The sequence below is a fragment of the Dendrobates tinctorius genome, unplaced genomic scaffold (genome assembly GCF_039654945.1).
Source record: "Dendrobates tinctorius isolate UK_male_01 unplaced genomic scaffold, ASM3965494v1 ptg000021l, whole genome shotgun sequence".
Taxonomy (NCBI): Eukaryota; Metazoa; Chordata; class Amphibia; order Anura; family Dendrobatidae; genus Dendrobates; species Dendrobates tinctorius.
Genome location: NW_027361689.1, coordinates 17,144,656 through 17,272,242, shown reverse-complemented (window position 1 = coordinate 17,272,242; position 127,587 = coordinate 17,144,656). Strand labels below are relative to the sequence as shown.

The 127,587-nt window shown below is 45.4% G+C and overlaps 1 protein-coding gene across 2 annotated transcripts; it reads right to left on the bottom strand.

The window, feature by feature from the left end:
* Positions 1-20,128: 20,128 nt before the first annotated feature.
* On the bottom strand, positions 20,129-122,468 carry ATP6V1C2 (ATPase H+ transporting V1 subunit C2). 2 transcript variants are annotated; one of them, XM_073568227.1, is made up of 13 exons: positions 122,395-122,468; positions 109,325-109,481; positions 106,341-106,408; positions 63,846-63,931; positions 42,925-43,019; positions 38,552-38,643; positions 35,414-35,512; positions 28,133-28,201; positions 24,657-24,749; positions 24,069-24,162; positions 22,978-23,075; positions 21,415-21,544; positions 20,129-20,681 (listed from the first exon to the last, which is right to left on the bottom strand). In XM_073568227.1, the coding sequence occupies exons 2-13, from the start codon at positions 109,451-109,453 to the stop codon at positions 20,583-20,585; spliced, it is 1,152 nt and encodes a 383-aa protein (XP_073424328.1). In that variant the 5' UTR covers positions 109,454-109,481; positions 122,395-122,468; the 3' UTR covers positions 20,129-20,582. The 2 variants fall into 2 exon arrangements, with proteins under 2 accessions (XP_073424328.1, XP_073424329.1); XM_073568228.1 differs by having other exon boundaries at positions 122,339-122,455.
* Between the last annotated feature and the right edge of the window lie 5,119 nt (positions 122,469-127,587).

Below are 127,587 nucleotides of genomic sequence, written 5' to 3'. Positions count from 1 at the left end.
TTTTTCCCAGCCCGTGGACTTTCTGTAGTGATTACCAACATGGGGGTGCTATGCAGCTGTGGAGTGTTAACTAATCGAGGCATGGTCTTTACTTCTGGTTAGTCCGCAAATTCCATTTCACGTCTGTGGTGGCCTGGTAGCTCCCGTCTCAAAGGGATTCGAAGCATGGGCTGTAACTCCCTTCAAGTGCTGTTCCCACTTCTTTTTTTTTTTTTTTTTTATAGGCTTGGCCTTCCTGGAATCAAAGCTGTCTCCACTCCTGCAGGCATCTTGTCTGTGTCTCTTTCTAGTCACAAGTCTCAAGTAGCTTGCCGATATAAGATCCAGCTGCTCAGCGCCATTTGATGGAAACAAATCTGTGGTTTCGCCTTTCTATGGTATATTTTCATTTTATTTTCAGCACCTATGTTCTCTACCCTGGACCCTGGATGACTCCCCAGAAAACCCCTGATTATATACAGTTGTGGCCAAAAGTATTGACACCCCTGCAATTCTGTCAGATAATACTCAGTTTCTTCCTGAAAATGATTGCAAACACAAATTCTTTGGTATTATTATCTTCATTTAATTTGTCTTAAATGAAAAAACACAAACGAGAATGAAGCAAAAAGCAAAACATTGATCATTTCACACAAAACTCCAAAAATGGGCCAGACAAAAGTATTTGCACCCTCAGTCTAATACTTGGTTGCACAACCTTTAGCCAAAATAACTGCGACCAACCGCTTCCAGTAACCATCAATGAGTTTCTTACAATGCTCTGCTGGAATTTTAGATCATTCTTCTTTGGCAAACTGCTCCGGGTCCCTGATATTTGAAGGGTGCCTTCTCCAAACTGCCATTTTTAGATCTCTCCACAGGTGTTCTATGGGATTCAGGTCTGGACTCATTGCTGGCCACCTTAGAAGTCTCCAGTGCTTTCTCTCAAACCATTTTCTAGTGCTTTTTGAAGTGTGTTTTGGGTCATTGTCCTGCTGGAAGACCCATGACCTCTGAGGGAGACCCAGCTTTCTCACACTGGGCCCTACATTATGCTGAAAAATTTGTTGGTAGTCTTCAGACTTCATAATGCCATGCACACGGTCAAGTAGTCCAGTGCCAGAGGCAGCAAAGCAACCCCAAAACATCAGGGATCCTCCGCCATGTTTGACTGTAGGGACCGTGTTTTTTTTTCTTTGCCTTTTTTTTTTTTTCTCCTGTAAACTCTATGTAGATGCCTTTGCCCAAAAAGCTCTACTTTTGTCTCATCTGACCAGAGAACATTCTTCCAAAACGTTTTAGGCTTTTTCTGGTAAGTTTTGGCAAACTCCAGCCTGACTTTTTTTATGTCTTGGGGTAAGAAGTGGGGTCTTCCTGGGTCTCCTACCATACAGTCCCTTTTCATTCAGACGCCGACGGATAGTACGGGTTGACACTGTTGTACCCTCGGACTGCAGGGCAGCTTGAACTTGTTTGGATGTTAGTCGAGGTTCTTTATCCAACATCCGCACAATCTTGCGTTGAAATCTCTTGTCAATTTTTCTTTTCCGTCCACATCTAGGGAGGTTAGCCACAGTACCATGGGCTTTAAACTTCTTTGACACTGCGCATGGTAGACACAGGAACATTCAGGTCTTTGGAGATGGACTTGTAGCCTTGAGATTGCACATGCTTCCTCACAATTTGGTTTCTCAAGTCCTCAGACAGTTCTTTGGTCTTCTTTCTTTTCTCCATGCTCAATGTGGTACACACAAGGACACAGGACAGAGGTTGAGTCAACTTTAATCCATGTCAACTGGCTGCAAGTGTGATTTAGTTATTGCCAACACCTGTTAGGTGCCACAGGTAAATTACAGGTGCTGTTAATTACACAAATTAGAGAAGCATCACATGATTTTTGGAACAGTGCCAATACTTTTGTCCACCCTCTTTTTTATGTTTGGTGTGGAATTATATCCAATTTGGCTTTAGGACAATTCTTTTTGTGTTTTTACAATTTTTTTGTGTTTTTTCATTTAAGACAAATTAAATGAAGATGATAACAAGGAGTTTGTGTTTGCAATCATTTTCAGGAAGAAACTGAGTATTATCTGACAGAATTGCAGGGGTGTCAATACTTTGGGCCACAACTGTAATTGCACTACAGCAAATGCTTTGCCATGCGGTAAGCCATGTTCCCACTCCGCGTTTCATAGACCTCCTGCCCACTCAGGAACCAAGGTCCTCCCGAATGGGTCAGGTCTTTCACACAGGCCTCTCGCAATTCATGGTTGTTCCCCTGGTGCGCTTTCCGGCCAAGCTCGCCCGTGACCATTTTCTTACACAATCACTGCCCTGAGCTTGCAAAATCCCACAGACTGTCTCACAAGACACATAGGATCCCTTCCAACAGATCTTCAGTATCTGCCCATGTTTTTTGCAAACTGGTTGGGACTGTTTTGGGCCCCTTGTGGCATAACTGTCGTCCCTGATAAGTGAATGCAAACAGAAACTGGCAATCTGGGTGTAACGGAATGCTAAAGAAGGCATTGGCAAGATCGATGACTGTAAACCAAGCAGCATCCTGGGGTATTTGGGACAAAAGAGTCTGTGGATTAGGCACCACTGGAGTTTCCAGAACAGTAGCTGCATTAACTGCCCGTATATCTTGTACCAGCCGGTACACGGGGCTGGCCAGGTGGGGTCTTTTTCTTAAAGGGAAACAAGGGCGTATTACTCGGAGAAATACCGGGTACCAGAGCACCGTTATCAAGTAACGTTTGTATTTGTTCCTGAAGGCCCCGCTCCTGATCATGTTTCAAAGATATTGATGGACTTTGGGAAAAGGGGCACCAGGTTGAGAAACACTTTTACTGGTTCTACAGGCATTTTCCCTATATCATTTGGCCCTTTTGACCAAAGTTTAGATGGTATCTCTGAGGTATGGGGTGAGTCGTTGATCCTCATTCAATATTGGGGGTGGATCTGAGCCTATCAGGGCCATCATAACTGTGGGATGGGCATGCAAAATACAAATTTCCTCACTGTCTTCATCTGCATAGGGGTTATGTAACGTAAGAACCATCTGACCATCATCTTGGAATTGTATTCTGGAGCGGAACTGTGATAGTCTTAGTTACTCACCGGTTAACGGTATTTTTCGGAGTCCATGACAGCACCACCTGAGAGAGGGGATCCGCCCTTCAGGAACAGGAAACCTACAGATACAAAAGGGCGGCACCTCTCCCACGCATCAGTTGGATTACAGAGCACAAGAGGACCACAATGGTTAATAGCATAATTTATATACAGTACTTTACACAACTATTCTTTACCGGTGTACATACAAGAGGAAGAAGTGAACACCCAAATTCAAACTAAAGGGAGGGAATATATGGGTGCTGTCATGGACTCTGAAAAATACCGTTAACCGGTGAGTAACTAAGACTTTATTCGGTCGTCCATGACAGCACCACCTGAGAGATTTACAGAGAGTAATAACTATTTTAGGGAGGGACTACAGCCTGCAGTACCCTTATACCAAAAGAGAGGTCTGTGGAAGCACCCAAGTCTAGCCTATAATGATTATAAAAGGTGCTCGGAGAGGACCAAGTAGCCGCCTTACATATCTGGTCAATGGAGACTTCTGATCTCTCGGCCCACGAGGACGCCATGGCTCTGGTGGAATGCGCCCTCACTTTTGCAGGTGCCGGTCTGCCCTTTGAGGTGTATGCAATTGAAATAGCCTCTCTAATCCACCTAGCTAGTCTATTTTTTGACACTCTACAGCCTTTCCTGGGACCTTGATGGGAGATAAATAGGGCATTCTCCTTTTTCCAGGGGTCAGTAACCGCTAGATATTCTTTAAGGCATTCTCTAACATCTAAGGTGTGTAATTTCTCTTCCTTCTCATTAGCTGGATTAGGGAGGAAGGATGGAAGGACTATTTCCTGTGTTCTATGAAAGCTAGAAACTACCTTCGGTAAGTACGCCGGGTCAGGTCTGAGTATTACCCTATCGTCCTTAAACTGTAAATAAGGAGGACGCCTAGATAATGCCTGGATGTCGCTTACTCTACGAGCTGAGGGTAGAGCTACCAGGAAGGCTACCTTGAGGGACAGGTTTTTTATAGAGGCTGATGAGATGGGTTCGAATGGAGCTTCTGTCATGGCTGTGAGGACTAGGTTCAGGTCCCATGGCATGAATCTATCCTTCACCACTGGCCTGGATCTACCTGCTGCCTTGATGAATCTACTGATCCAGTAATTACCCGCGATGTTGCAGCTAAAGAGGGCCCCCAAGGCTGAAACTTGTACTTTGAGGGTACTAGTGGAGAGCCCCATTTCTAGACCTTTCTGAAGAAATTCTAAGATTTGATTTATAGGAGCCGAACCCCCAGCGACTACTCTAGAGTTCTTTAGGAATCTCTTCCAAATTCTGACATAGATCTTGGTAGTAGTGATCTTTCTACTTTTAAGTAGAGTGTCAACCAGGTCTGGGGAGAAGCCTTTATCTTTCAGCAGTGTCCGTTCAAACTCCACGCCGTCAGATGTAGGCCAGCCACCTGAGGATGAAAGACTGGGCCCTGGGATAGGAGATCCGGGATCTCCGGCAGGACCCAAGGATCGGACACTGACATGGTCCTGAGGCATGAGAACCAAGCCCTCCTGGGCCAAAACGGAGCGATCACTATAACTTTCGCTCTGTCTCTCCTGATTTTCCTCACCACTAGAGGTAATAGCGATAGGGGAGGGAAGGCATAGGATAGCCCGAAATCCCACTTTATCAGCAAGGAGTCTACCGCCAGGGGATCTTCTCTGGGATTTAGTGAGCAAAACTGTCTTACTTTCCTGTTTTCTTTGGTGGCGAAGAGATCTATCTCTGGCAGTCCCCACTTCTGTACAATCAGGTCGAAGATAGAGTTTTTTAGGGACCATTCTCCTTGCCTTAAGAGATTGCGGCTCAGGAAATCTGCCGTGGTGTTTTCTTTCCCCTTTATATGTAGAGCTGTTAATGATAGGAAATGCTGCTCTGCTAGCTGGAACAGCCGTTCTGCTACATTCATCAGGGATTTGGAACGGGTCCCGCCTTGGTGGTTGATATACGCTACGGTGACCAGATTGTCGGAGAACACTCGCACATGATGGCCCTGTAGATACACAAGCAGTTCTTTAGCCGCCAGCTCTACTGCTGTCAATTCTTTCAAGTTGGATGACATCTCTATCTGATGATGCTCCCATAGGCCCTGGACCAGAATTTCCCCCATATGAGCCCCCCAACCGGAAGGGCTAGCATCCGTGGTGATTATGCGGGATATGTCATATTCCCAGGGAACCCCTCTGGATAAATTATTCTCATCTAGCCACCATTCTAGGGACTCCCTTGTGTTTCGGGACAAGGTTAGCTGGCCCTCTAAGTAACCCCCAAGCATTTTTTGATGCCTTAAGACCTCGCCCTGTAGAGTTCTTGAATGAAACTGGGCCCACTGGACCCCCGGGATACAGGAGGAAAGTGAACCTAGAAGGGACATGGCTTTCCTGAGGGACATGGTCGGGTTATTGGAAGCGTTCAGGACCTGATAGTGTAGGCGAACCAGCTTCTCTGGGGGCAGACGGGATTCCTGTTTTACGGAATCTAGGATGAGGCCCAAGAATTGTTGGATTCTCATTGGCTGTAACCGAGATTTTTTAATGTTAAGCAGCCATCCTAACCGTTCTAGGGCAGACCTTGCCCTTTGTAGCTGTTGCAAACAATGGTTAGCCGTTTTCCCTACAATCAAGAAGTCATCTAAGTAGGGAACTACTAAAATGTCTGGGCCATAACTTCCGCTACTACTTTAGTAAACACACGGGGAGCGACTGCTACCCCAAAGGGGAGGGCCGCATACTGGAAATGTTGAACTGACCCATCTAACTGCACTGCCACTCTGAGAAAACTCTGATGATCTGCATGAATGGGTATATGGTAGTAGGCATCTTTCAAATCTAACACCACCATGAAGCAGTTTTGAAACAGTAATTTTATTGTTGAATTAATTGTTTCCATCTTAAATGGACGTGTGACCAGGAATTCATTGAGGGATTTAAGATTTATTATGGTCCTAAAGGAACTGTCTGGCTTGCGGACCAGGAACAAAGGGGAGTAGAAACCTTTCCCCCTTTCTTCCTCTGGAACTTTAGTTAGGACCTTTTTATGGCAAAGATCCCGAACTTCAGCTTCCAGGGCAGACTGTTCTGATGAGGATGACCTAAGAGGAGTGACCTTAAAACGATCTTGGGGAACCCGGGAGAATTCTAGTCGTAGGCCCGCAGTTACCACCCCCAGTATCCAGTTGCTATTAGAGATTAATGCCCAGGCCGGGTAGAAGGCAGCTAGTCTCCCCCCTACCGGAGCAACTAGTCATTGGGGCGGCTTTTTAGTGTCCCGTGCTGGACCTTCCTGGCGCCCCCCTCCTCCGAACATGAATCCAGTACCTCTCCTTCTTTTGTCGTCCCATCTGCCCTGATCCCTGGACGGCCTCCTACGGAAATATCCTTTCCTGGTAAAGGGGCGTCTAAAAGAGGGGTTCGGCAGGCTGGGGAACTTCTTTTTATCGTCCCCGGCCTTTTCTAAAAGTTCATCCAGGACGGGCCCAAACAGGTATTCGCCCTCACAAGGAATGGAACAGAGTCGAGATCTGGCCTGGATGTCTCCTGGCCAGCATTTTAACCAGAGAGCCCTTCGAGCTGCGTTGGATAAACCTGCGGTCCTAGCCGCCATTCTCGCAGAATCTGCTGACGCATCAGCCAGAAAAGCAGCAGCACTTTGGATAACTGGTAAGGCTTTTCGAATGTATGCTCTCGAGGTTCCATCCTTCAATTGGGAATCCAGCTGATCCAGCCAGACCATCAAGGATCTGGCCGTACATGTGGCCGCTACCGCTGGTCTCAATGCACCCGCTGACATCTCCCATGTTCCTTTCAGAAAAGAATCCGCTTTTTTATCTAGCGGGTCTTTTAAGGAGGCCATGTCATCGAAAGGTATGGAGGACTTTTTGGAGGCTTTGGCCACTGCCGCGTCCAGCTTAGGGGCCTTGTCCCATTTGGTTACCACTGGGTCATCAAACGGGTACCTTCGTTTGAAGGCAGGTGGCAAAGAACCTCTTTTTTCAGGCTTTTTCCATTCTCTATTTATTAGGTTCTGGACTTTATCATTCAACGGGAAGGATCTGCGCTTTCTGGGATCTAGGCCTCCGAACATCACGTCCTGTGCTGAAAGCTCCGGTTTTGTGTCTGCTACCCCCATAGTGGACCTTACTGCTTTAACTAACTTATCCATCTGGTCTAAGGGAAAGCAGAAACGGCTCGAGTCTTCCTCTGAAGATGATGAAGTGGAGGCCGGGGAATCTGAGGAGATATCGATTCCAGGTGCGGCCGAGGACTCTGAACCAGAGAGGTTAACATCTCTTCCCTTAGAGGAGTCTTTTCTAGATAGGGCCTTCATTTCTGTCCTGATTATCTCCCTCAGGCTTGTGGTGAAGTCCGGTGTTTCTTCCGCCACCTGTATGGACGGGGAAGAGTGTAAGGGCCTGTCAATCTACCCCTAGGGTACCCCTATCCAACCCCTACCGTTTGTCGCACGCATGGCTGACACAACTTTTTAGGGTGGCCGTCTGGCAAAGGGCAATTACAGAGGGCACATTCCCTGTGCTTCTGCTTCCCCGTAGCTTTCCTTGCCTGCGAAAGAACAAAAATAAAACACTGCATCAGGGTACATTCACGGAGATCTCTTACCCATGCAGATGAGGCAGGTACCGGGTCACGGAGGGAGGCAGGAGGGTCCTTTAGCCTGGAGGAACTTCTGTGGCTTTGTTCGCCCGTCCGTTTCCTCTTCTGCTGGCCACTCGCCTGTGAATTCACTGTGGCCTGTTTCTCTGGGCGCTCCTGCGCCTCGTCCTGCTGCTCTGTGGGGGCTTCTGTCGAATCCATTGCTGGGCCTTCAGAAGCACCCCAGCAGCGTCACCTCCTGCTTTTAATGCCTCCCACAGTGTCCGGGTCAGCAGGGCTCTGGCGCGGCACCTCCCCCCCGGGTCCTCCCCCCCCGCGACTCCCCCCCCCACACGCCCCGTCCACCACCCCCCCTCCCCGGGTACCGCGCGCCGCCCCAGACCGCCGAGCACCGGCGGCGCATCCCGGAAAGCCGGCCGGCACCCGACTTCCGGTTTCGGCGTTCCCGGCCCCGCCCCTTCCGCTGCGTCACTTCCGCCGCGCGATCAAGACCGCGGGAGCGCGCGGAAAGGAGCCGGCACGGCGCCCCCGGCTCCGGAATGCCTGCTGCCCCCACATGCGCCGACCTGCGCCCGCCGCACAGGCGCGACCGCCAGCCCCCGGAGAGAGAGAGAGAGAGGAGCAAGCGGAGACCGGGGGGATGCAACAGGAGGGGTTCCAGGGGTCATACGTACCTTGTGCCGGCCCTATGGAGACGGCTGTCCACCGGACCCTCTGCTCCGCCTGCTCCAACCACTGTCGTGGTGACCTACCCGGCCCCACCGTGGCGCATCCAGGGACCCGAGCTTGACCGAGGTAGGAGACCCCCCCGCTACCTGGGTCGGTCAGCCGGCCTGGGAATCCCTCGACGACTCCATGATGGACCATCTGTAGGAAGTCCCGTCCTATAGGAACAGGAAACCAACTGATGCGTGGGAGAGGTGCCGCCCTTTTGTATCTGTAGGTTTCCTGTTCCTGAAGGGCGGATCCCCTCTCTCAGGTGGTGCTGTCATGGACGACCGAATAAAATAAATCTGCCCCCAGTAAATATACTGGACATGTGGGATAGATTACGAACTGAGCAGTAACCTCGGGGAAGGGTCCCACAGGGATGGGTTTTGTAAGAGTATGTTTATTGGGTCTGCCATCTACTCCAATTAAAACAAGCCATTGATCTGAGAATTGAATAGGGATATCAGTAGGTACATCTGATTATTTGATTATAGAATTGGCTACCCCAGTGTCTACCATGAACTTAACAAGGGTGTCCGCTACAGGGAGCGTGACGGATGAGCATGCCCCAGGTTTGGTGGAGGACATTGTGATGGCAGACCTTGGTTGGCCACCCCTTCAGTATGGACAATTATCAGGATTTTGGGGCTGTCCATAACTGGGGTATCCTCTAGGGTTCCCAGTATTTAGATTACGATTGGAAGAGGGAACTTGAGGGTAGCATCTATCAGCGGGAGTCCGACAGTCTCTCTGAAAGTGACCGAGTCGGCCACAGCGCCAGCATTGCAGACGAGAATTGGCACGGCGGATCTGGGGAGAAAGGTTCCTAGTCATAGGATTAGGAGAGATATTGGAGTAGGGAGCTGAAGTCTGAGAGGGGGCTGGGGTTCGCTGTGTGTTCCACTGATAAGGAACGAGCTGTGTACTCGCAGCCGCGCTGGGCGTGATGGTGGGGGCTGCTGTTAGAGCAGGAGCTGTAACAGCTGCAACTGTTGGTTTATTTTTCTGTTTCCCTGCTGCTGCAGAGTGGGTTAAATTTTTCTGAAAACTTTTTATTACTTTCAATGCATCATCCAGAGTGGAATTCTCAACATCAGGTCTAACTGACATTATTGCCTCTTGCAATTCGGGTTTAAAGCCGGACATCAACGCTGCCACGAAAAGATGTGCATGGGCTTTATTATACAGTGAGAATCCCAGATCTCTAAATACCATAAGACGCCCATAGAACTTCTCGGCAGTCTCCCCTTTGTCCTGTGTGACATCTGTGAGAGAGGTAGCTTGGTCCGCTAGTCTATCTTGTGCCCAAACCTTTAAAGCATTGCAGAAATCAACACCACTCTCATAGGTTCCCCCATCCAGGTTCACATTATACATTATGCCACCCTCAATAATTGGAAAATACCCCTCCCCAGCTTTTACTCGAAGTATGTGTAATAGATCTCTTCGGGGAGTGGAATAAATCCCTCGATTTGCTGCCATTTGCCTGTAGAAAGCCATGGGGGAAGTCTCTAAATCGGGTAATTGATTGCAAAGAGTGCCTATTTGGGATGGGGTGAAGGGAGTATACTTTGACCTGTCAGAAGTGGTTTCCACATTATCTTCTTCAAATTCGGATATTACTGACTCGGGGGCAGGAGGAGGAGGTATGGGCACAAGAGGCATCTGCTGTTGGAGCGGGGCAGGAGGCTCTGTTACAGTTAGAGATTGTACTGCTTAATGGGCCGTTAGGCGGCTGTCGAGGACAAATCAGGCCTATTCCAATTTTATGGGGTTTTCCTGTATACACCGCTCTATTGCTGATACTATGACCATGGCGGCATCCTTCCTGGGATATTGAAAAATACCGGCAGAGATTAATGGTATGGCCACTTTACATTGAGGCATCGTTCCAGAGGGGGACAGAGGAGGCATACAGGATTGCGTTCTGAACAGCCTCAGTAAGCAATTGTTGGAACCTAGGAATATTGATAGGATCATATCGTGGTCCCACTCCATGTATTACATATTGACACGGCAGCTGTCCTGCTCTGGTTGCTGCGACCTGTCCTGTCCTGTTTCTACCTGGCCATACGTTTGTATATACGAATCAGATTCTTCCTGTATCATGGGTCCGCCTTTCTGTGAAATTTTTGCGGCCAGTCCTCCAGCATGGTGAAGTTGATTATTTGCGGCATTTACTATGGCCCCAACATGCTGCTTCATGAGATCCCCTGTCCCTATCCTAAAGAGCACATCATAACAGTCTGTTCAAGGAATACATTTCCTGGAAATCTTCTATCTCCTCTGAGAATCCTGTCTCTGACTGAGTGACTAAAGTAGGAGGGGGTGGATATTCATAACCACTAGCAATATTAGGCATAGCGGGGACTAAAGCTGGCGGCGGATGATAATAGGTACTGTCAGCGTTTAACAAAGGAAAGGTGGGGGCTGCTACTCCCGGTCTCCTTGTACAATTGTAACAGACCTCTCTCCACTGAGGATTAGTAACTCCGCATACAGCACAAATCCACCCGGCAGGATCATAGGGTGGGGGCTGCTTTGGTAGTCCAGGATATATTGGTGCCTTAGGGTTAAGGGGCACAGAGCTTACAGTCGGGAGTAGAGGCTTGATTTCCTGGGGAGGGATCTTATCATCTAGCAGGGAGACCTATTGTTTCAAATCATTCTTAACTATTTGTCTGCCTGACACATTAGTTGCGATCTCATGTTTCTTCTTTAATCACATTCTCAATTACTTCTTGTACCACAAAACTTCCAGTCTTTTTCACAGTGGTAGACAATTTTCCTTTTTCAACATAGCAATAAAAACAAACAGAATTCACTTGCTCTTCAATTTCCACATAACCTTCATTATATATTTCATGTGCCAAGCCACGAAATTCCTCAGCGCCTTTAAGTATTCCACCATCAGTCAACTTCCCTTTGTTCTTCCTAATACCTTCGTCCCATAGTGTAGGCTGTAGCCTCCCGCCCTTAGGAAATCCCAGAGTCGAAAACATTTTTTCTGCATTCCTGAAAGATTTCTTTCCTCGTCTTTGAATCATAAGACCAACAGTATCCGATCCTTCACACAACTCCAAACTTTTCTTTTTCTTCCACGGAAACATAATTCTCTCTTTTAGAGCTAAATATCCATACTTCAGTTGTGCACAGATCTGGAGCAGCCGTTCCGTCTGTTCCACAAGGTCAATCCCCCTCTGGGAAGCCCAAAATTCAACGTGGTACTCAGTGAAAGGAGGAGGGCGTCTCAAACTATCCCTCCGGACACCTCTGGTTATATATATATATATATATATATTCGTGAGTTACGTATCCTACCCAATCTTCGATCACCTCACCACGCCGATACTAACAGTGATCAGGATTTCAGGATATTTTGACTATAAAGAGAGTCACAATCACTGGTCAATCCGGGGTGTCCATCCATTATGAGGTACGGTTCGAACACTAGGCCGCCAACGGGACTGCACCTCTATATGATTCCACCTAAGAATCACCTCACCATCGTGGACAAACGTCAGATCCTCTTTGCAGAAACAAGCACAGGAAAACCACACCAAAACGGCCAGTCTGAACAGTATAACTGCCAACTTACCGTGGTTGTCGTGGGGGATGATCAATCCCAATTTTCCAGCACCTGTGTCCGGTCCGAGGGTCCTTTGTCTTGTTGTCCTCCGGGGGCAGAGGCGTCCCTATTCGGGATCCCCACGTTGGGCAGCCAGCTGATAGGGAGAGGATTAAATTAACCCTTCACGGTTGATCCAGTGATTTCCAAATTATTCCACAGAGTGTTGCTAGCAACTCAAATGACCAAACGAAGACGTGTCTCTGTATGGGACGATCCAAGGAGATCGCTAAACCCGTTTATTTTAGTCACTTCTTTTATAATATTTTGCTTAACTATGCAAAGTTCTCAACTACCAATAGCATCATTTCACTTTATAAGCCAATAATATTGCAAGAAAACCGGAAACTACATATATGTCCGTAATCTACATAGCATAGAAAGTAGTATAATGGCATATTCTTCAGAGTTCTACAATATAATACACCCCCGGGTCCCTTATCTTGCACCTGGTGAAGAACAGTCTGGTTTCATAACAGCCTGAACTTTTATCCCAATTACAAAAATTTATCTTAAAGCAACAAAAATGGAGAAGTGAAACCTTCAGCTTTGATTTTAGTTTTAACCCTTCACAATAGCAGTGTGATCAAAAACATGAGTTAATCACACAATCTTTATACTAGTTTTTATTTCCAGCATTGGGAACATTGCACACTGTTTTCTAATTCAAAACATGAAGAGAAATGTAGATAATGTTTAACCCCTTCCTGACATCCTACGTACTATCTGATCCATGGGACCTGGGCCCCTATGCCCATGGACGGGATAGTACGTCTACTGCGATCAGCGGCGCCCACGTGGTGAGCGCCGCTGATCGCGGCCGGGTGTCAGCTGATTATCACAGCTGACACACGGCACAATGTGTCAGGGGCGGTCACGGACCGCCCCCGACACGTTAACCCCTTGCACACCGCAATCAAACATGATCGCGGTGTACCGGGGGTTAAAGGGAAGCATCGGCAGGGAGGGGTCTCCCTCCGTGCTTCCCTGAGCCCCCCACGGCAGCGCAATGTGCAGCGCTGCTGCGGGGGGCTCCTTTCCTGCAGGCCCCCGAATCCAAGATGGCGACGGGGGCCTTCGGGGGCCTGCAGGAAGCTGGCTTCCTCAGTGCCTGCAAAGCGCAGGCATGAGGAAGCCTTCTGCACTGCCTGTGACAGATCGCTGATCTGTCACAGTGATCTGTGATGTGACAGATCAGCGATCTGTCACAGGACAGTGATGTCCCACCTGGGACTATTTAATAAAGTTAAAAAAAAATAAAAAAAAGTGTTAAAATAATAAAAAAAAATCGCCAAATAAATTAGAAAAAAAAAAAATATTCCCCCAATAAATCCATTTTTTGGAAATAACAAAAAAAAAACAATAAAAGTACACATATTAGGTATTGCCGCGTCCGTAACGACCCGCCCTATAAAACTGTCCCATTAGTTAACCCCTTTAGCGAACCCCTTAAAAAATAAAAATAAAAAACGAAGCAAAAAATAATGATTTATTATCATACCGCCAAACAAAAAGTGTAATAACACGCGATTAAAAAGACACATATAAATATCCATGGTACCACTGAAAACATCATCTTGTCCCGCAAAAAACGAGCTGCCATACAGCATCATCAGCGAAAAAATAAAAAAGTTATAGCTCGCAGAATAAAGCGATGCAAAAATAATTATTTTTTATATAAAATAGTTTTCATTGCATAAAACCGACAAAACATAAAAAAACGACCTAAATGAGGTATCGCTGTAACCGTACTGACCCGAAGAATAAAATTGCTTTATCAATTTTACCGCACGCGGAACGGTGTAAACGCACCCCCCCAAAAGAAATTCATGAAACGCTGGTTTTTGTTCATTCTGCGTCCCAAAAATCGGAATAAAAAGCGATCAAAAAATGTCACGTGCCCGAAAATGGTACCAATAAAAACGTCAACTTGTCCCGCAAAAAATAAGACCTCACGTGACTTGGTGTGTCAAAATACGGAAAAATTATAGCTCTCAATATGTGGTGATGCAAAAACTATTTTTACAATAAAAAGCGTCTTTTAGCGTGCGACAGCTGCCAAATATAAAAACCGCCATAAATAGTAAATCAAACCCCCCGTTATCACCCCCTTAGTTAGGGAAAAATAATAAAATTAAAAAAAATGTATTTATTTCCATTTTTCCATTAGGGTTAGGATTAGGGCTAGGATTAGGGCTAGGGTTAGGGTTAGGGTAGGGTTAGGGCTAGGGTTAGGGTTAGGGCTGAGATTAGGGTTAGGGGTGTGTTGGGGTTCGGGTTGGAGTTAGAATTGGGGGTTTCCACTGTTTGGGCACATCAGGGGCTCTCCAAATGCAATATGGCGTCTGATCTCAATTCCAGCCAATTCTGAGTTGAAAAAGTCAAATGGTGCTCCTTCCCTTCCCAGCTCTGCCATGCGCTCAAACAGTGTTTTACCCCCACATGTAGGGTATCAGCCTACTCAGGACAAATTGCAAAACAATTTTTGGGATCCAATTTCTCCTGTTACCCTTAGGAAAATAAAAATTGGGGGCAAAAATATCATTTTTGTGGAAAAAATGATTTTTTTATTTTCTCTTCCGAGTGTTATAAACTTCTGTGAAGCACTTGGGGGTTCAAAGTGCTCACCACACATCTAGATAAGTTCCGTGGGGGGTCTAGTGTCCAAAATGGGGTCACTTGTGGGGAGTTTCAATAGTTTAGGTACATCAGGGGATCTCCAAACGCACATGACACCCGCAGACCATTCCATCAAAGTCTGCATTCCAAAACGTCACTGCTTCCCTTCCGAGCCCCGACGTGTGTCCATACAGTAGTTTTCTCCCACATATGGGGTGTCAGTGTACTCAGGACAAATTGGACAACAACTTTTGGGGTCCAATTTCTCCTGTTATCCTTGGGAAAATGAAAAAATTGGGGACTAATTGATCATGTTTGTGGGAAAAATACGATTTTTTTATTTTCATGCCCGGGCATTATAAACTTCTGTGAAGCCCTTGGGTGGTTCAAAGTGCTCACCACACATCTAGATAAGTTCCTTAGGGGGTCTCGTTTCCAAAATGGGGTCATTTGTCGGGGTTTCCACTGTTTAAGTACATTAGGGGCTCTCCAAAGGCAACATGACACCCACAGACCATTCCATCAAAGTCTGCATTCCAAAACGTCACTACTTCCCTTCCGAGCCCTGACGTGTGTCCATACAGTAGTTTTCTCCCACATATGGGGTGTCAGCATACTCAGGACAAATTGGACAACAACTTTTGGGGTCCAATTTCTCCTGTTACACTTGGGAAAATGAAAAAATTGGGGACTAATTGATCATGTTTGTGTTAAAAATACGATTTTTTTATTTTCATGCCCAGGCATTATAAACTTCTGTGAAGCCCTTGGGGGTTTAAAGTGCTCACCACACATCTAGATAAGTTCCTTAGGGGGTCTAGTTTTCAAAATGGGGTCATTTGTGGGGGGTTTCCACTGTTTAGGTACATTAGGGGCTCTCCAAAGGCAACATGACACCCGCAGACCACTCCATCAAAGTCTGCATTCCAAAACGTCACTACTTCCCTTCCGAGCCCCGACGTGTGCCCATACAGTAGTTTTCTCCCACATATGGGGTATCAGCATACTCAGGACAAATTGGACAACAACTTTTGGGGTCCAATTTCTCCTGGTACCCTTGGGAAAATTAAAAAATGGTGACTAAAAGATCATGTTTGTGGAAAAAATACGAATTTTTTATTTTCACGCCCGGGCGTTATAAACTTCTGTGAAGCACTGGGGGGTTCAAAGTGCTCACCATACATCTAGATAAGTTCCTTGGGGGTCTAGTTTACAAAATGGTGTCATTTGTGGGGGGGTTCCACTGTTTATGTACATCAGGGGTTTTCCAATCGCGACATGGTGTCCGATCTCAATTCCAGCCAAAAGCGTCAAATGGCGCTGCTTCCCTTCCGAACTCTGCCATGCGCCCAAATAGTGGTTTACCCCCACATGTGGGGTATCAGCATACTCAGGACAAATTGCACAATAACTTTTAGGGTCCTGTTACCCTTGGAAAAATAAGAATTGAGGGTGAAAAGATCATTTTTGAGGAAAAAATATGATTTTTTAATTGTATGGCTTTATGTTATAAACATCTGTGAAGCCCATGGGGGTTCAAAGTTCTCACCACACATCTAGATAAGTTCCTTAGGGGGTCTAGTTTCCAAAATGGTGTCATTTGTGGGGGGTTTCCACTGTTTTGGTACATCAGGGGTTTTCCAATCGCGACATGGTGTCCGATCTCAATTCCAGCCAAAAACGTCAAATGGCGCTGCTTCCATTCCGAGCTCTGCCATGCGCCCAAATAGTGGTTTACCCCCACATGTGGGGTATCAGCGTACTCAGGACAAATTGCACAATAACTTTTAGGGTCCTTTTACCCTTGGAAAAATAAGAATTGAGGGTGAAAAGATCATTTTTGTGGAAAAAATATGATTTTTTAATTGTACGTCTGTATGTTATAAACTTCTATGAAGCTCTTGGGGGTTCAAAGTTCTCACCACACATCTAGATAAGTTCCTTAGGGGGTCTAGTTTCCAAAATGGTGTCATTTTTGTGGGGTTTCCACTGTTTTGGTACATCGGGTTTTCCAATCGCGACATGATGTCCGATCTCAATTCCAGCCAAAAACGTCAAATGGCGCTGCTTCCCTTCCGAGCTCTGCCATGCGCCCAAATAGTGGTTTACCCCCACATGTGGGGTATCAGCGTACTCAGGACAAATTGCACAATAACTTCTAGGGTCCTGTTACCCTTGGGAAAATAAAAATTGGGGTGAAAAGATCATTTTTGTGGAAAAAATATGATTTTTTAATTGTACCGCTGTACGTTATAAACTTCTGTAAAGCCCTTGTGGGTTCAAAGTTCTCACCACATATCTAGATAAGTTCCTTGGGGGGTCTAGTTTCCAAAATGGGGTCACTTGTAGGGGGTTTCCACTGATTAGGTACATCAGGGACTCTCCAAACGTGACATGGTGTCCAATCTGAATTCCAGCCAATTTTGCATTGAAAAAGTCAAACGGCGCTCCTTCCATTCTGAGGTCTGCCATGCGCCGAAACAATCGTTCCCCCCCACATATCAGGTGTCAGCGTACTCAGGACAAATTGCACAATAACTTTTGCAGTCTAATTTCTCCTGTTACCCTTGGTAAAATAAAAAAAATTGAACCTGAAGTATTTTTTTATGAAAAAAAGTTAGATGTTCATTTTTTTTTTAAATATTCAAAAAAATTCCTGTGATGCACCTAAAGGATTAATAAACTTCCTGAATGTGGTTTTGAGCACCTTAAGGGGTGCAGTTTTTAGAATGGTGTCACTTTTGGGGATTTTCTATCATATAGACCCCTCAAAGTGGCTTCAAATGTGATGTGGTCCTAAAAATAAAATGGTGTTGTAAAAATGAGAAATCTCTGGTCAACTTTTAACCCTTATAACTTCCTAACAAAAAAAAATTTTGGTTCCAAAATTGTGCTGATGTAAAGTAAACATGTGGGAAATGTTAGTTATTAAGTTTTTTGTGTGCTGTATCTCTGTGATTTAAGGGCATAAAAATTCAAAGTTGGAAAATTGCGAAATTTTCAAAATTTTTGCCAAATTTCCGTTTTTCTCACAAATAAACGCAAGTTATTTGAATGAAATTTTACTACTACCATGAAGTAAAATATGTCACGAGAAAACAATGTCAGAATCACCAGGATCCATGGAAGCGTTCCAGAGTTATGACCTCATAAAGGTACAGTGGTCAGAATTGTAAAAATTGGCCCGGTCATGAACGTGCAAACCACCCTTGGGGGTGAAGGGGTTAATTGTCAAAAAAATTAAAAAAATTAACATTGGGCTGTTCTAAAATATAGCAGTGTCTGCATTGTCTTTACAAACTCACAATATGTATTTTTTATGGCAATTTATCATTCCTGTGAATCACCAACCTAATATTTAGTTGTTACCCACAGTTTTTTAGAACCGCTTCACATCTATGTTGCATGGAGTCACCCAACTTCTGGCCCCGGTCACCTGTTATTCCAGCCCAGGATGCTTGGACTACATCACACAATTTTTTTGGAATTTGTTGGCTTTGCCTCAGAAACGTTTTTAACATCACCCCACAATTGATCTATCAGATTAAGGTCCGTAGATTGGGCTGGCCGCTCCATAACCTCAATTTTGTTAGACTGGAACCAAGATTTTACTTGTTTACTGGTGTAATTAGGGTCGTTGTCTTGTTGAAACACCCATTTCAATGGAATATCCTCTTCAACATAAGGCAACATGACCTCTTCAAGTATTCTGATATAGGAAAACCGGTCCATGATCCCTGGTATGTGGTAAACAGGTTCGTCTCCATAGTAAGAGAAACATGCCCATATCATGATGCTTGCACCACCATGCTTCACTGTCTGCAGGGTGTACTGTGGCTTGAGTGCAGAGTTTGGGGGTCAAATGATGAACTGTCTGTGGCCCTTGGACCCAAAAAGAACAATTTTACTGTAATTAGTCCACAAAATGTTTCTCCATTTCCCTTTAGGGAAGTTGATGTGTTCTTTGGCACATTGTATGTGTTTCAGTACATGTCGGTTTTTTAACAGTGGGACTTTGCGGGGACTTCTTGCTAAGAGATTAGCGTCACACAGGCGTCTTCTATCTGTCCCAGTCCTCACAGGTAACGTGAGATGGTCTTTGATCATCCTGGAGCTGATCATTGGTTGAGTCTTTGCCATTCTGGCTCTTCTTCCATCCATTCGAATGGTAGTCTTCCGTTTTCTTCCAAGTCTCTCTGGTTTGGCTTTCCATTGTAAAGAACTGGAGAACATTTTAGCTGAACAGCTGAATATGATTTATGTCCACAGCATCTTATTGATACTAGTTAGCGTCAAGCCCCATACTTGAGAATGACTTAAAAAAAAATGTAATGTCGGATGGATCCGCCCGATGGCAGCGTCTGCAAACTATACCTGTCCTCTCCTGAACCGTATTCTGAGATGATTTACCATATCAAAGTTCAATTCTGATGTGATCATAAATCAGCTCGGCACAGGAAAGATAAGGGTTACAACAAGCCCTGCTGTCAGATGAGCTCACTGACTGATCCTCAGTTAACTCTATTCTACAAGAGTACACAGAGGCTGTGGAAAGTAAAAATGCCCAACTTTTTAAATGAAATTCTAGACAAAGGTATATTCTCATGTGTCATGGGAAACAAAGCAGTATATTCCACTATGGAAAAGGTGCAAATTTGTGGCATAATTCACCTTTTGCATTACATCCACAGCGGAAGTGGACATGCTGAGAATTTCACATTTACAGCGCAGGTTAATTTGTTTTTGCCAGTTTTATTCATTGCATGTGAATGAGATTTTTTTTGTTGAACTCTTTGACCATTTAGAAACATGACTGCGTTTATTTATTGGGTCGTCCCCATTTTCATGGATGGATATTGTCGGAGAGCGCTGGTAAAAACACACACTTTTACTATTTATTTCTTATTAAAAAATGGTCAGCTGTTCTTAAGAGATCAACACTTTTTCTTATTTTCTTTTCTTTACATCTCATTTCCTAGGAGACCGACCTCCACTGCTGTCTAGCTAGTAAAGTCCTGCGCTGAAGCTAGCCAGGATTAGGAGATAACAGCGCCCTCCAGCGATGCAGGCCAGTTTCAAAACAGTGCTTACAAGCTCAATAGAAAAGAGCTTGTAAGCACTGTGCATGCTTCACTGTCTGGTGGCGGTGGTCGGTCTCCAAGGCAACAAGCTGAAAAGAAAAATGTTGATATCTTGAGAACGATTGAAAATTTTAATAAACTGCAAAATTGCTTGTATTTACGGGCACTATCTAACAATACCCCATTTATGAAAATGGGAGTAACCTTTTAATCACTCTTAAATTAATGGTTGGTGATGGTTGAGCCACGTAATGATAAGAAGGGGTATTTGCATACTTTGGGTCATTCATTGCATTTGGAGAGTGTGCATCATGTATTACAGACTTAACGTATCGTACTAGATAGTCACAGATTGCACTAAACAGTTACATATATAATATATCTTTTTATTTTAGGTGGTCACAGTCCACCAGGCACAGGGTCATGATATAATTTACAAATATGACATGCTGCTGAGTGATGTCATCTTAGTTCTGGTTTTAGCGCACACGTTACCGTCTCATTTCATGCAGTTTCCTTTTTTGATGCTGATTAAGGCTATGTTCACACGTCGTTTTTCGCTGCATTTTTTCAGTTTTTTTTTTTTAGAAATTACATTTATGAAATCTTACAGCTTTTGCTGGTACTGTAAAAATCAGCTTTTAATTTGCATGAAAAACGCATATATATATAAAACACAATGTGTGAACATACCCTAAAAGGAAATGTCTCGAGGAAAGGCTAGGCAGCAATATCAGCACAGTGTTAAAGGGACGATGGTCACTACTGTAAGGGATGCGCTATGGAATGTTCTGTGTCTTGCATAGGCAGCATCTAACACTACGACTCAAAGTCTACGCTGGTCAGGTCAATCTTGAAGCAGACATATGGGTAATACTCTTGGTTGTTCAGTTGTAAGCCTGGAATATCCATATTCACCTATGATAACAAGCAAATTAGAGTCAGTACAAGCCATGATACAAGTTATGGAGAAACTCTACAGAAACTCCAGTGGATACATGAAATCGTTCTCGACAGCCAACATTCTGTACCACAAAAAGGGGAGATGACTTGGCAAATCTTCTGTGTCGCCTAAAGTGATCCTCCACCCTGGGACTGAAAAGTGACTTTACATTTCTCTTGTATAATTACCATAGCTGGTGCCCTCCATTAGCCTCCCGCAACTTCCTCTACAAAAATCAGAGCTCTATATCTCCTGCTCACAAGATAGCAGTGGCATGGCGGGTGCACTAGTAAGTCTAAGCCACACCTTCCCCATCATGACTGCTGTGCGATAGGACAGGTCGGAGAGGCGTGGCTCAGACTTACCGCTGCACTCCCCATGCCACTGCTATCTTGTGATTAGGAGAAATGGACCTCCGACTTATTTAAAAGTCTCATTTGATAAATCAGCTGAAAACATCTGTAAACTCCATGCCTACAGTCAGTGCACCCTTACACATTAGACCGTTGGCTGAATCAGTCGATATCAGTGGGTTTATTACTCTATTCTATATGGGGGCCTTAAGAAAGGCTAAGAAGATTTGCGGCTTTTGTTATGTGACAGCATATTGAGGGACGTGCTCAAGAAAAAAGGGAGGTTCAAAGGGGATAAAGCCTTTAAGGCAACAAAACCAGAAAACGTGGCCTTTCACTGGTGCCTTCTACTTACATCCTTCATATTGGCAGCCGCTGCCTCATCCAGGTGTCGGAAAAGGGCATTCAACACGTCTCGTAATCTTTTCATGGACTTCTTGTTGGGCTGTAGAATTACTGCCTGGAAGTTCACCGGCAAGCCATACCTACGAGAAAAGGATACTAACCGTAAGTTACAAACTTTATTAGCAATCTTTCAAGGGGCTGCCATGGGGGGCTTGATAACCCTTTTACAGCGTTGTGCGCCACCTTGCGCCTTACACTGTGCATGAGAATTTCCCTGCTCTGATCTTCCCCAACATCTCAATAAATGACGCACTTGGGCAGTCTGAAGCACAGTTGCTCACAGCAAATACAAAGGAAAAAAACAAAAGGCCTGCGCTCTGAGAAACAATCCTTCATCCTGACTGCGCACCTGATGTAAGAGAAGACCCAAGCATGGAGAAAGCACATGATCAAGAGGGGACCAAGTAACACAATGCCCTGGTAAGAACAGCAGGTCCATGACCATGCGCATATAAGATTAGGAAGGCATACTACAAAATCACGCAACACTAACATAAGTATGGTAATTAAAAAAAAGAACCTCTTTAATTAAGCGTCAACACTACTGCTACCGCAAGAACCCAGGTAACATTTCAGCCATAAAAACTGTATCCCCAAAAAATAGAATTAAATTTTACCAAATTGTGCTGGAAAGTCATGGATGCGAGCCTAAGGCTAGTTTCACATAAGCACAGCGCAGGGCCGCCGCTAAGCTCTGCCCCTGGCCGCACCCCCTCCGTCAGCTCCTCCTCTGTGCGCATGACACTGCATGCGACCAGCGTACCCTATATTTAGTGTTGGAAACGCCGGCCGTGCGCTGGTATGGTTTTGCCGGCGTATGTGCCCTTTTTGCGCTGCGTCGACGTGCGCCAAACGCACTCTGTTGCATTTTTGTGTGCTCGGTGCAGAGCTAAAAGGGCGCATGCCCCGGCAAAAACATACCAGTGCACGGCCAGCGAACCCAATGCTAAATATAGGGTACGCTGGTTGCATGCAGCGTCATGCGCCCAGAGGAGGAGCTGACCGGAGGGGGCAAGGCCGGGGGCGGAGCTTAGCGGCGACCTGCGCTTGGTAATGCTAGTGTGAAACTAAAGCACATGAAATGCTGCAGACTGCACTCTGTGCAGCAGCAATATGCATGTCACAGGCAATGTGAAAATTGTCTGATTTACACCCATAAAAAAAACATACAATTTTTCATCAACAGGGTTCAATTTTATACATCAGCGGGTAAAAAAATTTGCAAGACCAAACACAGTTTCCTATGTTAAAACCGGATGCTATAGTGGCCCTGCATGTGATAGTTTTTTGATTTTTTTATTTGCGCAACCTATGGACTTTATGGTCAAGTTTCAGCCGAAACACGAAAAAAAACTACTCTGAGCAGTCCTATTACGTAACAATGGTCTGTGCAAGGTCAGTTTTTTCCACAAACAGACCAAAAAAACACGGTCATGTGAATGTAGCCTTAAAGAAAGTTTCTCGCCACCCAGGAGCAATATTCGTATGTTAATCGGTACCACAAGGTCCTCACCTTAAAACAGACTCCACGAAAACTCGCAAAGCTTTGACGTGAATCCAGGCAATGAACGCTTCACTGAAGTTTACTTTTAACCAGCGCAGCAGAGGCCCCTGTAGGTCAGAGCAGTAGAGGTAAAGATCAGCTTCCTACGGGTCAGTACAGGACAAAATGTTTTTTTTAATTATCTTCAGAGATGCAACAACTGAAAAAAAAAATCTGATGATTCCCGGCCCCTGTTGGCACATCATCAGTTCTGTGTGTGAAGGAGGCTGGCTGGTTGCTCATTATAATCTCTGTTGTCAGCCAGCCCCCTTCGCACAAAACATTGGGCAAATGTCAATATATGAAACGCTGTCCTGTATCGAACACAAGCCAGAAGTCAACCTTCTACTACCTTGGACCAGGGTGAATCACTTTAGGACAGGGTACTATTAACATTTATTAGAAACCCATATAACTTGCTATTTTAGGCACATTTTACCCCTTAAAGGGGTTATCCAGGACTATTTTTTTTACTATGGACCTAAAAGCTAATAGGCAGGTAGTTGCAACCTACATGCCTGTGGTGCCCACTGCAGATCTTCCCCGGCACAGGATGGTCACAGACCGCTCCTGCTATCTAGAGTCCTTCATGAGGAGACCTGACCTCATTACCCTCACACTATTCTGAGGGAAACATTGTTTTTGGCTTGCCAAGTTATCACCATGAGATGGATGGATGGATGGATGGATGGAAGACCCCCACACTGGGTCAATATGGTAAATACTGCAGCTTTCTATAAGAGGGTGGTATATAAAAATGGACATTGTCCTCAAAGATATGAGAAGGTATTTAAGTCTTGGTTTGATTCCCCTTTGATTCACATTAGTCCCCAGGCGATTAGGGGTATTCTCTCATGATTAAGGATGTGATATTTGGTGCCTGTCTCACACACATGTATGTTTAGGGCAAGGTTCAACTTCCCAGACAAAATCAATGACAAATGATGTAGTGATGTAATGATTCCTCTATGATGTAACCTGATTATGTTGTTTGATCTTCAATAAAACAAGTAAAAAAAAATCAATTGTCCAAACCACGGGCTGCTGGCATTGAGACTCACATACTGCTGCTTCTTATCTGCCTCCAGTTTAATGATCTCGTCTTTTTCTGACTGCAGCTCTTTCTCATTGAAGTTAAACTCCCGCACTATGAACCTAAAGACAGAAAATATGATCAATACAGTCAGGCAACAGTTGAAGAGGTTGCCCGCCAGTTTTTCATTGATGACCCATCCTTAGGATAGGTCATCACATGTGGGGATAGCCTGTTTGTTAGGCTAGGTTCAAATTTGCGGTTGAGTCCACAGCGTATCGTCCGCAACCGCAAACGCATGCAAACGCATACCACGAAATGACGCAACCGTACGCAAACGCACCCGAACGCATACAAACACGTCCCTGTGTACCCCATGTTAAAGATAGGTACGCAGGACGCATGCGATGTATGCGCATCAAACGCTGCGGACTCAACCGTAAATGTGAAACCGGCCTTAGGCAATCCCTGCATGTGTTGTGGTTGTGGGACAGCCGCCAGACATGAAGCTGCGGCGACTAGAGCATTTTTTTCCGAGCGTGCCAAAAATACTGGATCAGGACACACCGGATAACACCTTACCCGAGCTCGCTCACCACTAATGCCAAACTCTTACCTGTTTTCCCGAGCCTTAGCTTTAAACTCATCAATCACTTTTCTGAAGAGGGTGACGGTAAACAAGCCTCCTTCTGCGTCCTCCGCAATCATCCTGCATGGAAGCACACAGACGGCGGAATGAACCGCGGCGCCCAGTTTCTGATGACCTGAAATGGTACCACCTGGGCCCATTTTGACTCAACAGCCGCTGGTGTCACTAATCATTATCCCGATATGAATCGGTCGCCTCTCCTCACTGTGTGCACTGTCTGATCGCCTAAGGGACCAATAGTCATGGACGATCCCTCACTGTGAAGATCACTAGTAATCCTCCAATACTAACAGAAATTAGTCATCAAAGTGCACGCGCACACCATCGATTTTCTTGCACGAGTGCTCTCCGTGGTTTTCACGGACTGACAGATTAAAAAAGATGGAGAAACTTTTTTATTTTCTCTCCACATCTGAGAAAAACTGATATCACTCTGATCAGAACAATCGGACCAATTTTTTTGGGGGTGGGAAATGGTTGCGTGACCCTACCCAAATAGAAAGTAAAGTTTTATGGTTTTCTATTTATATATTTGTCCAGTGTGAAACATTACATATCACTTTATTAGCATGCATGGCCTGCAAACACTTGCTTTTTTCCCCAGTTTATTTCCTACCTTCAGCTGCATTCATATCCAAAAGCACTGATTAGGAGTACAGATGATGGCAGTTGATGGGTTAGCTCAGCTTGTCTCACTAACTTTGGGGATATGCTGCTGCAGGATATTGTTTTGATACGCAGAACACTCAGAGGAGGACACAGAAGCTGACCCTATCACTGCCATCATCTATACTCCTAATGAGTTCCTTCTAATATCAACGCAGCTAAAGGCAGGAACATAAACTGGGAAAAAGTTGGGGCTTTGAAGCCACTTACATGCATTTTTTTTACAAGAATGAAGATAAATACCCTAATAAAGAGCAAAAGTTTCAGAACTTTCCATGCTGAACTAAATTATAAAAACCCCCACAAAAGTTAAGTAATTTTTGCTTAGTATTGGAAGACTACTGTTGACCTTCCTAGTGAGGGATTCTTGGTTCTTGGTGACTATTAGTTTCTGTGGAGGATCTCACAAAACAAATCTAACCAAAATATCTTTTCACGGCATCAGATATACTCTTAGGCCCAACAAAGTTTCAAAGTGGCAAAGGATCTACCCATGACATGATGTAACTGTACATCACACTATGGGTAGAAGACTCAGCTGAAATTACATTTTATGAATAGTTGTATGTATCACCAGATTATCTAACTGGTAAAGTTTCTCCTTGATAAAAACTTAAGAGTAACCATAATTTTAATTTGTATTTCATAAACCATTAGTACACATGAAAATAAGCAACTTTGTAATGTATCTTATCAGATAAATCTGCTTCTTTTTCCTCCAGGACTGATCTTCTACTCTAAATTCATGTATAAAATTTGTATTCAGTGAAAACAGATTTCCCCATTACTGAGACAAACAAATAACAGTTGGTGCTTATAAGATTCTATGAAGGGGAGGAGGAGCTAGCGGAACCCAGACATTCTACTAAAAGTTCTCCTGAAATGACAGTTACAGTTCTCCATAGAACTTTATGAACACAAACAGTCACCTCCTATCTCAGTAATGAGAACGTTTCTATTCACTGAATACAGATTTTACTTGTGAATTGAAAAATTTGAGAATAAATGATCAGTCCTGGAGGAGAATGAAGTGGATTTCTCAAATAAGATATAATACAAAATTTCTTATTTTCACATATACTATTAATTTAATGAAAAAAAAAAAATGGTTACTCCATGAGAGCCATGCTATGCTCCCCTGAGAAATTAAACATGCAGATAGCCTGTTCACAGAGGAAGACAACAGCAACTCTACTGCCATCTGTTAGAAGTAACGATCCTATAAGTCAATATCGACCTTTTAAAGGGCCACATGATTTAGGATATGACGCCAAACCAAAAACTCAATTTTTACATACAGCTGTTTCAAGATTTTTGCCACTCATCAGTGCAAAGAAGAAGACTGTCTGGCAGCGTGGGAGGCGTTTAAAATGGGGACTAAAGGATAACGTTTCTCCTTGTGGAGAGCGCCAAGCTGATGTGGAGAGACTTAGGTCATGCAATGCTATCCTTGAAATTAGGGGCCTGATTCAACATTTGTGATTTTTTTAAGTTACCGTACTTTTCTTTTTTTCTTTTTTTGTCTTTATTGACATTTTTGCTCAAAATTCTTCAAAATGGCGCATCCGGTTCATATATTTAGAGCAACATAAAAAAATGCTGTTTAGTTTTGTCTTTAACCTATTTTGTGACTTTTAGTGAGAAACATTTTATGTTTCTCTAAAATATCACAAAATTTCAGGCGTTCATGAAATCATTCCAGGGCGAGACTCGAGTACACTTGCAACAAATTTTGTGACTTCTCGAAAAGTTGTAAATGATGGATCGTTAAAAAATATGTGGAAACCCTAAACTCCGTCCATAGTGGCAAACCAGAAAAAAACCAGGCCACTAAATATAACTATAAAATAGACTTTAAAAAAGGCGCAAAAACATGTGAAAAACACCCAAAACGTGGTGCAAATGCAATAATGATTTAAGCCCTAAATATGCAAATACCCTCTTCACAGTAGAAAAGAGCAAGAACTATCACCTGGGGAACTCCTTATACCCACTGTCAATGGCTTCCCACCTAACCAGCTCTCCTACACTGGCGGATTTCAGTGTCCGTAAGTTCCGGACTGACCATGGGTTGACTTGATCTCGCAGCCTCTTAAACATATATAAGGCTGTAAATTGGGGTTGGAAGACCCAATACCAGACCTGACATTGGGGTCCATATGCGGGCCGTGAAGTCCACTCGTGTGAACCTAGTCTTACACCAAAACAGCTGCATGAAAACTGAGTTTCTGATCTGGACATATGTCCCGAATCATGTGGCAAGACTCTTTAATTGGTTGATGTTCACTTCTAGGATTGGCAGTAGAGGCGATGTCTTTTCCTCTGGTAAGAAACTATTTACATATCACCAGATTAGATTGGTATAAAATTTTTGGCAGAACCCACAACCAAATTCCTTCCAGCACTCCAGTCTTAAGCCCGTGTTCGCCGATAATCTAAAGTGTATGGGGGGCTCTTGACAACAGCTCGCCCAGGAAGACGTCTGACTTCAGACTGCCGATCTCCTTCTACTCCCAGAGGTAAGACGCAATGCATAGATGTCAATCAGTGGCTTTTTCATATAAAGCACAAGAGTGCTTGGCCAAATGAGCCCTCTTGTGTATGGGAGAGTCATCCAAGACGGCTTCAGCACAGATCGTGCGGCCATCAGAAAATTGATGTGTATGGCCGGCTTTACAGTATACCCAGAAACAGACTGTACATTTCTCAAATCCTCGTGTCACCCAAGTCCAATTCCTCCTACTGTGTTTTTAACCATTAAACCCATTGATTCTTACTTGGTTGACCGAGGTACAACCATATCGGCCAGCGATTCGTAGGTCTTCTGCCAAGCATTATAGCCGGTCCTGTAAGTGAAAATTTACAGATTTTGTAAGAATAAGATGTTGCATGTTCTAATTCATCACCAGCATTCATTTGGTATTAGTAAAACTTACAATGGCTCCAAGATCGCCATAACTAAGTTTTTGTGACCTTCTGAGGCTCTGCACACCGGTGGAATGATTGCATAATATTTCACAAATAACACTTATTTTATAAAGGTGAGCCATGTGGATCAAGGCAAACAACTTAATCTGGAATTTTACAGAAAAAATTACCGTAGACTCAATTCACTCCAAATTATTTGTGATTCACTTTGTGCAATTTCAGCCGCTGTTTTGATGGACTGTAAAGGGCTAGGAAAGGGGTTATAAAATGTATTTATTTATTTTACTCATTTATATAACTCCATTAAATCCACAGCGCTTTACAGATGGGGCTCACAACCTAGAATCCCTATCAGTATGTCTTTGGAATGTGGGAGGAAACCCACACAAACACGGGGAGAACATACAAACTCCTTGCAGATGTTGTCCTTGGTGGGATTTGAACCCAGGACCCCAGCGCTTCAAGGCTGCAGTGCTTAACCAATGAGCCACCATGATAAAAACAAAATAGTAAACTCTCCTGTCCCACCACCGTTTCTTCCCACCACATCCTTTGCTGGCTTCGTCTGGCTCCAGACTCTACTGGTCTTCATAGCAGGCAATCTCCTCTTCTGTATCTTCCTTCTCTTTGCACAACTGCATCCTGCGCTGAGTAGGTTGTGAGTTACTAAATAGACATCAGGTGAGGCACGACATGATTTTGCTATGTCATGACATGTGACAACGGGGGGCCCACTGAGCGTAGGAAGAAATGACCGGAGTGAGCCTCCCAACCCCCTGGAGGAGGCGTGGGCGGAGGCCAACATGACGGGGGGTTGGAAGTTAGTGAGGGAAGGGGAAGGGTTAAAGGGGAGGGGGAGCTAAGGGGTATTTAAGGCAGGGTCTGGGGGGTTCCCGCCCTCTGTTCCTGTTTTCCCAGCTCCTGAACAGTCCCATAACTTACCGGGATGTCGGGAGTGGACCAGGCCCTGGACAGACTGCGGGCAGCAGCGGCAGGGCTGCCTCCTGGCTGGCTGGAGGAGCAGGTGGCCGGCCTGCTTCATCGAGCGCCGGGGCAGGCCGAGGTGAGAGAGCGGAGGCCCCGGCGGGCGCGGCCTCCAGAGCGGCTATCCCCCGACACCGCTCCCCGGGCCTCGCGTCGCCGTCGGAGCCCCTCCCGGGACCCTCCAGGAATCCTCTCACGCGACGAGGCCCTGCGGCGGCGTCCGGACCTTCGCCCCGGGGCAGGAAGGGGGCGGGGCTCCCAGTTGCCGTGGGGGGCCCTGAGCGACCGGGTGCCTCGCGATGGCTTGGCTGAATTGACTCTCGGCGGGGGGAGGCAGGAGCCTTCATTTGTGGGGGTACCGCGGCCCAGTTCCTTCAGGGGGTTCAGGCCTCCTACCCCGGCTCAGTCTGCAGGGGTGTTCGGGCCGCAACAACGAGGCGGTGAGTTCGCCGCCGGGAGGCGCGATGTCCATGAGGCGTCTGGGGATCCAGGATTTCCGGCTGGAGGGCACACAGCCCCCTCGCAGCCCGGTGAGTATGCGTCTATGTCCCCTGTTTGTCACCCACTTTTGTCTTCGTCAGTGTTGGTAGGGGCCCCCTTAGCAGAGTCCGGGGGTGGTGGGGTTGAGGCTGGTTTGAGCAGTTCAGGGTCGGCCGGGGGAGTATGTGATATGTTGGCGGATGTGCGCAGCTTGCTTTTACCTTTGGAACGGGGTTTTGTTGGGTCATCACCGGTAGCAGCGTGGGTTGGGCCACAGGGTGGCGGGTTGGCGGGTCAGGGCGCGGCTGCGTCGGTCCCTTGTGTTGGCACGCCGGTGTCAGTGTTGGTGCAAACCGAGAAGGAAAAGGAGTGTCGTGTGCATCTGGATGATCGGGCGCATGGTGTATGTGTGTTTTGAAGGTTCGTTGGGGGCCCATCTGAAAAAGGAGATGAAAGAGCGGATTTGGAAGGATGAATATGTGGAAATATTTTCGCTATTGCCTCCTGAGAAGTTTAATTTGGACAAAAGTAAGAAAGAGGATAGCAAAAAGGAAGAGGAGGAAAAGCGGAGGTGGCGCTTGATTCCTCAGACATTTGTAAATTGGCAGCAGGCGTTTGCCATTTTGGCGAGTGTTATCGGGGAACAGGCCCCTGATAATTGCTCCGCGTTATTTTGTTATTTGGATGCTATCGGGGAGGCTTATAGAGTTTATGGCGGTCAGGCGTGGCTGCGGCATGACGAGTAGTTTCGTCAGAGGAAAGCTGTGCGTCCGGCTATCCGCTGGGACCAGAAAGACATTGGCTTGTGGATGCATGTGATAGCGCAAAATAAGTCTGGGAGTTCCTTTCTTGGGGGGGCTGGAAGCACCAGCCAGAATAGCGGCACTGCCGGCTCTACGAGTGGTGGGGGTCAAGGGCAGTCGGGAACGCACAAGGCGGGGGTGTGCTGGCAGTTTAATGACGGCCAGTGTAAGTTTGGGGCCAACTGTAAATTTAAACACCTCTGCTCAAACTGCAACGGTACTTCACACGGGGCATCAAAGTGTTTCAAGAAAGGGAAGTCCAAATCGGGCGGGGGTAATTCGCAAGGGGGAGACTCCAGTGAATCTGGAAAGGATGGTCCGCTATCTAAATAGATACCCTGATAGGGTAAGAGCGGGGCTGTTGTATTCAGGTTTTCAGGAGGGTTTTCGGATTCCGGGTCCTCCGTTTGAAATCTCGTTTGTTTTAAAAAATTTGCGCTCTGCTTTGGAGCATCCGTCAGTTGTTTCGGAGAAGATCCGGAAAGAAGTTTCATTGGGGCGCATGGTGGGCCCTTTCGTGTCCCCTCCTTTTCCGAATCTGGTCGTTTCCCCGTTGGGGGTGGTTCCGAAGAAGAAGCCCAATAAGTTTCGGCTCATTCAGCATTTGTCTTACCCACGGGGGAGGTCGGTTAACGTCGGTATTGATCCGGAGATTTGTTCAGTGGTATACTCTTCATTTGATGAAGCGGCGAGTTGGGTCCGGAAATGTGGTCGCGGGGCCCTTATGGCTAAGACTGATGTTGAATCCGCTTTTCGTTTGCTTCCGGTTCACCCAGACAGCGTGAGGTTGTTGGGCTGTTTCTGGGAAGACAGGTTTTTTGTAGATAGGTGTTTACCTATGGGTTGTTCCTTGTCTTGTGCGTATTTTGAGGCTTTTAGTTCTTTTCTTGAGTGGGTCGTGTGCGACGTCTCTGGTTGTGATTCGATAGTTCATTATTTGGACGATTTCTTGTGCATTGGTCCGGCGGATTCTTCACGTTGTCTCAGGATTTTGAAAGCGATTGAGTGGGTGGCGGATCGGTTTGGGGTTCCGCTGGGGCCCGGAAAAACTGAGGGCCCCAGTACGTGTTTGCGTTTTCTGGGGATCGTCATCGATACTGTTGAATGGGAATTTCGGTTGCCGGAGGACAAGCTTGATGATTTGAGGTCTGAGGTGGTTCGTGCACGTCGGTTGCGGAAAATATCGTTGCGGGACCTTCAGTCGCTGTTGGGAAAGCTTAACTTCGCTTGTCGGGTGATGCCGATGGGTCAAGTTTTTTCACGTAGGCTGGCTAGCGCTACTTCGGGGGTTCGGGCTCCTCATCATTTTGTGAGATTGTCGGCGGAGCTCAGGGCCGATTTGGTGGTTTGGGAGTCCTTTTTGGAGAAGTACAACGGTCGTACGTTAGTAATGGCTGATGTGGTTTGTAGCGATGTTTTGGATTTGTATACGGATACGGCAGGCAGATTCGGTTTTAGTGCCTATTTGGGTAAGCAAAGGTGCACCGCTCAGCGGTCTGCAAGGGTTAAGGCGGGGTTGGTGCGTAACATCACGTTGTTGGAGATTTTTCCGATTCTGGTGGCTGTTCATTTGTGGGGTCAGGAGTTTCGGAATTGGCGCGTTCGTTTCAATTGCGACAACATGGGGGTTGTGAGCGCGATTAATGGTCTTACTGCATCGTCCCCTCCAGTGGTCAGAGTTTTGCAGAAGTTGGTGCTAGCATGTTTGTCTTTGAATGCGCATGTGACGGCGACGCATGAGCCTGGAGTGAAGAACGAGATAGCTGACTCTCTCTCTCGCTTACAGTGGGATCGTTTTCGTTCTTTGGCCCCGGAGGCAGAGTTCGAGGGTCTGATTTGTCCGGAGGAATTGTGGAGGGTGGCTTACGAGCCGCGGAGTCACTGATCTTTGGCACCTAAAACCTGGGAGGCCTACCGGAATGTGTGGTGTACGTGGGAAGAGGTCCTTACGGCTGGCTCCACCAGTGGGGTCAGGCTTGAGCAAGAGAGTCTGTTGTTGTCATGGTTGGGGCAGGGCGCAAACGAAGGTTGGTCTCGGGCAAAGGTGACACGTTTGTTGGCCGGATTGTCTTTCGGTTTTCGGTTGCGCGGGTACAGGGATTTGACGAAAACGTTTTTGGTTAGACAGGCGGTGAAAGGTTTCCACCGTTTTCGGGGGGGGGGGGTGATTTAAGGCGGCCCGTGTCGTTTAATATGCTTGAGCAATTGGGACTGGTTCTGGGATCGGTATGCGCGGATGGTTATGAGGTTGCGTTGTTTCGTCTGGCTTTTTCCTTTGCATTTTTTGGGGCACTGCGGATTGGGGAACTCGTGTCTCACAATAAAGAGTCTGTGGGCGGGTTGTTAGCCAGGGATGTGACTTTGACTTCTCAGGGCGTCGAATTTTGGCTACGTAGGTCAAAAACGGACCAGTCTGGAAAAGGCCGTCGAGTTGTGTTGGGTGTTGTGTCTGGTTCCGGAATGTGCCCGGCTCAGTGTTTGCGTAGATTTTGGGACCTTCGTCCTAGTCTGGGCGGATCTTTGTTGTGTCACGCAGACGGTGGAAGTCTGTCTCGATATCAGTTTGGCGCAGTGTTTAAGAAGTCAATTCGGTGTTTGGGATTGGATGATTCTAGGTTTGCTTCTCATTCTTTTCGGATTGTTGCGGCGACTGAGGCAGCTGAGCGTGGTTTGGGTCCCTCTTTCATACAGCGCATCGGCGGGTGGAGGTCTAATCGTTATCGTAGTTATGTTCAGCCCTCAGGTGTGCAGGAGGTGTGCCCGGTTGGTGTGGTCCATGGGGTAGATTAGATGTTACAAGTATTGGAGCGTTTTCTTTGCGATATGTTTCTGTGAGTGTCGTTTTGTGTTTCAGGTACGGAACCGCTGCTGGTCTGGATATTTGGTCACTCCTTTGTTTACTGGGGAGCGGTGAGAGCCGATGTCAGGACCGACGGCAGACAGTTGGGATTTTCCAGGTCGGTGGCGGTGGTGCGGTGGATCGGTTTTAGGGGCCTGGTGTGGCGTCGGGTGTTGCCGGAAATTCACGAATGTGTTCGTTTGGACCGGGCACCAGATGTTCTCGTTATTCATGCTGGGGGAAATGATCTGGCTGTCCGTCCCTTCCGGGAGTTGATCAAGGATATTAAGCAAGATTGTTTGCGGTTGTGGGTGACTTATCGGGAAGTCACGATTGTGTGGTCGGAGATCGTGCCACGCAGGCGTTGGCGGTCCATGAGATCGTTGGAAAAGGTCAACTGGGCCAGGATCAAGGTCAACAGAGCGGTGTCCGCTTTTATAGTTAAAAACGGGGGAGTTGCCGTGCGACATTTTGATTTGGAGAAGGGTGAGGGCGATTACTGGTTGGCGGACGGGATTCACTTGAATGCAGTGGGTTCCGATATTTGGGCCCTTGCCCTTCAGGAGGGTATAGAGAAGGCTGTCGCTTGGCGGGTTGTGGGGGTCTCGGGTCATTGAGGCGTTCAAAGGCCCCTCGTTGTGGCGGTTTTGGGGGATGGGGAGTCCTTGAAGTCGGTGGAAATTGGTTTTGGAGACTCTGTGGGTAGGGTCTCCTTCGTTTAAAGGTATGCTGGTCGTGATCTGGTGAAAGGTGGATGGGGAGTTTTCCGTCGGAAGAGGGCGGATCCCCAAGGAGTTTGTGGACAACATCTATTGGTGTGCTGGTGCTCCCGAGCCTGTGGGGTAACGGCTGGGAGCAAATGGTCGGGGGTTGTTCACAATATTTGGACTATTTCACCACGATCTTGTGGCTTCAAGGACTTCTCCTTCCAGGGTTAAATTCATTGTACTCATGTTGTTTATGATACAATGTTTATTGTTTGTTTATTGTTATAATAAAAGGCTGCTGTGGCCATAAAATTCCAAAAGAAATACCGGTGTCTGTGTATTAGTGGGCGCCGAGGTGGGGGTGGTCATTTTATGGTCATGGTGGGGTTTTTGGGGGTAAGTCAAGACGCTTGATATCCCCTTACGAGGTAATACTTGACAATACCAACGTCAAGCGCTGGTACAAAGTGAAGGGAGATGTAGAAGAAGACATCACCTCCTGTGAAGACAGAGCCGGGGGAGACAGTGGAGTTCAGGGCAGGGAGCTGAAGCGAGACCGTTGAGCGACGATCTGAGTACACTATTCTTCAACCCCATAAATACCCTTTTAGTGAGGTTAACAACAAAAAAATTGAAATATAGTCAAAACTATTTATTTTTTTTTAAATAATCAAAATACACAAAAACGTAAACTCATCTTCTTAATCCCATTTATCTCTTAAAAGTTCTAAATAAACATATTGCTGCATCCATGGAGGTCTGACCTCTCAAAATATCATATTATAATTCAATTATAAAAAAAAAATTCATGTTATTTGTTCTACATTGTAAATTCTATATGCTGCTTTTTGGTTACGTCACCTAAACAAAAATTAAATAGTAACGTGATCATAAGGTATTATGTACCGGAAAAAGGTTGTAATAACATTTTTCTCGTCTCCTGCAAAAATCAAGCCCTCACACAGCTATGCCATTGAAAAAGTAAATGAATAAGGCAACACAAAACAATTTTTTTTTTTTTAACAATAGTAAAGTATGAAAAAAAAACTATATATGATTTTCTGATAATTGTACTGCCCCAAAGAATTAAGTTACACATATCGTCTTTACTACATGGTAAAATCTCCATTGATAATAAAAAATAGAAATCTTGCAATTCTCACATTGGCCACTGGGGCTTTTTTGATTCTAACTTCCTGTTGTTTCAGGAAACAATACGTGTAGACGGTGTAGATGAGCAGTAGTCACAGATCACAGCTCTGCTTTAATGAGGGTAGGCAAGTATAGCCATAGGTACTGACTATCTATGCTACTTACTTTGGGACGACCACCAGAAGTGTGATGAGATATTCTGAGTTCAGAACAAAGTCTTCTTTGTTTACAATGTCAGCTAAGGTTCTCGTCAGTAAATTGCCCCTGTGGAATAAAGACGACATCTATTACTAGTATCTAGAAAAACAGATTTACAGAAAATTAAAGGGGTTGCCAGGGTGCATAAAAAGTTGTTTGTTTTAAAAATGGGAATTAATGAAACTTACATACTGTATAATGAAGTCTACACAACTGATTCCATTTTAGCATCAGTTTTATTACCCCCCCCCCCCCCCGCCTCGGACGTTTCCTCATTCGTTCTCGGACACAGAAAAGAGCAATGATCTGACCTCTGATGAAGGACGGCTGGCTGTCTATCTAGTTTGATTAGTTACGCCACATTCCCTCTTTCTCCATCACAGCTGATGAGAAGTCAAAGAACAGGGGCTGGCTTTTCTAATAAATTTAGCCAGCCCACCCTACCACATCACCAACACAGGGAGGCGAAAAAAGCTCTTCCTACAAATTGTCACATGAAAGACTCAATCATGAGTATTGGGGGCTGTTGGCTAACTTAAGAGGGAATCTGTCAGCAGGTTTTGTTACGCTATCTAAGAGCAGCATTAAGTAGGGGCAGAGACCCGGATTCCTGCAATGTATCATTTACTAGGCTACTTGCTGTCATATTGATAAAATCACAGTTTTCTCTGCTGAAAAATCTACCAGTTCTATTAATGCTGAGCATAACCCCGCCCACACCACTGATTGGCAGAAAGCGTCCAATCAGTGATGGGAGCGTGGTAGGACTATCCGGCAGACAGGATACTAGTCCTGTAATGATAATCTCCTGCTGACAAAACAGTGATTTATCAAAACTACACTGAGAAATATATGTTTACTTATACTAGGTATATCTTTCTATCTTTCATTTTTTTCCTCACAATTCTGAGAAAAAAAAAACTTCAAAGTGTCATTGTATAAAACTAGAGGCACAAAAAATAGTGTGAGCCCATAGAACTCTATAGGCAAAGTACTGAGGATGCAGGCAGCACAGATCAGTAATGCAGCCATGTGCATGAGGCCTAATCTATCTATATAATTGCCTTGTAATGTTTTAATTTTCTGTTCTGTCCAGATGTCACCTTATCCCAGAATTCCAAGCGGAGGAAGTTCACCGACCGCCATATTGGGACTCCCAAGTGATGGGTGCCTCAATATGGAAACCTATTGTGCGGTACCACCAGCGGAGCACCGTCACACCACACACACACTCTATACGCCATACGCACCACACACACACACTCACACTCATATTCACACACACTCACACTCATACACTCACATTCACAATCACACACGCTAGCACATTCACACTCACACACTCATACACTCACACTCATACACTCACACTCATACACTCACATTCGCACATACACTCACACTCTCTCACACACTCACATTCACACTCACACACTCACACTCACGCAGCCTCTTGCGCGGTGCCACCAGCGGAACACCGTCGCACTGCGCCTGAGAGAATTCCGTGCAGGCGCTCTGAATCATACGGCTGATCCCGATGCGTGATGTGTCTACAGGCAGAGGAAGCCGGTCACATTAAGGCTATGTGCCCACGTTGCGTGTTAAAACGCACACCAAAAACCGGACTCCTTCCCAGAAATCGCGCGTTTTTTTCCCGCGCGATTTTGCCGCGTTTTTCGTGTGCGATATTCAAGCACTTTCCAAGCGATTTGAAGCATCGCTTGGAAAGTGATTGACAGGTTGGTCACACTCGTCAAACATAGTGCTTGACAAGTGTGACCTGGTTTTTACTATTGAGGCCGCCTATGCGGCATCAATAGTAAAAGATAGAATGCTAAAAAAAAATAAAAAAATCGGGGTATATTTACCTTCCGACGTCCCGCGCTGCCATCCCGGCCTCAGCGTTCCCAGTAATGCCTTGCGAGACCTGTGATGACGTAGTCTCGCGTTGCTATAGTGATCTCGCAAGACCGCTAGAGACACACGAGACCTACGTCATCACAGGACCTTGCCGCAAGGCATTACTGGGAACGCTTAGGCCGGGAATGCAGCGCGGGACGCCGGAAGGTAAATATACCCCGATTTTTTATTTTTTATTCTTTTTTTTTTACAGGGGTATGGTACCCAGGGCCTGGAGGACAGTCTCCTCTCCTCCACACCGTGGGTACCAACCGCGCATGAGACGCTTAACTTCCCGCATGGTGGGCATAGCCACATGCGGGAAGTAAGCGATTCTCATGCATTCCTATGGGTGCGGAATCGCGACAATTCTTTGCGATTCCGCACAAAAGAATGAGCATGCTGCGATTTTTTCCGCGATGCGATTCCGCCGCGGAAAAAAGCGCAGCATTAGCACAGCATGTGCGGAATGCCATAGGAATGCATGGGGGGCGGTCTGTACACGATTTTTAAACGTTTTCGCTGCGTTTTCGTGCCGAAAATCGCGGCAAAAATGCTTAAAAATCGCTACGTGGGCACACAGCCTAAAGGGGTTTTCCGACGAACGAAAGTTCATTTTAAAAATTGTCTGTCTGTCCGTGTACGGAGCATACCACATCTCCTGGGCAGGGGAGGGAGCAAAATACTGACATTACAGCAGGGGATCACAGAGGATTCATTTTGTGAGGTAAAATATTTCACTAACTGTTTTTAAACCATATTTTACCTCACAAAATGAATCCTCTGCGATCTGCTGTAATGTCAGTATTGTCTTTTGCTTCCTCCCCTACCCAGGAGCTGTGGTATGTTCTGTACACGGTCAGACACAGGGGTGAGAGAGACAGAGCACGGGGGGAGACAGCTCAAACGGGACAGCACATGAAGGGAGAGCACAGCACAGGAAGGAGAGAGACAGCAGACAAGGGGGCTAGCACATGGGGTAGACAGGTCAAAGAAGAGAGCACAGACGGGAGAAGTCAGCACATGGGGAAAGAGAGAGTGGATAAGTGGGTGAGCACATGATTCTCAACGCTGCAAAGCCTGCCTCCATCGTGACATTACCGCCCTCCCGATGCGATAGCATCGAGCCTCCATCTAATACTGTTAATATTATCAACAGATCTCCTATAGAAATGCAAAGTCACTCACATAAATCTCTATACGTACACAGTTTTCCTCTCCAGACTCTGCAGATTGCTCTTAATATTGTTATATGTATGTGCTCTTGACTTCAGATCTGTGTCTATTTGTGACATTTGCTGAAAAAAAGGTGAGAAATTAAAATACATTCAGGTCAATGGGTCCATCTCGATTATTTCACCTAAAATTTACACTAAACTTAAAGGTAATGTGTTGTCAGAAATTGTTGATGTATTGTTTGTCAGGTTTTTGGGTTGAATGTTTTTTGTGTTTTTGCAAATATAGGGGGCTTCCATGCTATTGGTAGCACAAAGGCTTTGGAAAAGTGCTATAGCTCCTCGTCCCCCAAAAGCAATCCAGCTAATTCTGCGCTCCCAAATCCAAATGTCCCCTCCATTCTGAACTCCATTGTGCCGCATTCATATTTAGTGTCTACATTTTTGCCATTTCTGTAGCAATGAGAGACCGACTGAATTTGCAGGTGAATGTCTCCAGAACCATGAGCTGGGCACCACAACGTACAGGTCACTACAACGTACTGGTGACTACATTGTACTGGGCACTACAACGTACTGGTGACTACATTGTACTGGGCACTACAACATACTGGGCACTACAACGTACTGGGCACTACAATTACAGATTTGCAATTATCACTCAGCAACATCCTCTGCTTCTTGTTTCTGGAAAAAACCCATGGAGTCAAATTGTCATTGCACCTGTAGATAAATTCCTAGAGGGGTTTAATTTTCAAAATAAGGTCATTTGATTGTGTTATTTTGTTATTCTGGCACTTAAGGGCTCTGTATATGGAGTCCATAAACTATTCTACGATAGCACTTTTCTACAAATTTTCATTATTTCTTTGCAATTGCATTCAAATGAGGTTATCCACCTTTCTATGACCTTAAGAGAACAGAATATTACCATATTGCTAAATCATTAGCTTTAGTTTTTAAAATTGGAGATGTGTGGCAATGAAATTAATGAAATACACAATTCACGGTTACAAGGTGAAATTTGCAAAAACCTTCCACAATTTTTATGAATTTTTATGACAAACTATAAGTACATGGGCCAAAGACCATAATAAATGACTAAGTAACTACACTTATTGCAATTTCAAGTCGGGAGCTTTCTCTTGGCCTGCCTTTTGTAGTGTAGCTCTGGAGCATCTCTCTAGATTGTCCAGCAGTAGTCCCTGCTGAAGCACTACCATGTGTAGAAACACAGGAAGAAAAAGGTATTAAGTCAGCTCACCCATATGGACATCTGAAGCACGAAAGACCGGCAGTGCAGCAGGAAGACAAATCGATAATGGAGAAAAAGACCTAGCTCACGGTTCCCATAGAAATTCAAAAGTTTATTGAAAAAAGAATTAAAAAGAATTGGATACAAACATGGTGGTCACAACTCCTTGGGGGGAGTAATAATGGGCACCCTTGGGTCTTTAGTCATTGGGAACCGTGGAGCTGGATCTTTTTCTCCATTATTGATAGCTATGTGTAGTACCGGCAACGGGACGATCACAGTTTCATGTCCCCATAGGGGGACTACTGAAGCCAGTAAAAAAAAACCCTGAAAAACAATTAAAAAATAAATAAAAACACAAATGTTCAAATCACCCCCTTTTGTCCACTGAAAGTAAACACAGTTAAATAAATCCACACACTTTTTTGGTATCGCTGAGTTCAGAAATGTCAGATCTATCAAAATATAAACTAAATTAATCTCATTGTTGGTAAATTTCGTGATGAGAAAAAAAAAAATCGAAAAAACAGAATTTGTTTTTTTGACCACCGCAACATTGCAATAAAATGAAATGACAGGCGATAAAATCATCGTATCACTAAAAACGTCAGCTCAAAGCACAAAAAATAAACCTTCACCTAGCCTCAGATCCCAAAAAATGAAGACACTACGGTGTTGGAAAGCAAGCAAATTTTTCTTCCTTACAAATGTTTGATTTTTTTTCACCACCTAAATAAAAAAAATAACCTATAGTTGTTTGGTATCTGCGTACTCATAATGACCTGGGGAATCTTATTGCTCAGTCAGTTTTAGCATTTAGTAAAAAAACCCAAACAACAATTGATCGAGGAATTTCAACTTTTTGTTGTAATTTCACCGCAATTTTGTTTTCTTCATTTTTTCCAGTACACTATATGGTAAAATCAATGGTGTCAATCAAAAGTACAACTTGTTGCACAAAAACATAATATTGCTCATATGGCTGCATTGCCATGGGAAGAAAGGAAGCAAAAAAGGAAAACGCAAAAACGGAAAATCGCAAGGTGGTGAAGGGGTTAAAACCATTCCGCTAGGCCTTTTCAACAGCCTGAACTAGTCATCTGAATGTCCTTGTAATGCTCCCTAATCTGTGGGCCAACAAAGATACCCTTTTTCAACTCTACATGACTTAATTGAGGAAATTTTGAACTCAAATACTTGAAACCATCATTTTCTTGTTGCGCTTTACAATGTTTTTCATTACTCCTAGTTTGATGTGTAGCAGAGGCAGTAAAATTTTCTTAGAATCAACAAATGGTTCATTTATTACATTTTTGTACCAGGTGAGTGTTTCTCTTCAATAAAAAATAGTGTGAGAGCACAAGCACTGATCAACACCATGCAAACCTTTAAAAGCCTACAAAGACCGAGCAGCTAGTTGGCTTCACAGACCCAAGTGCGTCACCTCAAACGAACAGCATCGTGAAGAAGCCAACGAAAGAGATGAAGAGGTGGCACTCCGTGAACCGATAAAAAATATTCAGGGATATTAAAAAATGGATGCAGGCGAGAAGGTCATGCGGTGGACGATGGCCATTTTGCATCCATGTGATGCTTCAACGAATCCAAGCTCTGCTGTGCGAGTAAACAGTAGTGCTCCACCACATATGGGGTGTGGGTGTACTCAGGAGAAATTGCATGCTAATATTCTTCTGTTACCCTTATGAAAAATTGAGGCAAAAACAACATATTTTTGGAGAAAAATGTATTTTTCCATTTTAACGGCTCAACATTATAAAATCCTATGAAGCACCTGTTAGTTCAAGGTGCTTACTACACTTCCAGATAAGTTTCTTGAGTGGTGTAGCTTCCAAAATGAGGTAACTTGTGGGGGCTTTCAACTCCTTAGGCACATCAGGGGCTCTGCAAACCCAACATGGTGTTTGCTATCTATTCAGGCCAGTTTTGTCTTCCAGAAGTCAGATGGCGCTCCTTCCCTTCCAAGAACTGCAATGCACCCAAACAGTAGTTTTCCACCACATATGTGGCATCAGTGTACTCAATAGACATTGCACAACAGACTACAGTGGCAAGTAAAAGTTTGGGCAAATTCCGGGGAAGCAAGATATCACACACAAAATGCACTTTGGGGCTCTGTTTAGGTCCTGGGGACTTTTTTTTACTTGCCAATGTGGGTAGGAGTGCAATTAATTAATCTACCTCTTTACCATGAACAATGACTTTATTTGACATTGCCTGAGTAACATGATGGGTTTATGGATATGGCAGCTATTTGGGCAAACCTAGCTCAAGCATCACTATATGCATAAATTTGACTGCCAAATGCTCCTGTCTGCCTTTGGTAGATTTAAATAGCACCATGATACTGATTGCACTCGTAAGGGGCCATAAGAAAATTGCCTTGTGCCCCAAACGCATCCCGATTCGGAATGTATATTCTATTTATCTGTATGTATTTAATTGTCTGAAATGTGTATTCTAGGGAGAGTGTAGTACCCTGTTCAGGACATTAGATAGGGGTACATTAATATACATAGTTGAGATAGGAGGGGTCACTCTGGGTAAGCCAAGAATATTTCCTGATAGGAGTCAGTAGGGCCATGGAGCCCAAACAGTCTGGACAGGCTTTAGAGCCCGGAATAGCACAGTGACCACATAACGTTAACAAAAAAAGTGCCCAGACGTTCAGGGCCTGTAGTGGCCAGAAGCTATAGAAGAGCTACAGGAGAAGCTACAGCAGAAGTCACAGCAGGATAGTAACGCAGGTCGCTCCAAGATGTGGCAGCTTACTACACGGGCAGATGCCCTTATGTCTGGGTCCAAACAGACAGGGGAACTCCTAAAAGTAGTTAAGCCAGACAGGGAGGACGCTGCGGTGCCGAGCGAGACGGTAATACCCAGGAGTAGAGTTGAGCAACTTTGGTCGGTTCGGGTTTCATGAAACAAAATTTGTTTCAGATGAAACTGGTCCGACTAGGCCAAAAAAAGTCAGAGTTTCGTCCGAAACCCGACCCCAATGCAAGTCAATGGGGAATAAAAGTCGGCATTGAGTGGATGAATGTCGACCATATACTGACTGTGTGAACATGGCCTTAGGATTTGACATAAAGGAAAGAAAAAATTGAGTACAATATATGATCCCAATTCACCTTGGACAGAGAGTCAGTCAAATTTTTCAGTGGCTGCTTCACGGGATATTTCGCCATGTCCCACTCAAAACGGGCTAGGTAGCTGACCAAGTCAACTGCAAAAAACAGAAAAACAAATGTTAAATGTTATAGTGGAATATTTGCTGTTAGCTTCATATATGGCTTTCATTCCCTGAAGGTTCTCTGTTCAGTCAGTTTAATATACCTTTATGATAATTTTATGATCCAGAATATCGGATAATCCGGCATTTATAAGTACGGCATCTCTTGATTTTGGATTAAAAGAATTTCTATATATGCCTAGGTTCACATGTAGCTTTTTGTTATGCGGACTTCACATTTAAAATCTGCAGCATTTTACAGTATCAGCAAAATAGATGAGTTGTAATCGGATATATACGCTTTATTTTTAATTTTTTTCCGTTGTTGTTTGGTGCAAAATAGTGTCAATTTCTTTTGCAGATCTTAAAAAATCTTAAATACAACTGATTGCAAACACCTTCTCGAGAAGAAAAGGGAATTTAACTTTATTTATTCTGCCTTATAGCCCTCCATATAAGCTAACCCCCATGGCAATATTGCTATTTTTATGACTAGACTATTACATAGGTCTAGGTGGCTCTTTGTCTTAGAGCATGGGCGCTGTGAAGAACCAGGCTGTCCGCCCTGCCGTTGCATTGTTGCTGTGGTGGTGGTCCCATAGAGAGGTTCATCGTGACGTGGCAGTGGGCTTCATACAGTGATCAGAATGTTAAACTAAGAACCTCATGTTCAGTTATATATATATTTTGCCAAGAGGCATTAGGTAAACGTATAAATTTTTGCAGGTGCTGTCCATGCTCTTTTTTTGGTGTACATCATATTTCTTCCTAACAGATGAGCCCACATCCTTCCTGGCAGATGAGGAGCTGAGCCCTCATCTTTCCTGGCAGATGAGGAGCTGAGCCCACATCCTTCCTGGCAGATGAGGAGCTGAGCCCTCATCCTTCCTGGCAGATGAGGAGCTGAGCCTGCATCCTTCCCAGCAGATGAGGAACTGAGCCTGCATCCTTCCCAGCAGATGAGGAGCTGAGCCTGCATCCTTCCCAGCAGATGAGGAGCTAAGCCTGCATCCTTCCCAGCAGATGAGGAGCTAAGCCTGCATCCTTCCCGGCAGATGAGGAGCTGAGCCTGCATCCTTCCCAGCAGATGAGAAGCTGAGCCCTCATCCTTCACAGCAGAAGAGGAGCTGAGCCCGCATCCTTCTCAGCAGATGAGGAGCTGAGCCTGCATCCTTCCCAGCAGATGAGGAGCTGAGCCTGCATCCTTCCCAGCAGATGAGGAGCTGAGCCTGCATCCTTCTCAGCAGATGAGGAGCTGAGCCTGCATCCTTCCCAGCAGATGAGGAGCTGAGCCTGCATCCTTCCCAGCAGATGAGGAGCTGAGCCTGCATCCTTCCCGGCAGATGAGGAACTGAGCCTGCATCCTTCCCAGCAGATGAGGAGCTGAGCCTGCATCCTTCCCAGCAGATGAGGAGCTGAGCCTGCATCCTTCCCGGCAGATGAGGAACTGAGCCTGCATCCTTCCCAGCAGATGAGGAGCTGAGCCCTCATCCTTCACAGCAGATGAGGAGCTGAGCCCTCATCCTTCGCAGCAGATGAGAAGCTGAGCCTGCATCCTTCCCAGCAGATGAGGAGCTGAGCCCTCATCTTTACCAGCAGATGAGGAGCTGAGCCTGCATCCTTCCCAGCAGATGAGGAGCTGAGCCTGAATCCTTCCCAGCAGATGAGGAGCTGAGCTTGCATCCTTCCTGGCAGATGAGGAACTGAGCCTGCATCCTTCCCAGCAGATGAGGAGCTGAGCCCTCATCCTTCCCAGCAGATGAGGAGCTGAGCCTGCATTCTTCCCAGCAGATGAGGAGCTGAGCCTGCATCCTTCCCAGCAGATGAGGAGCTGAGCCTGCATCCTTCCCAGCAGATGAGGAGCTGAGCATGCATCCTTCCCAACAGATGAGGAGCTGAGCCTGCATCCTTCCCGGCAGATAATGGATGTGTTACACCCCAAGTATCTGCCTCTAACAGCGATGAGTGGAACTGACCTCCCTTTGCTGTTGTTAACACCTTAAATATAAAAAAGTAAGTAAAGAGAAAAGTGAAGTTCAAGGGCAGTGGGGTGGAGGCACAAGAAGTACCTATTGTTTGGGTGGTATGGGATCCTGTGGTATTCCCTGCATACATTCCTGGAACATGCGGAGCCTCTGGCTAGAGTCAGTGCCTATGGAGAGCACTGACATTACTTCCATAACGTGGAAATGAGTGAGAGGGACATGACAGATCCGGTAAGTACTGCAGAGCTTATCAGAAAATCCCTAGGGCTGAAGGGTCTACTAAGCGGAGAAATAGTGCAGGCTGAAAGAATGGAGAATGTCAACGAGTACTGTGCCAGGAACCATAGTAACAGCAATGAAGATTGTGCCCAATACTGCACGATGTCATCTGCTGAACTGAGCCTGATAAGTAAAGTTGGAATGGTTAAGCAGAACCGGGTGTCGTCTGGTTTGTGTGCGGTTGTTCCTGAATCCAAAAGCAAGGAGTCAGCAGAGGACTGCTGCCAAGCCGTGCGTGTGCTACAGCATACACAGAACACATGGGAATCGTGACACCGTCTATTTGTAGTAATCAATATCTTACAGCGTCTATTTAGGGGGGCATGCAATCCCAGATGCCTATCAGTTCCCCCCCCCCACTGAGTGCTGATGGGTTGCCATGCAGCCAGGGGTCGGCTGAAGGGCCCAATACCTGCCATGATGGTGCTCCTGTAAAAACCAGCATGGAGACTGTGATGGCATCTGAATGCTGTCTAATTTTTTCATTGCCCCATATGTAGGGGTGGACTCACCTATGGACCTGTCTGATAAAGAGGGAAATGTAAGAAGATGATGTATACAATGCTTTATTCTGACTTGTATATGTGTGGGACAACAGCTAGAATTAGGGAAAGATGGTGAAGTACCGGGTTTTGGCCACAAGATGGGGACATAGAGTAGTGAGAAATGGCCTCAATAGCAAGCCTTAGGGCCCCGTTACACATAGCGACTCACCAGCGATTCTGTCAACGATATGAACTTGTCAGGATCGCTGGTGAGTCGCTATATGATCGCTGGTGAGCTGCCAAACAGGCAGATCTCAGCAGCGATCAGGACAGTGACGACGCGGGTAACAAGCGACGCACGTTGCTTAGTTAGCCACAGTGTACGTTAGATACCAGCGCGCTGGTGCAGGGAGCTGGTAACCAAGGTAAACATCGGGTTTCTAAGCGCCGCGCGGCGCTTGTTACCCGCGTCGTCGCTGACCTGATCGCTGCTGAGATCTACCTGTTTTGCAGCTCACCAGCGATCATGTAAAGAGTACTGTCCCCGAGGCTACTATGCGGTAGCCGTGATTGTGTACCCCGAAGAGTACGGAACCCCGTGAAGGGGAGGTGGTCTCCTGGGTCTCGGGCACTAAGGACACTCGTGGCCCAGGGCCTGCCAGACATCCCGGGGGCCCCACGGCTGTAGGGTGCCGCTCTGCATGCGAAGAAAATCGTCCATCAGGAGATGACCCGGAGCACCGTTGATGTTCACGGACTATCGGGACTACTGCGCACCATTGCGCAGCTTAGGGGACAGTTCCGCGTCCCCTTGGGGTAAGAAGCCCCGTTCCTGATGCAGCCGGGATGTGGTGGGGGGTACTTTACACAAAGGAAGGGGCGCTCTTGTGATTACAAATGTTTTCTTAATAGTTGATGATGTCTATATAAATATTTGGGGTTATTATTATGTCGAGGGGTATTAGCAGAATGCTGAATAGTTAAAAAAGGAAAGAGTTGATTAGTAGGGATGGTGAAATAAATATTTAAAAGTAAAGGTAATGAGCACATGTAATGGAAATAATTTGAATGTTGTCAGAAACGTTGGTTAAATTGTTATACTAGAAAATATGTTCAAGAAGGAGGTCCAAAATGTGAAGAAGTGGAAAATGCTTGCCATCACTAAATTATAAAAGAAGGGGTAAAAGAGTTTGTGATTTGGAACAGACAGCGGTCCACAGGTCAGGTCCTAGGTGGAAAATAACCGGAACGGAAGTAAAGGGAAGGCGGTGACCTGGTAGGCCAAAGTCTCGGTCATCCTGCCCTAGAGTGAAACGCAATTCTGGAAAGTGAGAACAGTGGGGGAGAGCACCTGTTAAGGAGTCTGGGTGATCCTACCCCAATGAACGAAAATTGCGCCGGCGAGTAGCCGTCAGCTACTCGGAGTTTAATTACTCCCGGCTCTGCCCAGCACCCCGTGTCGATTTGGAGGGCTCTGGGCGCTGCTTAGGCAACTGGCCACACGGGCAAAAGAAAGTAGGAAAAAAAAAACGAAGGATACGGGATTGTCGGGGATGACAATGGTCAAAGGAAGGGGGTATGCAGGGGGTGGACTGACCTATGGACCTGATACCAAAAAACAACAAGTTAAACCGCACCCTATAAGCGTCAAAGTCTTTAAGACAGATTTGTAGAGGTGCACATCAAAACCAGGGAGCCCATCCTGGAACAAGTTCAACAATAATAGATAAAAAAGACAGCGCCTCAGACAATGGTGAAAAAAAGGCTTACATTTTATTCTGCCTCCTGTGGCGACGTTTTGGTCCGAAGACCTTTTTGAAGCACAAGACCTATGGACCTGTCTGATAAACAGGGAAATGTAAGAAGATGATGTATACAATGCTTTATTCTGACTTGTATGTATATGTGTGGGACAACAGCTAGAATTAGGGAAAGATGGTGTAGTACCGGGTTTTGGCCACAAGATGGGGACATAGAGTAGTGAGAAATGGACTCAATAGCAAGCCTTAGGCTAAGGAAACTGCATAGTCATGGTGGGCGGATTTACGGGACTGGGAATGGGATTTGCAGAAGAAGGAGATATAAGGAAGGAGAGTCCCAGGGGTAAGGCAGACACCCAGGAGGAAGAGAGAAGTGGGAAGAGCTCAGGAGAGGACGGAGGAAGGAGAAGCTCAGGAAAGGCAGAAGATAAAGAGACAGTTACGCGGAGAAGGGGGTGGCCCTGGGAGGAGAGCTGCAGGACGGGACGGCAGTGACTAACGGAGGTCTGGGGTACAGGACGGCTGGACACTGAAGAATGAGTAGGTGTTGCTGCAGGCAGACTCGGTCAGGGGAAGCGCTGTGGCCTTGGGCCTAACGGCAGCCACAGTTAAATAACCTAGGGGTCTTCCAAAACAACAGCAGAAGGGAGGCGACAGGTACCCAGGCCAGGGAGCAGAAGCTGTTGTGTCTGCTGTAGTGTTGAGCATTCCGATACCGCAAGTATCGGGTATCGGCCGATACTTGCTGTATCGGAATTCCGATACCGACTTCCGATATTTTTTCAATATCGGAATTCGGCATCGGAATCGGAAGTTCAGTTGATTGACAGCCTGACGTCATCATGATGCGCAGTGTGTGCGCATCATGATGCGCCGTCATTTCGGGCCTTCCGGGGGTCTCTGCCGGCCTGCCGGGGGGCTGTGCCGGCCTGCCGGGGGGCTGTGTGGACTGCCTGGGGTCTGTACCGGCCTGCCGGGGGGCTGTGCCGGCCTGCCGGTGGTCTGTGCACCCTGTGGGGGTCTGTACCGGCCTGCCGGGGGGCTGTGCCGGCCTGCCGGTGGTCTGTGCACCCTGTGGGGGTCTGTACCGGCCTGCCGGGGGGCTGTGCCGGCCTGCCGGTGGTCTGTGCACCCTGTGGGGGTCTGTACCGGCCTGCCGGGGGGCTGTGCCGGCCTGCCGGTGATCTGTGCTGATGTCCGGGGGTCTGTGCAAGCATCGTCCGATGGGACTACAAGTCCCATCTGGCGATGCCTGCTACCATGACAGTGATTGACACATTAGCCAATGATGGGACAGTAGTAGTCCCATCATCCGGCTAATGTGTTAAATGTTAAAAAAAAAAAATACTACATACATACTACATGCATGCTACATACATGCTACATGCTACATACATACTACATATATACTACATACATACTACATACATGCTACATACATGCTGCATGCTACATACATACTACATACATACTACATACATACTACATGCATGCTACATGCATGCTACATACATACATGCATGCTACATACATACTACATGCATGCTACATACATACTACATGCATGCTACATACATACTACATGCTACATACATACCACATACATACTACATACATACTACATACTACATATATACTACATGCATGCTACATACATACTACATGCTACATACATACCACATACATGCTACATACATACTACATACATACTACATATATACTACATACATACTACATACATACTACATACATACTACATACATACTACATGCATACTACATGCATAACATATATACTACATGCATACTACATACATACTACATACTACATACATGCTACATACATACTACATGCTACATACATACTACATATATACTACATGCATGCTACATACATACTACATGCTACATACATACCACATACATACTACATACATGCTACATACATACTACATATATACTACATGCATGCTACATACATACTACATATATACTACATGCATGCTACATACATACTGCATGCTACATGCATGCTACATACATACTACATACATACTACATGCTACATACATACCACATATATACTACATACATACAATACATTCATACAATACATACATAGACATACAGTACATATAACATAGAGTAACATACTTACCAATACTTGTCACATTGTTCCCCGAAGCCATTGTCTTTTCCGGAATAAATATTAACATAACAAACCACAAAAATACTCACCCATGATCCGAAGCAGTCCACGAGTGTGTCCCACGACGATCTTGGGTAGAGAACGGCAGCATCAGATGATGCTGCCGTTCTCTACGGGCTGCAGGAATCCAATGACGGAAGGTAGGTATCCTTCCGCACTGTATTCCTCCGCCACTTAAAAAAAAAAAAAGTCCCTAGTCTCACTTTATGCCATTGCTGTTCCCACACAGCAATGGCATAAAGTGAGACTAGGGACTTTTTTTTTTTTTAAGTGGCGGAGGAATACAGTGCGGAAGGATACCTACCTTCCGTCATTGGATTCCTGCAGCCCGTAGAGAACGGCAGCATCATCTGATGCTGCAGTTCTCTACCCAAGATCGTCGTGGGACACACTCGTGGACTGCTTCGGATCGTGGGTGAGTATTTTTGTGGTTTGTTATGTTAATATTTATTCCGGAAAAGACAATGGCTTCGGGGAACAATGTGACAAGTATTGGTAAGTATGTTACTCTATGTTATATGTACTGTATGTCTATGTATGTATTGTATGAATGTATTGTATGTATGTAGTATATATGTGGTATGTATGTAGCATGTAGTATGTATGTAGTATGTATGTAGCATGCATGTAGCATGCAGTATGTATGTAGCATGCATGTAGTATATATGTAGTATGTATGTAGCATGTAGCATGTATGTAGTATGTATGTGGTATGTATGTAGCATGTAGTATGTATGTAGCATGCATGTAGTATATATGTAGTATGTATGTAGCATGTAGTATGTATGTAGTATGTATGTAGTATATATGTAGTATGTATGTAGCATGTAGTATGTATGTAGCATGCATGTAGTATATATGTAGTATATATGTAGCATGTAGCATGTATGTAGTATGTATGTGGTATGTATGTAGCATGTAGTATGTATGTAGCATGCATGTAGTATATATGTAGTATGTATGTAGCATGTAGTATGTATGTAGCATGCATGTAGTATATATGTAGTATGTATGTGGTATGTATGTAGCATGTAGTATGTATGTAGCATGCATGTAGTATATACGTAGTATGTATGTAGCATGTAGTATGTATGTAGCATGCATGTAGTATATATGTAGTATGTATGTAGCATGCATGTAGCATGCAGTATGTATGTAGCATGCATGTAGTATATATGTAGTATATATGTAGCATGTATGTAGTATGTATGTGGTATGTATGTAGCATGTAGTATGTATGTAGCATGCATGTAGTATATATGTAGTATGTATGTAGCATGTAGTATGTATGTAGTATGTATGTAGTATATATGTAGTATGTATGTAGCATGTAGTATGTATGTAGCATGCATGTAGTATATATGTAGTATATATGTAGCATGTAGCATGTATGTATGTGGTATGTATGTAGCATGTAGTATGTATGTAGCATGCATGTAGTATATACGTAGTATGTATGTAGCATGTAGTATGTATGTAGCATGCATGTAGTATATATGTAGTATGTATGTAGCATGTAGTATGTATGTAGCATGCATGTAGTATATATGTAGTATGTAGCATGTAGTATGTATGTAGCATGCATGTAGTATATATGTAGTATGTAGCATGTAGTATGTATGTAGCATGCATGTAGCATGTACTATGTATGTAGCATGCATGTAGTATATATGTGTTATGTATGTAGCATGTAGCATGCATGTAGTATGTATGTAGTATGTATGTAGTATATATGTGGTATGTATGTAGCATGTAGTATGTATGTAGCATGTAGTATGTATGTAGCATGCATGTAGTATATATGTAGTATGTATGTAGTATATATGTAGTATGTATGTTGCATGTAGTATTTATGTAGTATGAATGTAGCATGTATGTAGTATGTAGTATGAATGTAGCATGTATGTAGTATGCATGTTGTATGTATGTAGCATGTAATTTTTTTTTTTTTTTTTTACATTCAACACATTAGCCGGATGATAGGACTACTACTGTCCCATCATTGGCTAATGTGTCAATCACTGTCATGGTAGCAGGCATCGCCCGATGGGACTTGTAGTCCCATCGGACGATGCCTGCACAGACCCCCGAAGCCTGCACAGACCACCGGCAGGCCGGCACAGCCCCCCGGCAGGCCGGCACAGCCCCCCGGAGCCTGCACAGACCACCGGGCAGGCCGGCACAGCCCCCCGGCAGGCCGGCACAGCCCCCCGGAGCCTGCACAGACCACCGGCAGGCCGGCACAGCCCCCCGGAGCCTGCACAGCCCCCCGGCAGGCCGGCACAGCCCCCCGGCAGGCCGGCACAGCCCCCGGCAGGCCGGCACAGCCCACCGGAGCCTGCACAGACCACCGGCAGGCCGGCACAGACCCCCGGCAGGCCGGCACAGACCACCGGAGCCTGCACAGACCCCCTGGCAGGCCGGCACAGCCCCCCGAAAGGCCCGTACAGACCCCAGAGAGGCTGTACAAGGGCAGGAAAGGGTTTTTCTTATTCCGATACCGGAAGTCCCATAGACTTGAATGGGACTTCCGGTATCGGAATCGGCGATACCGATACTTTTTTTAAAGATCGGCCGATACCATCCGATACGATACTTTGAAGTATCGGACGGTATCGCTCAACTCTAGTCTGCTGTGGATGTCAAGAGGACACCCAATAAAGTTTGGACCTGATTGAACGGATCTCTGCGTCTGTCTCCCGATCTGTTCCGCAGCCGAAAGGGACCACCCCCAGTCGGCACACGTACTACAAAGATACACCATTCATGAAGATATCAAGATCAGATACAGTGGGGAAAAAAAGTATTTAGTCAGTCAGCAATAGTGCAAGTTCCACCACTTAAAAAGATGAGAGGCGTCTGTACTTTACATCATAGGTAGACCTCAACTATGGGAGACAAACTGAGAAAAAAAAATCCAGAAAATCACATTGTCTGTTTTTTTTCATTTTATTTGCATATTATGGTGGAAAATAAGTATTTGGTCAGAAACAAAATTTCATCTCAATACTTTGTGATATATCCTTTGTTGGCAATGACAGAGGTCAAACGTTTTCTGTAAGTCTTCACAAGGTTGCCACACACTGTTGTTGGTATGTTGGCCCATTCCTCCATGCAGATCTCCTCTAGAGCAGTGATGTTTTTGGCTTTTCGCTTGGCAACACGGACTTTCAACTCCCTCCAAAGGTTTTCTATAGGGTTGAGATCTGGAGACTGGCTAGGCCACTCCAGAACCTTGAAATGCTTCTTACGAAGCCACTCCTTCGTTGCCCTGGCGGTGTGCTTTGGATCATTGTCATGTTGAAAGACCCAGCCACGTTTCATCTTCAATGCCCTTGCTGATGGAAGGAGGTTTGCACTCAAAATCTCATGATACATGGCCCCATTCATTCTTTCATGTACCCGGATCAGTCGTCCTGGCCCCTTTGCAGAGAAACAGCCCCAAAGCATGATGTTTCCACCACCATGCTTTACAGTAGGTATGGTGTTTGATGGATGCAACTCAGTATTCTTTTTCCTCCAAACACGACAAGTTGTGTTTCTACCAAACAGTTCCAGTTTGGTTTCATCAGACCATAGGACATTCTCCCAAAACTCCTCTGGATCATCCAAATGCTCTCTAGCAAACTTCAGACGGGCCCGGACATGTACAGGCTTAAGCAGTGGGACACGTCTGGCACTGCAGGATCTGAGTCCATGGTGGCGTAGTGTGTTACTTATGGTAGGCCTTGTTACATTGGTCCCAGCTCTCTGCAGTTCATTCACTAGGTCCCCCCGCGTGGTTCTGGGATTTTTGCTCACCGTTCTTGTGATCATTCTGACCCCACGGGGTGGGATTTTGCGTGGAGCACCAGATCGAGGGAGATTATCAGTGGTCTTGTATGTCTTCCATTTTCTAATTATTGCTCCCACAGTTGATTTCTTCACTCCAAGCTGGTTGGCTATTGCAGATTCAGTCTTCCCAGCCTGGTGCAGGGCTACAATTTTGTTTCTGGTGTCCTTTGACAGCTCTTTGGTCTTCACCATAGTGGAGTTTGGAGTCAGACTGTTTGAGGGTGTGCACAGGTGTCTTTTTATACTGATAACAAGTTTAAACAGGTGCCATTAATACAGGTAATGAGTGGAGGAAAGAGGAGACTCTTAAAGAAGAAGTTACAGGTCTGTGAGAGCCAGAAATCTTGATTGCTTGTTTCTGACCAAATACTTATTTTCCACCATAATATGCAAATAAAATGAAAAAAACCAGACAATGTGATTTTCTGGATTTTTTTTTCTCAGTTTGTCTCCCATAGTTGAGGTCTACCTATGATGTAAATTACAGACGCCTCTCATCTTTTTAAGTGGTGGAACTTGCACTATTGCTGACTGACTAAATACTTTTTTTCCCCACTGTATATATCTGTGATCATTCTGCAAAAAAGTCATGGGCATGTGAATAAGCCCATTCATTATTATAGGTACGAATTGCAGATGGCACTCCTACAAGAGAGCCTGCATGAGGCCTATCCCTGGGTTCAGAAAGCCATATGGTTATCATGTCCCGTAATGCCTAGATCTCCTTACCCAAATTTACAGTTTCAAATATTCCTAGGAAGCCGTTAGTTTGGCTCAGGAGACGCACGGTCAGTCAGCCTATATAGAGACTATGAAATATGGAATAACTGACGGAGGTCCTGAATGGGTTATCCCACTTTACTACTTTCCTAATACAATATTCAAATATGGCTTTTCTAAGCGAGATGACCAGGTTATCAGAGGATTACTGCGACCCTTTGATTTTTGGCACAGAGACGCCTGATAATGACATTTTCTGAACACTGTGTCACAAATTACCTGTAACTAATATAACTGAAGTTCTTGATTGTCTGAATCAATTGTAATGGGCCCCAGACACTTCGCTGCGGGCGTGATAAGGCGCAGGATATGAGCTGTACATGGGGTTGTCTCTTCTCACTGATAGCTGACCCCAACTACTGCTTTTCCATCTCAGGTACTAGAAGTGCGGAAACTGATATGGCCTGAAAAGAGCACGAACTCGGCAACATTTCCATTCCACTAGAAGTAAGGTATCCTGCAGGTAATAAATTCCATCTGTCTCTCAGGAAACTAAACTACAACTCCCATCATGCATCATAATCCACTTGCCCTGCAAACCTCCTTCTACCTGCCATCACCTCTAGGTCTGGTGTCATACCATCATTGTGCAAGAGGATGGAAGTGTTGCCTTCATTCCCCCATGAAGACACATGTATTGTTATAATGCATTTGAATGTGTAATGTGTTTATGACATACAGGTGCTTCTCACAATATTAGAATATCATCAAAAAGTTAATTTATTTCAGTTCTTCAATATAAAAAGTGAAAGTTATATATTATATAGAGTCATTACACACAGAGTGATCTATTTCAAGTGGTTATTTCTGTTAATGTTGATTATTATGGCTTACAGCCAATGAAAACCCAAAAGTCATTATCTCAGTAAATTAGAATATTTAGCAAAAAACACCTACAAAGGCTTCCTAAGCGTTTAAAAAGGTCCCTTAGTCTATTTCAGTAGCTCCACAATCATGGGGAAGACTGCTGACTAGTGATGAGCGAGTATGCTCGTTACTCGAGTTTTCCGAGCATGCTCGGGTGATCTCCAAGTATTTTGGGCACACTCGGAGATTTAGTTTGTGTCGCCTCAGCTGCATGATTTGTGGCTGCTAGCCTGAATAAGTGTGAGGATTTCCTAACAAACAGGCAATGCCCACATATATTCAGGCTGTCTAGCAGCCGCAAATCATGCAGCTGAGGCGACACAAACTAAATCTCCGAGCGCGCCCAAAATACTCAGAGATCACCCGAGCATGCTCGGAAAACTTGAGTAATGAACATACTCACTCATCACTACTGCTGACTTGATAGATGTCCAGAAGGCAGTCATTGACACACTCCACAAGGGGGGTGAGCCACTAAAGGTCATTGCTAAAGAAGCTGGCTGTTCACAGAGTGCTGTATCCAAGCATATCAATGGAAAGTTGAGTGGAAAGAAAATGTGTGGCAAAAAAAGGTGCACAAGCAACCGGGATAACCGCAGCCTTGAAAGGATTGTTAAGAAAAGGCCATTTAAAAATTTGCGGGAGATTCACAAGGAGTGGACTGAACATACATTTCAGTAAGCCAAAATTTTGGATTTTAAAATAATTTTTCAAGCTGGTGTTATAGTATTCTAATTTACTGAGATAATGACTTTTGAGTTTTCATTGGCTGTAAGCCATAATCATCAACATTAACAGAAATAAACACTTGAAATAGATCACTTTGATTGTAATGACTCTATATTGTTAGGAATGGCGGAACACACTAAAATAAAAAACTAATAAAGTGTGTTCGCCGCTCGGGGTCCACCGTGCAGTAGGTGATATAACCGCTGCTAAGTGGAGGCAGAAGCAATATGGCGGTATTGTGCACAGGGTTAACTGTCACCCAAGAGCACAGAGCAATCTCTGTTAAATCACAGAGATGTCTATGAACATAAACAAAAGAGCTGAGCCTGTTAAGGTCACAAGTACTCAGAGTAGTTACACACATGGTATAGGGTCACAGGAATAGCCAAAGATGGCGGTACTAAGTCCTTCTAGACCTACCGTGTGTGTAGCGTCGCAGCCGCGAACGCTTAAGTGGGCTGCTACTGCAGCGTGGCGAAGGACACTGCCGCTAAACGACAATGCTAGACACAAGCGCAATGTCGGACGCTAGCAGCTGTGGACAATGAAGCAGAGGCGCGCTGGCGCTGGTACTGAACTCAATCCCTCACACAAGCGTAATATCAAAGGGTAGGGGTTTCAAATGAGTCATTCACCAGAATCATGCATTCATCGTCATTCACACAGCAGCAAGTATGGTCTATACTAGCGCATGGCGGAACAGCCATGCGCGCCTTTTATAGTAGCCGGGACCTTCCGCACGCCTCCAGATCTCTGAGATGGACAAATGAGATTTGGAGCAGGACCTGAGCACATGACTCCCGATCTCCAATGGGAGATCGTCCCATGAGCATGCTCAGTAAGAGGACACAAGGACTTAGCCTCATGAGAGATTTGCTGCAAGGCAATCTTCTCTGCAATCTCTTCTGCAGTTGATAAAGAGCAGGAGACTGCAGAATGTGAGGGTCTGGATTCCTGCATAGCGACAGCAGAAACCTGACTCCTAACATTACCCCCCTCCTAGGGCCCCCCCCATCCCTGACACTTCCGACCCGCCAACTTGTGCCTATTAATGGCGTAGGCCTCAGACTCGTCCGAAGGCAAGTCTGATGTCCGGGTAGGTGATAAGGAAACCTGGGACACGTGGAAGGCATCAGGGATGGCAAGATCGCCAGGTTTGAGAAGGGACACGGGAGACAACGAGAGCGGAAGTTAAAGAGGGACACCGCCGTGTGTCGGCGGGCGTCGACACTCTCTGTTTGGAGAGGCTATCCCGTGAACAAAAGGCACAGGCCCGAATATATTTTTTTACATCCCGAGCCCTGTGCGGCCACCAATAAGACCTAGCCAGGAGTTTAGTGGTCTGCATATAGCCGCAGTGACCACCCCTCCTTGAAGCGCGTGCCCACGCGATAACCCTCGGCCGAAGGTGATGAGGGACAAAGGTCTTACCCGGCGGCACAGAGTTTGGCAATTGCAGGGCGCTGCTGTCTGGAGCAACAGCATGTTGACAACGGTAACCGCAAATGGAGTCTTGTGCCAGACACACCTCAAGAACGGCGCGAGACACCTCCATGGGCTCAGGGGGTGGCATCTCTGACTCGGGTGGTTCCAGAGGCTCAAAAAAGTTGGGAGCTGAGGTAACCTTCCGCTTGGATTGAGCACGCTCCATACCGCGCTCAGAAAAACAGAGGTCAATGCGGGTGGAGATGGCAATCACTCCTTCAAAGTTGCGGGTTCCTCTCTGGTAGAGAGAGCATCTTTGACGTGCTCCGCCAAACCACTCCAAAACACAGGGATAAGGGCTTTGTCGGACCACTCCAGCTCGGAAGCCAGTGTCCAAAAACGAACGGCATACTGACTAACCGAGAGGGATCCCTGGGTCAAAGCCAGAAGCTGAAGAGAGGTGTCATGTGTGACCCGTGGACCAAGGAAGACCGGCTTAATAGCTGTTAAAAACTGAGCAGCAGTCCGAACCTCTGGGTCACCACGCTCCCATAGTGACGCAGCCCACTCCAACGCCTTGCCCGACAGAAGGGAGACAATAAACCCCACCTTGGCCAGCTCCGTAGGGAATCGCGCAGCCAGTAGCTCCAGCTGGATACAGCACTGGCTGATGAAATCCCTACAGGAGGCACCATCGCCAGAAAATTTATCGGGCAACGGGAGGCGGGTAACTGTCGGCGCGTGGGAGGACGTGGACATACGCGTAACCGCGTCAGTGATTGCTTGCACAGCGGCTTTGGTGGATTGCGCAGCTGAGAGAGCCCTCTCAAGAGTGGCCAACCGGCCCTCAAGCTGCCGAATGCACTGCAAGAGTTGCTGCTGTCTGCCATCACTAGCCAGACCCTGGCGCTAGTATAATGTTAGGAACGGCGGAACGCACTAAAATAAAAAACTAATAAAGTGCGTTCGCCGCTTGGGGTCCACCGTGCAGTAGGTGATATAACCGCTGCTAAGTGGAGGCAGAAGCAATATGGCGGTATTGTGCACAGGGTTAACCGTCACCCAAGAGCACAGAGCAATCTCTGTTAAATCACAGAGATGCCTATGAACATATACAAAAGAGCTGAGCCTGTTAAGGTCACAAGTACTCAGAGTAGTTACACACACGGTATAGGGTCACAGGAATAGTCAAAGATGGCGGTACTAAGTCCTTCTAGACCTACCGTGTGTGTAGCGTCACAGCCGCGAATGCTTAAGTGGGCTGCTACTGCAGCGTGGCGTAGGACACTGCCGCTAAACGACAATGCTAGACGCAAGCGCAATGTCGGACGCTAGCAGCTGTGGACTATGAAGCAGAGGCGCGCTGGTACTGAACTCAATCCCTCACACAAGCGTAATATCAAAGGGTAGGGGTTTCAAATGAGTCATTCACCAGAATCATGCATTCATCGTCATTCACACAGCAGCAAGTATGGTCTATACTAGCGCATGGTGGAACAGCCATGCGCGCCTTTTATAGCAGCCGGGACCTTCCGCACGCCTCGAGATCTCTGAGATGGACAAATGAGATTTGGAGCAGGACCTGAGCACATGACTCCCGATCTCCAATGGGAGTTCGTCCTATGAGCATGCTCAGTAAGAGGACAGAAGGACTTAGCCTCAGGAGAGATTTGCTGCAAGGCAATCTCCTCTGCAATCTCTTCTGCAGTGGATAAAGAGCAGGAGACTGCAGAATGTGAGGGTCTGGATTCCTGCATAGCGACCGCAGAAACCTGACTCCTAACATATATAATATATGAATTTCACTTTTTGTATTGGTCATAAAGTTGTATTCTGCCCAGCAGTAGGGAGTTAATAGGGACAGTTATGGTTAATGGTTGGGACTAGCCCAGAGTGAGAGTGGCTAAGGTGAAATGGAAAAGGACAAGGAACTGCAGGCTGAAGTACAGAACTCGCTGACTGGACTGTAGTGCCATTACTGGGGGCAGGGGAAACTCCCAGATCACTGTGTTGGGTGGTGAAGAAGGTAGAGGAAATATATGAAACAGATTCGAGTGAGTTTAGGAAAGAAAGAATGTGTATAAAGATATTCTGCATGTTAAGAGAAACGTCCATGACATTTTGTACCCACTATTCCCTGTACATACATCTCTCTATGTTGATATTCAGTAAAATATACAGTAGTTTATTTTTGAGTAGTGGTCTCCTTCATTGAACTCTACAACATATGGGTCTGGCCAGCCAATGTCACCAGCATCATGCAGCCTGCACAGCGCCCCTGTAGATAAAGCCCACACACTCAGCAAGGACCCCCACTTTCACATAACGTGTCGGGGTGTGGAAAACCTGTACCTGACACCCACGGCATGTTACAGTTGAAGTGTGAAAAATGCATGACTTTGCACCTAGTCTACTAATTAGAAGAGTCGGTGGCGGAGGCTCGCAAGGCTCTGGTTTGGCTACTATGGCCTACCGGTGTGGTCGCTGGAGAAGGGTCCTGTAAATCTTTTTGCTCAGCTGTAATTTATGCTGCTTTTGAGTTCATTGTGAGCTGTTTAATGAGAACTATAGTGTCTAACGTAAACCCTGAGACCTGCAATGATATATCCGGTTATAGGGTCTGAACAAACTTAGGGGTCTGATTAATTGCAGGGATATGGTCCAAGGAACTGAATTTATTAAAGGGTCTGAATTAATTTTAGTGGTCTGATCAGGGATCTAAAATATTTTAGGGGTCTGGTGTTGGGATTGAATTTATTTTAGGGGTCTGGTCTTGGGTCTGTATTTATTTTAGGCATGTGATATGAGGTATAAATTAACTTTTGGGTTATGGTCTGAACTCATTTTAGTTTAGAAGATTGATCTAAGGTTTGAATAGGTTTAAGGTCTGATTTTGGGATTGGAATGAGATTAAGGGTCTGTTTTGAGGTCATACTAAATTTAGGGTTTCTGAGCTGTTTTTTCTCTTTAACAAATATTAAAACATTTCTTAATATAAATAATTCTAAAAACTTTACAAAATAATAACCACTTGAAACCTTTTAGGCTATGTTCCCACAATGAGTTTTTGGTGCGTAAACTGACCTCCGGTGCTTCAAACCCCCAACTTGTCAATTTCTCTTGCAGGTACGCTGCGATTTACGTGCTGATTTCCCCCATAGATTTGCACTAGATGCGGAAAATCAGCTGGTAAAAAAACACATTTATTCTGCACCTAAGTACGGTATATTGGTAAAGTTTTGTCATTGTCAAATATCAGGAAGCATCAAAAACAAAGCAGATTTATTTAAAGCAAGACACACCCAAAAGAGGCAAAAAAACGGCAGTGTCAAAAACTCGATCAAAAAGCAATGAAAAAATGTAAGTAGCCTAATTTAAATACTGGGTGCAGAAAGGGTGCAGGAATTCTGCAACTTCACAAACTCACCAAATATTCATCGTGGGAACTTAGCCTTAGGCTAAGATCACACGATGAGATTTTGGTGAGTTCTTTACGCAACGTATTTTTTTAAAAAAAATATGAGTAACCTATTTTACTTAATGGGTGCAAAATGGTATAGAAAATCTGCAACACCAAAAACTCATCGTTGAAACATAGCCTTACCGTTGATATTTAGCTGGGACCTTCTCCTAACCACAACTCCAGGAAAATGAATTGAGAGTGGACTAAGAGCAGTGTGTGTAATCACTCCTCGGCACTGACTGACAGCCGGTTCTTTAGTGCATCAGTACACAGCCGGCTGTCAGTCAGTGGCGCGGTGTGGTTACAGCTGCTGCTCTCAGTATTGTGAGCGGTGACTGTAGTTCCTCTGGGTACGCTTGAATGACTGAAAGCCGACAGCTTTAGAGATAAATAAAATCCATTTTCTCTTGGGTTCCGCACTTTCAGTACTCTGACCGGGCACCGTTATAATGCTATTAACCCTTTATCTGCAGGTTAATAACATTTTCGTACCCGACAGGTTCCATTTAACCGCTTATGGCTTTGAAAACCTACCTGGTTATAAGAAGCGTGTTTTTTTTAAGCAGAATCGGATCAAAAAAACACATCATGTGCACATATCTTAACTAAAATCAGCTGAGTGTCCTTAACCTAGGATGTCACCATGCTGGACACTAGCATACAGCATTCATGTGCACAGTGAGATAGCGTGAGTCCACCATAGACAGTAGGCCCCATGCGTTTCTCAATGGGCAAGAGTCGACCCTGCAATCCATTAATGCTAAATCACTGAGGATAATGTGGCACTAAGCAAAGCAGAAATGGCATCCATGAAGAATTTCTACATGTTTTCAAGGGTTTTATGCAAATTTAACTAATTCAGTTTCTTGAAAAAAGAAGGCCTACTTTGTGCTGATGCACAACCAGTGAAGCTGGTGGATATGGAGACATCACTGTTTGTTCAATAAAGTTAGGGCTTGTTCACATGCTGCATTTTTGTTTTTGTTTTTTCCTTGTGCAATTTTCCTTCAAAAATAAAAAATTGCTGCAGAAACGCACCGTGTGAACATATCCTTATGGTATATAGAATGAAAGCCGAGACTCTTCCAGATGCCATTTCTATATCCATAATTGGATTGGACTCAACTAGTGGAGTCAGAATAACCAGGGGAACCTGGAGAACAGAGATGAACAGTAAGTTTTTGCATAGCTGTAACAGAAGAATGGAAAGAACCCATAACTCGGTAAGGAGGTTATCTGAGTCATACGGATATGGTGACCAGGCTGCGAGGCCATTATGTGACACATCCATCGTAACCTGATCACTGTACCCCTACAACTAGAGTCATTATCTCTGGAGCATCAGGACCTGGACAATCCATGCTGAAATAAAACCCACGGTACATGGGCAGTTTACATACTGTGTATGTGTTTCATTTTCTTCTTCTTCCCTGAAAAAAATCAACTGTGAGTAGAGTTGGTGCGAATCGATTTGCAGGATCCTGTTCAGCAGCCATATAATTACAGTAATCTGTGGCCATTGCATGGGAACCCTGAGAACCGCCTCCTATTTCCCGACATCCCCGGCTCTTCTTTTGAAAAGACAATTATGTTATGCCAGGCCAGCTTATCAAAAGAAGAGCCGCAGACGCAGATTAGCAGGAGGTGATTCTTGCATCTACCGGTGGTCATTATTCAATGATATACCGTAATTACTTCACCTCAATGCTTATATCTCACAATATATCATTCCTTCTCTGACCCACTGTCTTCCTTTTCCATATAACCTATTCACATTCACGATTATACAGGGTGGGCCATTTATATGGATACACCTAAATAAAATGGGAATGGTTGGTGATATCAACTTCCTGTTTGTGGCACATTAGTATATGGGAGGGGGGGAACTTTTCAAGACGGGTGGTGACCATGGGGGCCAATTTGAAGTCGGCCATTTTGGATCCAACTATATAAATGGCCCACCCTGTAGAACTTCTATTGAGCTGCCCCTGTCTCCTAGAGAACTCTTCCATGTTCTACTAAACTATCCATCAAAATGAATATGTTTGGCTTTTCTCTGAAGTGCTGATATCTTTTTGTCATCTATCCTTTCCCATGCATTATTTTAGGACTTCTCAAGAGTTACCTCTGTCCCACGGATCATTCTTCCCTTTCCTACTAGGCTATCCCTCAAAACCTAATCCTCATCTCATTTCCAATGCCTTTTACTTACCTAAGGCTGGGATCACACTACCGTGTGTGATGCGAGAAACTTGCACAAGTCTCTCGCATCAACACCCGGCGCTGCCGCCGGCACTCAGGACCGGAGCTGCGGCTGCAGTCCTGAGTGCCAGTGGCAGTGCCGGGTGTTGATGCGAGAGACTCGTGCGAGTTTCTGGCATCACACACGGTATTGTGATCCCGGCCTAAGTCTTATAATGTCTTCCCTAAATTTGGAATCCAGAATACTCCCGCACTGCTCTCCAGGAAATAAGGCAGCTTTCTCATAGAGGACACAGGAGCACTCGGCTGAATAAGCGTTTTTGTGTATGGGGGTGTTGGCTGAGATGGTTGTCCACCGAACGATCGGTCGAACCATCATTCAGCTATCTATTGTGTATGGTTGGCTTTAGTCTTTATTACAGACCCATAGCCGGTCTCACATTGCCAATAGAGGAAAATATCTGCATAGCATGGTATAAACTGGAAAATGCTATACATTTTTATTCTTATTTAAATCTGTTCTAATTATTTTTTCTTACAGAATTACGGTACACCAAATCCATAATAAAAAGCTTCCATTTAGGCAGATGGAATAAATAAATTTTAAGTCAGAAACAGAAATGTCGCTGTAGTCAAAGGGAGAATAGACAAAAGCATTAGGCACGGACATACCAAGGGGTAAATTTGGCAATGGCATTTGTGGGCAGATGACCTAGGACCTGCCATGATGGTAGGTTGCACATATGAAGTACATACCATAGTCGTCCTTTCTGAAGCTACAATGTGAATATACAAGGTCTTACCTCCATTTGCCAGTAGGTTTTCTTGAGCTTTCTCTGCCGAGTCAACCATGATTTCTCCAATGTATTGAGCAATTTTCTTAATTACACTAAGGGAAAGAAAAGACAGCAGGATTACCAAGAGAAGAGGTTTATGTATCATATTATAACCTGCACATGACCAAGGCAGCGCCTGTCTATCTGCGTCATTCACGTATTATATCAGTGGTGACATACACTAATGACGATTACTGTGCCCAAAGGGATTTTCCGATTTCTGCTTCAGAATCCATCTCCATCAAGAGGTGCAAAATCTTAGGCCGGAGTCACACTAGCGAATAAATCGGACGAATGCAATGCGATAAAAAATCGCATTGCATTCATCCCAATGTTATTCTATGGGGCAGCTCCCATCATGCGATTTTTTTTCGGAAGGTTTCCTCGGACCGAGACAATCACAGCATGCTGCGATTGTCACCGATTTTCGGATCGGACTCGCCAATGCAAGTCTATGAGTGCGAGAAAAAAATCAGATTACAAACGGACCAGATGTGTGACTTGCGAAAAATCGCACCCGGTTTCCTTTACAAAAAGCCGGCAATTCATTTAGCAATACAGTAAAATCACACTGACAGGTTAAATAAAGAAATGAAAGAATAGATATAGACACATATATATATATATATATATATATATATATATTTATAGTTCATACAGTTCTTTATTGCTGAATAGCCGCTGAAACATTTGCCGGCTTTTGTAAAATTATTCCCCAACCCGACATGAAATGACACATGGTTTACATACAGTTAACCATTTCATTTCATGTTTTTTTTATATGTCTATCACTAGTAATTAGATGAGGGTTTGTGTGGAAAATTTTGGAGTTGTAGGTGTTAATTTAAGGGGTTAATTCGTTGTAAAAAATTGCGGGGACTCCCGCTGACGTCACTGAGGCTGCAGGGAGTCCCCGCAATTTTTTACAATGATTTAACCCCTTAAATTAACACCTACAACTCCAAAATTTTCCACACAAACCCTCATCTAATTACTAGTGATAGACATTTAAAAAAAAAACATGAAATGAAATGGTTAACTGAATGTAAACCATGTGTCATTTCATGTCGGGTAGGGGAATGATTTTACAAAAGCCGTCAAATGTTTCAGCGGCTATTCAGCTATGAAGAACTGTATGAATTTTAAATATATATATATATATGTGTGTGTCTCTATGACATGTATATATATATATATATATACACTCACTGGCCACTTTATTAGGTACACCTGTCCAACTCATAGAATCATAGAATCATAGAATCGTCGAGTTGGAAGGGACCTCCTGGGCCATCTGGTCCAACCCCCTGCTCAAAGCAGGATTCGCTAAATCATCCCAGTCAGATGTCTGTCCAGCCTCTGTTTGAAGACTTCCATTGAAGGAGAACTCACCACTTCTCGTGGCAGCCTGTTCCACTCATTGATCACTCTAACTGTCAAAAAGTTTTTTCTAATATCTAATCTGTGTCTCTTCCCATTCAGTTTCATCCCATTGCTTCTAGTCTTTCCTTGTGCAAATGAGAATAAAGTTGATCCTTCTACAATGTGACAGCCCTTTAGATATTTGTAGACAGCTATTAAGTCTCCTCTCAGTCTTCTCTTTTGCAAACTAAACATTCCCAAATCCTGCAACCTTTCCTCATAAGACAGGGTTTGCAGACCGGTCACCATTCTGGTCGCTCTTTTCTGAACTTGCTCCAGTTTGTTGATGTCTTTTTTAAAATGTGGTGCCCAAAACTGGACACAATATTCCAGATGAGGTCTGACCAAAGAGGAGTAGCGGGAAATAATGACTTCACGTGATCTAGACTGTATGCTTCTGTTAATACATCCTAGAATTGCATTTGCCTTTTTTGCTGCTGCATCACACTGTTGACTCATATTCAGTCTGTGATCTATTAGTATACCCAAGTCTTTTTCACATGTGCTGTCACTTAGCCCTATTCCTCCCATTCTATATATGCTTTTTTCATTTTTATTGCCCAGATGTAGTACTTTGCATTTCTCCCTGTTAAAAACCATTCTGTTAGTTGCTGCCCACTTCTCCAGTTTATTTAAATCTTTTTGAATCCTCTCTCTCTCTTCTCTAGTATTAGCTATCCCTCCTAGCTTTGTGTCATCAGCAAATTTAATCAGTTTACCCTCAATTCCTTCATCTAAATCGTTGATAAAGATGTTGAACAATACAGGGCCCAGGACAGAGCCCTGTGGTACCCCACTTGAGACATTCTTCCAACTGGATGTGCAGCCATTTACGACCACTCTTTGGGTCCGATCACTAAGCCAGTTATGAATCCACCTAACAGTTGCCTTGTCCATTCCATATTTAGTCATTATTTCAATAAGGATTGTATGAGAGACTTTGTCAAATGCTTTGCTGAAGTCAAGATATACTATATCTACAGCATTTCCTTGATCCACCCAATCAGTGATACCGTCATAGAAGGAAATTAAGTTAGTCTGACATGACTTATTAGTTAGAAACCCATGCTGACTCTGTTTAATCACTTCATTCTTATCCAGGTATTGACATACATGTTGTTTAATAATTTGTTCAAAGATCTTTCCTGGTATAGAAGTCAGACTCACCGGCCTATAGTTGCCTGGGTCCACCTTCTTCCCCTTTTTGAAGATAGGAACAACATTTGCTCTTCTCCAGTCTTCTGGCACTTCTCCTGTTCTCCAAGAATTTTCAAAGATTATGGAGAGGGGTTCAAAAATTTCTTCTGCTATCTCCTTCAGTACTCTGGGGTGTAATTCATCTGGACCTGGAGACTTGAATTCATTTAGGTTAGCTAAGTGTTTCCTCACTATCTTTCTGTTTATAGATATCCTGGATTCTTCTATTCCCTTAATAGGACAGTGAATAACAGTTGATGTTGCATTTCCTTTCTGAGAGAAAACAGATGCAAAATAGGAATTTAAAAGTTCAGCCTTCTCAACATCCTGTCTTACCATTTCATCATTTTCATCCTGTAAAAATCCTATAGCATCTTTGACTTTTCTTTTACTTTTGACATATCCCCAAAATCCTTTATTATTGCTTTTGACATCTCTTGCAAGCCTCAGTTCATTTTCAGCTTTAGCTAATCTGATTTGTGCCCTGCAGGTTCTGCAGACAGCATTATATTCTTCTTTAGACATGCCTCCCTCTTTCCATTTTATAAACATTTTTTTCTTCCTTTTTAGCATGTGCTTAAGTTCTGTGTTCATCCATCCTGGTTTCCTTAAATGCTTCCTATTCTTCCCTCTTTTCGGAATTGTTAACAACTGTGCTTTGAGAATTTCATTTTTCAAGATTTCCCATCCTTCCTGGACATTTTTGTCTTTAAGGATATCCAGCCATTGGATCCCTCCAATTCTCTTTCTGAATCCCTTAAAATCTGCCTTTCTGAAATCTAACCTTGACGTCTGAGTCTTCACAGGTCTTCCACCTCTAGTAATCCAAAATTCTAAAATAGCATGGTCGCTACCTCCTAGGGTCCCAGCCACTTTTACCTCCTCAACCATTTCCTCCCTGTTTATAAGGATTAGATCCAAGGTAGCAGTTCCCCTTGTTTTCTCCCTTACCTTTTGGAAGATAAAGTTGTCAGCAAGAGAGGATAAGAATTTCCTTGACCTGTTAGTTTTGCCTGAGAGAGATTCCCAACAAATGTCTGGATAGTTGAAATCTCCCATGACAACTATGTCATATTTTTTGGAGAACTTGGCCATCTGATGCATAAAGAGTTCATCTATATCTTCGGCTTGCACAGGCGGCCTGTAGTAAATGCCTACAATGGTGTCCTTTCCATTGTTCTGTCCTTGTATTCTTACCCAAACAGTTTCCACAGAACTCCCAGTCTCTGAAGCTTCAATCTCTGTGCAGATATACGCGTTTCGAACATACAATGCGACACCCCCTCCTCGTTTATCAAGTCTGTTTCTTGCAAATAAGTTGTATCCTTCTAGTCTTGTATTCCAATCATGTGTATTGTCCCACCAAGTTTCAGTGATTCCAATTACATCATATTTCTGTTCCTGTGTTAGTAGTTCCAATTCTCCTTGTTTGTTGCCCATGCTTTGTGCATTAGTATAGAAACATTTTAGTTTGTGATTGGTTTCTCTTTCTCCAATATTTTTATTAATTAGATTCTTTCGTCTTTGTTCTTCCTTTCCACTTCTAATAGCAGAGTTCTCAATAGCATTTGTCAGGTGTATGGCTTTTTCTGGTCTTTTGCTTCCCTTCCCATGTTGTTCTAGTTTAAAGCTCTCCTTACAAGTGTAGCAAGGCGACTTCCAAATACATGCTTTCCAGTCTTCGTAAGGTGCACCCCATCTCTAGCAAGTAGTCCATCGTATAAGTAGTTCACTCCGTGATCCAGAAATCCAAATCGTTTCTGACGGCACCATCGACGTAGCCAGTTGTTCACCTGCAGAATCTTATTCCACCTCCTTGTTCCATGGCCATCCACTGGGAGGATGGAAGAGAAGACCACCTGCGCTCCCAGTTCTTTCACTTTCTTGCCTAAGTCTTCAAAGTCTCTGCAGATGATTTCCAGGTCGTTTCTTGCGGTGTCATTTGTCCCCACATGTAGTAGCAGGAATGGGTAGTCATCTGTAGGTCTGAAGAGTCCTGATATCCTGTCAGACACATCTTTAATTTTTGCACCTGGAAGACAGCACATTTCTCTTGTAGTTATATCCGGTCTGCAGATAGCGGCCTCTGTTCCTCTCAGCAGGGAATCCCCCATGACCACCACTCTCCGTTTCTTCTTCACAACATTTTTCTTTCTCCATCCAGGAGGACTCTGAGGGCGTACAAGGTTGCTGTTTGTTGGCAAAGTCTTATCCTGATGTATTTCTTCATCGTTTTCCTGCGTGAGAGCCTGGTACTGGTTTCTGAGCAGTATGGGTGCTGACTGCCTCCTGATCCTCCTGCTTCTCTGGGTCACATGTCTCCATTCCTCTGTTTCTTCAGGTGCACTTCGAATTTCTTCTCTTTCTGTAACATGAAGAGATAATTCTGCTCTGTCCAAGAACTCTTCACCTTCCTTAATGATCTTCAACGTAGCTAACCTCTCTTCGAGATTTTGCAACTTTTCCTCCAACAGGGACACAAGCTTGCATTTGTGGCATGTGAAGTTTGGCTTTTCCACTGGTAAATCTGTGAACATGTAGCAAGAAATGCAGCTCACCAAATGGCTCCTGGCCTCTTCCATCTTGAGATTTCTTAAAAACGATGAAAGATGAGCCAAATTTCACGCGCCGACAGGAGACTCTTCACTTATCCCAGAAGGCACTGGGAATATGCAAATGATCTCCTCAAGACTCTTCCCCTGGTTTTCCGATTTCCTCTTTTCAGCTGCAACTGCCAAAACCCAGTGATCGTTGAGCTCGCGGAGACTCTTCACTTATCCCAGAAGGCACTGGGAATATGCAAATGATCTCCTCAAGACTCTTCCCCTGGTTTTCCGATTTCCTCTTTTCAGCTGCAACTGCCAAAACCCAGTGATCGTTGAGCTCGCGGAGACTCTTCACTTATCCCAGAAGGCACTGGGAATATGCAAATGATCTCCTCAAGACTCTTCCCCTGGTTTTCCGATTTCCTCTTTTCAGCTGCAACTGCCAAAACCCAGTGATCGTTGAGCTCGCGGAGACTCTTCACTTATCCCAGAAGGCACTGGGAATATGCAAATGATCTCCTCAAGACTCTTCCCCTGGTTTTCCGATTTCCTCTTTTCAGCTGCAACTGCCAAAACCCAGTGATCGTTGAGCTCGCGGAGACTTCCCCTGGTCTTAACTGTGTGTTAAGACTTAATTTCTAATCAGCCAATCACATGACGGCAACTCAGTGCATTTAGGCATGTAGACATGGTCAAGACAATCTCCTGCAGTTCAAACCGAGCATCAGTATGAGGAAGAAAGGTGATTTGAGTGCCTTTGAACGTGGCATGATTGTTGGTGCCAGAAGGGCTGGTCTGAGTATTTCAGAAACTGCTGATCTACTGGGATTTTCACGCACAACCATCTCTAGGGTTTACAGAGAATGGTCCGAAAAAGAAAAAAAATCCAGTGAGCGGCAGTTCTGTGGCCGGAAATGCCTTGTTGATGCCAGAGGTCAGAGGAGAATGGGCATACTGGTTCGAGCTGATAGAAAGGCAACAGTGACTCAAATTGCCACCCGTTACAACCAAGGTAGGCAGAAGAGCATCTCTGAACGCACAGTGCGTCGAACTTTGAGGCAGATGGGCTACAGCAGCAGAAGACCACACTGGGTACCACTCCTCTCAGCTAAGAACAGGCATCTGATGGCTACTTTCAGCAGGATAATGCGCCATGTCATAAAGCTCGATTCATCTCAGATTGGTTTCTTGAACATGACAATGAGTTCACTGTACTCAAATGGCCTCCTCAGTCACCAGATCTCAATCCAATAGAGCATCTTTGGGATGTGGTGGAACGGGAGATTCGCATCAGGGATGTGCAGCCGACAAATCTGCGCCAACTGTGTGATGCCATCATGTCAATATGGTCCAAAATCTCTGAGGAATGCTTCCAGCACCTTGTTGAATCTCTGCCACGAAGAATTGAGGCAGTTCTGAAGGCAAAAGGGGGTCCAACCCCTTACTAGCATGGTGTACCTAATAAAGTGGCCAGTGAGTGTATATATATATATGTATTCTATGTGTCTATATCTATTCTTTCCTTTGTGTTTGAAAACCTGTCATTGGGCTCCATTATATGTCCATTTTGCAAGCCTGCGAGGAAATCGGCAGACGGATATTAAACGGATGCTTAGATGCGATTAAAATCGCATCATCACAGGAAATTCGGATGACAGATGGATCCTTGGTCAAGAAACCTTTGTTCGATTTCGGTCCGTCAAAATCGGACCGATTTTTTTATCGTTGTGTGTGACTCCAGCCTTAAGACCATTTTCCAATGTAGTGAAAAAGCAACACATTTTTAGCTGTGTGAGGTTTTGCTTTTTTTCTTTGTGCAAAAATCTGCTGCAAAAAAAGTTGTGCGCACTGTTCAGTAAAAGAAACTGCATAACCCATTGTTTGTTTTTTTTTTGGGTTGTGTACTTACAGGGGTTGGACAAAATAATGGAAACACCTAACGTTTTGGCATCATAATCTTCGAACATGTTATAAACATGCCAACCGTGACATATGGTAATGTTTTGTAGTTGATTATTTGTGTTATGTGATATGTGTATGTAAATTAACTGTTTGTTTTGCACAATTGCAAGAACATTGATGAGAACCTGATACCAATGGCAGACCTCTCGGATTTTCAAAGAGGCCAAATTGTTGGTGCTCGTATGGCAGGCGCTAGTCTAACAGAAAGTGCCCGAATGCTTGGCGTGTCAAGAGCTACTGTCTCCAAAGTAATGACTGTATTTGAAAGAGAAGGAAAAACGACCGCAGCAAAGCACAGGTCCAGCCGAAAGTCGAAGTTGACTGAGAGAGACCGTCAGACTCTAAAGTGAATTGTGAGAGAGGATCGCAAGACCACGGCTCCGAAAATCACTGCTGAGCTCAATGAACACCTACAGAACCCAGTTTCCACGAAAAATGTTTGTCGGGAGCTGCACAAATCTGGATTCCATGGAAGAGCTGCAATTGGAAAACCACTGCTCTCAATGACAAATGTTTCCAAGCATTTAGAGTGGTGTAGAAACCTCCAGAATTGGTCCCTCGAGCAGTGGAAACGTGATATTCTCAGACGAATCATCGTTTACCCTATTTCCGACCTCCGGCCGAGAGTACGTTTGGAGACAGCCGAAAGAAGCATTCCATCCAGACTGCCTTCTCCCAACCGTAAAACATGGCGGAGGTTCTGTGATGATCTGGGGTGCTATTTCGTGGAGATCTGCCGGGCCAATGATATCCCTTCATGGAAGAATTAACAACCGAGATTATTTAGGCATTTTGGGCGACCAAGTGCATCCTATGGTTCAAGCACTGTTCCCGGAGGGGAACGCCATCTTTCAGGATGATAATGCACCAATTCATACAGCTAGAATCGTTCAAGCATGGCACGAGGAACATTGTAATGAAGTTGAGCATCTCATCTAGCCCCACAATCACCAGACCTCAACATTATTGAGCATTTATGGCCGATTTTAGAGATTCAAGTTAGATGTCGATTTCCACCGCCATCATCGCTCAAAGAACTGGAGGGTGTTTTAACTGTAGAATGGGCTACAATTCCTTTGGAAACAATTCACACCTTGTATGAGTCCATACCTCGGAGAATTGAGGCTGTAATCGCCGCAAAAGGTGGACCTACACCATATTAACCTAACTTTTGTTGATGTTTCCAGGTGTTTCCATTATTTTGTCCAACCCCTGTATTTTCCCATTTGTTGCAAAAATTTATTTGGCTGAAAATCGGTTCCAGTTGTTTTAATGAGGTTGTTTGAGCCATTTGCAGAACTTTCCGCAACTAAATCTGCAACACATACACAGCATGTGAACAGACCTTTATGTGGAGCCTGAAAATGACATATAAAGTCACAATTGTGGGTGGTTTTTAAGAAAAGGAACCTGACATGTGAAAAAACGATATTAGCATGCAGATAAGGGGTTAAATTTTCTGACACTGTGCAGCCACCACCCTGAAAACCCCTCTGCTGGGAGGAAGTTAAATTTGATCCTCCAGGTAGCCTCGGGCTTTCAGTCATAGAAGCATGGATTCAGTCACTGCTCGGTACAGAGTGAATGGCAGCTCAAACCACGCCTCAGCGCTAACTGACAGCCAGTTCGGCAATGATGAACTACTGACCTGGCTGTCAGTAAGTGCCAGGGAATGGTTACTGAGCGGTGACTGAAGCCACGCCACCCACCCCCCATGACTGAAAGCCAGAAGCTTCCGGAAGCAAAAAGTTCACTTCCTACCGGCAGCCGGGCTTTTAGTGCAGTGGCCGTCGCCACACGGCTTCAGAACACTATTAACGTGCAGATTAATCCCATTATCAAAAATAAGATTGACCAAACAAGACAAGATTTTACTAAACAACCACCTCAACCCCCAGTTATAACAGACCACTTCCCCTCACCCATAATCTTCTTCACCACCATTGCTAAAAGAGTTCTGATTAGAGATGAGCGAATTTGTTCGGATTTTGGCCTCAAATCCGATTTTGCCATATTCAGACCATATTCAAACACTATTCGTGATGAATGTTTGTTTTATGATTGTTTCTGAACATATTCAGTAATTTCTACTCCCATTGACTTGAATGACGCTCCGCTATGTTTGACGAATATTGCAAAAACAATATTCGATTCCGGTTGTATTAGGAACCAAATCCGAACAAATTCGCTCTCCTCTCCAAATTCCAATTCACCATTTTTGCACTTGACCCCATGCCTTCCCACCTCCTCTCCAACCCTACCATCACGCTTATCCCAGCTCTAATCCATTTCTTCAATCATTAACTTCTGGTACCTTCCCTTCTGCTTTCAAACATGCTACAATCACACCTATGCAGAAGAAACCATCCCTCAATCAGACCTCTATGTCCAGCTATCGTCCCATACCGCTGCTCCCGTCCGCCAGCAAACTCCTCGAACAGCATGTCCATTCTGAACTTTTCTCCCACCTCTCATCTAACTCACTCTTTGACAACCTACATTCCGACTTCTGTCCACCCCACTCCATCAAAACTGCCCTGACCAGAATTACTAATGACTTACTTACTCTCTCCTCCATACTCGTACATTTCTCACCCAATTGCCTCCAAGAATTCTCCTGAGTATCCCCAACCTCTGGATTTCTGCAACACGTCGTATTATTCGCCACATTCTGAACTTTCTGATGGTACTTGAAAACCCATCTCTTCGAAAACGCTTACCGCCACCAACGACCCCCTGCCAACCTCACCGCCACCAGACCTACCGCAACCCCCTAACCTACTGTCTCCTACCCTATTATCAGGTAGATTGTAATCCCACAAGGGCAGGGACAGCTCCTCTCTGTACCAGTCTGTCATTGTTAGTTTGTTAGAAAATATAGGCTGAATATGAATAGCTAAATTCTTCAACCGGGAGTGCAGTTTCAAAGAATTTGGAGTGGAAAATGTCAACGAATACCACAAGACAAAAAAAAACAACCCACAATTAAAAAAAATTAAATATCATGATACGGCTCCTTTAAATATGGATGTAGGGTATAGAATTTACTTACAGGTTTAAAGTGACAGTACACTACAAAAGCTCCTTCACTGTTCAAAAGTGACATGGAAAAACACTCAGATCCAGAGACTGGCCACAGTAAATAAATAATGGCAGGAGATGAGACGGCACACTGAAAATATCTCCTTCTCTCTTGTACCGGCAGAGTCAGCGCTGACAGGTTCAGACTGCTTGGTTACACTGGAGCTGTATATCCCATAACACTACAGGGGCGCAGACAGCAGGAGTAGCTGCAGTCCTAATACAGAAATCCAACTCATATACTGTATACCTGGATGTGATGTGTCCATCTACAAATGTATACTGATCATGGCCATGCCTTCTGCTAAGAATAATCCCTAAGGAGTATGATCACATAAAGGTTTTGTATTTTACGTCAATTTCATGACAGTTTTTGCTCCAAACTCCACCTCACAAAATTCTACTTCTTCAAAACTGTATCAATAAGGTTCGTATAGATTTAATCGGGAAAACGCGACTCTGGTGCACATTGTGCTGGGTTTCGGTTTGGAAAAAAGTTACACACGGCTTTTACACACACAGAGTTTTCTGACTAGTTTTTTGAGCAGAAACCAAGCGGAAATTGAGTGGCAACTCTCCAAATCTTCTTCCGAATTTGAAAATTTCTCAAAAACTTGTAGGTTCTGCCCAGTTTGGCTATGTTCACATGCAGCGTTTTTGCAGCATTTTTTTAATGCAAACTAAAAGCTGCTATTTACAGTACCCGCAATAGCAATGAGATCTAAAGAAGCACTCCCATCAAAGTTTGTATCCTCTTAATATAATGAAATCATCATATTCTATAGCACTGTGTATCTTCAATTATTCATTTTGCGTTTCTACTCAGCTAATCTCTTTTCCACTCGGGCTATAACATCATAGGATTAATAACTGACTAGCTGAATGCTTCTAAGCTCTGTAGAAACAAGAAGTCTCTTTTCCCTACATGAGTCATCATTAGAACTACAATTCTACATTCCTCCAAAGTACCTGGCATGGGGAAGGAGTGGAGCAGCTGTGTCAGGAGTTCAAGAGGGAGTGGAACTATGCTGCCAGAGGCTTTGTAGTGAGGTAGAATTTTAATTTTTTATAAATACGTCAATGCCAAAAAGAAAAAAACAGATGGTATATGTCCCTTTAAAGATGATAATAAGATAATTATAGAGGACAAAGATAAGGCTGAGATATTAAACAGGCACTTTTCATCCATATTCAGCAATGAAGTGACTGTTTCAGGGATAATTCACCACCTGATATAACTAGTTTAACACAAGAAGAAGTGCGCCTGCATCTGAGCAAACTAAACATGGACAAGATGGCATTCATCCACGGATACTGAGGGAATTGAGCTTAGTAATTGACATCTCATCTTCTTAGACTCTTTTGTAACAGTGGTGGTGACACAGGATTGAAGGATGGCTGATATGGTACTGTTATTAAATAGAAGTAAGAAGGTGGATCCAGGTAACTACTGTCCGGTAAGTCTGACATCAGCAGTCTGCAAAGTCTTGAGGGCATTATAAGAGTTGACCTGCAGAAATATATTGTAGATAATATTATAATAACTGACAACCAGCATGGATTCATGAAGAATAAGTCGTGTAACAACATGTTGGGTTTCTATGAGGAAGTAAGTGCAAATTTGGATGTTGGTAATGCGCTGATGTGATTTATCTGGACTTTGCAAAGGCGTTTGATACTGTTCCACATAACAGCCTTATATTGAAGCTAAGGAAGCAAGGACTGGGGGAAACTATATGTAGATGGGTAAATTGGCGAAATGACAGGAAACAAAGAGTTTTTATAAATGGCACATTCTCTAAATGGGATATAGTCAGCAGTTGGGACCGCAGGGATCTGTGCTAGGACCGATTCTTTTTTAACCTCTTTATTATTGACCAAGTGGATGAGATTGAGAGTAAAGTGTCAGTCTTTGCTGACTTCACCAAACTATGTAGGAAACTAAAACCTTACCTTGACATTACAATATTGCAAAATGATCTGGATAAGATTTCTGAATGGACAAACACTTGACAAATGAGATTTAATATTAGAGTTGAGCGCTTTTGGTTTTTTAGGGTCGAGTTTCGTTTCGTGAAACCCGACTTTTCCAAAAGTCGGGTCGAGCAAGATCGTCCGATTATAGAGAAAAGTCGGGGTCGTCCCGAAACACGAAACCCAATGTAAGTCAATGGGGAATAAAAGTCGGCAGTGAGAGGAGGACAGGAAACACACCTACAGTGCCCATTTGAATGCCAAAAGCATCAATTCTTCTTACTTAAGCTTGTCAACCTTAATTAACTTCATAATACAAGTTACGCACTGAAAAATGGGGGTTATTTGGCTAAAGTTGTGGGGGGGGAGGGCTGGCTCCAGGTTTTCATGTGCCCTGGGCGAAAGAGTGCCCCTTTAACACATACCACAACTCATCATGCTCCGATACGGCAGAGAAATAGCGGTATAGTACAATGAAAAATACTTCACTTTTTACATCTCATGACGAGGCCCATCTATTTCTCCATACAGAATCATTGGTCCCATATAATGTTTGAAACAGTATATGATGAGCTCCACATAATGCTACAGTATATGTTGGTCCCCATGGATGAAGCTCCACTGTCTTATGGGCCCAAATAATGCTCCAAACATAATGGGCCCCATTTCTAATGCTCTAGTGTATAATGGGCCCTGTAAATGCTGCTCCAGTGTCTGATGTCCACCTTTGGAATGTTCCAGTGTATGGTGGGCCCCATCTATCATTCTCCAGAGTATAGTGCTCCCCAAAAATTGCTGTCCCAACATTGAAAACAATCAAAGAAGTCTCCTCGCTAGGGAATCCCTGTACTAGTCTGGACTCCTCGTCGTCCCCATCTTCCATCTCACTGCACAGTATTTCAACCTTGCAAGTGCTGTGATCCTGAGCAAGCAGGGGGGGCCCACTCGTTGGCGACGGCACTGGCACAGGGCCCCTGATAGTACGGTGGTGTGTCTGATGGCGGGTGTGCCGAACCTGCACTTTCATCTGCAGCTTCCTCTTTGTCACCGTGTAAGATGGAACTGTATATGGGAAGGGTAACCTGAGTTTCATCAGGGTCAGATTCAGGCCGTGTAGCGTGCGAGGGGAATGTAGTGGTCTGGGTCAATGTACCAGCAGATTCATCGAGCAGTGGCTGGGCATCAGTGCACTTGTGTCGCCCCCAGGAGTACGGTCGCCACAGTGGCATTACCTTCCTCCTAGGGAGTGTGATGTCATGCTTGGGAGCAACGAAGGATCTCTCTAGCAGGTTAACTGATTGGGCGGCGTTATTCCCACGAGTCATGACCCTCCAAACAGCGTTCATGAAGGCAAAGTGTTTGTTTTACGTGGGCAGTATGGTTGCAAAGCTGAACCTTAAAGGAATGTCCAGAAGGGCACCACCAGGAGTGGAGCCTACGGTTAAATTTGACTCCACCTGGGAAACCTCAACCATGCCAGCTACAGAACAGATGCACACATTGCAAGCTTAATTCCGTTAACGAACGAGACTCCGTCATGCCCCGCGGTCCGAGTCCGGCTTACTAGAGGGACACGTGAGGCTCTGGCACATGAGATTGGCCAATAACTGGTGTGTCATGCCCTTACATGTCCGTGGCTGCATGTGCGCTACACTGAAAAGGCCAGCGTTTGTCGCTTACAGGTGCAGATAACCCGCTGAACAACGTTAGTGATGGGGATCACTGATTACAATTATTACCCGCGAACGATGATTTCCCAGTAAGTGCAGGTCAACCGCAGTTCCGGAATTAGGCCTAACCGTCATTCCTGAAAAAATTAAAAACTTACGTGTGCAAACCACAGGTGCTGTAGCTTGCTTAACAGCTCACCAGCCGTTCTCACGCCCAGTATGGATTACACGTGATTGCACAAAGGTGAGAAAGGGTACCGTATCCCCAGATAACATGTATGGATAGCGTACACATTCAAAATATATGTCTATACATCAGGAGGCAGGCTCAGACGGTGTTAGGCCCAGTATGGATTGCACGTGATTGCACAAAGGTTAGAAAGGGTACCGTATCCCCAGATAACATGTATGGATAGCGTACACATTCAAAATATATGTCTATACATCAGGAGGCAGGCTCAGACGGTGTTAGGCCCAGTATGGATTGCACGTGATTGCACAAAGGTTAGAAAGGGTACCGTATCCCCGGATAACATGTATGGATAGCGTACACATTCAAAATATATGTCTATACATCAGGAGGCAGGCACAGACGGTGTTAGGCCCAGTATGGATTGCACGTGATTGCACAAAGGTTAGAAAGGGTACCGTATCCCCAGATAACATGTATGGATAGCGTACACATTCAAAATATATGTCTATACATCAGGAGGCAGGCTCAGACGGTGTTAGGCCCAGTATGGATTGCACGTGATTGCACAAAGGTTAGAAAGGGTACCGTATCCCCAGATAACATGTATGGATAGCGTACACATTCAAAATATATGTCTATACATCAGGAGGCAGGCTCAGATGGTGTTAGGCCCAGTATGGATTGCACGTGATTGCACAAAGGTTAGAAAGGGTACCGTATCCCCGGATAACATGTATGGATAGCGTACACATTCAAAATATATGTCTATACATCAGGAGGCAGGCTCAGACGGTGTTAGGCCCAGTATGGATTGCACGTGATTGCACAAAGGTTAGAAAGGGTACCGTATCCCCAGATAACATGTATGGATAGCGTACACATTTAAAATATATGTCTATACATCAGGAGGCAGGCTCAGACGGTGTCAGGCACAGTATGGATTTGACGGCCCAGATTACACAGCGGAGGAGCAGGGAGAGGTAAAGATTGCAAATGCTGGGGCCCTGCCCAAGCAAGGGGGGCCCACTCGTGGGCGTCGGTACTGGCACTGGGCCCCTCATAGTACAGCGGTGTGTCTGACGGCGGGTGTGCACCACCACCGTCAGAGACACTTGATTGCACTATGAGGGACCCTGTGCCAGTGCCCGCGCCCAAGAGTCGGCCTACCCACCTGTCCAGGGCAACGGCACTCGCACGGTGTCGTGCGCTAGGTGGTGACCCCGGCCATGGGGGGGGAGGCAGCACAGTTAGGGAGTTTTAGAAAGTGGCATATGTTGATGTTGGACATTCAGCTGATGCAAAAGGCGAAATAGGTGAAGTCCCAGGAAGAGGTGGACCAAAGCAAGCCATTTTTCTGTCACCCTATGTGTCATCAGGGGAAGGTGGGACAAAATCCTTGGAAACCCATGCATGGTTCATTTTAATGAAGGTTAGATCATCCACATTTTGGGTTGACAGACGGGTCCTTTTTTCTGTTAGGATTGATCCAGCTGCACTGAAGACTCTTTCCGATAGCACACTTGCAGCTGGGCAAGCGAGCTCCTGTAAGGCATATTGGGCCAATTCAGGCCAGGTGTCCAGTTTAGCGGCCCAATAGTCAAAGGGGAATGACCTGTGTGGGAGAACATCGATATGGGAGGAAAAGTAGTTTGTAACCATAGTTGACAACTGCTGTCTTCTGTCACTTTCCATCGATGCAGTATTACCAGTTGTGTGAGCGGTATTTGAAAAATCAGTCCACAACATTGTCATGAAACCCCTGTCTCCAACGCCACTTCTGCTGTGTGCACCACGAACACCTCTGCCAAGCTGACCCCGGCCCGTACGGCTCGTGTGAGAACCATCACCGCTGCTGTGTGCTGGGAATGCCTCAAGCAACCGATTTACCAGAGTTGCTTGTTTATTAGCCAATATTAGGTCAAGGTTCTCCTGTGGCATGATGTTTTGTAATTTGCCTTTATAGCGTGGATCCAGGATGCTGGCCAACCAGTAGTCGTCATCGTTCATCATTTTGGCAATGCGGGGGTCCCTTTTTAGGATCCGCAAGGCATAATCTGACATGTGGGCCAATGTTCCCGGTGTCAATGATGCACTGCGAGTGCTGGTTGGAGGAGCACTTTCTGGCAAATCCACATCCCTCCAGTCACGCACAAACCCTGTACCAGACCTTGCCACGCCAACATTTTCACTTGCCCCACGAGATGCATCCTCCTCCCCTAAGTAATCATCCCCATCATCATCCTCCTCCTCTTCTTCCTCCACCTCGTCCAGGAGAGGTCCCTGAGCAGACAATGGCTGAATGTCATCAAGGATTCCCTCCTCCTCTTCCTCCTCATCAACATTGGCTGCAGACGCCTGCTCCTTAAGGTGCGTCAAAGTTTGCATGAGCAGACGCATAAGTGGGATGCTCATGCTTAGGATGGCGTCGTCTGCGCTTACCAGCCGTGTGCATTCCTCAAAACACTGAAGGACTTTACAGAGGTCTTTCAGCTTCGACCACTGCACACCTGTCAACTCCATGTCTGCTCTCAAAGTGCCTGGCCGTGTATCCTAAATGCATTATGGCCTGCCTCTGCTCGCACAGCCGCTCCACCATGTGCAGGGTGGAGTTCCACCTTGTTGCAATGTCGATAATGAGGCGGTGGTTGGGAAGGTGGAGCAATCGCTGCAGCTTCTGCATACGAACGGAGTGTACAGGCGACCGGCGGATGTGCGCGCACAGTCTTCGCACCTTCTGGAGCAGGGCTGTTAACTCCGGATAATTTTTGAGGAAGCACTGCACCACCAGGTTCAAGGTGTGAGCCAAGCAAGGTATGTAGCTGAGTTTTGAAAGGGCTATGGCTGCCACAAAATTACGGCCGTTATCACTAACTACCTTGCCTGCCTCAAGATGTACACTGCCCAGCCATGACTCAGTTTGTCGCTTCAAGTACTCGGCCAGTACCTCGGCGGTGTGTCTGTCGCCCAAACACATCATCTGCAACACAGCCTGCTGACGCTTTCCACTAGCTGCTCGATAGGGGGACACATCGTGTGCAACAGTGGCAGCTGCAGATGGAGTGCTCGTACGACTGCGCTCTGTGGACGAGCTTTCGCTTCTGGAGGAGGAGGAGGAGGAGGGTCGAACGCCTACAGCCAACTGTTTCCTATACCGTGGGCTAGGCAGCACTGTCCCACCACCGCTGTCCCCTGTGGACCCTGCATCCACCACATTAACCCAGTGCGCAGTGATGGACACGTAACGGCCCTGGCCATGCCGACTGGACCATGCCGACTGGACCATGCATCAGTTGTGAGGTGCACCTTTCCGCTCACTGACTGCTTGAGTGCATGGACAATGCGGTCTTTCACATGATGGTGGAGGGCTGGGATGGCTTTGCGAGAGAAGAAGTGGCGACTGGGTAGGTCATAGCGTGGTACTGCATAGGCCATGAGTTCGCGGAAAGCTGTGCTTTCGACCAACCGAAAGGGCATCATCTCAAACGAGATTAGTTTGGCAATGTGGGCGTTCAAACCCAGTGTACGCGGATGAGAGACTGAGTACTTTCTTGACCAACTCATAGTGTCTGGGAGGGTGAACTGGACTTGAGAGCTGCATATGGTGGAAGTAGCAGTGGACAGGGCGGACTGAGAGAGGGTTGATGATGGTGATGGAGTTGTTGTTCTTTCTGATGGCCTAGAATCAGTCTTTCGTTGATATAACAGTGGGATTCCCTGACTGCTGTGGCATTGCACCGACACCTCAACATTTGCTGCTGTGCTAACCGGTGGGCTTACAGTGGGGGAAACAATGTAGCGTTGCTGACTACCTTCGTTGTGATCAGTTGCACATGTGGCACTTGAGGTTTGGTGTTGTGTCCACGCTTGCAAGTGCATGCTGGTTAAATGTCTAAGCATGCAACTGGTATTCAAATTTTTCAGATTTTTCCCTCGGCTAAAGGTCTTTGCGCACTTCTTACAGATAACCTTGGCCTGATCATGAGGATTTTGTTCAAAAAAGTGCCACACTGCACTCTTCCTACTTTGGCAGACATTTTGCGGCCTAGCATGCTGTGATCTTTTGATCCTCTGGACAAGCTGTCCAGCAACTCTTTTGATGTTTGGAACCTGTCTTTGGAGTGCTCCGGGCCTGCCAGATAACAGCTGTTGCGATGTCGATGTCTGCTGTGGATGCTCCTCATCTGAGCTATTGGAAGCAGCACCCTCTTCCCCCAATGGATGCCAATCTGGGTCAACGACTGGGTCATCCATCACCTCCTCTTCTATGTCATGTGCACCTTCCTCTGTGTCACCGTGTATGGTGGTATAGTGTGCGGGAAGGGGCACCTGAGTCTCATCAGGGTCAGAATCTGGCTCTGTACACTGCGAGGACAAAGTAGTGCTCTGAGTGAATGTACCAGCAGAATCATCCATCAGCGGCTGTGCATCAGTGCACTCCATGTCAGATTCATCTTAGCCTGGGTAATTCACCATTTCACTTGATAATCCAGGCATGGTATGTGAAAACAGCTCCATGGAGTAATCAGTAGTATGGCCTGCGTCATCCTTCAATCTTGGTTGGGGTGAAGGACACAAGGAAAGGTGTGGTTCATGAACATGAGCCTCCAATGACGACTCAGTGCTTTTACTTTTTACAACTTCAGAAGAGGAGGCGATAGAGCTGGAGGCTGAGTCAGCAATGTAAGACAAAACTTTTTCCTGATGCTCTGGCTTTAAAAGCGGTTTGCCAACTCCTAGAAAACTAAGCGTTCGAGGCCTTATGTAGCCAGACGATGACGCAGGGTCAGCACCTCCTGCATTCGGTCCTATTTTGCTCTTGCCACTACCATCAGATCCACCACCAACACCATCATTACCAGCTGCCAACCCCCGCCCAATTCCACGGCCTCTTCCACCAGTCTTCCTCATTTTTGGTAGAAATGTAGACAAAATCCAACAAACTATATAGTAAAGTAAAACAAGGTACAAGGTGTCTATAGGACAGGGGAGATTTTGAATTTCTGCAGACACTTGTGGACACTGGACACTTATGGATTGTGTGAGGCCCACTGACTAGTATCTGAGCGCTCTGTCACAGGCTCGATGGCAGAGCTGTGACCAAAGTGACTAGAGGATAAGGGAGATTTTGAATTTCTGCACACACTTGTGGACACTGGACACTTATGGATTGTGTGAGGCCCACTGACTAGTATCTGAGTGCTCTGTCACAGGCTCGATGGCAGAGCTGTGACCAAAGTGACTAGAGGATAAGGGAGATTTTGAATTTCTGCACACACTTGTGGACACTGGACACTTATGGATTGTGTGAGGCCCACTGACTAGTATCTGAGCGCTCTGTCACAGGCTCGATGGCAGAGCTGTGACCAAAGTGACTAGAGGATAAGGGAGATTTTGAATTTCTGCACACACTTGTGGACACTGGACACTTATGGATTGTGTGAGGCCCACTGACTAGTATCTGAGCGCTCTGTCACAGGCTCGATGGCAGAGCTGTGACCAAAGTGACTAGAGGATAAGGGAGATTTTGAATTTCTGCACACACTTGTGGACACTGGACACTTATGGATTGTGTGAGGCCCACTGACTAGTATCTAAGCGCTCTGTCACAGGCTCGATGGCAGAGCTGTGACCAAAGTGACTAGAGGATAAGGGAGATTTTGAATTTCTGCACACACTTGTGGACACTGGACACTTATGGATTGTGTGAGGCCCACTGACTAGTATCTGAGCGCTCTGTCACAGGCTCGATGGCAGAGCTGTGACCAAAGTGACTAGAGGATAAGGGAGATTTTGAATTTCTGCACACACTTGTGGACACTGGACACTTATGGATTGTGTGAGGCCCACTGACTAGTATCTGAGCGCTCTGTCACAGGCTCGATGGCAGAGCTGTGACCAAAGTGACTAGAGGATAAGGGAGATTTTGAATTTCTGCACACACTTGTGGACACTGGACACTTATGGATTGTGTGAGGCCCACTGACTAGTATCTGAGCGCTCTGTCACAGGCTCGATGGCAGAGCTGTGACCAAAGTGACTAGAGGATAAGGGAGATTTTGAATTTCTGCACACACTTGTGGACACTGGACACTTATGGATTGTGTGAGGCCCACTGACTAGTATCTAAGCGCTCTGTCACAGGCTCGATGGCAGAGCTGTGACCAAAGTGACTAGAGGATAAGGGAGATTTTGAATTTCTGCACACACTTGTGGACACTGGACACTTATGGATTGTGTGAGGCCCACTGACTAGTATCTGAGCGCTCTGTCACAGGCTCGATGGCAGAGCTGTGACCAAAGTGACTAGAGGATAAGGGAGATTTTGAATTTCTGCACACACTTGTGGACACTGGACACTTATGGATTGTGTGAGGCCCACTGACTAGTATCTGAGCGCTCTGTCACAGGCTCGATGGCAGAGCTGTGACCAAAGTGACTAGAGGATATGGGAGATTTTGAATTTCTGCACACACTTGTGGACACTGGACACTTATGGATTGTGTGAGGCCCACTGACTAGTATCTGAGCGCTCTGTCACAGGCTCGATGGCAGAGCTGTGACCAAAGTGACTAGAGGATAAGGGAGATTTTGAATTTCTGCACACACTTGTGGACACTGGACACTTATGGATTGTGTGAGGCCCACTGAGTATCTGAGCGCTATGTCACAGGCAGAAATTGGCTAGTGTATCACAATCTACAAGGTGTATGTAGAATTGGGCAGAAATGGAATCTCCCTAGAGTGCAGGTCTGTAAGAACGGAACATGTCCTCTACTTATTCTCACAGAGTGACTCACTGATAGCTTCACTGTGGCTGTGATAACAGCCGTTACACGGTACTGTGTGAGGAGCGTACACCGCTGTATGGTGTGAAAAAATGCACGCTCAGTACCTCAGCAGGACAAAAAAAAAATTGTGATTGCTTTTAAAAAAGCAGTTTGCGGAGCAGTGGGTAAACAGCAATGCAGGAATGTCAGGAAGCCTTAGAAGGCAGCCCAACAACCAACACCACTGAAACACCACTATATAGCCTCCCCTTGCACTGCACAGTGACTGGTGTGTTGTACAGGCAAAATCGCTAGCAGCAGAAGCAGTTTTTTTTTCTTCTCAGCAGGACAAAAAAAAAAATTGGGATTGCTTTTAAAAAAGCAGTTTGCGGAGCAGTGGGTAAACAGCAATGCAGGAATGTCAGGAAGCCTTAGAAGGCAGCCCAACAACCAACACCACTGATACACCACTATATAGCCTCCCCTTGCACTGCTCAGTGACTGGTGTGTTGTACAGGCAAAATCGCTAGCAGCAGAAGCAGTTTTTGGTGTCTTCTTCCCTGCCTAACGCTCTCCCTACAAAATCAGCAGCAGCAGCAGCTCTCCCTATTCTGAGATCAGCATGAGTAACATGGCGGTCGGCGTGCACGCCCTTTTATACCCCCTGTGACGCCCCCCAAAGCAAGCCAATCACTTGCATGCCCTTCTGAAAGATGGTGGTGACCCGTGCCTATGTCATCACGTTGCCCACAGTGTCCGTGGATCCTGATTGGCTGAAAAAGAGCGCAAAACAAACTTTTGAAACGCGACTTTGGCGCGTAAGTCGCCGACCTCGTGGCCGACCTCATCCTAGGGTCGGGTTTCATTTCATGAAACCCGACTTTGCCAAAAGTCGGCGACTTTTGAATTTTTTCGACCCGTTTCGCTCAACTCTATTTAATATAGATAAATGTAAAGTAATGCACCCAGGACGGAGTAATCCTATTGCTGCATATACATTAAATGGGAGTATAAAGTAGTCGAGACTACAGGTCAGAAGGACTTAGGTATTCTGGCTACAAGTAACCAGAGCAGTAGTAGTCAATGTCAGGCAGCCGCAAAAGCAAACAAGAGTTTAGGATGCATAAAATGAGAGATAAAATCCTGCGATCCCAACATATTGTTACCCCTAGAATACGGGATCTAGTTTTAGGTGCCAAATTTAAAGGGAATCTGTCACCCCTTTTTTCGAATATGAGCTGCCGTCACCGACATCAGGGACTTATCTACAGCATTCTGTAATGCTGTAGATGAGCCCCCAATGTAACCTGAAAGATAAGAAAAATTAATTAAGCCCCCGTCACACACAGCGATCTCGCTGAGTCACAAGTTTTGTGACACAACAGCGATCTCACCAGCGAGATCGCTGTGTGTGACACTTATCAGCGACCGGCCCCCCTGCTGGGTATCGCTGATCGTCCTCGAATGGCCTGGACATTTATTTGATCGCTGGTCTCCCGCTGGCCAGCACGCATCGCTGCGTGTGGCAGGCGGGAGACCAGCGATCAGCGAGCTGGAGCTGGTAACCAGGTAAACATCGGGTTTCTAAGCGCCGCGGCGCTTAGAAACCCGATGTGTACCTTGGTTACCAGCGCGCTGGTTTCTAACATACACAGCAGGTAACTAAGCGACGTGCGTCGCTTGCTACCCGCGTGTCGCTGGTGCTGATCGCTGGTGAAGCTGCCTGTTTGGCAGCTCACCAGCGATCATATAGTGACACACCAGCAATCCTGACAAGGTCATATCGTTGTCGGGATCTCTGGGGCGTCGCTATGTGTGATGGGGCCCTTAGATTATACTCACCCCGGCGTCCGGTCCGTTGGGTTTCACCATCCGGTTCGACGCCTCCCATCTTCATACGATGCCGTCCTCTTCTTTCCTTCCTGTCTTGGCTCCTGCGCAGGCGCACTGCTCAGCCCTGTTGAGGGAAGAGCAGAGTCCTGCAGTGCGCAGGCGCCGGGAGAGATCTGGCGCCTGCGCACTGCAGTATTCTGCTCTGCCCTCAACAGGGCAGAGCAGTGCACCTGTGCCTGAGCCACGACAGGAAGGAAAGAAGAGGACGGCATCGTATGAAGATGGGAAGCGCCGAACCGCAACACCCATCAGACCAATACCGGACCACCCCCCCGGTGAGTATAATCTAACTACTTTTTCTTCTCTTTCAGGTTACATCGGGGGCTCATCTACAGCATTACAGAATGCTGTAGATAAGCCCCTGATGTCGGTGCCGGCAGCTGATACTCGAAAAAAGGGGTGACAGATTCCTTTTAAAAAAGGATATTCAGAGACTAGAGTCAGTTCAAAGGCAGCAACTAGATTATTATAGGAGGTGGAAGGCCTCTCATATGATGAGAGGTTGAAAAGTTGGGCTTGTTTAGCTTAGAAAAAAAGATGCCTCAAATAAGCTCTCATTTTGTCAGGATCCTGTCAGCGTCAGCAACTGCCACGGATGAGCAGGGTAACTTACCCACACTGCGGGAGAGCACGGGGCCCAATATGGTAGTGAAGGTTTAAGCAGACAGGACCTGAGGCACAGAAAATAGTAAGGAGTACCAGGACCTACGATCATATGACTGCAGGGGGCGGGGCTTAGCATCCTACTACTGCAGATGATGAAATATACCTACTGCAGGAATACTGTATTAGAGGAGAGGAAAACGCAGGTCAGACAAACAGAGGTCATACACGAGCGGTACAAAAGGGACGAGCAGAGAATAGTCAAGTCACAAGCAGAGAGTCATACACGAGAGGGCGGTGCGGTACAAGAGGGGCAGGCAGAACTCGTAACAGGGACAGAACCGAATCAAAACCAAACAAGCAACAAGTTATCAGGCACAAGGCACACGTACACAAGAGGTCAACTAACTCAGTCGAGGGCAGGAGTATAACTGACACCGGACCTAGGTCCAGTGAGCATTAAATAGCCACCCTCTGCCAGAGAGAGGCAGAAACAATTAACCCCCTGTCTGACCAGGACGGGCCAAAGCGAAACCCCGTCCTGAATCCATCACAGAACAAAGGCCATGCTTTCCAATACCTGGTCACAATACTAATGTACTTCAGGATGCAGTAGACCCCCAGCATTTAGCATTAGCTAAAATGGATTGCAAAGCTTTCTTTTTACTTTAGTCTTCTTGTCATCTATATTTGATAATTGCACCACCAAGTGAGCTTAGCCTCCTTTGCGGAAGTTTTCAAATATTTTACCAGGGAATTCGGACTTGTTAAAGGGTCACCATTGGAGTACGGCTGAAGAAAAGCCAACATATGCGGGAAGAGCATACACAGAAATCATGGGACCCCATAGCACAAGTTCTAATTACCCCCCTCCCACCACCACCACCAACAAAAAAAGGAAAACATAAGAGCACATCTCAAAACTTTGCAGCCTTTACCAAATAATTTTTTCTTCTACTGAGGCCCTAGATTCCCATTTTCCTCTTTTTTTGTGTTGTTCCAATACACACAAAAGGAAATAAACGTGTGTAACAAAACGTGTAATTGCAATAAGTTTCTGGGAGAAATACATCATTTTCTAGAACAATTTCATGGGTGCGAACACTTTCGGCCATGACTGTATATACATATTTTATTTATCTTTACTGCTTAAAAAAATTGCCTTCAGTCCTCATACTTTGAGAATCATACTTTTTTATTGTTTTGGGGGAATTCAATAGAACAACACATAGTACAAGCCGAATATATTGCAATTAGGCTTATGAACCATACTGTAAGTTTATAGGCTGACTAGTTTCAAATAGGGGCAAAATAAAACATTTTTTGGGTTGTGTTCAAATCCCTGAAGTAGAAATAGCCAGATGAAACACAGACTAGCACGAAACGGCTGTAGCCTTGGTGATTCACTTTCCCCATGTGCTCTTGCACTATTGCTTGAAGATTGTACAACTTTTCATATGAGCGCTATCCCTGTCCTCCAGCTTTGGACTGTGCTTTAGGCCTCATTCATACATTCCTGTTTAAACACTTACATAATAGTTGGTGTTTTTGGATCAGTGTGTCAGCATTTGTCCATTTTTTAAACTTAATAGCAAAGACGCAAAAAAGAGAACTAAGTGAAGGGAGAGACCCAATGAAGGGAGAGTAACTATCTGTATTTGATTATTAATATCTGATCAATTGGGGTCCACTTTTCTAAAAGTGGAAAACCCCTTTAAGGCTGTGTTCACACAATGGTTTTTTTCCACCAATATCGCGGTATAAAATGCACAGCAGCCGAATTTATGAATGAGTTGTAGAAAGAGCACACATATTGGGCATTGTTTATGCTATATGGATCTGCTTCAGAATAAGTTGAATTTGTAAAGAGAGAAATTGGGAGTCATTAATGTAAGTTCTCTGGCATGTCCATCCAAGGTAATGGCTAGCACATCTAGTAGGCATTATCTAAAACAATACATTTTAAGCTTCCACATTAAACTTTGTTTACATCTATGGTCCAAAATTGTCTGGACCAAATTGGACAAATGATGCACAAAGTATATGGAGTTAAAGACCATTTGAGGGTTAAGTGCAGGTACGGGAGTCATAGTCTAGCTAACAGGAAGCAGCCCATGTCATAAAATCCAGAAAATGTCCATTATACTGGGAGTGGTAGATGGCCTCGGGTGACTCTACGTTACCTTATGTTACCTACTTCCCATAAAGGGCACGCTGAATATTTTCCTAATGAAATATTGAGGAGTCTACTTTCGTTGTAAGTGTTTCACACGGCTAGGGGTAAATAGAGTTCAGCCGGCTATTCGGCTCTGTTTACAAACAGCCTGATACTCTATAGACATATTACCACCAGCCATGGCGCACGGCAGAGAGAGAATCTCCTTGTATTGTAAGGCCAATGTAGCCAATGTCAGAGAGGTACAAAAGGCCCATCCCCAGCGAGGAGAGGGGTAATAGAGGAACACAAGACATTAGAGAGTCTGTTCAAAGAGTAGTGAGGTAATACCAGATTGTGAGCCCCACAGATTCAGATGGAGAGACACATCCATCTCATCATGGCCCTACAGACCCAGTATGGAGAGACGTCCCGGAATGGAGAGACACTTCCACCCTCCACAGCCCTACAGACCCCATATGGAGAAACACAACCATCCCCTCACAGCCATACAGATCCAGGAATTGAGAGACTCATCCATCCCCTCACAGCCCTACAGACCCAGTATGGAGAGACACATCCTCCCTCTCACAGCCCTACAGGCCTAGAATGGAGAGACACATCCAACCCGTGACAGCCCTACAGAACTTAGTCTCAGTTAGGAGAGAGGCAACCATCGCCTATGAGAACAACTAACAGGCCCACAGGACAGATAACACTACTGTAGTGGTGTGTGCGTAAGTTGATGATTATTGGGAAGAGACTGATCCTCTTGCTGTTTGCTATAACTTTGTTTGCCTTCACCTAAACAAAGCCGCCAAGCTTTGTAGCTCAAGTGATCTGTAACCATAAAAGGAAGCCCCTTCTCTTCAATAAGAACAAGATTTTGTTCAAGTTGACAATTTTTATCTGTGATGCTCCATCTCTACATAGCACCACACTCTTGTCCACCATCCACATAATCATACAATTTGTTGTGCAATATTCCCTGAGTACGCCAATACCTCATATGTTGTGGAAAACTACTGTTGTACATTGTAGTGCCCATACATTGTAGTGCCCATATATTATGCCCACCTTGTGCTTCTGGAAACATGCACCTGTAAATTAGGCAGGCTTTCATCACTACAAAAATGCCAAACATGTGCATGCTAAATCTGATTTAGGCACACTGAGGCTCAGAAGGGGGGGGGCATTTAGATTTGGGACCACAGAATTTGCTGGATTTGTTTTGGTGGGCAAGAAGCCATAGCACTTTTCCAGACCCTTTGTATTACCAGTACCCTCGAGGGATCCATTTACTATAATGAGGCAGCAGTGTTATTCTGGACTCCGCCTGGCCTCTGTTCAGCGGTGTATTTCTTTTCAGAGGTGCACAAAACTGTGGTTGACCATGCTTTTATGCACGCTTCAAAATACAGGAACCGCCGGATCACAGGTAAGACAGTGTCCACAGTGTCTCCATCCGCCTTTTTATAGGGAATCTTTTGCGGGGGGTTCTGTCTGAGTCACATATTTCAGAGATTTACATGGAAATCCCGGTGTAAGAGCTCAGCGCAGAGCACAGGAAAAATATGGGCCGAGCCTTACTGCGATCTTTGGAGGCAGAATGAACAAATCAACAGCATGTGAAGAATTGGTTTTATTTATTTTCTACACCGTTCCTCGTATGGTATAAGTGATTAGGTGACTTTATTCTTCAGGTCAATGCGAATATGGCGATACCAGATTTATGTCAGTTTTTTATGTATGGCTGTTGTCACACACTAAGGCTATGTGTACAAGTTGTGGATTTGTTGCATTTCCGCAGCGTTTTTCCATGCGGAAATGCTTCAAAAACAGAACTGATTACTTAAGCAATATAAATCAATGGCATTCCTGAATTGTTGTGCACATGCTGCAGAAATTTCCATCCTTATTTGCAGCGTTTTTCCTCAGAAGGAGGAAGAGTGTGTGGGTGCAGAATATGGTATGTGTGGGCAGAGAATATATGTGAGCAGAGACTATGTGCGTGTCTGTCTGCGGGTGTCTCTGAGTGTGTGCGGGGGTCTGCGTTTGTCTGTGTGTGTGCGGGTGTCTGCGTGTGTGTGAAGATGTCTGCGTGTGTGCGCAGGTGTCTGCAGCTGTGTGCGGTAACGCTACCGCCAGTACTGTTGGTCACAGTGCTGCAGGATTTTGCTGGCAGATGTCAATGTGATCCCGCAGCTCACTGACTCGCAGCGGTGACCAGCGTTAAAAAAGCAGGCGTGGGCCGATGAGACTACTGCTCCCATCGAGTTATGTTTGCTGTCACTGATAACAGTGACAGCAGTTGCCGCTGATGGGAGAGTAGTATCATCTGCCGGCGTCTGTGCTCACTGTTAAAAAAAGTAAAATTACACACATATTCACATAAAAATTAAAACCCATTATCTCACCTCACACCAAATCCCCGACGCCCTCGTCTTATAGAACTAATGTAAAATAATAAACCAACATATACTCCCTGTCAGGGGTAGTTCAATCAATCCGAGTGTCCCACAACGATCTCACGTGTAGAACAGTCACATCGCGAGATGTGCGCTCTACCCGGCCTCCGGCGATACACTGACAAGAGCTAATCGCTCCTGCAGTGTATCAGCTGATCAGCTCAGTGTTTTCACTTTCGGCACCGCTGCGTGGGAAAGTTCTCACACAGCGGTAGTGCCGTAAGTGAGATGTAATGCAGTGCTCGATCACCATGCAGGAGATCACCCTAGGGGGCGCTGCAGTGCGAGAGGCAGCAGCTCTTCGTGAGTGGAGACCTGCCAGAAAGCGACACAGGTGTTGCAACGAGGCATGCGAGCAAGCCGAGAAAGACCTGCTGGCCGCGCGGCATCTGCAGGGATGATGAGGGCGGCGTCAGCAGCAAGTCGTGTAGACGGAGGCCGGTCAGAACGTGGCAATGGAGGGCAAGTCAAAACATAGTCGCCCCTACATGAGAAAGAGGCAGAGACAATTAACCCTACCCTGACCAGGAAGGGATAGGAACAAACCCCGTCTTGGATCATGACATGGGAGCATCGGAGCTAATGAACTTCGATGAACTCTTACGGCAGCACAGTGATACACTGACAGGAACTAATAACTCCCGCAGTGTATCACCTGAGGCCGGGTAGAGCTGGGTAGAGTCTGTGTCATTATTTCAATTAAAGGACTTTATTCTGGCTGTGTCTTTATTTACCATGTAACTATAGGATTAGTAATTGAGAGGTGTCTTATTGACGCCTCTCCATTACTAATCCATGGGCTTGATGTCAATGGACAATATAAAGGTGACATCAACCCCACAAATATTACCCCACTTGCCACCACTACAGGGCAAGTGGGAAGAGCGAGGCTAAGTGCCAGAATTGGCGCATCTATAAGATGCACCATTTCTGGGGTGACTGAGAGCTGATGTTTGTAGCGTAGCCTGTCTGCCTAGCCTTTGCTGGTTGAATATTATAGGGGGACCCCATGTCAATTTTTTTCTGGGGTTCCCCTGTAAACTAGCCAGTAAAGGCTAAGCAAACATCTGTAAGCTGATATTAATAGCCTGGGAACCTTTATGGCTATTGGCTCCTTCCCAGAAATATTAACATCAGCCCTCAGCCGTCGGCTTTCCCTCTGCTGGTTATAAAAATTACGAGGGAGCCCACAAAATTAAAAAAAAATTTTTTTGAAAAATAAACAGATACTGCATTTCACACAGATTTCATGTGTGGGAGTGTGTGTGTAAGTGTCTTTTATTTAACTCTTTATGTACCATTTTATTAATGAGGGTATCTGGCTGACACCTGTTCATTACTAAACCTCGAGCTTGGTATTACACACACATTTTTATATATATATAGGGTGGGCCATTTATATGGATACACCTGGGTGGGCCATTTATATGGATACACCTAAATTAAATGGGAATGGTTGGTGATATCAATTTTCTGCTTGTGGCACATTAGTATATGGGAGGGGGAAAACTTTTCAAGAAGGGTGGAGTCCATGGCAGCCATTGTGAAGTTGGCCATTTTGGATCCAACTTTATAAATGGCCCACCTAGGTGTATCCATATAAATGGCCCACCCTGTATATTTTATAATATTATATATATTTACATATATATATATATATATATATATATACACTCACTGGCCACTTTATTAGGTACACCATGCTAGTAACGGGTTGGACCCCCTTTTGCCTTCAGAACTGCCTCAATTCTTCGTGGCAGAGATTCAACAAGGTGCTGGAAGCATTCCTCAGAGATTTTGGACCATATTGACATGATGGCATCACACAGTTGGCGCAGATTTGTCGGCTGCACATCCCTGATGCGAATCTCCCGTTCCACCACATCCCAAAGATGCTCTATTGGATTGAGATCTGGTGACTGAGGAGGCCATTTGAGTACAGTGAACTCATTGTCATGTTCAAGAAACCAATCTGAGATGATTCGAGCTTTATGACATGGCGCATTATCCTGCTGAAAGTAGCCATCAGATGTTGGGTACATTGTGGTCATAAAGGGATGGACATGGTCAGCAACAATACTCAGGTAGGCTGTGGCGTTGCAACGATGCTCAATTGGTACCAAGGGGCCCAAAGAGTGCCAAGAAAAAATTCCCCACACCATGACACCACCACCACCAGCCTGAACCGTTGATACAAGGCAGGATGGATCCATGCTTTCATGTTGTTTACGCCAAATTCTGACCCTACCATCCGAATGTCGCAGCAGAAATCGAGACTCATCAGACCAGGCAACGTTTTTCCAATCTTCTACTGTCCAATTTCGATGAGCTTGTGCAAATTGTAGCCTCAGTTTCCTGTTCTTAGCTGAGAGGAGTGGTACCCAGTGTGGTCTTCTGCTGCTGTAGCCCATCTGCCTCAAAGTTCGACGCACTGTGCGTTCAGAGATGCTCTTCTGCCTACCTTGGTTGTAACGGGTGGCAATTTGAGTCACTGTTGCCTGTCTATCAGCTCGAACCAGTCTGCCCATTCTCCTCTGACCTCTGGCATCAACAAGGCATTTCCGGCCACAGAACTGCCGCTCACTGGATTTTTTTTCTTTTTCGGACCATTCTCTGTAAACCCTAGAGATGGTTGTGCGTGAAAATCCCAGTAGATCAGCAGTTTCTGAAATACTCAGACCAGCCCTTCTGGCACCAACAATCATGCCACGTTCAAAGGCACTCAAATCACCTTTCTTCCCCATACTGATGCTCGGTTTGAACTGCAGGAGATTGTCTTGACCATGTCTACATGCCTAAATGCACTGAGTTGCCGCCATGTGATTGGCTGATTAGAAATTAAGTCTTAACACACAGTTGGACAGGTGTACCTAATAAAGTGGCCAGTGAGTGTATATATATATATATATATATATATATATATATATAAACAGTATATATACCTTGTTTAACCTCTTCTTTTTCATTCTCCATTGAAGACCATAATATCATTACATACCGTGTTCCAATATAATGTTGGCACACAAAACAAATATAAGTGACTATCTATTTATATAACTGCCTTGTAATGTTTTCATTTCCTATTCTCTCCCGATGACACCGTACCCCAGAATTCCAAGCGGAGGAAGTTCACCGACCGCCATATTGGGACACCTAATTGATGGGTGTCTCAATATGGAAACTGCTGCTGGTACCAACCTATTGCGCGGTACCACCAGCGGAACACCGTCGCACCACACACACAGACTCTATACGCTGTACACAAGACACACACACACACTCACATTCACACACACTCACGCTCACACTCACTCACACACTCATACAATCAAACACTTATACAATCACACATTCACACACTCACGCAGCCTCTTGCACGGTACCACCAGCTGAACACTGTCGCAATGCGCCTGCGTGAATTCCGTGCAGGCGCAGTGAATCATTCGGCTAATCCCGGCGGCAGATGCCTGACGTGTCTACAGGCAGAGGAAGCTGGTCACATTAAAGGGATTTTCCCACGAACAAAAGTTCATTTTAAAAATTGACTGTGTCTGACCGTGTACGAAGCATACCACATCTCCTGGGCAGGGGAGGAAGCAAAAGACAATACTGACATTACAGCAGGGGATCACAGAGGATTCATTTTGTGAGGTAAAATATTTCATAGACCAATGACGCCACATAGGCGTCATGAAAACTGGTACCAATCTGACCAGTGACACCTATGTGGCGTCATGACTTTAAAGCCCCCCTGCGGGTCGGGTGACCTAGGTCACTGAAAGGTCACCCGACCCGCAGATATAGGGGGCTTTGTACTTCACCACAGGGGGTGTGGCTTCGCCCCCACATGGCTACGATCGCTCTGATTGGCTGTTAAAAATGAAACAGCCAATCAGAGCGATAGTAATATTTCATCAATGAAAAATGATGAAATATTACAATCCAGTCATGTCCGACGCTGCAGTAGCATCATACATGGCTGGTGACACCGATTCGACACCCCCCACCAGTTAATGGGGGCGATTTGCCCCCCGCCACTGAATGACAGCGGCAATGTGCCGCCGCTTCATCATCTGCCCCCCCGCCTTCCCTCTGCTACCCCCGCCTTCCGATCGCCCCCCCTCCCACCCCCCCGGTACTCACCGAGTGCCGCTATGGCTCCCGGTGTCCCGTGGTCTCGGACCATGGGCGCCGCCATATTGGAAAATGGCGGGCACATGCGCAGTGCGCCTGCCAGCTGCAATTTCCTTTCATTCATTTTGACCACTGTGATAAACTCTCACAGTGATCAAAATAGAATGAAAAGTAAATAACCCCCCCGTTTATCACCCCCATAGGCAGGAACAACTAATAAAATAAAGAAATTATTTTTATTTTTATTTTTCCATTAGGGTTAGGGTTGGAAAGAGGGTTAGGGTGGGAACAAGGGTTAGGGTTTGAAAGAGGGTTAGGGTTAGGATTAGAAATAGGGTTAGGGTTAGGGTTGGAAATAGGGTTTGGGTTAGGGTTGGAATTAGGGTTAGGGTTGGAATTAGAGTTAGAATTATGGTTAGGGTTGGAATTAGGGTTAGGGTTGGAATTAGGGTTAGGGGTGTGTTGGGGTTAGGGTTATGGTTAGGGTTGGGATTATGAGTGTGTTGGGGTTAGGGTTGAAGTTAGAATTGAGGGGTTTCCACTGTTTAGGCACATCAGCGGGTCTCCAAACGCGACATGGTGCAACCATTGATTCCAGCCAATTTTGCATTCAAAAAGTCAAACGGTGCTCCCTCCCTTCCAAGCCCCGACGTGTGCCCAAACAGTGGTTTATCCCAACATATGGGGTATCAGCGTACTCAGGAAAAATTGCACAACAACTTTGGGGTCTAATTTCTCCTGGTACCCTTGGAAAAATAAAAAAATGGGGGCTAAAAAATTATTTTTGTGGAAAAAATTTTTTCTTTTTATTTTCACGTCTCTGCGTTATAAACTTCTGTGAAGCACTTGGGGGTTCAAAGTGCTCACCAGGCATCTAGATAAGTCCTTGGGGGGTCTAGTTTCCAAAATGGCGTCACTTATGGGGGGTTTCTATTGTTTAGGCACATCAGGGGCTCTGCAAATGTAACGACGACCGCAGACCATTCCATCAAAGTCTGCATTTCAAAATGTCACTACTTCCATTCCGAGCCCTTACGTGTGCCCAAACAATGGTTCCCCCCCATATATAGGGTACCAGCATACTCAGAACAAACTGGACAACAACTTTTGGGGTCCAATTTATCCTGGTACCCTTGTGAAAAAAAAATTGCTGGCTAAAAATCATTTTTTTGAGGAAGAAAAAATATTTTTTTATTTTCACGGCTCTGCGTTATAAACTTCTGTGAAGCACTTGGAGGTTCAAGGTGCTCACCACACATCTAGATAAGTTCCTTGGGGGGTCTAGTTTCCAAAATGGCATCACTTGTGAGGGGTTCCACAGTTTAGGTACATCAGGGGCTCTGCAAATGTAACATGATGCCCGCAGACTATTCCATCAGTCAGCATTTCATAATGCCACTACTTCCCTTCCGAGCCCCGCCGTGTACCCAAACAGTGGTTCCCCCCCACATATGGGGTACCAGCGTACTCAGGACAAACTTTTGTGGTCCAATTTCACTGCTCTGTGTTATAAACTTTTGTGAAGCACTTGGGGGTTCAAAGTGCTCACTACACATCTAGATACGTTCCATAAGGGGTCTAGTTTTCAAAATGGGGTCACTTGTGGGGGAGCTCCAATGTTTAGGTGCACAGGGGCTCTCCAAACGCGACATTGTGTCCGATAACGATTGGAGCTAATTTTCCATTCAAAAAGTCAAATGGTGTTCCTTCCCTTCCTGACCCTGCCATACGCCTAAACAGTGGTTTCTGACCACATATGAGGTATCGGTGTACTCAGGAGAAATTGCTCAACAAATGTAAGGATCCATTTTATCCTGTTGCCCATGTGAAAATGAAAAAACTGAGGCTAAAAGAAAATTTTTGTGAAAAAAAGTACTTTTTTTTTTACAGATCAATTTGTGACGCACCTGGGGGTTCAAAGTGATCATTATGCATCTAGATAAGTTCCTTGGGGGGGGTCTAGTTTCCAAAATGTGGTCACTTGTGGGGGAGCTCCAATGTTTAGGCACACAGGGGCTCTCCAAACGCGACATGGCAACCGCTAAATATTCCAGCATATTTTCCATTCAAAAAGTCAAATGGCGCTCCTTCCCTTCTGAGCTCTGCCGTGCGCCCAAACAGTGTTTTATGACCACATATGAGGTATCGGTGTACTCAGGAGAAATTGCCCAACAAATTTTAGGATCCATTTTATCCTGTTGCCCATGTGAAAATGAAAAAATTGATGCTAAAAGAAAATTTTTGTTGGAAAAATTGAAATGTCCATTTTTTCTTTCCACGTTGCTTTAGTTCCTGTGAAACACCTGAAGGGTTAATAATCTTCTTGAATGTGGTTCTGAGTACCTTGAGGGGTGCAGTTTTTAGAATGTGTTACTTTTGGGTATTTTCTGCCATATAGACCCCTCAAAGTGACTTCAAATGTGAGGTGGTCCCTAAAAAAAATGTTTTTGTAAATTTTGTTGTAAAAATGAGAAATTGCTGGTCAACTTTTAACCCTCATAACTTCCTAAGAAAAAAATATTTTGTTTCCAAAAATGTGCTGATGTAAAGTAGACATGTGGGAAATGTTACTTAGTAGCTATTTTGTGTCACATAACTCTCTGGTTTAACAGAATAAAAATTCAAAATTTGAAAATTGCTAAATTTTCTACATTTTTGCCAAATTTCTGATTTTTTCACAAATAAACGCAAAAATTATCGACCTAAATTTACCACTAACATGAAGCCCAATATGTCACGAAAAAAAAAAATCTCAGAAATGCTATGATCCGTTGAAGCGTTCCTGAGTTATTACTTCATAAAGGGACACTGGTCAAAATTGCAAAAAATGGCCTGGTCATTAAGGTCAAAATAGGCTTGGTCATGAGGGGGTTAAACAATATTTTACCTCACAAAATGTATCCAATGTGATCTCCTGCTGTAATGTCAGTTTTGTCTTTTGCTTCCTCCCCTGCCTAGGAGCTGTGGTATGTTCTGTACACGGTCAGACACAGGGGTGAGAGAGACAGAGCACGGGGGAGACAGCTCAAACAGGACAGAGCAGGGGGGAGAACACAGCACAGGAAGGAGAGAGACATTAGACAAGGGGGATAGCACATGGGGTAGAGAGGTCAAAGAAGAGAGCACAGATGGGAGAAGTCAGCAGATGGGGAAAGAGAGAGTGGATAGGTGGGTGAGCACATGGGGGGAGAGATTCTCAACGCTGCAAAGCCCGCCCCCATCGTGACATTACCGCCCCCTATCGCATCGGGCCTCCATCTAGTTACAGTATATTTATGTATATATTCACTTATATTTGTTTTGTGTGTGCAAACATTATATTTGAACATGGTATATAATGATATTATGGTCTTCAGTGGAGAATGAAACAGAGGTTAAACGAGGAAATTACATCACAATTCTTTTTTTTTTAAATAACAGCTTTATTTAGCTTACAAAAACGCATACAAATCCGCATCAAAAACGCAACAAAACCACGTGGAATTTCAACTGCGTTTTCTGCCAAGAGAGGCAAAATCTGCGCAGAAATTTCCACAAGCAAATTCGCAACGTGCGCACAGAGCCTAAAAAAACTTTTTTTTGCAAAGTTTTTGCATTGTCATATTTTGAGAGCTATAATTTTTCTATATTTCGACTTACAGAGTCATGTGAGGGCTTGTTTTTTGTGGGACGAAGTGACGTTTTTATTGGTACCATTTTTTGGTACATAATATTTTTTGATCGCTTTCTATTCTGATTTTTATGAGGTATAATGTACAAACACCAGCAATTCAGGAATTTTTGGGTGGGTTTGTTCTTGTAAAGCCATCTCATGTGTGGTAAACGTGATAAAGCAGATTTAGGGTATGTGTGTGGTATCTAGCAGGTACGCGGGATTGAGCGACGAGCAGGAGGCAGAGCAAGGGTTGAACTCAAGTTTTATATGAATATTATTATTATTTATTTATATAGCGCCATTAATTCCATGGTGCTGTACATGAGAAGGGGGGTTACATACAAAGTTATAGATATCTTTAACAGTAAACAAGTTTACAATGACAGACTGGTGCAGAGGGGAGAGGACCCTGTCCTTGTAGACTTATATTCTATGGGATAGTGGGGAAGAGACAGTAGGTCGGGGGTGCAGCAGCTCTGGTAGCTTGGGTGGTGGTGAGGCGGCAGAATGATTATTGCAGGCTGTAAGCTTTCCTGAAAAGATGGGTTTTCAGGTTCCGTTTGAAGGATCCGAGGGTGGTGGATAATCGGACGTGTTGAGGCATGGAATTCCAGAGGATAGGGGATATTCGAGAGAAATCTTGGAGGCGTTTATGTGAGGAACGAATAAGTGTGGAGGAGAGCAGGAGGTCTTGGGAGGATCGAAGATTACGTGAGGGAAAATATTGGGAGATTAGTTCAGAGATATAGGGAGGGGATAGGTTGTGGATGGCTTTGTAGGTCAGTGTTAGTAGTTTGAACTGGATTCGTTGGTGAATTGTGAGCCAGTGGAGGGATTTACAGAGGGGAGAGACAGGGGAGTAGCGAGGAGAGAGGTGGATTAGTTAGGCAGCATTGAGGACAGACTGGAGTAGTGCAAGAGAGTTAGCAGGAAGGCCACAGAGGAGAGTGTTGCAGTAGTCAAGGCGGGAGATGATGAGGGCATGTACAAGAGTTTTAGTAGATTGAGGGCTGAGGAAGGGACGGATTCTGGAAATATTTTTGAGTTGGAGGCGACAGGAGGTGGCAAGTGTTTGGACGTGTGGTTTAAAGGACAGGGCAGAGTCGAGAGTTACTCCGAGGCAGCGGATTTCAGGTGCGGGAGAGAGTGTGATGCCGTTTACCATAATAGATAGATCGGGTAGGGAAGATACATGATATGGAGGAAAGATAATGAGTTCAGTTTTGTCTACATTGAGTTTTAGGAAGTGAGAGGTGAAAAAGGAGGATATCGCTGATACACTCCCGGATTCTGGACAGCAGAGAGGTGACATCTGGGCCAGAGAGGTAGATCTGAGTGTCGTCCACATACAGGTGGTACTGGAAGCCATGGGACTTTATGAGTTGTCCTAGGCCAAGAGTATGGATTGTTGTGAATTTGCTTTCTGGCCTACCTCTGGTTACTGCTGAAGGTGGTGGAGCTGGTCAGGTTGACGGAGGGGTTGCGAGTTCTCTTTCTGGGCTCCCTCTGGTGGTTACTGGAGGTAATGGAACTGATGTGATTAACAGAGGCTTGCCTCCTGATAATGAGGACGACGATTGGAGATCTGGGGTTTCAGACTGGATTTAAGACAGCTGACTCCCTCTATCCCTGCTGGTGATTTTTTCCTGCCTCCTGAGGTCTTAATTTCCAGCTCAGTCTCTGCATGCTCAGCTAAGTGTTCTTTTGCTATTCTGTTCACATTTGATCTGGTTTTGTCTATTTCAGTTTTGTGTGGGTCAGCCAGCTCCGGCTGGGGCTGTGCTGAATCACCATCCATATGTTACTGCTTGCGCCAGTTTGTTTTTGTCCCTTATTAGATTGGCCTCTTTTTGCTCTGCTTTCAGAATATACCAGAGTGCTCATATAGTGGGCGAAGTCGTGCGACTTCAGTATTTTTGCATCAGACGTGTTGGACCTTTTTGCAGGGTTTTTTTGCATGATTGCAGACAGTGTCTTTCCTTTCCTGTCCTGTCTAGTCAGTGTGGGCCCCATTGTTTGCTCAGTCTACTTTCCTACCTGCGTTTGTGTTTGCATCTTGTCTCACCGACAATATATGTTTGGGGGCTATCTATTCCTCTGGGGTCTGCTCTGGGGCAGTTTAGATTTCCCCTTTCTTGCTTTAGGCTTAGTTAGCTCTCCGGCTGTGCCGAGGCGTCTAGGATCATCGTAGGCACGCTCCATGGCTACTGCTAGTTGTGTGGATAGGATCAGGGGTCTGCAATCCTCTTAGTTACCAACCTCTCTGGTTTTCTGTGGCTTGGCTTGGGCTTGCTCTCCTCCTCGGTGACCCAATCATAACAATAGATGGAAAAAAGTAGGGGCCCCAGGACAGAGCCTTGGGGGACTCCAACAGAGAGAGGGCGGGATGAGGAGGTAGTGTGGGAGTGGGAAACGCTGATTGTGCGGTCAGAAAGGTATGAGGCAATCCAGGACAGGGCAAGGTCTTTGATGCCAAGGGAAGAAAGAGTCTGTAGCAGTAGGCAGTGGTCGACTATGTCAAAGGCAGAGGACAGGTCGAGAAAGAGGAGGATGGATAACTGTCTGTTAGCTTTGGCTTTGAGTAAGTCAATAGTAATTTTGGTCTTGGCAGTTTCAGTGGAGTGGTGGGGGTGGAAGCCAGATTGGAGGATGTCAAGGAGGGAGTTAGATGAGAGGTGGGAGGAAAGTTGAGCATGGACATGCTGTTCAAGGAGTTTGGAGGCAAATGGGAGCAGTGATATGGGACGAAAGCTGGGCATAGCAGTTGGGTCAAGGTTTAATTTTTTGAGGATGGGTGTCATGGTGGCATGTTTGAAGGCAGAGGGGAAGGTACCAGAAGATAGGGATAGGTTGAAGAGATGGGTTAGGGCTGGAATAATCATGTTAGTGAGGTTGGGGAGCAGGTGGGAAGGGATTGGGTCAAGTGCACAGGTGGTGAGGTGTGATTTGGAAAGGAGATGAGTAAGCTCTCCTTCAGTGATGTTGGAGAGGGAGGTTATTGGGGAAGGGCAGAGGTCTGGTATGTGGAGTGGTTGGAGTGGTGGAACAGTAAATGTTTGCCTTGTTTGGTCGATCTTATTTTTGAAGTAGGTGGCAAAGTCTTCAGCAGAGATGAGGGGAGTTGGAGGTTGCAGTGGTGGGCGGAGGAGAGAGTTAAATGTGCTGAACAGTTGTTTTGGGTAGTTGGATAATGAAGATACAAGGTTTGTGAAATAGGTCTGTTTAGCAGAGGTGAGGGCTGATTTGAAGGCAAGTGTAGCTTGTTTGAAAGCAGTGAAGTCCAGTTGAATATGTAAGGTAAAGCTGACAACGAATTCTCCACGCAGGGAGGTAAAACACAAAATACACAGACTCCACATGGGGTAACTAACACGGCAAAAAGTGACCGTTATGCAGACACGACGACTGAGGTAAGAACAACAACAAGTCACTTATCGGTCTCTAACGTCCTGCAGAGCTGGTGTACGTGGGAGATGGTTTGGCGATGCTGGAGTCGGCGTGCCCAGCCGATGAAGCGTTGCCAGAGAGTCTGGCAGTCCTTGTGCTCCGGTGATGCGGGACGTCTGCTGCCCCGGAGTGGCTCTCCTGGGATCGGAGCCGGTGCTGGGAAGTCCGCAGTCCTCTGGGAGAAAGCCGCAGCGTCGGTGAGGAGCGGCACGGCTGAGGCCGCGGATCCCGGGAAGAGAGCCGCAGCCGTGGTGTGGGGCAGCACAGATGGACCCGCGGTTCTCGGTGAGGGCACCGCAGCCGCGGTGAGGAGCGGCACAGGGGAGGCCGCGGATCCCGAGGATGGAGCCACAGCCGCGGTGAGGAACGGCACAGAAGACGCCATGGACACCCGGGGATGGAGCCGCAGCTGCGATGAGGGGCGGCACAGGAGAGGCCGCGGATCCCGGGGTTAGAGCCGCAGCCGCGGTGAGGAGCAGCACAGGAGAGGCCGCGGATCCTGGGGCTGGAGTCGCTGCCGTTGTGAGGAGTGGCACAGGTGAGCCTGGTGACGCCGGGAGGGATGCCCACGGGGAGGTGCTGTTCAATGCACAGGTAGTGCCGGGCCTGAGGGCGCGCTGGGGGCTGCGTCCTGCGGTCAGTCTGGAAACAGTCTCTGCTCCGGTCCTGCAGTGCCAGTCGTACGTCCTGTCAGGTCGGGTGCTCAGGCTCCTATGACCAAAGTGCTGACTCACTGCTGAAGGGGAAGGCCTGCTTCGCTCCTCCCACCTACGTGCCGACCCTTCTCCCGTCAAGTTTCTCTTGTGTACAGGTGCCCCTCGTTTCCTAATCATATTCAACCAGCCCCCTCGCTGGCTGGTCACCAGTCGGCCCTGTCCTGAAATCATATCCCCGGGAACATGGGTGACAGCCCTCCCAGTTCCGACCCAGACACGCCATTGTCCCACTTTACGGGACCAACTCCCTTACATTTGCACATGCTGTGGATTCTACTACGGATCAGTAGAATCAGAATTAGGCTGGTTTCACACTGGCATTTCACAGACCTGCTTCGGTCTGCGCACGGCCACTGCTAAGGTCCGCCCCCTGCCGCGCCTCCTCCAGTTAGCTCCGCCTATGGGCGCATGACGCTGCATGCGACCTGCGTCCCCTATCTTTAGCACTGGGGGCGCAGGCCGTGCGCAGGTATGCGTTTGCCGGTGCATGCGTCCTTTTGACGGTGCGATGAGCGCACCAAAATGCAACAGGTTGCGTTTGGCGCTGGTCGGCCGTCAAAAGGACGCATGCGCCGGCAAACTCATACCTGCGCACGGCCTGCGTCCCCAGTGCTAAAGATAGGGGATGCAGGTCGCATGCAGCATCATGCACCCATAGGCGGAGCTAACCGGAGGAGGCGAGGCAGGGGGCGGAGCTAAGCAGCGGCCGTGCACAGACCGACGCAGGTCTGTGAAACGCCAATGTGAAACCAGTCTTAGCTGCGTTGTACAGTACCATTAAAGTGAACCTAAAACAAAAAACGCTGTGAACATGCTGCGGAAAAATCCGCAGCATAAACGCTGCGGGTTCATTTCCGCAGCATGTTATTCTTTGCGTCAGTACGATTACAGCTATACCACATTTATATCATTTTATATAAAATAATTGTTTTTGCATCGCTTTATTCTGAGAGCTATAACTTTTGTCTTTCTCCGCTAATGAAGTTGTATCGGGGCTTATTTTTGCAGGACAAGATGACGTTTAGAGGTATACCAGTTTTATTTCCATTCCACTTTTGTTCCGCGGTATGATGAAAAAGCATAGTTTTTGCCACTTTTTTTTTTTTTACGGTGTTCACTGAAGGAGTTGACTAGTCGGATACTTTTATAGATCAGGATGGTATAATTTTTTTTTTTTTTTCATTTTTTATTTATTTTGTGTTTTTTTAAATATAGTTTTATGAAACTTTTTTAGTTAGCTCCTCTATGGGACTTCAACTTTTATTCTCTGATCACTGGTCTCATACATTGCAATACAGATGTATTGCAATGCATGAGATCTGACAGTTCTACACTGGCAGATCGCCTGTTAGGCCCTGCTTATGGCTGGGTCTAAAAGGCCACTGTAGCTGACAGACCCGGAAGTCAGAATATGACCTCTGGCTGCCATTATAACCCTCGGCTCTCCCATGATCACATCATGTGGGTGCTGGAGGGATGAGAGAAAGAGTCCACTCACTCTTACAAACTTCTAAATGCCGTGATTTCTTTTGATCGTGTCATCTAGAAGATAAAGCAGGATTAATATCACCAGTGTCGGACAGGGGTGCCAAGGGCCCACCAGTAACATTGACTTTGGGGCCAACTTTTCACCTGAATAAAAATATTACATTACCCTCATTCACAAATTTACCTATATCTCTATATAATAATAAACTAGGTAGTTTGGTTAATGAATGATGAGCTGCTTTTTTCTGTACAGAGTAAAACGTGAATTATGCCAAGTAGTGCCATTACAGTGGGGTTGGGGGACCATGACTACACAGGGGCCCACCGGGGTTTCCCCTGTTCCCCTATGGGCCAGTCCGAGCCTGAATATCACTGAGACTTGAGGCAATAAGGTCCCAATGATATCGCCGGTCAGAACTAGCATTCTGCAACAGAATTCCAGAACTTGTAGAACTCTGGGGATCCTGAGCTCTGCAAGACTGCTGACCATAGAGAAAGTCGGTGTTGCACAAAGACCAGCAAACGCCAACGTCTATTTACCGTTGGCGGATGGGAACATCCATTCAGTCTACATCAGGATAACATCACTTGAAAGCTCCAATCAATGATAGCGGCATCTAAGTGGCTAAACAGCATTAACAAAAGCTAACTATGATTGCTGCTGTTAGAGGCAAATGCCGGCTGTATCACTCAGCCAGCACCGTCCTCCTGAGTCCGCTACATGCACCTGCACCCTCTCCATGATGTATTAGTAAGTCAAGGAGCGGGAAGGAGTCAGGCAAGTGTGCCCAAATGAAGGCTGCTTTGGTTCCTCAATAAATCGGCCACACAGTGGTCTTCACTAGGTTTCAGGTCCAAAAAAAACACCACAGAAGGACGCTGAATACAGAGCACTGATATATAGTAATACATCCCGCACAGCCATGATTGTTGTAGCGTCACATAGACACACCTGGAGCCGACCCCAGCCACACTTATTGAGATCTAGATCCGGAGCCGGTCAAGCGAGAGTTGGGTTCAGTCAAGATCTGTGTGTATGTGAAAACAATCAGCCCCCGCACACTGTGTGCAGTAAACACCTCATGTTGTACCTTTCAGCATAGATGTCAAGTTTCCCCAGGTCATCCGAAAGTCCAATGAGAGCGTCCAGAGTCCCCACCTAACGAGACATGAAGTGTTAGACAGGTTACCTTAGGAAAATGGTTTATCTATCCCCTATCTACCTATTATCTATCTATCTATCCATCTATTATCTTTCTATCTATTATCTATCTCATATCTATATATCTATTATCGATCTATCTCATATCTATTATCTATCTAACTAGTATCTATCTATGTATCTATCTATCATCTATTATCTATCTATTATCTAGCTCATATCTATCTCATATCTATCTATCTACAGTGGGGAAATAAGAATTTAGTCAGCCACCAATTATGAAAGTTCTCCCACTTAAAAAGATGAGAGAGGCCTGTAACTGACATCATAGGTAGACTTCAACTATGAGAGTCAAAATCAGAAAACAAATCCAGAAAATCACCTTGTCTGATTTGTCAAGATTAATTTTGCACATTATGTTGGAAAATAAGTATTTGGTCACCTAAAAACATGCAAGATTTCTGTCTCTCACAGACCTGTAACTTCTTCTTTAAGAGGCTCCTCTGTCCTCCACTCATTACCTGTAGTAATAACACCTGTTTGGACTTGTTATCAGTATAAAAGACACCTGTCCACAACCTCAAACATTCACACTCCAAACTCCACTATGGTGAAGACCAAAGAGCTGTCGAAGGACTGCAAGAAACAAAATTGTAGCCCTGCACCAGGCTGGGAAGATTGAATCTGCAATAGGCAAGGTGCATGGTGTGATGAAATCAACTGTGGGAGCAATCATAAGAAAATGAAAGACATACAAAACCACTGATAATCTCCCTTGATCTGGAGCTCCATGCAAGATCTCATGCCGTGGGGTCAAAATGATCACAAGAGCGATGAGCCAAAATCCCAGAACCACACGGGGGGACGTAGTGAATGACCTGCATAGAACTGGGACCACAGTAACAAAGGCTACCATCAGTAACATACTACGCCACCAGGGACTCAGATCCTGCAGTGCCAGACGTGTCCCCCTGCTTAAGCCAGTACATGTCCAGACCCATCTGAAGTTTGCTAGAGAGCATTTGGATTATCTAGAAGAGTATTGGGAGAATGTCATATGGTCTGATGAAACCAAAGTAGAACTGTTTGGTAGAAACAAAACTCGTCATGTTTGGAGAAGACAGAATGCTGAGTTGCATCCAAAAAACACCATACCTACTGTGAAGCATGGGGGTCACAACATCATGCTTTGGGGCTGTTTCTCTGCAAAGGGACCAGGAAGACTGATCCGTGTACATGAAAGAATGAATGGGTCCATGTATCGTGAGATTTTGAGTGCAAACCTCCTTCCATCAGCAAGGGCATTGAAGATGAAACAAGGATGGGTCTTTCAGCATGATAATGATCCCAAGCACACTGCCAGGGCAACAAAAGAGTGGCTTCGTAAGAATCATATGAAGGTCCTGGAGTGGCCTAGCCAATCTCCAGATCTCAACCCCATAGAAAACCTTTGGAGGGATTTGAAAGTCCGTGTTGACCAGCAACAGGCCCAAAACATCACTGCTCTAGAGGAGATCTGCATGGAGAAATGGGCCAACATACCTCCAACAGTGTGTGCCAACCTTATGAAGCCTTACAGAAAACGTTTGACCTCTGTCATTGCCAGCAAAGGATATATAACAAAATATTGAGATGAACTTTTGTTAATGACCAAATACTTATTTTCCACCATAATTTGCAAAATAAATCTTGCCAAATCAGACAAGGTGATTTTCTGGATTTGTTTTCTCATTGTGACTCTCATAGTTGTGGTCTACCTATGATGTCAATTACAGGCCTCTTATATCTTTTTAAGTGGGAGGACTTGCCCAATTGGTGACTGACTAAATACTTTTTTCCCCACTGTATCTCCAATCAATCAATCTATGTATCCATGTATCTATCTATCTATATGGAAAAAAATCAGGCAGCACTCCAGTTCAAGGAAAAATTATGGACTTTAATTCAACGTTGCACCACTTGGTGCTGGATTAAAGTCCACAATTTTTCCTTGAACTGGAGTGCTGCCTGATTTTTTTCCATTTATATTTTGCGTTGGACAATCGCATTATTCAGGAAGTATTGCACCCAAAATCTGCTCAAGTTTGTGCTGCTGTCTGTTTTTTTCTATCTATCTATCTATCTAATATCTATCTATCTGTTGTTTCTTTCAGAATTTCCATAGTACTAGGAGTGCTTGGTGGCCTGTTATATGGAACATTACATGTAACCACCAGTGGACACAGACAGACAGAGGACCCCTGTACAATAATGTGTCAATGACAGAAGCTTCTTGCTACTTTGGAGGTGGTGGTGGCCTCCTGACTTCCTGGGCCCCTGTGCGGCTCCACTAATTACATGTCCGGCCCTGCATCTAATGTTTTAAATATGTTTAGGTTGCGGGTCACGAGTTCCGTGTGACTTTGCCTTCCAGGACCACGATGCAGGCAGCGGGTGACTACAACACGACCTTTCTGCCAATTTGCTGAATTTATTGAGGTTTTATATGACACATATTTTAAGTCTTCTGTTGTGGCCCGAATCTCACGACTATTTCACAACAAATACAAATTGTATTTTGGAAACAAAATGAGTAAAAAAGAGAAAAGAGTCAACGATTCTGCTTCCACCTTGTAGTTTCAGGATAAAGTAACATAACAGACAACTGTGATCGGTGGAGGACAACAGACAGGCTTTGTTTCTCTGCTTCTACTCATTTCCAAGATCTCTGCTTGCTGTCATTGAACAGATTTGATGTCAAAACCTGAAATTGTGTCATTGTCTCTATCTATCCTCACGGCAGTGTAGAAGCTATGAGCTCCGGGTCAGGAAAAAGCACAATGAAAAGGAACAGTTACAGACCCCTCACTCTTCTCTTCAGGTTTCCCCATGTAGGTGGTAATGATCTACAACACACAGGTAATCTGCCCTCACCTTCAGGTCAGGTATGATGAACTTTGAGTTGTCGGACAGGTTGGCCTTAGAAGTGACTGTATTCATTCTCTCCAGGGCTGTTAAATTGGTCTTATCTCCGGGAACCGAAACCAACCAAAACTCCGACATTTTCTACTGGTATGAGGAGCGTCAGGCACTGGAAGACATAGCGTTACAGGATGTCAAGGAAAGAAAGCTGGCGGCTCTGTTATATCACTGTGTGTCATGTCGTAAGATATAACAAGTAATACATGTACATATACAGTGCTGTGCAAATTAATTGGGACAAAGCATTTCTTTAAGTAAAATCGTAAGTTGGTTACCAGTCAGTGATTCAAACCAGTTTTAACTGCTTTGAACAGGTGTGAGTGTCTGTTCAAAGCAGTTAAAACTGGTTTGAATCACTGACTGGTAACCAACTTACGATTTTACTTAAAGAAATGCTTTGTCCCAATTAATTTGCACAGCACTGTACTACATACACTGAGTAATACATGTACATACACTGAGTAATACATGTGTATATACTGAGTAATACATGTACAAACACTGACTAGTACGTATAAATACACTGTGTAATACATGTATATATATATACCAGGGCCAGACTGGGACTAAAATTCAGCCCTGGCATTTGAAGTTACACAGGCCCACTAGTCACATGGTGACTACATAATATCTTTTTACACTTGTAGGTTACAAGGAGTGAGAGGAGATTAACACGACTATATAACATGTAGTCAGAGCTGTGCCCAGTATTTCAGCTCAGTCCTATTTATTGCTTTTAGTTGCAGTACTGCTCCCAAAGCTCTGTCCCCTTTTGTACGCACGGTGACAGAATTCCTGGCAGAACCGCTATCCATTGGGCAACCAGACCTCCTGGTCATAGCTGCCCCTATCATACCTCCCAACTTTTGAAGAAGGGAAAGAGGGACAAAGACTGTGGCGCGCGCAGCTGTAAATTTTAAGCCATGCCCCGGCCACATCCATTTCGCAACTAGTCACACCCATGTCCACGCCCAACCGCACCCATTTAGCACTGCTGATCACACTGACTGGTACTGAGGGCACAGTGGCTGGCATTATGGGCACAATAACTGGCACTAAGGAAGAGAGAAAACAGAGAGAAAAAAGAAAACAGAGAGAGAGAAAGAAAGGAGAGCGAGAGAGAAAGAAGAAAGAACAGAGAGAGAAAGAAAGAGGGGAAAGAAAGAACAGAGAGAGACAGAGAAAGACAGAAGTAAAGAAAAGAAAGAAAGAACAGAGAGAAAGAAAGAGAGGAAAGAAAAAGAAAGAAAGAGGGGAAAGAAAGAACAAAGAGAGAGAAAGAAAAAAGAAAGATTAGAGAGAGAAAGAAAGAACAGAGAGAGAGAAAGAAAATGAGGGAAAGACAGAACATGATTTTTTTTGTTTCCATTACAGCATTTTAAAGTTGGGTCGCAACGCTGAAATATGGAAATGGAGAAGTTGGCAAAGTTCACACATCGGCTGTTGCAATGGCTGCAATTCCACCTTCCACCAAGGTGCTTTTTCATCTGTGGGAATAGGTGATAGCCCGAGGGAGCCAAATCAGGGGAATAGGGTGGGTGCTGAAGCAGTTGGAAACCACAGGAGTGAATTGCAGCAGCCGATGTGTGAACTTTGCCAACTTCTCCATTTCCATATTTCAGCGTTGCGAACCAACTTTAAAATGCTGTAACGGAAAAAAAACAAAACAAAATAAATCCAGATTGCTCACGAGACCATTCAACTAACTAAATAACATATTGCATTGCAAAACAAGACCATGCAAAAAAGATTTCATGGGTGGGCCTCAAAGTTTTCAGGCGCCCCTCGTACTTGTACATATGCTGAGTAATAAAGTGGGTCTTCTCCTTTCTACTAACTGCACCTTCAACACAATACCACCTCTACCCTCCCTTATCCTCCCCTCTTTTGAAGTCCACTCTGTCCGCATCTACTCTCCTTCTAACCTCCGAGTGGTCGTCATAAACCAACCTCTGGGCCCGGCCACTGCCTTTATTGATCAATTCTCTACCTGGCTCCTTCACTTTCTTTCCACTGACATTCCCACTATCATCATGGGTGACTTCAACATCCCTACTGATACACCAGTCAACAGCCTCCAAACTTCTGTCACTTACTTCATCTTTTGGAGTTACTCAGTGGTCCTCCTCAGCCACCCACACAGACGGACATACAGTAGACCTGATCTTCACCCGTCTCTGCTCCCTATCTAACTTCACAAACTCCCCTCTCCCTCTATCTGACCACCATCTCCTCACTTTCTCATCCCTGTCCTCATCATCTGTCACCTATGTCCAGCAATATGCTCACCCCCACAGAAACCTCGCACACCTAGACACCGGCACACTCTCTGACTCTATTCTACTACTGGCATCCATCCACGACACAGACACTGTCACTGCTTTCTACAATGCCACTCTTACATCAGGTATTGATGCGGTCGCCCCTCTCATTCATGGCACAGTGTGATGTATCACTAGACAACCCTGGCACAATAACATCACTAAAAAGCTTCGGCAAGTGTCCATGGTTGCGGAGCGGCGTTGGAAGAAAACACATTCGCAAGATGATTTCATTGCACTCGAACAAGAAACGCTCCCTTTCAAGTCTGCCCTCACCTCTGCTAAACAGGCCTACTTCACAACCCTCATATCTTCCCTATTCTACAGCCCCAAGCAGTTATTCAACACTTTTAAGTCCCTCTTCAGCACACCACTGCCCCCTACAACCTCCCTCATCTCTGCTGAGGACTTTACCACACACTTCAAAAATAAGATAAACCAAACAAGGTATAGGTATGTCTTTATTGCTCAACCACCACAACCCTTTTGTATACTAGACCAATGCTCTAACCCCACAACCTCCCTCTCCAACATCACAGAAGGAGAGCTTAATCGTCTCCACTACAAATCACACCTCACCACGTGCACTTGATCCCATCCCATCCCACCTCCTCCTCAACCTCACCACCACACTTATCCCATCCCTAACCCATCTCTTCAACCTATCACTAACTTCTGGTACCTTCCCTTCTGCTTTCAAACATGCCACAATCACACCAGTTCTTAAAAAGCCATCCCTCGACCCGACCGTTATGTCCAGCTATTGCCCCATATCGTTGCTCCCATTTGCTTCCAAACACCTGGTGCAGCAAATCCACACTGAACTTTCCTCCCACCTCTCATCTAATTTGCTCTTTGACAATCTACAATCTGGTTTCCATCCCCACCATTCCACTGAGACTGCCCTGGTCAAAATTACTAACGACCTACTTACAGCCAAAGCTAACAGACAATTCTCTATACTCCTCCTTCTATACCTGTCCTCTGCTTTTGACACAGTTGACCACTGCCTCCCATTACAGATCCTCTCTTCCTTTGGTAACAAAGACCTCATCCTATCCTGGATCTCCGCATTGGTGGGCACTGATCTGATTAAGGAAAGTGCCACTGACTGGGTGTGCCTTTCCAACCCTCCCCTTACCCCTGATTGGTTCGGGCATGACAGCTGCCCTTCCATGATTTAATGAGGTGGGATTTAAGTATGGGGAGCCAATTGGGATAAAGAAGGGATTAGCACAGCCCCTTCCTATGTATATAAAATCCTGGGATTTTAGCAGCCCTTCCTCTTCCTCCGTTCACTGCGGTCCTGGAAGTGCTTTTTTAGCACTGTCTGGTAGGAAGATGGCAGACCCTCTGATTGAGGCCCTGCGAGCTCGGGTTCTGCAGGAGGGTGAGCCCTGGCTTCGGTCAGTGATAGAAGGGATCAGCGCTCACCTGTCCTCGGCGGTTATGCCCCATAGCGCGGTTCAAGCGGCGGTCACCCCTGCCGCGGCCGCTGCGGCTCAGTGTGTGCGGTCGGCGGCGGGGGTGCAGGGAGGAGGCAGGCGGTCCGGGCGCCGTACCCGCCCTCCTCTGCGTCTCCGGGAGGCCTCACCGGTGCCTGTTGGGCTGCGTGGGCGGTGGGCGGCAGGGCGGAAGTCACCGCCCCCTCACTTCCGGTCTGGCGCCGAAGCACGGGAGGAGTCGGCGGCGCTGCAGGACATAGTGACTGGGTCCCCGGCGGCAGCGTGCAGCAGTGGTAGCGTGCGCGCCTCACGTGCGGTACCCAGGGAATCGGGCACAGGGAGGGAGGTGTGGGGTCAGGGTAGTGGGGAGCTGTCGGTCCCAGCGGTGGGACACGTTATGGGGGGCAGGAATAGCACCTCCTCCGCAGGGTTGGCGGAGGAGGCAATTAGAGCACAGGCCACGGTACCATTAGGGGGGGGACAGGGACAACCACCAGCTTTTCAGCAGCAGCCGGGGTCAAGCCCGTCACAGCCGCCCTTGATTATGGCTGTTAGTGCCACAAGGGGTAACTTACAAACGGATGACACTGTGGCTACGTCTAATGACGCCCAGTTTTCGCAGGCCCAGAACAGGGTGGCTGCGGAAGGGGTTGCAGGGGTTAATGCTGATTTAAGGGGTTCCCCAGGCAGGAGGGAGGACAGGCGTAGGCGCCGGAGATCCTCGTCCTCTTATTCGTCGTCCCCACAGTCGCGGTGGGAGCGTCGCACTTCTCGGAGGAATAGGAAGAGGTCCCGGCGGTCGGGGCGCAGGGAAACTTCTCGTGGTCGTCATCATCATCGGTCCTCGAGGCGTGGCTCCCCATCTTCGGTGTCGGAGGTGTCCAGCACGTCTGCGAGTCCTGAACATGGCCAGGGCCCTCCTCCTGGTCATCGGGAGTCGAGGGCACGGTCAAGGACTTTCAGCCTGGTCGAGGTGGCCGTGCCTCCCAGGGCTTCAAGTCGCAGCACTTTCAGCCAGGAGAGGTGTCCAGGAGCCGGAGTACCTCCATCGATGGGAGTCCCTCCTCCATCAGCGGACGCGGGTGAGTGTTCCCTTTTGGGACTAAAAAGTGCGGATAATGCTGTGGTTCTTTCAGCTCTGAAGGCGTTGCTTGGGCAATTGCCCTTAACATCCGATGTTGTAAAAAACAAAGCAAAAGTTGATACCGCGCCAGCGGGAGTATATAAAGATACCATGTTTTGTGGGGTGAGTGCGCTTGGGTCGCACATCGACGAGGAAACTAAAACAAAAATTTGGAATAATGGTTTTATAGATATTTGGTTGCTAATTTCTGTGGATCCACATACGGTGGATAAAGAGAGGAGAACGTTTGAGAGATTTACGGATAAAGGGCGCCAGAAGGTGGCGAAAATGATGAACAATTGGTTGCAGGCTTTTGCAGTGCTGGGTTGCATTATGGGTCAGAAGCATCCGGGTCGTTGTTCGGAGCTTTTTATTTACCAAGATTTGATTTACAACTCTTATAAGGCTCATGGTGGATCGGCTTGGTGGCGGTATGACGAAGAATTCCGGAGGAGATTGGCTCTCCATCCAGATATTGGTTGGGGGGTGAAAGCGACCGAGGTTTGGTTAAGGTTGATGATGACACAAAGGCCATCTCCCTTTTCATCAGCGGCTGCTGGACAAAGCACAACAGGTTCCAGTTCAGTGGTCGTGCGAAGACTTGGTGCCTGTTGGTTGTTCAATGAAGGGCACTGCAGATTCTACGGCCTTTGTAAGTTTAAGCACGAATGTTCGGCATGTGGCGGTTCCCATCCAGCATGTAAATATTCGCGGCCACCAGGAAAGCTGCCCATTAAGCCGCAGCAAACTGATAGGAAGGACGCCGGTGAGCGTAGTCGAGATGGGACCGTGGTTAGACCGTTATCCTAATAAAGAAGCGGCTGGTCAGCTGCGTTTTGGTTTTTCTGAGGGTTTTTTCATCCCGTTCCGACTGCAAAAATGCAGTGGTTTCCCGGCGAATTTGAAATCAGCCCGGGAACATCCAGAGATTCTTGTCGAGAAGATACAAAAGGAGGTTCATCTTGGTAGGATGGCTGGCCCCTTTTCAATACCGCCGTTTTCGGAGTTTAGAGTGTCGCCGTTAGGGGTCATTCCGAAGAAGGAGCCGGGTTCGTTTCGATTGATACATCACTTATCGCATCCGAAAGGGTTTTCCGTCAATGACGGGATTTCGCCCGAAGATGCATCGGTGTCTTATGCATCGTTTGATCGGGCGGTAACGTTGATCAGAACGGCGGGTGAAGGTGCTTGGTTGGCAAAATCGGATATTGACTCGGCGTTTCGTTTGCTGCCAGTGCACCCGGATTGTTTTCATTTGCTAGGTTGCCAAGTGGATGGCGAATTTTACTATGACATGTGTCTCCCCATGGGATGTTCTATCTCTTGTTATTATTTTGAGCTTTTTAGTTCATTTTTGGAATGGGTAGTGAGATGGGAATCGGGGAGCAGGTCCGTTACCCACTACCTGGATGATTTTCTTTTTGTTGGCCCAAAGGGCTCGGATTTGTGTAACAGGTTGCTTATGGCTTTCACGACCATGGCTGACAGATTTGGTGTGCCATTGTCCCTAGAGAAGACCATCGGCCCGGAGCAAGTTTTATCGTTTTTGGGCATCGAAATTGATACGGTCGCAATGGTGTACCGTCTTCCCAGTGAGAAAGTTCAAAAATTGATGTCGATGATTGATGGATTCATGTCTGTTAACAAGGTGACCCTTTTACAGATGCAATCGCTGTTAGGTCTCTTGGTTTTTGCCAGCAGAATCATGCCAGTGGGCAGGGTTTTTTCGCGGAGGCTATCCTTAGCTACGAAAGGTGCGTCTAGCCCCCATCACAGGGTGCGGGTTACAAAGACTATGAAGGCGGATTTGGAAGTGTGGCGTTTGTTTTTGGAAAAGTTCAATGGTCATACCTGTTTTATGTTGCCCTGCCGCATGGCTCGTGATATGGGATTACGTTTCACAGGAGATACAGAGACTGTTTTTTTGGCGGTTTTCGAGAACAGGACGTGTAGGGAGCCGTGGCCGGAGGTTTGGAGGAGTTTGGAGTTATGTCGGGACGGGACGTTATGTGAAATTTTTGCGATTGTCGTTTCAATTGAACTTTGGGGTGAGTTACTCAGTAACCAAGAGATTCATATGCAGACTGCTGATTTGCGCGTTGCTAGATGTATCAATCATATGTCGTCCAAGTCGCAGCCGGTATTGAGCCTGCTGCGCCGGTTGGCTTTATTGAGTCTGAGATTTAATATCTGGCTTCGAGCTCAATTGGTACAAGAAAGTGATCTTTGCATGTCTAACTTTTCCATTCACCCTGATTTACAGGTGCTATCAGGTTCTTGCCCCAATGCTCTCCAGGAGGTTTTTCGATGTCCGCCGCACCTGTGGGAGTTGGTCGCGAACAGCTGATGTCGCTGGTTCGCTCATCGGTGACTGCGTCGACGTGGCAAGCTTACGGTAAGGCGTGGAAGGAATGGTGTTTAGTGGCGGGTTCCAGGCCGGTGCAAGACTGCGGGGAGGCGAGATTGCAAGTGGTAATAGAGTACCTCTGCCATTTGAGGGATAGGGGTTTGTCGGGGACATCAGTACAGCAGCGTTTGTCGGGTATTGCCTTTCATTTTCAATTGTTAGGTTGGGGGGATGTGACGAAATCCTTTATTATTCGGCAGGCCATTAAAGGGTGGAAGAGGATTCATCCTTCTAGTGAGTGTCGGCGTCCTATTTCGCTAGCCTTACTGGGCCAGCTGATAGAGATTTCGCAAAAGGTCTGTAGTTCGAAGTTTGAAGCGGCCCTCATATCCGCGGCGTTCAGTTTAGCATTTTTTGGAGCATTAAGGGTTGGGGAATTAGTTCCACGTGGAAAATACGGTTCAGAATGTGGATTACTAGTTGGGGATGTGGTTTTCTTGGACACAGCGGTACGGGTACGAATAAGGAAGTCTAAGACTGATACATTGGGTTGGGGTTCTTGGGTGTTGCTGAATGCCTCAAACTCCCCGACGTGCCCGGTTGGTTTGCTGACGGTATACTTGGATGTTAGATGCGGTGGTGAATTTTTCTTCACGCACGCAGATTCATCGCCATTGACGAGATACCAATTCCAGGCGGTATTCAATAAATGTTTGAAAGGGGTGGGAGTGCCGGTTCGTGATTATGGCACACATTCTTTTCGAATTGGGGCTGCTACGGAGGCTGCTAAGGAAGGTTTGCCTGATGAGGAAGTTCAGCGGATCGGGAGGTGGCGTTCAGCGTGTTTTGCTAGGTACATTCGTCCGGATTTATTGTACTAACGCTTCAATTCTTTCTGCAGATCCGGTTAGACCAACGGTATGGCTGCTGGGACACTCGTATATATTTTGGGCAGCGCAGCGAGCGGAATGTCGCCCTGGTGGGAGACATTTAGGCTTTCGAGATGTGTCCTGCATGTGGAGAGGCATCCGGGGGTTGCAATGGCCGCAAGTTCTCCCGGAAGTGGTGTCGATTTCAAGAGGAACCAGGGGTCCGACAATTTTGGTTTTGAATGCAGGGGGAAATGATTTATGTTCCTACAAAATGGCGGAGCTCCTTACAATGATGCGAGCCGACATGGAGCGATTTCATGGTTTTTTTTTCAAGAATTGGTTTTCGTATGGTCAGAAATTGTTCCGAGGGCTGTGTGGCAAGGAGCGAGGGATGGTATAGCCGTGGAGCGTACCAGGAGGAACATAAATGCTCGGATTTCTAAGTTCGTTCGCGAGCGTTTTGGGGTAGTGGTTAGGCATAGACAGTTGGAAGGGGACAATGCTGCATTGTTGAGACCCGATGGTGTACATTTGAATGATATCGGGCTCGATATTTTTCTCTCTGGTCTCCAAGATGGCATTGAGCAGGCATTGCTGTTGATGGGTGGGGGTTGGAGTCCTGTCTGAGGTCAGGATCCTCCGTGGCGTTGGAGAAGTTATTGCATGAAGCTACGGCTTGCCGGCTGACTTGCCTGCGTCTATGGAGCGGGGCATTGAGCGGCTAGCTCGTTTTAAGAAAGCTAAGTGCCTGTTTACAAAAGGTTGTTAAATTTTATAAAAGAAGTTTAATAAAGCTGTGACCGACTTTCACCCATCATTTGTTTTCAGTGTCTAATTAATAGTGGTTAAGAGGGGCTGAGGAAATGCGTTAAGGGGTTACCTTCCCCTCCTTTTAGGTCAACACAGTCTGGTGGGCACTGATCTGATTAAGGAAAGTGCCACTGACTGGGTGTGCCTTTCCTACCCTCCCCTTACCCCTGATTGGTTCGGGCATGACAGCTGCCCTTCCATGATTTAATGAGGTGGGATTTAAGTATGGGGAGCCAATTGGGATAAAGAAGGGATTAGCACAGCCCCTTCCTATGTATATAAAATCCTGGGATTTTAGCAGCCCTTCCTCTTCCTCCGTTCACTGCGGTCCTGGAAGTGCACAGCACACGAAGCCTCTGGATCACAGCCAGGGTGCCACAACAGTCTATACACGAGGCCGATAGCCGAGGGCGACTGCACCACCGTATCACGCTGCGGGGTGCCAGGCATTCACTGCTCTTGGCTCTATGTTACCTCACATAAGGTTCTCCAGCGGGTCTAATAGGACTCCATCTTCATCCTGGGGGATAAATATCGACCCTCGCATATGATCTCTCTCACTGTCTCACATATCCCCCCCTCTGTTCAAACTTGTGGGCTGAACACTTGTCACCATACAGGGGGCTCATGACAGGGCATCCGCATTTCCCTGTGATTTCCCCGCCCAATGTTCAATGGTGAAATTAAAATTCTACAGGGATAGAAACCATCTGCTGACCCAAGCATTCCTTTCTTTGGCATTCCTCATCCATAACGAGGGTGAATGATCTGTCACCAAGCGAAACGGTCGACCGAGTAAATAATAGCGTAGGGATTCCAAGGCCGACTTAATGGCAAGGGACACCTTCTCCACTGTGTTATAATTTTTGTTGGCCAGGGTGAGCTTCCTACTTAGGTAGGTTACTGGATGGAGGTCATTTTACAGGGATACGGCACTGCTCCTCCTGTTCTGCCTTGCACAAAGGCAGAACATATGTCTGCTCAAACTGTCAGAAACAAACTCCATGATAGTGGTATGAGGGCCAGACGTCCACAAGTGGGTGTTGTGCTTACAGTCCAACACCATGCAGGGAGATTGGCTTTTGTCATAGAAAACCAAGAATGGCAGATTCAACATTGACACCCTGAGCTCTTCACGGATGAGAGCTGTCATGATCGTTGCTGGATCATGTCAGTTAAAAGCACTGATAACCTTTTTTTTCTCTGTGCTTGGAGATAGTTTTTGCCCCCAGTGGCCAGTATGGTCATTGCACTGGTGTTTTTGATTCTAGTTTGCCCCCGGTGGTGGTTAGTGTAATTGAACGGGGATCACAAACAGGTGTGATTGCTCTATAAAAGATTGTCAGGTGTGGTAATCACTGTTGGTGATAGTCCTCAGTTACAAGCAAGCCTGGGTGAAGGATGGAGCAGTTTGGCAGTGGGTCAGTAATGGTATGGGGAGGCATTTCTTTGGAAGGCTGCCCAGTCCTCCATGTGCTAGCCAGAGGTATCCTGACTGTCATTAGGTTCCAGGATGAGATACTTAGACCCATTGTGAGACCATATGAAGGTGCAGTGGGTCCTTGGTTCCTTCTGTTGTATGACAATGCTAGGCCTCATGTGGCTGAAGCGTGTCAGCAGTTCCTACATGATGAAGGCATTGATGATATGGACTGGCCTACCCATTCCCCAGACCTGAATTTATTCGAACACATCTGAGACATCATGTCTCATTCCATCGACCAACGACACGCTGCACCACAGACTCTCCTGGAGATGACTGATGCTTTAATCCAAATTTGAGAGAAGATCCTTCAGGAGAATATCCGCCGCCTCATCAGGAGCATGTCCAGGCGTTGTAGAGGTCATACAGGCACATAGAGGCCACACGCACTACTGAGCATCTTCTCCTTGTCTTGAGGCATTTCCACTGATCAGCCTGTAATTTGATTTTCCACTTTGATTTTGAGCATCATTCCAAATCAAGACCTCCATAGGATATTAATTTTGATTTACATTGATCACTTTTATGTTTTATCGTTCTCAACGCATGCCACTATGTAATGAATAAAGATTTGCAACTGGAATATTTCATTCAGTGATATCTAGATTTGGTGTTTTAGTGTTCCCTTTATTTTTTTGAGCAGTGAATATATACAATATGTATTACTTAGTGTATAAGTATAGTGTAAGGCCAGGCTCACATACTGTTAACACAGCCCGTTCAACTCATAGCGTTGACGGGCTGCGTTAACGCTATAGCATAACGAGATATGCATTATGCTATACCGCTAGCGCTGATGCTTCACGGACACGGGCTCCATCAGTGATGCGTCGCGATGCGCCACATAATGGGGGTCTATGGCAGCGTTAACAGACTGCGTTACACTGCGTTATATCATTTAACGGACTGCCATAACGCAGTGTGGCCCCAGCCTTAGTAATACATGTGTATATACAGCGTAATACATATAAATATACTAAGTAATAAATACCGTATGCTAAGTAATAAATGCACTACATAATACACATGCAAATAATAAGTAATAAGGCTCCTTCCTTCAGGATGGTTCTCCAGGTGCAGGAAAAGTTGTCACACAATACACTCCACTTCTCACAGGGGGAGGATCAGGTGTCTTGTACCTGTGATATTACCTGAGGTGTGGGATTACTAACATCTTCTGCGTGGAAGAGGTGTCAAGAGAGGCTGCTAATGTGACGACCAGCAAGATGAAGCAATCCATCCTGCTCCATCTGCGCAGAAATGACAAACCCTAAATGGCTGATTAGGCGATTTAACGCAATTTCCTAAACTGCAACCCAAATAGTTATCTTTATAAACAGATGTCACTGTCAGAATGCAGGAGCTGTTTGTGGCGGCCTGGAGTCTGCAGATGAAACCACAAGGGCTCACAGGTAGGCGAGAATTCAATATTAATCCCCCCTTTCCCCAAAATAGATATATATTCCAAAATCAATATAGAATTATAAATTACTCCACAAGTTCATAAAATAACAAGGGAAGATCAGTCTAAGGGCGTAGTCAGATGTGGCATAAATCGCCAACAGATCAGAACACAGTGACTGGCTGGCAGCTCTCCCCACCTGAGTGTGAGAGCTTCATGTATTTCTAGGCAGCTGCTCGGGTCAGAACAGCCGATGGCCAGTCTTTATTAACAATATACAGTTTTACCATCATTTGAGCATCTAGGTTTATTTTCATCAGTGTGACGGATGAGATTTTCATCCATTATTGATCTGTGTGTCCGTTTTTACCATCGGTATGGCATCTCGTATGCCAAAGAAAAAAAAAATCAAAGGTAAACAGTAAAAAAAAAAAAAGGACTTAGATAACACATAGATGACTTCCACGCTAATTTTTTTTTTTTTTTTTGCCGACACATGGTCCACCAAAAAAGACGAACATGTGAAAGTTTCTGTAGACTGTAATGGGTACATGTTCAACACATATCTGAATGAGGTCTAAAAAGAGAGAGGAGAGTTTTAAAAATTTAAGGCAAATTTATTAAAAGCCTATCGTAAAAAATAAGTCACGTTCCGATCTTTCTACCCTTGTTCTGAGCTGACGTAGAATTGCGCCATTTGTCCAACTGATAATTATATTATTCATTGATTATTAATTATTATTCCTAATTTGGCCTGAGCTGTGTATCCCATTCCCAGGAAGCCATACCCACTTTTTAACTTTCACGAGTGAGTTAAAAAAAAAAGTATCAAAACTTTGCAGAATTTCGCCGATATTTCAATGTGGGTTTAGGTAAGTTTTACAGCAAAACCCGATGTAACGTCGATAAATCTTATTCTTTCAATGTCTGCATTTTTTCCAAATAGGGTATGTCAGTGCAAAATCATCATTGTCTATAAAAACTGCAATATGTTCCAAAATTAAAGAAAAAAAAGTCTGTGCCCTGCACATCTATGGGAGGTTGCTCGATTTTGATAGGACAAATGGGCAATGCCTAACCCTGACCAATCTGACCTAATACATGAATACACAAGGATCAAGCCCTAAATAGACAGATACAAGGTAATAGAAGAATGCCTGTACCTGTGAGTGGGTGACAAGCTCCTGCTGTACTCTACCTGGACAGTATCCTGCATTACCTGGGTGTATGTGCTGCCTTCTGTGTGCTGTGCCGGTCCAGCGCACCTCCTCTCCTGCACACAAATGCTGCGCCTCACACTTCACAGCCTCCCTTTATGTGTGGAGCATCAGTAGGTGGCACCTGTCATCCAGCTCAGGGCTGCCCCCTGCAGGCACTGTACGCACTGCTCCCTTCACCTCCCATTATCAGGACCTTACCTACAGTCAAACCCCTAGACAATTCAATATACCTATATTCCTGCTGCAAAATATCAAAAACCTATAGAAATCATCAAAACAGTGATGATAATAAGTGAAAAAGAAAATATAACAACTATCAATAGTGTAAACAATTCTTTTAACCCCTTCACCTCCCAGCCTGTTTTCATTTTCCTGACCAGGCCAAATTTTGGAATTCTGATCAGTATCCCTTTATGGGGTAATAACTTTGGAACGCTGTGACTCTGAGACTGTTCTTTAGCGACACATTGTACTTTATGTTATTGATAAATTTAGGTCAAAATTTTTTACGTTTATTTGTGAAAATATCGGAATTTTGGTGAAAATTTCGCAATTTTTCAAACTTTCAAATTTAATATCCTTAAATTAGCTAGTCACAATGTGCAAAATAATTAATAAGTAACATTTCCCATAGGTCTGCTTCACATCAACATCATTTTTAAACATCATTTTTTTTTTTTTAGTAAGTTAGAAAGGTTAGAAGTTTATCAGAAAATGTCTCATTTTTGCAACAAAAATTTACAAAACCGTTTTTTTTTTTTTGCTTTTTTTTAATGGACCGCATCATGTTTGAAGTGGCTTTGAGGGGTCTAAAAGACAAAAAAAATATCAAAAAGTGACACCGTATTAAAAACTACACCCATCAAAGGGCTCAAAACCACATTCAAAAAGTTTATTAAGCCTACAGGTGCTTCACAGGCGTTAACGAAATGTAGAAGAAAAAAATATTAACATTTAAATTTTTCTACACAAAAATATTAATTTAGCCATACATTTTGCATTTTTACAAGGGTAATAGGAGAAAGCGGACCATACAATTTATTGTGATATTTCTCCTGAATGCGCAGATATCTCAAATGTGGTGGAAATTTACTCTTTGGGAGCACGGCAGGGCTTCGAAGGAAAGGAGCGCCATTTGACTTCCCGAACGGAAAACTGATTTTGTTTTTAAAATATAAAAAAAATTAATCATATATATATTTATTTATTTTTTTTTATATTTTTTCATTATTTTTTGTTGTTTTTTTGTGTTTTTTTTAGATTTTTACAGCTTTTTAAAACTTTTTTTGTTTACCTTTCTACCTTGCTCCGGGATGGAGCAACAAATTTCACTTACCTGATTGCTGATCTAATACTCTGGAATGCTTCTGTGGGGAGGACACGTACTAGATCATGCTCTGAACAGGAGCTTATAGGCCACTGTACCTTGGTGACCCCGTTCTGGAGGCAGATTCTCAGGAAGATCTATATCCGGCCCATAGATCTTAACAGCTCATTTACATATTAGGAAAAACTTGGATTTCTCTGGAATAAGACGTCGGATCGCAGGTAAAAAGGGAACTCAATGGACTGATGTGAGTGATGACTGTCTATGTACTGCACTGTGGAATATGTTGGCACTATTTAGGCAGTAAATAATAAGTAACCAGCGGACATGGTTGTATAACCAGTTTTGTGTTTCTGCTAGATCTAGTCAAGACTTGAGACTGCAGCATGATTTACACTGTATACACTGTACACACTGCTCTCTGTATACTGAATTGATAGTGTATAGTATACACTGCCGCTATCCGAGCTGTCAGTGGTGGCGGATGGACTCATTCAGTCGTTCTCAGGGCTTGTGAGTCTGTCGGAGGATAAAATTGGAGCACGCGCGATATTCGGATAGCACACAGCCATGTGAGTCAATGAGTCTGTGGAACATATCGGACTGCACTCGGAAGACATCTGAGTGCTGTCCAATTTTTACAGACTGACAAGATGGAGAATTTTTTTCCCCATCTGCTACACGTCTGAGAAAATCGGATCACACTCTGATCAAACACTGATTAGAATGTTATTAGCATAATCAGCCCAATTCTCTGGAATGGGAGAAAACACAGTTGCCTGACCCTAGTCTTATAGTGACTGCATCTTGTTATAAAGAAACAAAGTGGGATGTTATCATCCTCACCGGGTCCACTGCTGAGCCTCTGCTGCTGCTGCCGGTGAGTCTGGCTTTGGCTGAAGCTGACAGTGCAGCAGCCAATCACTGAGTTTAGTGGCCCTGACAGTGTAGACAGAACACCCTGCGCAGAGAGCTGAGTTCATAGATTGGATGCAGCCAATGCCAGACACTGAGAGCAGAGGCTGAGACTCATCGCTGGACCTGGGGCAGGTGAGTATAGCGCAGGTTTTTTTGCAGGACGAGTTGTACTTTTGAACGAAACCATTGGTTTTACCATATAGTGTACCGGAAAAATAAAAAAAAAATTCTAAGTGCGGTGAAATTGCAAAAAAAGTGCAGATCCACAGTTGTTTTCTGTTTTATTTACCATGTTGACTAAATGCTATAAATGACCTGCCATTATGATTCTCCAGGTCATTACGAGTTCACAGACACCAAACATGTCTAGGTTCTTTTTCATTTAAGTGGCAAAAAAAAAAATTAGAGACCCGCAACGTCTCCATTTTTCGGGATCTGGGGCTGGGTGAGGGCTTATTTTTTGTACCATTTACCGATCAGATTAATTAATTTTATATTCTGCTAGATCGGATATTTCTGAACACAGCGATACCAAATATGTGTATTTTTTATTATTTTTTTGTTTGATGTTTAATGGGGCAAATGGGGGATGATTTCAACTTTTATGGTTATTACATTTTTTAAACTTTTTTCACTTTTTACTTTATTTGCTAGTCTCCTCAGGAGACTTGACTCTGTGATCATCTGATCGCTTATGCTACATTTAGTATGGCTTCAGCCCTGCCATGTGTAGCAGAAATCACGATCTCCTATGATTGCCGGCCATGGCTGGCATTCACAGGAGGATGGTGATGACAGCCACAGAGGTCTTCTGTAGACCCCCCAACTGTCATGACAACCTATCAGTGCCCCGTGATCAGGTAACAGGGGCGTCGATGGGCTGGACTTGTGACACGCTTTCAGCCGACGTGTGACTGACAGCAGCATTTAACTGATTGACAGCCGTAGGTGGATCCAAGATCCACCAGTGGCTGTTAGAAGCACTTGAAGGCTGATATGATCACCCATCAAGTGCGAGGAAAGATGCGGGCTCAGGGTATGAGCCCGCATCCAAGGCAGGGACATGGCGGATGACATAAATATACATCATTGGTCGTTAAGAGGTTAACTCCTTTAGTGCCGCACCCAAACAATGCAATTTGTTCGGAGCGTTCAATTGCACACCCACTGCCCCTCTTGAGATGCAGTGATGGGTTGCAATGGCACTTGGGGTCTGCTGAAGTTCCCCCTGTTGCTGCCATGTTCTTTCAATTGTTGGGGTTTTTATGTCACTGTACATACAAAAAAAAGTTATAAAAGGTGATCCAAATTCAGTATTTACCACCCAAATGTTATCAATGAAACCACACAAAAAACACAGCAACGTTTATGGGAAAAATAAAAAAAGGTCTTGGTCTCTGAAAAAAGCGACACAAACCAAATTTTATTTATTTATTTTTTAATAAAAAAAGGTCAGAATTTTTTTAAGCCAAGAAAATAGAAAAAATATATTCAGGTTTGTTGTTGCTGTAATTGCCCCGAGCTGGAAAATCTTGATTTAACGGCTTTTTTTTTTGCTGGACAATTAACGCCATAGAAATGAAACCGCAAAAATAATAATGATGAAATTGCTTTTTTTTCCCCACAAATTTCACCCACCTGGACCTTTCCTATTTTACAGGCCATTATATGGTGAAATGAACGATGGCTTTCTAGACTACAACTTGTATCATACAAAATAGGCCCCGGGCTAGCACTGTGGGGAGAAGAATAAAAAAAAAGGAGGGAAAAACCAAAACCTCAAGAGTAAAATTGTCTGCCTCCTTAAGGGGTTAATTTGAATAAGTAACCTGGAAATCTTAAACTTATTTAAAGGGGTTGTCCAGGTTTTTTTTTTTTTACAGCAGCGTCCAATGTGAGGATTCTCTGGTGCCGGCGGCGAGATTGGGCGGTCATGTGTTCACATGTATGCGATATACATCCTCCCGCCACATTCCAACTAGACGTAGGCGGCTTCGCTGCATGTGATGTGAGGATTCTGTGGTGCCGGCGGCGAGATGGGGCGGTAATGTGACCACTAGAGATGAGTGACTTTGCCTTTTTTAGGGTCGAGTCGGGTTTCATGAAACCCGATTTTCTCAAAAGTCGGGTCGAACGAAATCAGCCGACTATAGGGCAAAGTCGGAGGCCAACTGAAACACGAAACCCAATGCAAGTCAATGGGGAAGCAAAGTCGGCAGGGAGTGGAGGACAGGAAACACACCTACATTGCCCATTTCAATGCCAAAAACATCGATTCTTATTACTTAAGCTTGTCAACCTTAATTTACTTCATAATAATAGTTAGGCATTGAAAACTGGGGGTTATTTGGCTAAAGTTGTGGGGGGATAGGGCTGGCTCTAGGTGTTTGTGTGCCCTGGGCCAAAGAGTGTCAGTGCGCCCCTTTAACACATACCACAACTCATGATGCTCCAATACGGCACAGAAATATAGGTATAGTACAATGACAAATACTTCACTGCTTACATGACATGACTGATCTATTTTAAACTGTACAATAGCTCAAAAATAGGACAGTATATTACTCCATACAGTATTAAGGCCACCACATTGTGCGCCATACAGAATAATGAGCCCCATATATTTCTCCATACAGAATAATTGGCCACATATAATGTTCCATACAGTATATGATGAGCTCCACATAATGCTACAGTATATGATGGTTCCCATGGATGATGCTCCAGTGTGTTATGGGCCCAAATAATGCTCCACATATAATGGGCTCCATTTCTAATGCTCCAGTGTATAATGGGCCCTGTAAATGCTGCTCCAGTGTCTGAAATGCTCCAGTGTATGATGGGTCTCATGAATGATGCTCCAGTGTCTTATGGGTCCTAATAATGCTCCATATATAATGGGCCCCATTTCTAATGCTCCAGTGTATCATGTGCCCCATAGATGCTG

Coding starts and splice junctions, on each gene's coding strand:
- ATP6V1C2 (XM_073568227.1), bottom strand. CDS start 109,453: ATGTCGGAGTTTTGGTTGGTTTCGGTTCCCGGAGATAAGACCAATTTA. Junction 106,409..109,324: donor TCATCATACCTGACCTGAAG/GTGAGGGCAGAT, acceptor ATGTCTCGTTAG/GTGGGGACTCTGGACGCTCT. Junction 24,163..24,656: donor GCTAAGGCTCGGGAAAACAG/GTAAGAGTTTGG, acceptor TTCTGTCTTTAG/GTTCATAGTGCGGGAGTTTA.